This window comes from Colias eurytheme, chromosome 1 (assembly GCF_061535395.1).
Source record: "Colias eurytheme isolate Ceu_HAF_F1 chromosome 1, ilColEury1 Martin Lab GWU primary, whole genome shotgun sequence".
NCBI lineage: Eukaryota > Metazoa > Arthropoda > Insecta > Lepidoptera > Pieridae > Colias > Colias eurytheme.
The window spans coordinates 14,874,915-14,993,002 of NC_142980.1; the positions used below are offsets into that span (position 1 = coordinate 14,874,915).

The 118,088-nt window shown below is 33.0% G+C and overlaps 6 protein-coding genes across 6 annotated transcripts; 1 reads left to right on the forward strand and 5 right to left on the reverse strand.

The window, feature by feature from the left end:
- Positions 1-1,332: 1,332 nt before the first annotated feature.
- On the reverse strand, positions 1,333-20,337 carry trc (Serine/threonine-protein kinase tricornered). Its single transcript, XM_090105943.1, has 11 exons — positions 20,036-20,337; positions 17,690-17,770; positions 12,637-12,781; positions 8,884-9,031; positions 8,440-8,550; positions 7,285-7,526; positions 6,928-7,067; positions 6,395-6,578; positions 4,637-4,801; positions 4,000-4,163; positions 1,333-3,466 (listed from the first exon to the last, which is right to left on the reverse strand). Exons 3-11 carry the CDS (start codon positions 12,756-12,758, stop codon positions 3,351-3,353), a joined length of 1,392 nt encoding a protein of 463 aa, XP_089962069.1. The 5' UTR covers positions 12,759-12,781; positions 17,690-17,770; positions 20,036-20,337; the 3' UTR covers positions 1,333-3,350.
- Positions 20,338-21,549: 1,212 nt separating this feature from the next.
- LOC149911393 (uncharacterized) lies at positions 21,550-29,706 on the reverse strand. The gene is made up of 10 exons (XM_090120636.1): positions 29,662-29,706; positions 28,776-28,953; positions 28,317-28,549; positions 27,940-28,066; positions 27,058-27,247; positions 24,453-24,582; positions 24,147-24,228; positions 22,978-23,108; positions 22,026-22,113; positions 21,550-21,648 (listed from the first exon to the last, which is right to left on the reverse strand). The coding sequence occupies exons 1-10, from the start codon at positions 29,704-29,706 to the stop codon at positions 21,569-21,571; spliced, it is 1,284 nt and encodes a 427-aa protein (XP_089976762.1). The 3' UTR covers positions 21,550-21,568.
- Positions 29,707-33,120: 3,414 nt separating this feature from the next.
- On the reverse strand, positions 33,121-43,996 carry gb (solute carrier family 7 member genderblind). The gene is made up of 10 exons (XM_090105956.1): positions 43,461-43,996; positions 42,367-42,469; positions 41,597-41,712; positions 41,270-41,395; positions 40,347-40,446; positions 39,775-39,943; positions 39,188-39,388; positions 38,778-38,927; positions 36,509-36,680; positions 33,121-34,991 (listed from the first exon to the last, which is right to left on the reverse strand). Exons 1-10 carry the CDS (start codon positions 43,663-43,665, stop codon positions 34,930-34,932), a joined length of 1,404 nt encoding a protein of 467 aa, XP_089962082.1. The 5' UTR covers positions 43,666-43,996; the 3' UTR covers positions 33,121-34,929.
- A 478-nt stretch (positions 43,997-44,474) lies between these two features.
- On the reverse strand, positions 44,475-46,140 carry LOC149911395 (uncharacterized). Its single transcript, XM_090117074.1, has 6 exons — positions 46,066-46,140; positions 45,883-45,975; positions 45,703-45,790; positions 45,286-45,405; positions 44,702-44,953; positions 44,475-44,620 (listed from the first exon to the last, which is right to left on the reverse strand). Exons 1-6 carry the CDS (start codon positions 46,138-46,140, stop codon positions 44,475-44,477), a joined length of 774 nt encoding a protein of 257 aa, XP_089973200.1.
- Positions 46,141-49,489: 3,349 nt separating this feature from the next.
- LOC149911396 (E3 ubiquitin-protein ligase UHRF1-like) lies at positions 49,490-62,012 on the forward strand. Its single transcript, XM_090105967.1, has 16 exons — positions 49,490-49,736; positions 50,252-50,414; positions 50,552-50,882; positions 51,257-51,397; positions 51,682-51,884; positions 52,272-52,372; positions 53,202-53,406; positions 54,128-54,216; positions 54,446-54,530; positions 57,782-57,908; positions 58,313-58,462; positions 59,122-59,260; positions 59,920-60,091; positions 60,459-60,595; positions 60,828-60,926; positions 61,234-62,012. The coding sequence occupies exons 1-16, from the start codon at positions 49,587-49,589 to the stop codon at positions 61,381-61,383; spliced, it is 2,442 nt and encodes an 813-aa protein (XP_089962093.1). The 5' UTR covers positions 49,490-49,586; the 3' UTR covers positions 61,384-62,012.
- A 689-nt stretch (positions 62,013-62,701) lies between these two features.
- LOC149911397 (proton-coupled amino acid transporter-like protein acs) lies at positions 62,702-109,879 on the reverse strand. Its single transcript, XM_090105978.1, has 8 exons — positions 109,745-109,879; positions 72,488-72,567; positions 70,306-70,440; positions 68,395-68,667; positions 66,696-67,056; positions 66,408-66,589; positions 65,527-65,702; positions 62,702-65,077 (listed from the first exon to the last, which is right to left on the reverse strand). The coding sequence occupies exons 1-8, from the start codon at positions 109,808-109,810 to the stop codon at positions 64,752-64,754; spliced, it is 1,599 nt and encodes a 532-aa protein (XP_089962104.1). The 5' UTR covers positions 109,811-109,879; the 3' UTR covers positions 62,702-64,751.
- Positions 109,880-118,088: the final 8,209 nt, after the last annotated feature.

A 118,088-nucleotide genomic window follows, 5' to 3' on the forward strand; every position in this document is an offset into this window, starting at 1 on the left:
TGTTCATAAAATACTTTTGTAAGGTTAAGGCTAACGTGAAGTTTATCAAAATAGAAAGCCTCAGAATATTATTATTTTTGATTAATTATAACATTAATGTATTTTAGAACTAGCTCGGTGTTTGAAAGAGAGCTACCAGTAAAACATTTATTACAAATTATGTTAAACAAATATCTGACAATAATGCAAAGCGGTATACTTACAAGTAATTAAATAATTTAATTAAACTACAATAGATTAGTTCTCAACATATTGTATTAAAATAATACAACTAAAAAGATTTAATAATTTTACAACATAACCTAATGAACATTAGAAAAAAGCTACTCTACTAAAATTATTCTACGATAAACCTAAATGTGCAACACAGTGATGTTAGGTAAAGGATTAAAATCGGATAAAACGATATGAGAAAAATTGTGATACTCGTCAATATAAGAATATCCATTCACACCTTGAAAGTATATTTCTAAGACAAATGAGTCGAGGTAAAACTTAGTAATATATGTCGTTTCAACACCGTACGATACTGTCCTATAAGCTTGTTCGCTCTACTGTTATCATTACATTATTGCCTTAAACGGCAATCGACCTACTTGTAATCTTGCCCGCATAGGTTATGCATGTCAAGCAGCTTGATCGAAGTTCACAAGCCGAGTGGATCGTGTATCCACAACATTTTGTTTAGTGATGTATAAATTTCGCGTTGTTTGTACAAATCGAGTGCAGTGACTTAAAAATATAATAAACAGATAAACAAGCGAAAATAATTACATAATATATTACATACATACTACTTATATATTTCCGATAATTGTTTGCTTGTGAGATCTCATAGGAAACGTTATTGGGACCAAGGAATGCAGGAATCATACACAATGCACACGTATTTATATATTTTTCACATCGTGTACTAAATAATGCTAGTAATAACGCCCTCATCAGACTTTCTGTTCAAAAAATCTATTAAATTTTTCGAAATGTACCAGTTTTCTATGTTAATTTTGTACTAAAACTACCGGCAAGACGCACGACTCAATAATCATTTTTATAACTCGAGTGAGCAAAACCTAATAATTCATCATAAACATACCGTATTTATTTCCATACATAAAAATTATTTTCCCGCACAATAGCAATCAATTGCGAATTATGTACTTTATATTTTTTAATTGTGAAGGCCTGAATGCTAAAAAGTTTTATAATTCATTGAACGACGTAATACAAATATAAAATTTATTTTTATGTTTGAAGGCCAGCATTTTATTATTTTGGAGTTCATTTTATTTTAAAAAATACTGATATTTTGTTACATAATAATAAAAAAAAATATCTTTCTTTAGTTTTCGCTCTTATAGTTTATCATCTTTTATCAGAAATGTTCCTCCAGCCTCTCATCATAATACGATTAATATGTCAATCAATAATATATTAATTTTTAGAATAAAGCATTTAATAGTAACTAAATTTTTGGACGGAATGCTATTGCAATGAATTGAACTCTGAACATCGAATAGATATTTACATAAATATAAAAATATTCTAAGAAATATAATGTATAATATAGAATATAGTGACCGGAACATTTCTGACAAACGATTTTAAATTTATTTGAAAAGGAATTTACAAAATACTTTTGTGATATACGTCGTTATTTTTGGCATTTGTTCATTAAACTAGCATCAAGGCCCTTTAAATATTGTAACTAAAAAGGTAATTTCGAGAACATTGAAATTATTGACTTGTTATTAAACATTAGGCATAAATAATTGAACAGAACACGAAAATTTGGTATTGAATTCCATTTGGTCGTACAAAAAAAAATACATATTCGATCGCCAAATCGAAATATCAATAGAAGTGTTTTTTAGAGGGCACTTTGGCAAGATAATATTGGTCCATTCAATCAAATGCAGTGCCGTAAACTAAAGAGCAATGTGCCTTTAATAAAATCAAAAGAGCGAAAGATATGTGTTCCAACCTTAGCCGGTATAAATCATGAATTAAAAAGTACTATAGAATAATCGCCAAGGCTTGAAACCTTTTAAATTATATTTATAAATTGACATGTTTTGATTTTGCAAAACGATAGAGAAATATTGATCATTTGTGGTAATTTTTTAAGTACATGACGTCAGTTCGAATGTTTTGAATACACAACGACCCATGTAAATAGTTATGCTTGTCTCATTCGCACTACTGCGTAACAAATCGGTTTGTCTCTTTCGCTTCCGAAACAGCCGTATCATTCGCTGTATTGATTTTATCATAGATCAAAAAATAGAGTATTTTATTTTTAGATTTTTATATAAAACTGACTTCGATGATTATGCGAGTTTCTTTTAAATAATTAATGTGACAATCGTGAAAAAATAAATACCAAAAATAAAGTGAGATGAAATCATTAAAAATAATTAATATAGGTTTATTAAAGAATTTATCGGGACTTATTTGTGTTTTATTGAAGTTATATCGTAATAATAAACATTTTCTGGACATATCAAAATATAGGAAAACAAGAAGAATAGAACAAGAATATAACAAAAGATATCGAAGGCGTAATGAAATTGTGTAATGTGTGTAATGGCAATTTTGATTCCATAAAATACTAACAAAAATCGCCTGAATTTTTTACTTATCAAAAACATATACGCTTCGCAAATTCTATAATGTTTTTCAATAATGTATAATATATATTGTGATGTATCTGTGTAAGCATTTGTATGTATAAATGTATATAAATTGTTCGCATCAACACTGAAATCCTAGAAAGCTTTGCGTACCTATGTTAGAACCGACAACACGCTACGCAATACAATACTCGAGAAAACCGCACAAAACAAAAAAGAAAACAAAAAAACGCATGAGAATATTAAATAAATGTACTATTGAATTGTTCAAAACATCCAACAAAACCGAACATACAAAGACCAGACTGACCAGAAAAATAAAACTAGCAATCCCGAAGACGGTTCATAGAAATCCATACCTTACTTTTCTCAATACACAAACACGTTACTTATATGTAGGTTTACGTCTAGAAGTTTCCTAGTGAAATCGCTTAAGGAACAGCTATGAGTATGTAAGTTCGTGTGCACGTTAGTGGCGAAGTTTTGGGGACAAAGTCCAAGGGAATAGGTTCTGGGACATATTTTTTTAGGGTAGAAAAGTTTAGGGACATATTTATCTGGGAGGTCCAATGGATAGTTAAGGGAATATTTTTCTGGGAGGTCCAGGGAAAATTTTGGGACATGTTTCTGGGAGGTCCAAGAAGAGTTTGCGGACATTTTTTCTGAGGTGGAAAAGATTAGACATATATTTTTCTGGGAATAAGCTCAGTGTGTGTGTCATCACTTCTTTGTGGGCGTGCCTCGTTGTGTGAGTCCCTCGAAGCGCTTGAACGTGTAGTTGATGAACACCCAGTCCTTATACGCGACCTCCCCGTCTTGGGTGATCGGCGCTGATGCTGGAATTAAATGGTCGTTGTTGAATTTATCTTAATATATGTAAATCTCGTGTCACAATATTTGTCCTCAATGGACTCCTAAACCACTTAACCGATTATAATAAAATTCGCACACCATGTGCAGTTCGATCCAACTTGAGAGATAGGATAGTTTAAACATGTAGGTACTACGGGCGAAGCCGGGGCAGATCGCTAGTTGTACTATGGAATTGTGACTACAGATGTAGTTGAAATGGATCGATATAAATAAAACTATTTTTTATTAATTACATGTATAAACTGATTTTTCCATTTAGAAATTGCCGAAACCATATTTTAGATTAACTTGAATTTTATCCTACAATCTTAAGTATACATACATATAAAAATATTGGTGGGCTTTTATGTATTATAAATTGAGAAAACATAAAAGACTTTATAACGCGAGCAAATCTCTCCTTTCTTATAAACTTCTACAACCAAAACAAAGCACGCCGCTCTCGCTATCCCTGTCAAAATCAAACATGGCCAACAAAATAAAGCTCGCCACTCACGTATCTCAAGCTTGACATCGGGGAAGTCGTCAAAGTTGGACGTGTCGTCTATGGACCGGACGTCCACCGAGATGGCGGCTGGTCGTTCGCGCACGTGGTTCCAGTCTACACCCCGGAAGAAGGATACCGATTTGACGTCTTCTATACCGCGCTGGGATCCTAGCCTGGGGGTGAATGGTATTATTAAGTTTCATATACGTGGTAGACATTGGCAAAGCAATAGTTGATCAAATGTTGAGTATGTATTGCTAACCTTTGTTTAAATGTTGTCATCTTGCCAGCGAGATGTTGATAAAAAAATTTCAAATTTCAAATAATATGGGAGCATATCACGCTTCTGCACGATTAACTATTTCGGTTACATGAGCCAACCATTAACTTATGCCCTCTTTACAAAAAACAAAATGTAGATGCATTTATCGGGCCACGGCTTTATCGGGAAATAGCTTTGTATTGGTAAAATGATTTTTAAAATCTATACTGTAATATGAGCTATGAACAATTTTCTTCTGACTTTACGCGAGTTTAAAAGCTTATGAGCCGTATTTCCTTACCCCAATAAGTTATTCACAAACCTAACCAACTAATTTAACTTTTTAAACTCCCCACGATCTTCAAAGTACTCTATCTATCTCACCTCCGATCCGGTTCAGAACAGAAGCGCAGTATCGTCTCTCTAGCCTCTTCGCTGATCGGTATCTCCGGTGGGAACGTGAGCGATTCCCGCCATGACATAACCTTTCTGTACGTTTCTTGCGGTGATTCGGAACAAAATGGCGGATATCCGATCAACATTTCGTACCTGGAATGTAAAAATATATCATTTTTAATTGTATTTAAGTGAAGCAGTATTTGGGGTGATTATAATCGCTAAGATTGAAACAGTATTGATAAGGCGAAGAGTAGCACGCAGTAATTTGAGGTTATATTCGCTTATTGGTGTTTGACAAATGTATATGAGTCCATTTGCAATAGTGCAATATGAAGGTGAATATTCGCTTGCAAGATTAGTTCCAATCATGTGAATTCACAGTATACGCTGATCCCAAATTATATTTACTTTAGATGCAGGACCGAAGAAATACACACGTTTTACTACTATGAAGAAGGTCTAAATCTAACATTTGTTTTTATGTAATCCTTTTCAATCTCTGCCTTGCTTAAAATAATCTTGAAACTTCCTTAAATAAGAATGTTAACTTCCTTAAATGTAAGTTTAACGGTCAGCCTAAGTGCTATAATTGCTTATAAACTTTGTACCTTGTTGTAGAATTCTATGGCATTGAAGAATGACAAGTAGAGCCCTTATTATAGTCATTTATACATGTCATATGTAAATAGGTTACACGTCTGACCGTTGTACAGCCAATATCTACTCATTAGAACAGAAAAATCAATAATAGATCGCAAAATAAATAGGTGACATGAACAATAGCAATACATGCAGTTTTGCGGAATGAGTCATATTCATATAAAATAGAAACAAAATATATTTCCTCAATTCAATTTGCAAGTGAATCATAAGTATCTCGTATGCTTTGCAGTTCCACATCGGCACATAAGTTGAGATTTATTTAAATAATACGATAATACTTATAGTAATGTTTAGTTATTACTGCGGAAGACAGATTTCAATGAAACTTCGTATTATTGTCATTATGAGTCCATTTAAATAGTGTTTCTTCCATTAAAATAAAGACCATTCTAATGAATGTTAAACAGTTGTTGCTTTGTTTAATAGGGCTTCAATTATGTTGAATAGAGTAGGTTTAAATCCACTAGTTATCGTAGGGTTCCTTGAAATTTAAAGCTATGATAATTATAGCTTATAAATGAAGACAGCCATACTACTAGCTAACGGCCATGCTACTGATATAAAAATCAGTATATACAGAGTATTGAATATAGCAATGCAGGTTATGATATGAGAAATTCGCTGAGCATGAGAGGCAAAAGCTTTAAGTACACACGTAAACAAACACAAGCAAGAACCAATGCATAAAAATAATAGGAAATGTCGCAATATTAAAATATCATGAAAATGCACATAAAGGTATATAAAAGTAACATAGAATAAAACATGGTCAATACTGATTTACACGCAACCCCATTTTTACACGCAGAACATAACTAAACTTGCAAGTAACTCTCTGTGGTGTTACTTGCAAAAGTGTCCGGAAACTATCCGAAAATGACACAATTGCAAACATTTACACGCAATCCCAATAAAAAAATGTTGTGTGGTTTTATGAAACCACGGTAAAAGTGAAACTTAGGCACAAAATTATTGTATTTGTACGATAATTGTCGTACGGTTCGACCGTCACGCGACATGCGCTACACAGACCAAAAAGTTTGTTTGACGATGTAATAAAAGTTTCACTTTAAAACTTACATAATAACGCCCAAGCTCCACCAATCGGCCTGCGGTCCGTATCCCGTCTGCAGGAACACTTCAGGCGCTATATAATCCGGTGTGCCCACTGTAGAGTACGCTAGCGCACGTCTATTTCTCTTCCACGACTCTGCCCGCCGCTTGGAGTCCATCGCCGAGGAGGACGTCGATACTGGGAAATAGACTACTCGATATGTAGATAGACATCTTTGGTTTTTGTTTATAAGTATTTTGAAGGAAAATGGGAAAGAAAAATGTGAGTTCTGTTATATAATTGACTCTTTCAAAGTTAAACCCTATAACTCAAGAAGGACTGGACGGATTTCAATGATATTAGTTGTGTTAGATTCGTATTCTTATTTTCATCTCTTTTAAGTAATTACGATTTTGACAAACTTCATTGCTTCAAATACAATTTGATCAACGACTTTTCAGTGCCCAAGTGCCCAATCTTTAACTACCATAAAAGTAGAAATGATCTCAATTTCTTTAAAGATAAAATGAACAATTATTTTGGCTAGAAATGAACTCACTGAAATCCGAAGGTGTCGCTCTAGAAAGATCTCTATAGAAGTCGGTACGGTGACTCTTCTTGAGGCCCGTACAAAGGCCGAAATCACTCAACTTGATGTGCCCGCGCGCGTCTAGTAGGAGGTTGTCTGGTTTTATGTCCCTGAAAAAGTATGCTGTTTTCACACACTGTTTATAATCATCGTGTTGTATCGGAACAAGTACAAAGTGTGTTTGATAAAAATTTCCCTTGATCTATCATCTCTGAACCAATTTTCACCTAAATCTTTTCAATGATAAAATAATGAAAGGGAAACAAACAGGTACACTTTCTATTACTTTCACAACTTTAGTATATTATGTTTATTTGATTATCATACCTATGTATAAATCCAAGTTTATGTATACTATCGATCGCCAGCGCCGTTTCAGCGACATAGAACTGCGCGCATTCTTCGCTCAGGGTGTCTTTCTTCATGAGGAGCGTCATCATGTCACCCCCAGGGAGGAACTCCATGATGAGGTACAGGTTCATGGGGTCTTGGAAACTGTAGTACATCTTCACAACCCATTGGTGGTCCGCTTCTACTAGGATATCTCTTTCTGCTCGGACGTGGGCTACCTATGGATAATTCAAAATTTTAATTAGGGTCCTGTGTTTATACACCTTAGAGATATGTTACGTAATCCGTATCTGTTTTAAGGGTCGTGTCAACCTAATCTAGTAGAGTCCACATTTAAATATATGAAAAACTAGCGGTCTGCCCCGGCTTCGCCCGTGGTACATATTTACGTTTTCTCTACATAAAAACCATCCTCGTACATCAAGGAATATAATAAAAAAAGAATTATCGAAATCGGTTCAGTCGTTCTCGAGTTATGCGCTTACCAACACATTTTGCGATTCATTTTTATATATAAGAAGATTATAAGCATAACAATATCAAACTTAGAAATTTTAATAACTAGCCTAAATAAATAGCCCCGTTATTAAAACAACACACGATATTCCTCAATCAAAAATCAAATGATAATTAAAGTGAAAATATTTACCAGCAATTACCATAAATAAACAAATACCACAATCAATATGTCCCCAATACTAGACACACTCATAATATATTGAAGAACACAACCATTTGAGTCACACATTATTCATACATCAAATTTGGTCAATCTTGCAACACCCACTTACATCTATCTATATACGACGTTGCATTAGGTAATGTAATTCGAAACGAGATAAAGTTGACCATAAATTACTAATGATTTTTATTCATTTACCAAACAAGTTGCAGCCAGTGGATTCACTCGCGGGATACTGATTAAAAAACAACCTATGTGCTAATCCAGGCTAAAATCTATATCTGTACAAGATTTCACACATCTTTGATGAGCTACTTGGGGTAAAAGAGTAACAAATATTCCTCCAGACAAAACGGCATGTTTAGAATATTTCTAGGACTTTGTACCGCATATTTATGAAGCTAATAAGATATTTTTCAATCAATGGCAATCTATCACTATTTACTCACTTGTTCCTTTTCCAGCATATCCGCCTTCCTGAGTATTTTCATAGCGTACACGTGTCCCGTATCCTTCTTCTGCACTAGCCGCACTTCGCCGAACGCCCCTCTACCTATGACCTAGAAAGAGAATTACTTATTAGGATTTCAGGAGTTTATTTTCTCACTTGACCAAGAATCGGAAATGTTCTCTGACTGGAGTATTATTTCTCTCATCTTTCTATTTGATGATACGAACTACAAAACTTACTTAAAAAGAGGAAGTTTCTATTACAACATCAAAGGGATAACTCAAACTCCCAAAGGGATCGTGAGGAGCGTTACTTTTTTTTATACAAAATAGTGAATATTACATATTAAAATTCGCTATATGGGAGACATCTAGCTTTTTAACATACCCATACTCCATAGTTCAACAGCAACCTAATATTTCAGATTCTACGTATATCGTACCTTCAATGGCTCAAAGTCCTCAACCCCAAGTCTAGAACGCTTGAGCCTGAGGAACTCCGTCTCCTTTTGAGCGTGTTGCTGGCGCTTTTCCTGCTTCTGGCTCTCTGTGAGACTCTCATCCTTGAGAGACTCCTCCAGCTTCTCCAGTCTAGACAGAAATGCCAGTAGACATGTTAGAAGTCTTAGAGCGTATACGCACTATGCGGGTAGCCGCATTGCGGGTAGCCGTCCGGCTGACCGCAAGCACAATTATGTACGTAATATTCATTTCTATGCGCACTGCGATGCGGCTACCGCAGACCGCACAGTGCGCATAGAAATGAATATTACGAACATAATTGTGCTTGCGGTCAGCCGGACGGCTACCCGCAATGCGGCTACCCGCATAGTGCGTATACGCTCTTACTATATTATGGGTTTGTAATTCCTTGTTTATAGGAATTAGGAACCCTAGACTAGACTAGATTTACAATAGCCTTATAATGGGTAGTCAAATAATGTCCGAGTAGCGAATAAAATATTCATTGAAATTAACACCTTATTTGGTGGTGGTTATGTTCAAAGTCTATTGTAGTGCTCATTATAAAATACTGCCCAAAATATATTTTGAGCGTGATTGTAAGTTGTTTATTGTACGACAATTGTTTTAGAGTTAGATTTTAAGATTTGTAAATAAACGCACTCAGTTCACTTATTCTATTTACTTTATAATTTTTCGACTACATATATACTAAAACTACGACCGGTTGTGTAGCACCATCGCATATTTTGTTTTGAAACCTATGAGTCTAAAATGCAGTTCTATTAGGAAGTAACAATACAAAGCATAACTCATGTTATGGGTTTTGTTGACTGTGGCTATTGTGAGTATAAGAAGTATGACATAGATTTCAGTGAGCTTATAATAGTTTTGTTTAGAGAGACAATATTGAAAGCTCTTTTTATAATTCGGAAAAGTTGATTAGATAATAAGTTCCAAATAATGGCTCTCCTCTTGGGAAGGGATAGGGAAGTATTTATCTATTTATATTTTAAATTTAATCTAAAATCTATTCTTATAGAAGAATTCCAATTATCATTTAAAAAAATACGTTTGTTAAACACCTGGTACCTCTTAAAAAGATAATAATCAATTCCAAAAATTGTATTTGATGTTATCTTCCGACTGTTTGGCAGATACGCTACGCTATCTGATTAATTGGATAACATATAAAAGAACAAGCCATGAACACATTAAAAGAGTATAAACACTAAAACTATTAATTTGAATAAAAGTGGGTTAATTTTTTAAAACATTAATCAACAGAATTGTTCTGAACCCTCACTAGGTCACAATATTCCAGTAGCATATTTAATTTCAAATAATAGCCACTGACATCATTCCGTATCAAAGATTTCGAAGCTCTTTGTTATAACACAACAATACGTTATTCCGAGATTTTTATAGAGTATATTTTGCCTTTAAAACAAACAAAGAGTTTCGTACAAACTCGTGTATAATGGACAAAGAGGACAGCCGAGCGGAAAAATTACTCGATGGAAAGTAAAAAGGGTGTAAACTTATTATAACATCAAGGGCTTTGGCAACTCGCTCCAAAGTTTGTACTGAACGTTGCTGAATATTGAACACGTTTTGATCCACGTTTTTTCTATTTTGTTTTATGAAATATAACCATTGGTTGAATATCTACCCACCTACTTAATAAACAAATATTTTTCCTTACGGTCAATTTAGAGGTTTGAAAATACTGATTGCGCAAATATCTATCAGGTAGTTAGTAGTTACACATGCACAGCCTTGCATAGGTCTATCTTGCCCTACATCGACGAATTACTAGAAATCCCTATTAAAACTTCCTTTTACACCTACGTGCTATTCCACGTGGTAGAAGATACATTGATGTTAGTAGTTAGTTCCTCCATCCACTGGAATTAACAGGATCGGATTAAGCTCTGCATGTCTGTAGTGCTAGAAAGGGTCGATCTAATGCGGAAGTTATGATTGTGATCTGGTATAATTTAGGTATAAACAGCTTTTCTTTTGTTACCAAGCACTTCGGTTCCTTACTACTTTTAGTATATACGAAATATTGATGGTTATAGAATATAGATATTTACTGACTTACCACAAAAACCTTTAGACAGGGTTATATTTAAGCGCGGGTTCTCTTTAATATGGTTTTGTCGTATTTCACATAGACAACTATTAAAGTGACATATCCCTGGTTTAAAGTTAGACTGTGTTTAAATTGTTTTGTGGTAACATAGTCTAACTGGGTAAAACTTGAGTCCTGTCTCTCCCCAGGGACATTGGCGAAATCCCTACTTGGAAGGAGCCATTAATTAAGGAAGTAAAAGAATATATGTATATATAAACAAAAATAATCGTCCAGAAACTGGATCGATGAGTAAAAGTACTTAAACCGTTTGCGGATTAACGTTCTATAGTCAATACAATTATGTGATGCTAATCTGTTTTTGTTGTTCGTTATATCCATTTATGGACGAAAAAATACTCATCAATAACTATTATACTTTACGTCTTAATGCTGATGGCGTTATGCAGTAAAACGTAAGTGGGATACGGTTAATGGAGGTACAAAAGTGGTAACATAAATTCAGCTTGGATTTATTTATTTATTTTATTTATTTGGAGCTAACTAACTGAATAATATTAATATAGTTAAATACAGAACATCCTGATCTACAAAATGTTATCTACATATAATTAATAATACAAAATTAGGTGTTCATAACAAAAAGCATCCCGGATTTCAACGACGCTCAAACATGCTACACGTTCTACGACTACACTATACGAACATTTTACTAGCATGAAACGAACATGCTAACAAGAACAACATATTCATATTGTATCAGCTTATTGTTCTTTTATTCGTTTCCATACAACTCCGGAACACCACCGACTTATACCAGTAATGATTAAAACTAATACTATGGGAGTCAACTCAGAGTTATTAGCTGGACTCTATTGATCCACAGCAATATTAATTACGGCTGAATGACGTCATTCATAGGTTAATTGGCTAGCACATTTATTATATTTAGCACCGCTGTGAAACTCGGATGGTTCAGAGTAACAGATCGTTCCGCGTTCAACCTCTCCCCACCTCATTATATAAGCCGAATACTCGCAGTTTAAGTCTATGTCTTGAAAAAGCAGAAATTGGCATTTATCCAAACAGAGCGAGTGCCAAGATGATATTATGCGCCATGGCGAACATTACAAAAACGGTCTGTTATCGAGCAACCGAAGCAATGGAAATCCATTGAATATTACAAAACGACAATCACAACACCCGGTTATTACTTTGAGAAACGACAGTTGCGTATTGCGGTTTAATGTCATTATTTGCTTTGTTAACATTTTCTATCTACTGCTGTAGACATCAGCCTTCGGATATGTTATTATTGAATAATTTTCACATTGTGTTGACCAAGTGATTGTGGGAACAAATTGAATATAATACAGCAGGTACTATTTATTTATTTAACAATTTATGTGCAAGAAAACGAATAAATATGTACCTAAAAGTAACAATAAGACAAAGTATAAGCATAGAGGGCGGTCTTATCTATGTATGTTTCAAAAATAACTTTTCAACAAAACGCCTCTATTTACTTTCAATCTTTCGGGGGCAGATCATGAAAATACATATTACTAAATGAAACTAATCTAAATTACCCACAACCACAATACCATCGACATTACTAGTTTGTGCAACTACCCACCTTTGCTTTCTCTCATAGTGCTGTGAAATGAGATTCGTATAGAAGTTCTCTAGTGTGACTTTTGCCTTAGTGGCCTTGTCTAGAGTGTGACCGCTAAAGCGGATATTATCCGTGCCCGTCATCTCCAGCACCCCTGCAACAGCATCTATAATAAATAAAAACAATCATGTAACAACATGTTATAACCATTCACAGTAGCTTACCACTAGCGTTAAAAGAATGAGGGTAGTCTTGAAATTTCTAGCTTTTCTTCAACACGATTGCGATAGAAGTTGTTTACAAAATAGTAGCATACAATGAGCAGTACAACAAAGTACCACAGACGAATATAATATGTCGATTTCCACTTCTTCTAATGAGGATAGTCAAAACCACCACCCAAACAAACACCTACCTACCTTTTATATTTTTATATACCTACCTATACATTCAATATTCATTATCCTTACTTATCCCTATTTTCCTACTAATATGACGTCGTTACATTTAACGTAAAAGTGTCTTTGTCTGTCCGTCTGTCTGTATGTCTGTCAGATTGTCTGTTTGGACACGGGAATAATGCGGGTATTCTTTTGACTACGCGGGCGTACCCGGGAGCAAAAAGCTAGTAATTAATAAAATCTGGTTTAAAACATACGGTTATTAGTTACATAATGACCATTTCCATCGCGTATGTGCTTAAAAGCTTTTTGATTTAATTGTGTGGCGTGTGTTAATCAATACGAAATTTCATTTTGTGGGAAAAGTGGGATGTATAAAAAATAAATTACCACTCCCATACGAGTGTCGAGGGAAGCAGGTTGTACAACATCTATAGAAGGACATTGGGAGAGATCGGAAGGAGACGCGGGAACTTTTGTGCGGACGGTGTAAGACTGCATCAATCTTAACGATTTAATGACGTTATCATATTCTGACGTCACCGTACACATTCGCGTGGCAGTCTAATTCACAGCAATTAACATAATTATACTATCGACTGTGGAACATTTGGCGAAATTGCATACATTTTATCATGAAGGCTGGAGTAGTAGTGTTGTGTTCTATTGTCGATATACTATTATGGTGTTTTTAAGAAATGGTACGTGAATTAAAGACTTATTTGCATAAACGTTATACTAAACACTCATATACATAACTATTTTCAGACGTACATAGTACATACCTACGTTTACCACAGATTGAACTCTGCGAACGTCGGTTCCCCGTTAATTTCGGGAAATGTGATTACAACAATGTTTTAGTGAGTCACTAATCCCGAGAATGCACAAATAAACAATGAGCGATATAAAACAAACGACTTATTGTTTTAAGAAATTTAAAAATAAACACTTTGATGAGATGCACTAAAAAAATTATGTGTGTGTGCTTATGACCTTAACCTTGGTGATGCAATACTCCGTATATTTTTGTACGTTTCCGTATATTAGAAGCTTTTCCATAAGAAATAATACAAATACACTTTTGAACAGTTTATAACGCCGGAACACATACGAAGAATAAATAATACTATATTAATCATATTTAAAAAAACTGATATTTTAAAAGAAAATTTTGACAAAAAGTAACTTTTAAGAGACGCAAGCGACGACTTTAAAATGAAATGCACTCAGCATTCAATGTAAAAATCGAATTATGTGACTAAACCAAATATAGAATTTAAGTATACTATCCATCTGAATATTAATAAATTTAAATGCAAGAAAATTTACTATTGAAATAATTCAAGTAATCCTGTCGGTTATTTACAATTTACGTGGATTATTTATTAAATATATGTTTAGATAGGTGTAATTGTTATAAATAAATAAATAAACTGTAGGTACATATTGTCACCCAGTCTAGTAATGTAAAAACGATGATGATCACATTAACACATGGTAAATCTAGCATAACACCAGTGCAACGAAGATATACAATTTTCAAATATAATCTTTGCAACAATATATTTTTGATATTTCATTCCAACATTAATATGAAACATCTTCCAAAACAAACACACAATGCTAGCGGCCACTACACATACATTAGCGCGAAGAATAGTGTACATCCACCGACCGTAATTATACGGAACGAAGATAAACGTTGGAAACCCCTGAGACACCACTACTAGTTTTCAATCAATACTCTTACTTTAAAAATAATACATCAAGGCGGGTAAAACGTGTGAATTATTCAACCGAAACGGTACCTTGTGTCCGATTGTGACACGCGTGCTATATATTTGACTGACAAATTGGATAATACTGGAATCGAATACACGCTAACTGAATTCACTATACGATTTAGCCCTTAGAATTTAGATTGACCGAACGTGTCACGTCCTTCGCGCAACTTCTACACTTTTTTCCCCAACACAATTATCTGAAAACTAAAATCATAAAACATGTGAGTATATCAACGTCAATCTTTATTATTATTTATGTTTTAAAAACACACAATGCAACAGAATTATTGTAATTAAAAATAAAGAAAAATAATCATTTTATATGCATAAAAATATGTTAATATTTCAAACAAGTGAGTAAGCGTTAACCGAATACATAATACGGAAGTAAAAGATACAATGAAGTCAGACGTGAAATTTCACCTGACCTTAAATTCTTAAAATCACAATATGAAAATATTATTTGTATATTGGACACAGGAATTAGAAATCAGTTAAAATTAAGTGCTTTAATATTTTGATATCATCCAAGCTTTATATTAATATTTACACTGATAAATACCACGATAAGATATTTGGCAAGTATGTGCGAAAATTATGAAACGAGCGCGTGTCTTCATACGTGTTTATGAATAACTCTAATTAAACAAATTAGTAGTTCTATTATATCATATTTATAAAATTGATGGATTCCATTAGACAAGGTGATCATTTTTACTTTAAAAAGAAAATAAAGAATATTAGTCATTGATCCTTTCGCATAGGTAACCTTTTGTTTTTCGTTACATATAATAATAAAAAAATAATTGTAGAGATGTCTGAGAGTCAAATGTAAGGAGAAAAATATATTCGATATACCACTGATTACTACCAAAAACACCAAAAAGATACAATTTAACTTTGCGGAAATAATTCGCCGTCTTCCGCAATTCAGAAAAACCATTTTATAGTCCATTTTTTTGCTCTAACCTCCGTTGTTATGGTAGACTAGGTAAAGGACAATATAAGACGTAGTTTAAAGCTCGATAGAGTAATAGGAAGCCAATCTGGAATACAATTTCCATATATTGAACCTCTTAACATGCTCAATCCGGCGGAATTACGAGCGCAATCCAGTGCAGTCCCGTGCATTCGACGTAATTCAATTTTTCATCGATCGTACGTACGTGTGGCAAATGCGCGCTGGATATAAGATCCTGTTTCCCGTTAAAGCTTTGTAATTAAAGTATATTTTCATATACTTTTTGGAGATATTATAATGAATTTAATCCTACTAATTTTATATGTAAATCTCTCCGGAAAATAGTACCATCGAATGATATCACAAATTTTGTATTGGTAACCTATTTTAATTTTTTATGCAGTGTCCAAAATATATAGATTCTAGATATAAAAATTAATATAATAACCAGATTTGTAGTATAATTTTTTGAAAAGCATTTATACCAAATCTACGTTTTCCGGACAGCAAGACTACATCAAGCACTCATCCGATAACAATATTTTTATCTCAAGTTTGGAACGAGGCTATCGAAAAACAATGACATCACGGCCTTCGTTTTTAACGTACATACGTCTATTTGTTTATTGTTTAGCGAACACCATTAAACAAACATCTCGACATGCATATATCACGATATTACACGCCTTAACAATAACGAGGGGATTACAAAATCTAAGGGCCGGCGCAGATATGGCGGAGCGCAGCGCAGCGCATTTTTCCTTGTCAAACTATGTCGACGTTGTCGTTATTAAATAATATTCAAAATCAAATAACAACAAATTATTCCCGAGGAGCATCGAAGTGTCACATGCGAAAGGCAGTGTGCTGCGGTTTGGAATGTTATTTTATGAGGACAATGTCGATAATAGTTTGATAAGGAAAAATGCGCTGCGCTCCGCCATATCTGCGCCGGCCCTAAATGCTTGTACTGCGTTTCTCTGTTGTTCCTTTTTGCGATCTCATTGCTCAGGTTTTCGGAACGTTCGATACGTGTAATTAGGTCACGTTAAATGACTTATTGAGATTTTGATTATGCGTGATTATGTCATGGAAAAATAAATATAAATACAGTATTCCGCCTTTTCGTTTCCTATTGATTTCATTTTTTTTAACTAAATGGGCACATTTAGTGTTTCTATTCAAGTATGTCTTTCATTTAATTTAAAACTAAACTCACCAGTAATTTTATAAAAAAAAAGAAACAACATCTCTGAAGTATGATTATTTTTCAATACCATACAATAAAATAATAGTTTAAATTTCATTAACTCGCGTCAAATTCATATTCAATCTTAGGCTAAGGACTCACGAAGCGTTTTACACCCGCGCCCGCCGCGGTTGCGGGCCCGCAGCCTTTGTAGAATACAGATATTTATGTAAAAAATTAAAGCACATTTCACGACGCGTTTTACGCCCGCGGCGTGTGCGATTGTTTGCGGGTCCCGCTGCACCGGCGGTCATCTACTACCGGCGGGCGCGGTTCGCGGTCCCGCAGCCGCGGCGGGTCCATGGCGGTCTGGAGCTCAACTGATCGTTTAACCGCCCGTCTTGCGATAATCAAACGCCAAGTTTGCGAGCGATAATCGCAACCGCGACGGCTGCGTAACCGCAAAAAACTCCGGTCTCGTGAGTTTTGAAAATAAAACTCTATTCCGCAACCGCGGCGGGCGCGGGTGTAAAACGCTTCGTGAGTCCTTAGCCTTAAGGCAATCTTTATGACAGGTTCATCCAAAGTTATCAACCAGAATAATATCCATCTCACAGCTTTCTGAGTTTATCATAAACAGTTTAGTACTGTTCTCTGCTTCTTCTCCCATATCCTACAACTAAAATTGAACCTTATCCGATTGAGTTAAGTGTCATAAATGAAAATGCCACATTACCTGGTGGTTGGGGTGCTGGTGCGGGTGTTTCTGGGGCCACCGTAGTGCCCGGGTTTATTTTTCCCCAAGACACGGCTCAGTCTGATAACAAAATAAATAATATATGTATTAATAATCACTTTATCTTCTTCTTAAAAATGAATCGCAAAATGTGTTGGTAAGCGCATAACTCGAGAACGGCTGAACCGATTTCGATAATTCTTTTTTTATTATATTCCTTGAAGTACGAGGATGGTTTTTATATAGAGAAAACGTAAACATATACCACGGGCGAAGCCGGGGCGGACCGCTAGTAGTTATATAAATATTAATATGCTAGGTGCTTTCATTGTTTCTGTTAAGAACTTTTACAGAAAAATTACTGTAACTTTTCAATTTGTCCATAATTTTTAAAATCACATACAATATTATGTGTAGGCAATCCAAAAAGAAAATGTATACTCTTGCATCACACCATTTGTTAGTTATCTTCCTTTCACTAAATCTCTCAACTTAAATTTAATACCTGGTAACACCAATACTTCATAGACATAAAGAAACGGAAAACTCAATTATACAGATAACTATTTACAAATTTGAGATGATTATAATTTATAATAAAGAAACTGATCACTGATGGAGGTATGCAACGAATTGGATCAATATATTGGTCATAAAAATCAGATTCTTTTTTTGTAAATACCACCAAGTAGCTACAAATTTAGTTTTGTAAGTGATCATGCATTCTGTATGAATAAATTATTTTGACATGCTGTACATAAAATGCAATGATTTGGCAATTGAATGTTTGCAAGCCTACTTTCAGTAATTCGTCATGGTTATAACATACTATGAAATTTTAAGAGACTTGCCTATTCCTTAAAATGAGATTTTGTTGAGAGTAAAATTTCAAGATCGCGTCATGGCAAAACCATCACGTAATGGAGTAAGTCGACGATTTTGGTATTTTTTAATCTTGCCAAAGAAGTTTTGATTCTGACATGTGTTTCCCAGCACATACACTCTTTTTTTTATTTAGTATTGATCGAGGTTTATGAACCAGAAAACATGAATCTTGGTTTTTCTTTTAATTAATAAAACAGTGCATAAAGCGCTCACTACAGTACATATAGTTATAGTTATCAAATGCAATTTATTTATGGCAGATGTAACTTTGGCTATGTTCTGTTTAGCTTATCTGTATGTGAAAGCAACAGATAATGTATAGAAATTTAATTATATCTTGTTTATACATGACTATCTGATTATCCTGACTTCACTCAGGTTTGCCCCAGGACAAAAAATAAATAAATATGTTACTTTGTAAAGTTGAGTCTATTCAAAAATAAACAAGCCAGTTGAGTAATTTTTGAGTAAAATCATAACAAACATCTCTCTAATATAAGTAAATATTAGTTTAGATTATTCTAGAAAATCTTCAATATAATTGACCGTCTAGTAGTATTGGAAAATTTTATTTCTGCTCAATGTGCAATAGAGATTATAATTTAAGCTACAATGCACAAGTATTCATTTAAATACAGTCATTAGCGGATTATTATTATTAGCTAAATCTCATTAAACTAGTAACATTACAATAACAGTATGCTTAAGCCAGTTTGTATTATTTATTACTTCATTAGTAATTATGATAATTTATTTATAACCCAACATACAGAAGGTTTGTAAATACTAAGTATTTCATATGTTTGTTTAATGTCTAAAATTATTGATGTAAACAAAAATACATTTCTTATATTGCATGATTCTTATATTATTCAACCTTGCTCTTAAATACTGAAGTAAACACATTATCTTGGAGCAACAATATAAAACTATATTGTCTATGTTGTATAAATTCACACATATAAAGTCATTGGAGTCCAGGGTCACACAATTGGACCAATCAACCTGATCTGTACCTTGTCTCTCAATTGATAAATTGCACCAACTCATTACTGACAATATTCTTCCTTGTTATTGATTTTAAATCCATTTGTATACACTATCAAAACAATGTAACAGAGTTCCAGGAAGTACATGACGATTTTTATGTAAAATAATATAAACAGATAATGTTTAGCTTCAAGTTAGATACAATGGTTAGCGGACTAGATGCCGTGACGATGATAAAATACTATCGCCACTTTCATGCCTCGTGAAGCTCCATTTCGACTGCGATATGCTCAAGTGAATAACAGTGAATCGCAAAACTAAATGGTCATAAAATATTGCCAATAATCCGAGATGCAATCCTCCGATTCTTATATGGCTCACAAAATCTTTCGAGATATTTTTAGACTCAGTTCAATAGTTATCACTGAATTGAGTCACTGAGATTTATACTGAGCCTTTCAACGTACGTACCTTGAGTTGCACTTCCACACAAAAATTCTGCTGCTGGCTCCCGGGTCACCGAGCAGCACTAATAAATAAACAGCATAAAAACAATATGTTGAAGGTGAATCGATAAAATAGTATCACAATATTTTATTTTAACACGGTGTTACTGAACCACACGCAGTCGCCAGCGTCCCGTGTCGTGCTCAACACAAATCACTCCACCGTCGCAAATTGTTACAGCCTTTGTTAAACGAATTACGAAAGCGAAATAACGGGATTTTACACGAGCGACCCGAAGAAATTGCACAAAGAAAGATGTCAGGCAAAGTCACAGATTACAGATTATAGACATTTTTAAAATCAACGTGGCACAGATAACTTATATTCGCACTCTGAACACAGATAACATATTACCACAGTATTACCATCCTACAGTAGTGCGACGAATGTACTTGTGCAGAGAAACGGAGGGGAACTGGCGGGGGTCGGGCGACGCGGGCCGCGTAAAGCAATCACGCTGAGATTGCTTTACCTATCGCGAAAGGACGACGCAGTCGTATTTTTTGTGTAATAATTTTATTATACATAGGTACTTACATATTCTTATGGCGCGCACAAACTGTTCCGTTAATCGAAATCCCAGAAGGAAACAATATTTCAGAAAGATTGTATTAATTGTATCTGTTGAATTAAAATCAAAGCTATGTATATGTTGTCCTCATTATTTCCTAATCAGATTGTACATCCCAATGCGAATGCATTACTTAGTTAAATGTTATAATATACAATTAAGAACATCCAAAAATAAAGTGTCCACGTAAATAATATTTAGCAGTGCAATATCTGTAATTATATATTTATGAACAAATAATTACATCAGATTTAATAATCGCAATTATTTTGAATGTACATATGAAATATGAATAAATGATTTCATCATAATATTAATAATCACAATTGTTTTATTTCCCATTTGTTGCAACCCTAGCGTATTTTCGTGTGGCAGCGTAAGTACCTACGCTGGCGGCGGCATCGCGCGACATCAAAGGCGATTCCTTACTGTAGGAAATAATATTGTAATACTGTGATATTACAGTATAACAGTATTGCATTATCATACATTTTATCGCTTTTATAATCCTTCAAATCTTATATCACGATGATTTAATTAATCTTTCTTTTATTACCTTGCAAATATTTAAGATAAAATTGAATAATTGCATAAAAAAATATAATTTACAACATTTTTCTCCGACAAGCCTTAATTGAGCTTACTGTGGGACTAGGTCGATTTATTTATGTAATAAATAACATGTGGACTTGGTCATTTTGCTAAATTTCCACCTATTGCTGCATTCCTTCAAGAATTTTGAATTATATTACTATCTAATTTTGTTTATTTATTAAAAGAGACAGACAAGGACAGAAATAGGAACAAGGACTTATTAATAGACAGACAAGGACAGAAATAGGAACGATAATAAATAACTTAAAATAATGAAAAAAAATAAAACAAATTCTTAATTATTGTTTATTACAGCGAATGCATAGTCAATATCATTTTTTCAAATTTTTACCGTGTTCAAAATTACCCTGGATTTGGGAGTCATGAATGAATTTGTAACTGCCGTCTCCACCTGAAACGAATATTAGTCAATAAGACGAATATAATATAGTAGTCGATTGTAATTTTAACTATGTATTAAATGTTTCATTAAAAATCTACTAAATTGATATTGTTTAAATATAATTAATATACTCTACCTACTGAGCCGACGGTCCCGGGTTCGATCCCCGGTCAGGGCAAATATTTGTGTGATGAACTCAATTATTTGTTCTTGGGTCTGGGTGTTATCTATATATGTATGTATTAAATATTATATTTATCGTCGCCTAGTACCCACAACACAAGCCTTAATTGAGCTTACTGTGGGACTAGGTCGATTTGTGTAATAATGTCCTATAATATTTACTATTTATTTACTATTTTACTATTTACTCTTAAATTTCTTACTAGTTCCATCGACAGGTAAGTGGGAATTCATAATAATTTCCTCGGGAGCACCGTCTCGGGTTTCAGTTCTGAAATTTGCAGGTTGAACCTGGAAAGGGAAAGTTTGTTATTTTATTCTTCTGAATGCTACTTCTCAAGTTATCACCAATCTATATTGTTAACTTTTACAAAATTTATTTCAAACTAGCTTTCCGCCCGCAGCTTCGCCCGCGTTTTCAAAGAAAAACCCGTTCCCGTAGGATATCCGGGATAAAACCTATCCTATGTCCATTCTCGGGTATCAACTTATTTAACTTGCCAAGTTAGGTGTGAAAGGGACAAAAGAACAACCAGGCGTCATTCAAGGTCGTGCCTTCCCGTGACAAGCCAACGTTCATAGCGCAATCTCCAGTGTATTAGATATAAGCTTCTTGGCACCGACATTCAAAAGTCAAAACATTTATTTTAAAATTTGTCAACAAGTCTTTTCTTTTAACATCATTCCGAACACACTCCATGAGGAAGTGTTGGATATCGTCATATTTATGACAAAATTCGCAGTTGGGCGAGTCAGCTTTTTTCAAGAGATAAGCAAAACTTGGTTCAGTAGTTAAGGCGTGATTGAGTAACAGACAGACAGAGTTACTTTCGCATTTATAATATTAGTATGGATGTGTTTCAAATATTCTTACTTTCACTACATGAAAGAAAAGTGGTACCTTATCTACGTGGTAAATCCTCATTTTCACGATATTAAAACTTTTAACCAAAGTGGCCTACATTGCGTTTTGGCAAGCCAAATAGTAGCATGTATGATGTACTACAGAACAGTAGGTACCTACTGTTCATTGTTGTTTTAATGCAGGAACAATTCCAGTGTGGAAATATGACAGCGCTCAACTACCTATACAGCTCTATCTTTGTCCCACACTGGAATTACTTCTGCTTTAAGATGTCATTACTACAAGAATACCTGTCCTTCGTTCCTCATGATGTCAGGCATCACAACTCCTCCAGGATATCTGTTATATATTCCATTAAGATTGTAGTGTAAATTCATATCTGGACCGATATTGGCTTTGAGAAGCTGCTCCCAGATACCACCTAAAATAACAATTCAAATAGTTTTATTGCTATGAAAGCTTTGTTATGTACCTACGCTTTCACACAAAAACTTATGATGATTTTATTTCGTAGACAGTATTCTAGAATAGCTGGTATTCCTTAAAGGCTATATATAGGTAATGGTTCCGCAGCCTAGTTATCGATATTTAGCTCTTCCGAAATTGATCGTAGTCTTAAATTTATTACTTTGTATTGGAAATGTATGGATTCTTAAAAATTTTCCTTTTTAATACAAAAAAAAATTCAGTGCCTAATATAGGTCAACTTAACAATGCATTTGAGCCTAGTCCTTTACAGCCTCTAGTTTTAGTTGGATATCTACCTATTTAAATAAAAAAATTCCACCTCAAAATTGGCCGTCTAGTTGAAAGTCTAAGCTGGGGAGGTAATTAAATAGGTCGATATCCAAAAATAAAAGTCCTGTACTGCAACCCGTTTTGGATTTCCCTACTATCATTGAAATTCCGTTTATCGATTGACACGAAACAGTTTTGTTAGGGAAAAATCCACGTGTCAACGATTCCAATAATTGGGAAATCCCGAATGCGTAATGTTTATATGGCTGCCGTCCAATCATATTATTTTTATTGAGAAAACATAATAGATCTTATTTTTGTTTACTCTTTCTCTTAATGAGTCCAGGCTTCTGTTTTCGTTATTATTTATTCTAGGTACTTAGGAAAAGGTAAGTAGGTGCGAGATAGATATAATTAATAGTGACGGTAACTGTGCTTAGCCGATATGCGGCATTTAGATTATTTTATATTGAAAAATACATTTTAAATTTTTATTATAATGAATTAAAATGCGTTAGCCGTTATCTCTTCCCAAACGATTTTTTCTACAGAATTTTAACAAAATATTTTTAAGCGACTCAGTTAATGCAGGAAATCTAGAGATCTACTATTCTAAATTAATCTTGTATTACCTATTTGAACCACTACGAGTGAAAATAGACAGACAATGAACATTATACGGTCTACTAGTTTAATAGAGTACAAAACATTATAGTAGTACCTTTATCGATAGAAACAACAGGTCTATTAGATTGCCAAGGATATTCCCCATGCGCTTGAAAGTATATCGCGTAGGTTGAAAGCTTAAAACAAAAGGTTATTTAATAAGAGTAAAGAGATACAAATAAAGCAATAATTAAATATTTTGAGGTTAGTTAATTAACTTTTGAGTCACAAAATTAGGGCAATGCAACATGTGTGGCTTTAAATAAGACCTATTATATTTGTTGATTAAATAATGATTATTTCAAGTGGTCTTTATTTGATTATAATGCCCATGAATTACTTTTTAGTGGCTTTTTGTTACCTGTGTGTAATAAAGTGAGAGCCAGTATTTCCCGCCATGTCCAACAAAGGCAGTTTCATTTGCATCCAATAAACCAGTGGGTATCTCTTGGTGCAAAAACTCAGGGGATATACGCAGGTTGCAACCATACCTATATTATGCAAATAAAATAAAATAAAAATATGTAAGTATATTAATTTAACAACTATACCATAATGTTATAAGGTATTATTGTTACCGTCTCTTTCACACACAATGTGAATAACACATGTGCTTATAAACAATGCGTTAGAGTAGGTATTTTCAATCACATCGTAAAATTAAGTCTTTAAATCAAGTAAAGGTCATTAACACTACACAAATTTTGCTTACGGTAATAATTTTTGTACATTGTTCAAAGGTCAAAGGGTAATTTGTTTAATAACCACCGCTGAGTCACCAAAAATCAATGATGAGTTAAAGAAAGCAAATTACTAAGGTGACCCGGATTTTACCAAACAAAGGAATCTACTTTTTGGACTATCCAATTTTATGTTTTTCCTATTGTGTGTTAATTTATATTATTAAAATTAACATTAACATTAACATTTATAGCGTAAGAAAATAATTTCTATTGTATATGAACTATGAAAGCTAAATGTACGCGTTTCATTTTTACATTTGATGAATGCAGGTGGGTCATTTTCAAAATATTTGTACGTCACGAAATTGTCAGTAAACTGTTTCGTTAGGAAATGTCAGGAAGTTGTAAAAGTAAGGCTGTATTCAGAATAAGGTTATATAAAAATACATTAAAAAAGTAAGAAGTCACTAGTTAAAAAAATATATATTTTTAGTTACAAAATAATCAACAAACAATCAATTTTTATAATTCTCTGTTTGCTTTTCCTTTTCTTTTCTTCTATTATTAGCTTCTTTCCATTTTTGTCTTCGAGCTTCTTTTTCACTGCCATTAAGATCTGATATTTTTCTTTGTCTTTGTTTCACTTTCTCGAGGTGTTTTTTCCTTTTCTTTTCATATTTTTCAGGGTTTTGCTTTTTTAGTTTTTCAATGTATTTTTTTGCCGTTCGGCACCGGTTAGCGGCATTCTGAAACTAAAAAAAGCTGTTGGATATATGTATTTTGAATAAAAATAAAAACAAAAGTAAGCATCACTCGTGTGGGTGGAAAAGCGATCAACACTAAATGCAATAAGGCAAGCGTTATCCCATCAGAAACCACTTGTAAAATTGGAGGCCAAGACTCACTGATCCGCTTTCACTATAAAAAAGTTATCAGATCCCAGGAAAAGTCAAGTCCCTAAGCCTGACTTTACTAACCCTACATCATGGTTTAAAAAAGTATGGCCTGTAGTTACAAAAAAATAATCTTGAGAGATTTATTGTTTTTCTCCTTTATTTTTATTCGTTACATTAATTTAACACACATTTTAATATCTTATTTTCATACTTTACACATGAGACCACAGCTTTACCGTCTACAATTTACTGACGTCAGTAAATGTCAAGAAATTGTTCGTCAGTAACATGTAAAAAATAACCTAAGAAATACTTTTACACAAAACATAATCACATTTACCATTAGATTGAAAGTGTAATCTATTACTCTAGTCATAATTTAAGTATATTACAATTGCGGTAGGTGAATTCTTCAAAATGTACTTACTTTTGTTGAGAATACGTCGTTAGGAAATTGTAACTAAATTTTTTGCACAGCACACTACTGGACTTCTTCCATGTCTGAACGACGAACAAAATGGCGGCGCGTTAATGTGACCTTACTTTTCGTGACATGACCAGTGTTGCCAATGATTAGAGTTAGATTCCTCTTCTTTGTGATACAAGAAGTTGGTTAATTATGTCAATAAATCAGTGTCACGAAATTGTAACGATTGATAGGGACATTTTTATAATATGTAATTCTTCGTTTATTTAAGGTTATTTAAATAGTTTAATCTATCAGATATAACACTTCAAACATTGCTTTTTAATTATGATACAAAAAAATAGGAAGTTTCATACAAAAATTCTGATAAAAATATTGGTTTTCATTGTCGTCCACATAGGGGACAATAAAAAAATGTATGGAGCTTTTTTTGTTACTTTATTTTCACATTAAATTTATGTAAGAATTTGAATCGCAATTCATTGCTTTTTATCAGAAATGATATGCAGTATGCTTAAGTTTAGTCTGTAAAACGTTAACAATGATTTATTTCAGTCGTAACCATATTTTTTTCGAAGATTTTTTAGGGGGACAAACATTTTGTAGTAATGTACAATTATTTTGAAAACGACTCAGGTGCTCTTTCATTGATCCTTCGAACCGGATTTGCTTTTGTTTTAGACCTTAAATGATGCTATGGTTCATATTGGCAAATGAAGCATTTTTATAAAAAAACTAGCTTTCCGCCCGCGGCTTCGCCCGCGTTTTCAAAGAAAAACCCGTTCCCGTAGGATTTCCGGGATAAAACCTATCCTATGTCCTTTCTCGGGTATCAATATATCTCTATACCAAATTTCATGCAAATTGGTTCAGTAGTTAAGGCGTGATTGAGTAACAGACAGACAGACAGAGTTACTTTCGCATTTATAATATTAGTATGGACTAGTATGGATTACGTACCAATCTGGGCAAGCCTTTAATATATCATAGGGGGCTCTATAGTACTCAGCCCTGCGGACCACCGGGTTCCGTCTATTGAATCTCTCATTGGGGTCGGTCAAGTTCACGCGTTTTATCTTTATGTCCCTCCGCTCGCAAATATAGTCGTAGTGGAACTTTGGCACGGATTCACCGCGAGCGCAATATGTTGCTGGTTTGGAAAATTATATGAAGTAATAAAAAAGGTTTATAAGCCTTAAAGTTCTAAGAAAAATTTACAGACTGTGACAATAAAGTAAAATTTCTGATATCCCTTGATGTGCAGGTATCTGTTCTTAATGATTATAACTATGTAAATAATATGTCTTAGAAGCTTAAATAATGAATGATTTGAAGAAGACGTGATAAACGTTATTAAACTTCTATGCATCTGCTATAGCCTATAAGTGTACATTAGTAAAATTTCACTACTATTGTTTTAAATTAAACGTAATAAAGTTACTGGGACCTTAAACGTATACGATGTTTATAATCTTGACCAACTCATTATAATATTATGTTACTCCTAATTTCCGAGAAAATGTTAATCGACAAAAAAGGTCACGTGAAATGCACATCGTCTCAAAGAAATCAGCAACATTGACGAATAGTCAGATATTTAAATCCTATGTTTGTTTATATCTAAATGACACACCTGTTCCTTTGACCTTCTTTTAGAAACAAGTTTTAACAGTTATTAATTTTACTATAAAGAATTCCTAGTTCGTATACAAACAGCGCTTAATTTATAAATTATACTTATATTTCCTAGATACATTTTTGTTACTCAATTCTGCATACCAAATAAATGTGGAAAAGTTAATAACGGCATTAAAAATAGTGGTCAAAGTTTAACTAACTTACTCCTGTATGTGCCGTCGAGGGAACTGACAGCTGCATACTTGTCTATGCAGTATCTGTACCCCAAAACGGTTGGGTACCGTAAATAGGGTACTTTACATGAAAAGCGACCCTCTTGATACATTGAACCCTGAGAAGTTTTATAGAGTTTTTACCAATTAAAAATCATTGTGCCAACAGAGATGTATCTATATTATAGTACTTGTTTAATCAGATGGTTCCTGTACAAGTATGGCGACATATAAAGATCTATAGGTACATAGGCTTATTATTTATCAATGCGAGTAAAAAAAGTCTTGAGTAATGGAGTGTCCGTTCAGGAGCGATATCCTATAATATATGATTTAATAAATCAAAACAAGAAAAAACAGTCAGATTACCTTGCAAATAACACTTCGTCTGCCCGGTGGTCTGGAGACACCACCAAAGCAATATGTCCTGGTACCATTTATCATGATCTCAGTGGCTCCAATATGGGATATCAGTGTGATACCATTGATTCCAGCCAAAGCGAAGCGCTGGAGACCGGCTCTCTTCCGAACCTCGACGTTATTCTTCATACTCATAGTGTTCACTATCGCTTGCCAACCGTAAACAAATTCGTGCATAGGACCTGTTTAATTAAATTATTTACTAAAAATTTTCTTATAAAATTTCAGTAGATAATAATTTTTTGGCTTTTAATTCAGGTGGGAAAAAATAAAAATATTCGGCCCTGCAATATGGGAATCGAACTCATGTATCCAAAAATCATACATATTAGCAGAATTTTCAATGAGAAATATGTGAGAATGACAACCCAGGGCAATCGTTTAAAAGTCTATAATGTAAATACAAACCGATGCCAAAACTATCTCCATCCAAGAAGTTGAACATTTCTCCAAAGGAGTCCGGCATCAGGCCAGCAATGACTGTGGAGGCTTGGAAATTCTCATCAGGCAACTGTGGCCCTATCTCGTCTGCTGGCGTCGTGAAGGCATGGGATATATTGCTGTAGTGAGATCGGGATGCATCGCTCTAGAAGTATTTTAGGTATTCATGACGTATAACAGGCTATGCCTCGCAGTTCCACATACTTCATACACACCACATACCACATAGTCTATAGTCTTCCTAAATAAATACACTATTCCACACCAAAATAATTTTCAATTCGGCCTAGTAGTTCCTTATATTAACTTATCGGATTCATATTATTAGAATAGACTAATAAAGCCATTTTCTATATCTTGAATGATAGACGATGAGTGTGCGTTGACGAGTTTGTGGTGTTTTTATAATATTTTATGGCAGCAGGAAGTTAATATTGATTGAAGTTCAGAAGCTGTCGATAAAACTTGAAAGCCATTTATGATGCGTTAATGAAGAATCAATTAGCAGCATTATTATCTTTTATTTTTCTTAAAGTAAATATTTTTTTTTTATAAATAAATAAATAAATATTATAAGTAGGACATTATTACATAAATCGACCTAGTCCCACAGTAAGCTCAATTAAGGCTTGTGTTGTGGGTACTAGGCGACGATAAATATAATATTTAATAAATATATATAGATAATTTACCAATAATTATTATTTAATTCCTTTTATTAAGTATATTTAATGCCTTGAGTCAGAGGGATCATGTTTTTTATTAGGTTAGGTACCTACTTGAATATAAACGTGTATATTTTTACGTTTTCATAGCTTTTCGTTTTCGATTTCTGTCTCAAAAATATAATTACCTGCCATGTCCATATTAAACACAGCAAAATAACTTCTTGTTTCATAGTTTGCACCTGCACTTCTGATGCAAACCGATATCAAATAGCAATGGTTTATTAATGAATAACACTAATTGGATCGATAAAAATAATTGGTCGTCGTTAAATCCATTGTATTGTACTAGTTTATTTTTTTTTTTAATTAATTTACTCTAAAAAACAATTTTTTATAGAAACAATTCTTCAAGACAGTCCGTCTTGAAGAATTGGCGGTTCAGTTTTTACTTTCTATCAAATGTTTAGTAGGAATACCATTTATGTTAAATAGTTTCATATCTGTTTGTTTCAGATTGGTAAATTATATTGAAAATTTAACGAAGACCGGCTAAGAAATAATAAAACGAGATATAATTTAATATTTTATTAAAAAAAGCAACAGGTCAACATTATGACAAAACAAATAACATTTAAAATTCAACGGCAAAACTAAATGTATCGAAACAATACTGGCACAAAATTTAGTCTTACTACTACATATATTAAACGATATTATATACTATTCACCAAGTATTACCCCAGGAAAATAAATTTAAAACGCCATCTTACATGTGCGAGCGAGATAGATATCAATCGCTATTGTGCGAAAGAGATGGCGTGTTATTAAAAACAATATTTTATTTTTGTACGGTACTTTACGTCACATTTGTGCAAACTATATCAGTAATATTAGTGTAACTGGGTGAATAGGGAAAAGCAACAATCAACCTTAAAATTTACAGGTTAAGGTTCAAAATGCACAATACGTCTTAAGAGTACTCAGAGTAACTTCCGCGTATCAAAAATTAGGAGGACTCCTAATTCTTTAATAATATAATATCTAACTACAAAACTGTAACAGTAACAATTAATTTTTGTCACATATAACAGACTTCATTCGCAGTTCAACAAACACAGGTAAGTTAGAGTTACAGTAAAGGTGTATAAAAAATACTGTAAATTTTGTGCTAACGTTAAAAAACGTATATTTTTATATTTACCTTTAATTGTAAGTAGGTTTCCGTTTCGGTTGAGTAATAAGATTTTAGATTTGGATAGAAATCGAGTACATTTTTGGGTTCATGAACGAATCAATTTGGTTTATATGTTACATTTTAATGGATAAATATTAACAATAAAATATCGAACAATTATCCAAATACTGAAGTACATGTAAGTATTAAAACATAACAATACATTCGGCCGTGACTCACTTTAGGGGATTGACATATTTTCAGTCAGTGATACAGTAATACATTACAGCTAATACAAATATAATACAATATTATTTTCTTAATATATGTATCTAAATAGATATAAAGATCTATTAACACCATTATTTAACAATTAGAACACACATTTTATAGAAGCACGCAAGATATACTTTAAGCTGTTATGATATTAATTCTGACTTATTTTAAGTGTACAATACATACATTAAATAACTACATTTTTGAATGTCTTGATAGACATAGAAGACAGGAGATTCTATGCAGTTAGCTAGTATTTATAAAAAATATTAGAAATTATAAGATGTGTTCAAAATTCGACACTATCATCGAGTCAGAGAGGAAACAAAATATAAAGATGTAATGTATGTTTATTTCAAGACATATTGTCTCCAAAATACCTCCCGTTTAATTTAGAGATATAATCTGTAGTAATTCTAGCCTACTCAGACAGCTGGTTAATTCGCACCTTTATGACAGGTCCATAGGAACCTTAATAATTGCTCTTTAATTCGGTTAATGTTAACTGTACGTAGAGAGCTAATATAGAGATATAAATACACGAGATTCGGAAACTACATGACTATATTATATCGAGGAAATAAATATCCTATTACCTACCATTCATAATGCATATCACCTACACCTTTATTATTATACCGATAAAACAGTACATATAGCAAACACATACTAAATTAAGAGAAGACCTTGTTAAATAAATAAACAGTCGATAGAAAATCTAACCTTGAAGAAATATCCGTGTAGCAATTAAAACAAAAAAAGTGCGAGTGTGCCGAGCACTCGTGACAGAAGTGAAACTTCTTTGGTAAGATTCAAAGATCCCAAAATCGCCGCCTTACTTCATGATATGACGGTATTGCCACGACATGACCTTGAAATTTTACTCTCAACGCGACTAAAGAAGTTTGACTTCAATAAGTCTGACAGAATAAATCACATACAAATAATGAAGGATGCTTGCTTGGAATAAAAAAACCAAGCATCTTTTTCTACTCTTTCTATGCCTTTATGAAGGAAGTTTAGGAGGAGAGAATATCGAGGTAGGTACCCTATATTTCTTCCTGTAATAACTCAACTAGCTAAATATATTGCTTCTAAGTGGTAATCTATGCATGCGCAAGGACAAATTGAGTACTGCAATTTTCCATCTCTTTTTTGGGACAACTAAAACTTTGACAGCCCTACTATTTAGTTATAATGCCTCTAAGCATAGGTACATTATAAATAGACAAGCAACAATCCAAAAATGACAAAGATAATAATATATAAATACACAAATCTACACACTACGCTACGAATATAAACAAGCTACTATTTAAGGCACCAATGGGATAAAATGCGTCTTAAACATTAATAATAAATATATAAATTTGCACGATGCAGCGATTAAAAATAATCGAATATAATATTATATTCTTAGACTTAAAGATATAAGATACTATATTATATATAGGTATACTAGCAATACAGTAGCAATTTAATAATTTATTATAATAAACGAATGTATTCCACAAACTGACAGCGATGTTGGACAAAGAAAAAATTCTTATAAATAGCAATTGGTCCGAATAAAAATAACTTATGTAACAAACTTCTGATTTGCTGAAAAATACTATTTAGAAAAAAGTTAGTTTTGGCATTATTGGATAAAACATGCGAATAAATGTACGACAGAGAGGCAACAAATTTTTTTCTTTGAGATAAAGATGAGATTGTATAAGTGAGATTAATTGCTCGCTTAATTATAATAATAATTTTTAATAAGCTCTCTAAGCTTCGAATGAAATATACATTACTAACAATTATATTTATAATTCGAGTACTACACACATTAAATTCAACATCTTTTACTACCATAAGCAGTTAATGAATAAATTCTTGTTTTAAGTTTCTATCATTTTATTGAGAAGTTCCTCATGAAATCTATACAAATGCCAGTTCTTGCTATGAATTCTATATGATACATGAATCATGATGTATTTTGTTCTTGCAATATAACTTGCACATATGGATGTTTAAGATATATAATAACCAACTGTAGTAATAAATGATGCACTATATAATTATATATCCTAAACTAGCCCGCACCAGAGTGCACTAATTATGAAACAGTTATAAATACATATATATTATATTGATAATTGATAACCTCAGTTGTTTTAACTGTATAAGTTAATTTTTATGGCAGAAGTAGGGTAATCACAAAATACCTATCCTATATAATACATACATATTCTATATTCTTAACTATCTTTCCGCTTGTGGCTTCGCCCATCTAGTCTAAAACCTAATATGTTATATACTAAAACTTCCTCTTGAATCACTCTATCTATGAAAGAAAACTGCATCAAAATCCGTTGCGTAACTACTTACGCATAATTTTAAATATTTTTTTACGTTTTAAATATTTAAGCATACAACAAAGGGACAATAGGGACAGAGAAAGCGACTTTGTTTTATATACATATATGTAATGATATTAAACAAAAGCTTGCATGCCTTAGTCTACGAAGTACATAATAAAAAAGCGTTCTTCACCACTATATACGTGTACTAAAAATTATAAAAATATGTTTTAATTGTGATGAAAAGATGTTATCATAAACTTATATAAATATATACAAGTTTTGTGTGTTCTTCCGTGATGTATTGTCAAAATTTACAATAAACCTGAATATAAATAAATATTAATTTATTACTTAATACAAAAGTTAATTTAAGCCTCTTTTAAACAGTCGTGACAAAGTCAGTTGTGTATAGAACACAGAGATACATAATATTTATGATAAAATAAGTAAAATACGTACTATTCGAATAATCTTTAGATATTCCAAAATACATTATTTTTGTAATTATATACTTAAACACTCTGTATACACATTACTCTGTATATGCACACACTACAATTATTTTAGTTTATAATTAAGTATTAACATATACAATATTGTCCCATCAATGATAATAGAAAACTAATTGATTAGATTCATTAATAATAATTATTATTTGTACATACTTTAATAATCAACAAGTATCACATAAAGATACTACAATAATATAAAACTGCAAACAACATAAAATAAATGTTAAAAAATTACCAATTAATAGTACTATTACTATAACATATTACTATTAATACACATTTCCATTCAATAATTTAAGTAATTAATAATAACAATACAACAAACTAACAAACATATGAGTTTGAAATATCAAAGTAGATGAATATAAGCACTTATCCCACTATTGGCAATCGTCTAATTTTCTCAAAATAAGACTTATTCAGTACTAAAAAAATAAAACTGAAAAACGTTTCATCAATATAAAAAGAATTTCCTTTCTAAACACAAAATAAAATCTATGTGAGAACGCGTAGTTATCACCCGAAAATCATAAATTATGTTCAAATAAAAATATACAGATAAACTAATTACTAGAGCACTACACAAGCACCTATACATAAATACATGAACATGATTCATGAACATAATATTATGTATTTATACATAAGTGCCAATTTTATAAGCAGTCGACCAAAAAAATGCAGTCTTCTTACAATGTCATTACGTTGACAATTTCTTGGCAAGTACACATTCTGTGCTGGGATGGTTCCAAAAAGCTAAACAACTACAATGTAAAATTATTGATATGACAAGTGTGAAATTGGCATTAAGTACTATTTTTGCTTGTATGGTTATTCACATTATTTCACATTCGTTTCATTGATAGATTTCTCTATATTTTATTGTTGAGTAAACTGTTCGCTGAGTGCGCAATTTATTAAAATACCAATACTAATAATAAATCCTGTGTGCATTTTAATTGTGTGACTAATAAATAATTCTATCATTTTAAAATACGGAATACCTTAAGTAGAAACTATTAAGTATAACTTAAAAAATCAAGACTAGTTGACAGTGGGACAAGTGCCTTGTGATGTTTACAAAAATAATTAGTAATTGATAGATTCGTTGAAAAATATACCTAATTTGTACATACGTAAGATTCACTCCTCCTTGTCTTCAACCGCCGACAGGAATAACTTTTGACAGCCGTGTGTGAATTTAGCTGCGAACAGATTATAAATAAATTATGAATATTTTTTATAGTAATGTTAAAATGATTTTTTTTGTTTGTTTTGACAGGGCCTGGTGGCGTAGTCAGCGGGCAGCTCATTGGGCGCTGAATGGGCCAATGACAAGCCGCTACAAAGCAAAGACGTTACCTTGTAGACTCGAAACTCATGCCATAGTAAAAAGAGAGAGGTATGGACTATGGTAGCTTCGAACAAAGGTATATCGCGCTGTTTATATGCAGTTGGCCACGCCCCTTCATGTACGTTACGCACGCACACAACGCCGCTCGGTTTCCACTCTGGTACCAATCTCGTGAGGGCCGCGCTATCGCTGTGAGCGGTCGGTGATTGTTTATACAATTTTTAAGCTATTGCATAGCTTCTATCGCGGGCCTTGAGCGCGGGGGCCGAATCGAGAAATTCCGTAACGAAAAAACCTCACGCTCCCTATATCAATGCGTCCTCGTAGGGCGCAGGTTTGCCACTTGTCACATTGATATTTATCGAGTACGTGTGCTCCTAAACGCCGGGAGCTGGCCTACTTCTCTCTTTTTACTATGCTCATGCGGCTTCTGCAAGAATCGGGTGTGCGCCAGTGCGCGGGAGTGAGGGGGACGTCAAAGAGATAACAGTTTAAGTTAGTAATGAAATGTGGGCTTTATTTATTATTCTTTTTATTATATAGGTAGATTAGTTCATTTGCGTGAGGCTTGTTTTTGAAGTAAAACTTCTTTATCGGGGTTGGACAAAAATTTAGTGTAACATTTTTGCGTTACGCCGTACGCGTGACATTTTTGCGTTACGCCGTACGCGTGAAATTTTTGCGTTACGCCATACTCGTGACATTTTTAAGGTCATAAAGAAGTTTCACTTCTTACGTGTGTACTCTAGTACACGCATATATTTTTTTTGTGTTGTTTTTCTTTTTTTAATAATAGAACATGTTGTGTATTGTTGTGAATTTTAGTACTATTTATATAGCATGTAATAAGAACTGTTATGTTCTTATACAAATAAAATAAAAAAAGACGTGTGGCACTCGGGGACTGCCGCGGTAAAGCTATTGCATGCTATCCCTTCAAGCCACACCTCCGTGCCCGTCGGAGTGGGGAGCGTGAGGTTTTTTCGTTACGGAATTTCTGGATTCGGTCCCCGCGCTCAAGGCCCGCGATAGAAGCTATGCAATAGCTTGATAAAAATAAAAAAATATCTTAGTATCTGCTTTGTGGACGATAAAAACCCATGGAGGGTTGTCGCGTAAAAACCACAGGACAGTTCTTTGGCATATTACTATAATATATGATGTCACATATGTAATTTGTAAAATTGTAAAACTGACATGATTAAAAAGAGCAACTATGGAGTTTCTTGCCGATTCTTCTCCGTAGATACTGCTTTCCGAATCGGTGGAAATGTTAAAAATATGTACCTAATGACGTTTTAAAAGTGCTTCTAGAAGAAGTCTAATTGAATAAATAAATGTTTGAGTTTGTGGTACGAGCATACTCACTGGACAGCGCCGCGACTGCCGCTGGCTGCGCTCGCACAAGCAGCAAGTACACCGGAACTCCGGCGAGCGTGATCAACGCGCCCGCTATCACCGCCACCGGCTCGCTCACTATCGGCACTATCATCAGCACAAACAGCACCACCACGAACACTATCGGCATCCACAGGGACACCTGCAAGGAATTTATTTATTTATTTAAATTCTTTATTTAATCCCTCAGCCCCCGAAATCACAGACACAATAGAAAATCTATTGTGTCGTGGCCCGATCGGGCCGCTCGGTGGTCAAGGCTTTTTTAGGCCGCTTTTAACACACACAAAAAAGAATAAACACAAGAAAGAACAAAAACGAAAATCATAACAAGCAAGGAAGGACCAAGGACAACAAGCAAGGACCAAGAATGCCATACAGCGGGTTCAAAACGCGTGTGCTCGGTTCTGCTGGGACATACCGCCAAGAGAACATGTTACGCCATATCTAATCCAGGCAAAAACCCTCAATATGGAAAGACGCAGGCGCCTTCACTTTGCTGTGATGCTTTTTGAGGTGGTGACGTCACAGATACCAAAATACCTTTTTAATAAACTTAGGTGGGTAGGTGATGGCTCACACTTCACAAGAGCATCAACATACATGATGATTATGCCCAGATACCATACAACCGCCTTTAGAGGCAGCTTTGTATACAACGCAACTAAGAGTTGGAATAATCTACCGCCGCCGATACGTGAGTCAATATCTAAAAATTCTTTTAAGAATAAATATAAAAAACATTTGATTAACGAATTCGTCGGAAAACCTTAGTTGCGTTGTATATAACAGTTTATTATTATTATAATATATACGTATTATATAGTATGCAATATAGTTGTATTCTTTTAATTCCTTATATGTATTTATAAACTGTGGTTATTTATTATTATGTAAATATATATATATATATGTATATAAGTATATGTATTTCACAATATGGGTAAAATAACCGCAATATATTATATTCTATACATGCAAACGTATATAATTATTTTATTTCTTTATTAATTGTTTTATTATCTAACAGCAGAGAGAGACACTTTAGACTTAAGCATTTTGTTGTCTGGTGGGGCCCTGAAAACCAGCGCTATGCTGACCATATCGGCATAGCATAAGCTGAGCGGCCTTACCCTTTAGGTCGCCAGTCGCCACACAAATCATATTCTTAGTTTTAATTTTTATGTTAGATTATATTTAAGAGTGTATTTTTATATTGTTTCTTTTTTTTTTGTTTGTGTTGGTGGTGGTAATTTGGTGTGCCTAATAAAAATTATTTTATTCTTATTTATTCTTATTCTTATAACATGTTAAATAGGCAGGCATAAGAATTGTTTGTTAATACTTGGCATAGCTTAACATGGGTAAAATTAAAATCATAACATGTTAAATGGGTAGGCATAAGAATTGTTTGTTAATACTTGGCATAGCTTAACATGGGTAAAATTAAAATCATAACATGTTAAATGGGTAGGCATAAGAATTGTTTGTTAATACTTGGCATAGCTTAACATGGGTAAAATTAAAATCATAACATGTTAAATGGGTAGGCATAAGAATTGTTTGTTAATACTTGGCATAGCTTAACATGGGTAAAATTAAAATCATAACATGTTAAATGGGTAGGCATAAGAATTGTTTGTTAATACTTGGCATAGCTTAACATGGGTAAAATTAAAATCATAACATGTTAAATGGGTAGGCATAAGAATTGTTTGTTAATACTTGGCATAGCTTAACATGGGTAAAATTAAAATCATAACATGTTAAATGGGTAGGCATAAGAATTGTTTGTTAATACTTGGCATAGCTTAACATGGGTAAAATTAAAATCATAACATGTTAAATAGGCAAGCATAAGAATTGTTTGTTAATACTTGGCATAGCTTAACATGGGTAAAATTAAAATCATAACATGTTAAATAGGCAAGCATAAGAATTGTTTGTTAATACTTGGCATAGCTTAACATGGGTAAAATTAAAATTGATAAAATCTATTTTGAATAATGAACGGATAAAGAAAGTTCAGTTAAGTTTTAAAAATTAAACAGTTATCAAGTATTTATGACTTGGTACTCTATTTTAATCCATCAGGCCCCGGAATCACAGACACAATAGAAAATCTATTGTGTCGCGGTCGGATCTGGCCGTTCGGGGCTCAATAGGTTAAATAAATAATAAAACAAAAAATAATTCTTTAAAATTCAATAATAAAATGCTTTTGGCCATCCTAGTTTACCTTTATAGGTCTAGCTAGATGTGGTTTCTTATATCTGAGCCACAACACAGCGCTACAACTGAGAAGAGTGAAGAACGATTCCACTACAGTACAGTATGTTATCAGCGATGTAAGATTGCTGGGAATCAGCATTATAAGCGATATCAGCATCTGAAACAAATATAAAATATAGATACCCAAAAAAATTATTAAAGAAATTTACACTGATTGATAAATACCTAGATGGAGCACTACAAAATAAGTAAAAAAAAATAAGTAAATGTTACAAAATTATTTGCTTACAATTTGAAAATTAATTGCTTAAAAAATTGCAAAATTTGAAATTTAAAAGGAATGATTTTTTTTTCTTTTTTTTTTTCAAACTACTATACTGAAAAAGGTCTAAAAAACACTACATTACCAAAACTCACCAAGAACACAAGCGAGGGCATAGGCGACATGCACTTAACATTTATATGCGCCAATAATTCCGGCATATGCCCATTCCTCGCACCCGCGAAGCACATGCGCGATGACGTCATGATGTGCACAGAGAGACCGCCAAGTATCGCTATGGCTACTAGAGTGGGCATCGCCCATTTCAACCAGCCAAGGGCCGCTACTGCAAAGTCCTGGAAAAGGTATATTATTTAGCTAGGCAATATTTAATAGTTTATGGTTATTGTTATAGTTGATGTAAGAATTAGTAGAAGTGAAATGTAATCCATCAGGTATAAATGTTAATTCAACTGTTATAATATGAACAATGCCATAATTGAATAACAGGTGAAAATATGTATCCCATATAGATCAAAATGAAAATTGGTACAAAAAATAGCAATAGCTCAGAATAACAAATTGGCTCTTTATTACATAGCAATTAAAGCCTTGATTTGAAGTAAATAGATCATAAAATATATAAACATGCATTAAAATCATCAGAGTCAGTTTTTCCAAAACTACTCCTTGCAAATATGTTATATTAAACAAAAATATTCATAAATCAATAAATACTTACAACAGCAATAGCCTCAGTGGCCCTTACACCATTCGGACCCAACACTGCAAGATACGACACATTTGCCAAAAGGTATATCCCAGTAACTAGTGGCAGAGATATATAGATGGCTCTTGGGAGATTCACGAATGGCTCTCGCAATTCCTCTGTCATGAAGTTGAGGTAATTCCTGTTAAAGAAATATTTTTATTTCCCTTTTTTTAAGATTATTTGTGAGACTGTGAATTTTATGCAGTGTAGAATATTAATTAAGTCTTTGCGAAATAAATCAATTTTTCTTTCTGCGTTAATATTGTGTACAAAGTAACTAAGTAGAACATTGTTTCATTAATGTCTATTATTAAAAGATTATACCATGTGTATCCAAATATAAATATTGTGTATAATTAGTTAAATTATACCTATGTTATTTCCTGACCAGATTAATTTGGACCAAATTTAAACACATATGCTATTATATTATTCATATTAAACCTTAAAACATATCGCCAATTGAGAATTAAATAGTATTACTCCTAAATTCTTCAAATGTTTTCTCAATTTTTAGAAAGAGGTAGGTATACAAAACTCACCAGCCAGAATAAGAGAATATTCCAGAATAAAATGCAACAGACCAGTCACTGACAGAAGTCTTTGTGCCCGCCCAACCATCTTCAAAATGTTCCACACCACCTAAATCACACGAAAAATGTTATTAAAAATATATTAAAGTAATTTTACTATGTAAAACGCAAGCAATTAAATAAGTCGTTATTGAATTTTGCTACATAAAATTATTCATATTTAGGTATAACTTGCGTTAGACAACTACAACTATAAATTAACACTGAATATGCATTGTAATAATAATAAATCGCTTATGGGTAAAATAAGTCGCTTTGCTCAACTTTGTTCAAAATAAAGGTTTTTTTTTTAATTTTAGAAAAATTTTGAGGTAGTATAAAATATGACTTTTCACGCGGCTTCCTTTGTGCACCTATTGTGTTATTGCTATTATTTCAAACTAAAAATAAATTTTATTCGTGTTTAAGTTTTACGTTCGTAAATAACCCATATTCTAACCTCACTTCTACATTTTCGCAATGAAAAGGAGCCTATGCATGGTATTTTACATTTCCTAAAATTTTCTTAGGTTATTCGTAAAGGGTTTTTTTCAATCACACATGTGAAGTGCTTCTGACCTATGTTAAAATTTATCTAAATTTACACAATATTTCCAACACATACCAAGTGAACTTTCGCATTAATAAAAGTCGCATGGATTACAAAGCCACATAAAAAATTTGGTATTCATGAAATTAATGGAAAAATATTTTCAAGATACTCTACATACATAAACATCTGGGGATATGTTATATTTCACCAAATATCTAAAAAAAACTATTGTGGAACCATTGCAATGCTTTCTCAATGCATTTATCATCTCATCTAAAATATTATTTTTTGCATAAGAAATAAGGTATTTAAATTTCGATTTGAATAAAACAATTATTACCTTGAGCCATCCACACAATTCCTCCCAATATAATGATAACAAGAGCAGCAATTTTTGTAAACATGAACACATTCTGTATGCGAGTTGTGAATCTTACATCATATGCATTTATGAACGTCAGGAAACCTGAAAGAATGGATTTATTAGTTTAATTATTATTAGTCATCAGTTCAATTCAAACCAATATTTTAATTAGTTTTCCAAGCCATGTAAATACTAAACAATGAGTCCTAGATGATTTTTTTTTACTTTTGAAGTAATTTCACAAATATTTTTATAACAGTAATAGGAGTTTTAGACTCAATAATACAAAAAATTAATACTCACATATAGTGACAGCTGCTATTAGTTTCTGACAAAGAGGATCAATGGGACAGTTTGGAAATATTGGTTCCAGCAGATTGTTTGCAAAGGTTACTGACATAATTGCATTTGTGCTTGGTCTAAAAGAAAAGGTTAATGTAAATAATAATAATAACCTATATTATAATAATAATTAATCCTAAATTTGATACTGCAATAAGATGTAGACAATATCAAATATTTATGTAGAGATAAACTACGATAACATGGCGCGCCCCTCCAAAATTCAAAACGTTTGAAAGTATTTGTGAAAGTATTTACAATGCACCACCAAGATTCACAACGCATGTGTGCGTAATGAGACGGCCGTCAAACAAAAACAAATCCACGGATTTGTTGCTCGACTAGTCACGCTCTAATCGCTCATTATTATTAGTAATGGCGCTGCACTGACGTATTCTATGAAAACGACACGTGCGTTGTCTTGGGCGCTCGGCAACTTATGATTAGTTGACCAACAAATCTGGACGTAAAGTACTAAAGACGAATACGTACAACTACATACAAACTCCTTCGTAAAGATGTCACTACACACATTGAAACAGTAATTTGGAGGGGCGCGCCATGTTATCGTAGTTTATCTCTATCTATTTAAATAAATGATTGAAGCTCTAGTTGTTATGTTTTTTGATACTCTGCATTGAACATCTTTTATAGTACTAGGTAATGTTGTTTAAAAATGAATGCATCAAATTCTGCATATACAAATATTATTTGACAGGAAAATAACTTACACAAACACCAAATTAGCATCCCATAGATATAAAAAAGCGGGAAGGGGTCCAAAGGCTTCATTAATGTAGTGGTAGTCTCCCCCACTTTGAGCTAAAGCTGTGCCTGTGAATATTGTTTCATTTAATGTGTTTAATTGCTCATAGTTATATTGTGGACAGGGCAATACACCTGGGGTCTCCCGGGTCCCTCCCTGAAGCCTTCAGCAGCCCTCACAAGCTAATAAATTGAAAATTAGGATAGGCTTCATGGAGGAACTCGGGTGGTTTCAGTTTTAGCTGGTTTCCCTCTCACGCAAAATAGAGTTGTAGAGAAATGCTCGTATATTATTTTAAGTATATTGTGGAAAAAATACATATACCTACTTAGATTTATTAAATTGATTATGAATCAATAAGTGTGAACATCGATTATGAATAAAGCCAAAAGTTTTATTACAATCACTTCAATGCATATTACTGTCAAGTGTTTTTTCTGTACATTTTCCATTCTCTTATTACCCTAGGAGTTAACAAAATATGCCCAATGTCCAAGTTTGACTTAAACTATTTATGAAAAAAAGGTGGATGAGTTTAATAGTCAGAGACCTATTATCATTAAAAATACAATCAACTTTAGTATTGAGTAAATCTTCAATTTTATTGTCATTCATATATAAGGTTCAAACCTCTACAGTTTGGTGTACAAAACAACCTATTCAATTCAAATTATTGGTATACAAATTACATTATTATTCAAAAGAAGTCAATGTTGTATCCTTGACATTAATAAAATGTGAAAGTTTTATTTGAATTGCTTCTAAAAGTTACTTTTTAGATTTCATTAGTTACTTCTTTTCTTCTTTTTATCGGATCGTATTTTTTTCGTTTGAAACAATACATACATATTATATTGTGATTCTGTATTATAACCAAATAGCATACTAATGAGAGAAGATTTATGCTCTCATACAATTAAGATAGCTGTTTTTGATAAAATCATTGGAGATAAAAAACAAAAACAAAAACCAGTTGTTGTTTTAACTTTTAACGAACTATGCTTACAATCATAAGGCATGAAAATGTAATGTGCTGTGACATTTTGTAATAAAACTTACCCAATTCAGCATAAGAAAGAGCACCAAGAGTGGCAAGAACTCCACAGGCAGCCCATACAGACAAAGCACCCCAAACTGACCCCGTTTTCTCCAAAACTTCCTTCGGCGAAATAAAGATACCACTCCCGAATATTATCCCCAGTATTATTGCAACTCCTTCCAACAACCCCAGCTGCTTTCGCATTTTTACACGTTCTTCAGCCATCGTTATTTAACACTTTATCGACTGTATTACAAGAAATCTTTCTCTATTATAACAGGTCCGCACACCGCGGACTTTCTCTGGTTTTTAGTTCAACTATCTAACCTATACGTGAAGAAAATACGGCATTTTTATTCATTTGAATGAATATCTTACATGAAGGACGTAAAAGAATTCATTACAAGGATGATGCTTCAAAAAATAATAGTTTATAGTATAAATAGCGACAACTTAAAAAAATAAAAATTAATAACGCGACAGTAATTTAATCCCCATAATTTTCGCGCTACACAAATCGAATATGAATCGAATCACAAATCACAATCGAACACAGAGCAAGTAATATGACAATCGAATAATAAATTGAAAATTAGGATTTGAGCACACTGCTTCCACAGATTATACAAACTCCACAGCAATTACAGCGCTACTACTAAGTAATAATTAAAATTGAATAATAATAATTGACCTTTTATTAATTTAAAATACATATTAACCAGAAATATAGTAATGTACCTAACTTATAATAAATACTGTTTACTTTGGATGGCAACAGTGTACAGTGAATTATAATTTGTACATCTGGTTATATATGAATTAGAAGGAATTGTCTCGAGGAAGTTGATTGATTTTAATTAAAGTTCATAAACTCTACTTCAAAATGTTTTAATGTGTTTGCTAGATGTTAATTAAAACTAATAACGGTTTTGCCGTACATTACTTGATACTTCGAAAATATTATACATAAGTAGTATGGTAATCATAAAATGAAAATAAATCAACAATATCTAGTATTTCAATATTTTATTCAATTAATACAATTTAGGGCTTATTTCAGGATCAGGATCGGGGTAATACTGAAGTAAATCAGCAACTGGTGATTCTTGGTCTTCATAAAAATCACATGCCAATAAATATTCTCGTTTCGAATAATCGTCTCCCTTACAAAACATCTCACCTGAAAATTGTGTTAATTTTTATTTAATATTTTACATATATACTTAAAACTTTTCTATTTTTTTTTGAGAATATTAGGTACCTTCGATATCCATAATGTGTACTGGGCTTTTAGATTCCAAAGCACCAACGCAGTAATGTTCTTCGGTTAAGTCTGGATGCCAATACATTATAGCGTCTCTACATGATGTACCGGCAATGGGGAGTAAAATCCGATCCTTGCATATAATTTTATTGTTCACGATAGGTTCCTTCACTTCGCCAGTACAAAAGAATTTGCGTTTCTTTCGCATTATAACTGTACTTATTTCCAAAACCGTTTTGATGCTGTTACCTGTTAATATCAAGTATGAAGTAGCAATGGAGCAGCACCAAAAATTACACTATAAATCATTTCTAATAAATTACCCTAAGTAATATCTACCCTATAATAGACTGCTTTGATTTTAAAGGATCAGTATTCAAATAAAACTAGCGACTCGCCCGGATTTGCACATGTGCAATTTTGCATATTGCTAAACATTTAAACCTACTACTTGTATCAATCTATCTCTTTAAAAAAACCGGATCATGGATTAAATTCGTTGCATAGTTAAGATCTGAGTATACTTAGAAAGCGAGAAATAACACTCTTTTAAACACGTCTTTGTAGTATCAAATAATTACCTTTTTCTCCATTGATAGCCTCTAATTCCCGCATACCTCTCACTTGCGTTTCTCTACTATTTTGTTGTTTCATATAGGAAGCTAGTCTATTCATGGCATCAACGAATTCGTCAATAGGCCCTAGAGTAGTAAAAAAGACAATAAGAAGTTAAAACAGTAGGTACCTAAATATGAAGAATCAAGAGAAAAGATAGGGCACCAACAATATATTTCAAATTTTCAAGCGGCAACGGCCGCGTTCATTGTTCTCTTTCACTCTCATGTCTACAATCGATTACATCTCGCTCACTCACCTATATCGAGTCCGGCAATTACCAGACTTTCGTTTTGTAATGGAATGTGTCCAACATATCTATAACGTCGAAAACGTCTTAGATTTCTCATCTTAATGTTAGATTATCATAGATAATATTTTACCTGTTCCAAAACTACCGCCATCTAAATAATTGAGAAACTGGTAAAATCGGAGAGCTTCGTCGGATTCAATTTCATCCATTACGGGTCGCTGTAAATTGATATAGTGAATATGATATTATATAAAAGATAACTCTTGAAGTAAGTATATATATTATGTCCTATAATACTAAAGATACGAACAAACTTTCCACTCCAAGCTCCAACATCTGAGTACAAGGAATTAACTCGACTTGGCATCCAATCTAAAGAAGAACGTGCGACCAATACTGGATGCTGAGGAAATACAATAATATTATATTTTGATTTAGTTTGCGTTTATATTGATTTCCAATAAATCTTTAGAGACAATAATTAAAATATTACTAGTGAAGCTTGTCGAGTTAAGACATTTTGTACAAGATATGAAAAACAATAAAATTGTAATAAAAAGTATAACATGTTTGAACACCGTTCGAACATGTAATAAATTGTATTTCTTAATCTTTATAACGCGTACGGTCAACTAATTGTTAGTTAATTAATGGGTCATTATTTTTATCGCTCTAACGATATTGTTGTAACGAACCATCGTCTGGAATGCTGCAAAACTGCTGCGAAATATTAATTAATTATGACTGTAAAATTATTTGGCCTGGGTTTTTTAACGTTTTCGTTAAGGCAGGAATGTTCTTACGGAGAACCAAAATGAAAAAGAACAGTGGGGCAAAACAACGTCTGATAGTGCTATATTATATGAATAAAACCTTTAGGACAAAAAAAAATGTAAAAATAACAATAAATCTCTGTGTTGCTAAGCGTAAAACTCAAGAATGGCTCGACCCATTTTGGCTAATTTTTATTACGTTTTTGTGCTTTGCAAGGATGGTTCTTACGGAGAAAATATAAGAATAAGGGGCAACAGGGCAGAAAAAAGTCTGACGGGGCAGCTAGTCAATAGTAAAAATATCTTCATGAAGAAATCTTTATTAAGGACTGTGATTGACTTAGAGTATAGATATATAGGTAAACCAGAATCTGATGGCAATTAGGGAAATCAAAATTTAGAGTGTGCAACCCTAGGGAAAATGGACTGAACGATCTTGATACTGCATATATTTTTCAGTTTGTTCTCAATATCATTAGTCACATTACATAAGTGGACAATACTGTACTTAATAATGAGATATCCACTTAATATTATGTGGGTACATACTTACATGTATAATATACATATTACTTTTATACAGGTAATACATATTATTATTTACACATACCTATATTTGTATGTTCATTATCATTATTCCATGTTAAAATATCGATGTTATATCGATAGAAAACTAGACTGCTTATAATTTTTTATAAAATAAAATAAAAATAAAATAAAACTATGTTTATTTTCGTAAGTATAAACAGAGACACACACTATAAAATTGACTTGGACAGCTTGGACTTGACGAATAGCCGTATTGGAAACTCCTGTAATAAGTTTTCATAAAATTATATTCCAATCAACAAACAATATTATAGTTACCTACATATAATATTATTTAATTGAAAGTATCAAAGCGGGTAAGTCCAATTTACCAATAAAATCTTCTAAATTGAAAATTGTGATGTGTTTGACCCTTCTTCATCAAATATTTTTCTATACACATTATAAACAACACCTCTTGCTTGTGATCACAGCGGCTTTTTCGACATTTTCGAAGATTTTTTTAGACAAAATCCTAAAATTTATTTATCAACTGCAAAAAAGACAAATAATTTGACAACCAATTTGATAGTTGTCAAATAAGTTGCCACATGAAAATCTTTTATTTCTTAAATATAAATATGCCATCAGATTCTGGTAGACCTATAGTATAGTATAGAGCGCGTGTATTGCACAAATTGCTTTGTGCACATCGTAGGAAGATGAGCTATAGATATAGTGCCACAAACTTATCTGACCCGGTGACAGTGTCACTGATGTCGCTTTCTTTTTATTAAAACATTCCGTATGAAAAGTCTGTGAAAATGTGACATTTCAAAATGGCGGCACGTAGTTCCAGTTTTTGTCACCGGGTCAGATAAGTTTGTGGCACTATACTACAATCCGTAGTATATTATTATTAGTCTGTGCTACAATATAGATGTGTGTGTGACAAATAGGGATGGATAGATATCAATTGCGTGATGAGCTATCGATAAGTTATGTAAATAAATATGTATCATATGTAAATTTTATGTTCAATATGTTATTAAAGAAGAAATGTATGAATAAAGTATAAATATGTAATTTTAAATTTGTTTACCAAGTGAATAAAGTGTGTTTATTCCATTTGAATATTTTTTTGTATTAATAATTATAAGTAGGTAGTTACATTAAAAAAATACGTTTAATTGGAATATCAGAAAAACGTATGCACTTCTTAAATATTAAAATTAATAAAATAAAAGATCGGGTTTAGTGCTATTTTTTCAATAATAAATAGAACAATAATAATAATGTTTTAAAATGAGAAATAATTAATAATTTAAAATGAAATAACTAATAAATAATATTAATAATTTTTTATTTAATTTTATCCATTCTATACCTACCAAAATCTTCAAAATCAATTTAGCGGTCCATATATTATCGTAACATTACATACTTTTCATTTATTTATTTATTTATTTATTTATCATTTATTCAGGAAATTATTAATTCTTAAGACTAAACAATTTAAAAATACTTACTTACTTAAAAACTAAAATTACATTGACATAATATAAAAAAATAAAAAGCAATATTCCCTGAAAAGGTCTTGGCTCAGCACAATGCCATAGTTCTTTGAACCATGACGCTGGTATTCTGCCAAGACCCGTTCGAGGAAGTTCAGCGTACCAAACATAAATTAATATAATATGTAGATAGTATGAAATAATAATATTTGTGTATATAATAGAAATAAAATATAGAAAATATGATTAAAGAAAAAACAAATACATAAAAGTGATATGAATAAAATAAAAATATAAATCAGATAATACATAAAATAACGATAGTGTGTAGAAATAAAACGTGAGAATATCATAGTAATAAAAAGAAAAGATTTCTCGTGGCAGCCCTAAGTCTGTGCGGTGTGGAGCGAAATACTTAAATATAAATCTATTTTTTACTTTGATGCTAGATTTACACTATAATACATTCGCATTCATAGTATTAGAAATTGTATCATACCAAACACACCACAAAATTATTTAAATAATACATTTCTAGAAGAGTTTTAATTTTAAAGTAAAATAAATAATAAGTTAAAATATAGTTCTTCTAGTAAACTATCGAGAACAGCGTTGGTCAAGTCACATCACTACGATCACGTGAGTTGCGCGAGAGAGCCTGTGCTGAGGCCTGTGCGGGTCCCCTCCCACTTTCCCTTCACCCCCGCGATGCTAGATTTATTTTCATATAAATAATTATAACAATCGACTTATCGATGAAATGTGATACTGGATTTCAATTTTGTGATTTTTCTAGTATCGTTTTTGCAAGATAGCACTGCACATTTCAGCATGTATATTCGTAAATATGAATAAAATTCCAGAGCAACGCACTTCGTCAGCACTCAACCACGACTACGAGCGCTCGCGGCGGGAACGTCGTGTTGTTCCCACCTGTGCCTACTGTTCCCACTTGGTTGTTCGCACTCTATAGATAGTATATATACTAATTTTTATTATTCTATCAAGTGAATACCTAACCTGTGGTTAATGTTCTTTTTGTCTATGGCCTTCTTTTCATGATGATGGACCATTTTGACATTAGGGAAATTCGCGCCATTTTATTTGTCAGCTGAATGCTTGAACTGAACACATAATATTAACAAAAGTTTATTGTATTCTTCTAAATTTATTAGGTACATATTGTTTAAGTTTTTAAAATGCACGTAAGGGTTCGATTTTTTGGGAAACCTGATACCATTGTAGTGGTCGATTCGAAGTTGACAAAAATAGAGAAATTTCGCAGTATTATAAAGGATAAGTTTAATGTAGAACCAAAGTTACAACGCTTGTTTTATGGAGGAAAGCTGGTAAGAAGCATTCTGTATTTATTTAAATTTTAAGCTCGAAATATGCCTTTTATTTGTGAACTAACCGATGCGACTGTTTACATATATTTATGGTAAAAAATCTGTAAAAGTATAAAACTTATATGAATTTAAATGCGAATGCACTTAGATATTATGCAAAGCAATCTATTATATATATCTATTAAATATGTTATACTCAACAAACTATAAATGATACATGAATTAACTAAAATCATGCATGCATTTAAAGGGCAGCCATTTCGGTGGGTATGTCCATGTGCATATTTAACAAAACCCACATATTATTCATATTTCTGCACTGCTACACATCTTTACTATACTAGATAACTTAAATAAATTATGTTTCAATTAAGTTTGCTGCAAAATGGAGCCAAGCGAGAGATTTTCTAGGAATTATTGATATAATGGTATCTTATCTATTCTGTATATATTGTAATTGCTATCTTTACGTTCAATCATTGTTTGTATGGACTAACTCTTAAATGATATTGCAGTTAGAAAATGGCTACACTTTTCATGACTACAATATTAAGCTCAACGATGTGGTGCAACTTATGGTCACACAAACTGTTGATAAGTCGGAAAAGAAAATAGAAACAGAGGAAAAACGTGATAATGAAAGTAAAAAGTCTGAGGACCAGGGGATTGTCTATAAAGGTAAATTATTTTTAAGATTTATAATATAATATAAATAAATTGCACATAAGCTGTATGACTGCCGCACAATATTCCTTGACTTGTAAAAAATGGCAGGTTTATCATTACATATTTACGATTCACGACATTAATTTCAGATGCCAAAAGCTCCTTATATGCAGTTGGTGACTTAATAGACATGAGAGATAGAGAAGAAGGTGCATGGTTTGAGGGTAAAATCGTCAGAATTGTGTATGAACCAAACACCCCGGATAGTGTTATAAATGCTGACAGTTTATCTGACGATTCAATAAAGGACGACAAGAGTGATTTAGAGAACCAACCACCAGACGGTGAAAAAAGTAGTCCCAAAGCTAAGGGAATAGAAAAGTACTTTGTTAAACATGCAAAGGCAAAGAAAGTCAATAAAGAGAAAGATTTGAAAAGTAGGGAAGAATATCTATTGTATAAGGTGCAATTGGAGGATGAGTAAGTATTACTTTAGTTGTATTCTTCTTTAATCAGAGCTAGTGTATTTTTTTAAGCTGGTTACAATTTATTGTATTTGTTATTAAAACTAAACTTCATATTGATTTTTTGTTAATTGATATAATGAGAAACTTGAAGAGTCTTCGGTTGAAGAGTAAATTAAAATGTTTATAATAATGAACCAATGAGTAAAAATATAATCTATTCATATACCGAATAAAATAGTAGAAAAGAAGTATTTATTATTATTACAAGAAAATTTGCATTTTTCACTTGATGTAGAATATGTTTAATATCAAGTATCTTACTATATGTATAATGTATATCACACATATTTTAAGGAAATCAATTAATTAAGAATATTATTTTTACAGTGAGGAGGATTCAGATTTATATTGTAAGCTTAAAGAAATAAGACCAAGGGCTAGGACAGTAATTGACATAAAGGATTTGAAACCTGGACGAAAAGTGATGATCAATCACAATACAAATAAACCTTTAGAAAAAGGAGATTGGTAAGTTTCTGTATATGTTTAAATAGCCGTGCCCCGCGGTTCTACCTGCATTGCTCCGCTTCTGTTGCTCTTAGCGTGATGATGTAGCCTATAGCCTTTCTCGATAAACGGGCTATCTAACACCGAAGAATAAATAAAGAATTTTTCAAATCGGATAAACATAACCATGTTATGGTTGATTGGTAGTAAATTCCTATATTCAATGTTTATGCTTTATAACCTAATCTTACTATGATGTAATTAACCTAATTTTTTTTTGTCATAAAACTTGAAATTAATTATAGGTTTGATTTCAAAGTGGACGAAGTAAAGAAACTACGGAAGAACTATGAGCTCATTGGCACACTGTACTTAGGTCAAGAGGCTATACCACAAAATGATACCAAAGCATATGTTCATGATAAAATATTTGCTATCGAGGAAGTTGTGCCACTCGCAGATAGAACTGAAGATTATAAGAAAATGATAGCGGAACCACCGGAAAAGAGTAAGATTTAGTTTTCTTAAACCTTAAAAGATTATATTGTTATGATAGTTCATTGTTTTAAAGATTTTTCTACTACTATTCAAGTGCCGTCCAGAGCAGTTTTCTTTTGATTGCACGATGATTTTTTTTTTATTTGCTCTTTAGCAATATTTTAGAAAAAGTATAACACTTATTACTTGATTAACAAAAATTATAAAGGCTGAACAAAACCAGCACAATGTGTAATTATTTTAAATCAAATATATATAGAGAGCATAATTGTGATATCAAAAGTCTTGTTAATGTGTAAGGGATTTGGAAACTAACAAAAACACTTTTTGGTCTTTACATTTAATTATAATAGAATAATGTAACATAATATTATATAAAATTTAATAAAACTCGTAGGATCGAAACCACTCAACTGCTTGGTGTGTCGAGATGACGAAGATGCGACCTGCAAAGAATGTGGTTGCTATACATGTGCTGGGAAAGAATCGCCTGAAGAGGTAATTATTGTTTTATTGAAGTGAAACTTCTTTATCGGGGTTGGAAAAAATTTAGTGTAAAAATTTTCCGTTACGCGCCATCTTGTTTTTATCCCTACCACGCGTGATTGACGTATTTCTGTAAAGTTGCATATAGTAAATTATTTTTTGAAAAATAAGGTCATAAAGAAGTTTCACTTCTTACGTGTGTACACGCACACATTTTTATTAAGAAGGTTTTTTTCAATCTGACCAGATTTAAATAAATACAGCAAATTTTTGGCATAATTCATAAAATACTTTGTGTAACAGGCACATTATTATCACATTAATTTTCATAGTTGAATTGGCCGAGGATAACTTGCCTTAACAAGTTTGAAAATTATTTATGCTTGAATTGTACACTTTTTGTGATTCATTATTATTACATACTAGCTGTGCCCCGCGGTTTTACTCGCATTGCTTCGTTCCAATTGGTCTTAGCGTGATGATATATAGCCTATAGCCTTCCTCGATAAATGGATTATCTAACAGTGAAACCATTTTTCAAATCGGACCCGTGGTTCCTGAGATAAGCGCGTTCAAACAAACCAACTCTTCAGCTTTATAGTATTAGTATAGATAATGTAGAATAGCTTGTAAGCAGCCTATTTCTTATTCAGACTAAAATCTACCTCTAATATCTATCCAAATTTCATAAAAATGTAGCATAAAAATGAATACAATGTCGATTATAGTTTGACTGAAAAAGGCGCTGCGCAGCGCTCCGCCATATCTGCCCCGACTCTTAGAGTAATTCTATTAGTAGTAATTTCCAAATTAATGTTAACAATAATACAATGTCAAACAGATAATCCTCTGTGACGAGTGTAACTACGGTTTCCACATGAAATGTCTCGACCCTCCTCTCACCAAACTTCCCGAGGAGGACTGGTACTGTCCCTCCTGTAAACGGGACACTAATGAAGTGATAGCCCCCGGTGCGGGGAAACAGACCAAGAAAACTAATAGCTCGAAGACTAATAGGGATTGGGGGAGGGGGATGGCTTGTGTTGGTATGTAAAATTTTGGTTATATATGTTTTACTAGCTGCTCCGCGCGGTTTCACCCCCGTGGCTCCACCCCTATTGGTCGTAGCGTGATGATATATAGCCTATAACCTTCCTCGATAAATGGGCTATCTAACACCGAAAGAATTTTTCAAATAGGACCAGTAGTTCCCGAGATTAGCGCGTTCAAACAAACAAACAAACAAACAAACTCTTCAGCTTTATAATATTAGTATAGATTCTCTACTAGCTTTCCGCACGCGGCTTCGCCCGCTTTGTCTAAAACCTTATAAAATATATAGTTAAACCTTCCTCTTGAATCGCTTTATCTATTAAAAAAAACGCATCAAATTCCGTTTCGTAGTTTTTAAGATTTAAGCATACATAGAGACATAGGGACAGAAAAAGCGACTTTGTTTGATACAATCTAGTGATATTAAACAACTTTTTAAGATTTCTTTAATCAGGGTTTTATGAATTATGATTGCCTTTTTAGTTTAGATTTTTAATTCCAAATTAAACTTGTACATAATTATGTTTAAGGTATTATCTTTCATTTTTCAAACTATGCCTATGATTAATTAAATTAACATTTTCTACTTTTGTTGAAACATTTAAAACATTTTAAAGTCTCAGTTTAAGATCAATCTAAATAATTAGTAACAACCCTTTCACTAATTTATTTAATTATGTTTGCATTATGGAGGAATTTCTTTTAAAATCACAGGTAAAACAAAAACATGTGCCATGCCACCAAATCATTTTGGACCCATTCCTGGTATTGAAGTTGGGATGTGTTGGAGATTTAGGATTCAAGTAAGTTATATACTACATACCATGACGTAATACTATAGGAATATGTCTTTATAAAGTTTTGTTTATCAATTTTAATTAAAATTAAACACATTTTGTAATACAAATATTATTTAAACTATAGTTATAGATCATTTATAGTGAACAGAGTTCATGAAAGTTAATTCTATAGTATAATATTTATTATGATCTAGAGCATCATTTATTTATTTATTTTTGTTATGAACTTTAGCTCTCAGAATCGGGGGTACATCGGCCTCCCGTATCAGGAATCCATGGACGCGACGTGGAGGGTGCTTACAGTATAGTATTATCAGGTAATGATTTTCGGGGTATGTTTGTGTGTATTTAAACAAGAAATCTAATAGAAATGCTTAACCAAATTCTTTTGTAATGTCATTGGTATAGTGTTAAACAAGTGTTAAATTACAGAAGTTGTTGTATCTGTACTTACATGGTATTGGTGTTTAAATCGAGATTTCGTTGTTTCTTTACTAACCACTTCTATATTTTACAAGTTTCAGTCGCATAGAACACAAAATATTGCTAATTAGATCAATGATTTTATTATTAAACCACAGTACCTAACCATACCAAAACTATTGAAATATTATTTGTTTCGTTACCGTGTAATTGATCGTGGTGTCTATTATCGATGTTCGGCATAGAGTATGCAAACAAAGGTTGTCAAATTATTTTGCAACTGTCATGCACCACCGACCGGCGACCACGACACTTTTACTTCCGCCTCCGATCGAGCCGCTCATCTGCTGTGCGCACGCGGCGGCCATTGAAACACGTGTATCGCGAATCGGATAATTGGCGTAAATTCATCGAGTGCTGCAGCATCTCAAAGGTACGTGGTGCATTGTTTTTGCTGCTCACTATTTCTGAACATCGATTTTGTGTTAACGTAATTTTCCCTAATGTAGTAGAAGCCACCCGCTATTTCGGCTTGGTGCGATTCTACATTATTTCTGGTGCCGAAACCCGGGAATTTGCGTATCAATTATCATATTCAAGAGCTTATGGTATTACTGGTCACACGTAATTCATAATCTAAATATAAAATCAATTTCAATTTCGTTCGTATTAGGTTCTTTGTTTAACAAAGTAGGAAGTTGTTATAAGATCTATTTAAGCAAACACTTATTTTATCGGTGCTTAAATTCAATCGACTTAAAACAATTTCATATTCTAAAACTTAATACATATTCAGAAGTACAAGTCAAAAGTGTTAATTATTGTAGGAACTAATTAAGCAATCACATATTTCATCGGTGCTTAATTTTACATCGGCCTATAGTAATTTCACATTCTAAAACATAATTCATTCACGTTACAGTTTATCCTAACTACATAACTAATATTAAAACGTAATATTAGGTTAAATACGTAATATAAAATAATTCCATTTTATATTAATACTCGGGGGTAAATTGACAATCGAACGTCGAACATTCTAGCGGCTCGCGCAGCGCATCATCATTGTAACTTGTTATTGTAAGATTTTCATCCTTAACTTCATACACGTAAAGGTGAAATAATAATTTCATTGTTTCATTTTATTTCATTAATTGAAAATTACATAGAAGGTTAACTTTGTTTTTCAATTGTTTGTTTTTAAACGTTTTTACATTTTGTTTATTCGATATTTAAATTTAACAAGATGTCTTTATTAACTATACATACAACTCGGAAGTTAGGTTCTTTGAAAAAATTAAAATCTAAATCGGTGGATGAATATTATACGACTAAGGACTTATCGACATTGCGTAGAAAACGTACCTACTACAACGCTTAAAAGATTATCGAAGGCGTTAGAAATAGGTAATGCAGCTTTGAGTGATCGTTCACAATACGACCGATTTTTATCGTATCATCAGGAAATTAAACAAATCGTTTCAAATTTCGAAAATGCTCATTTTAATATACTCGATCTTGACGGACGACGCGGATAATGAAACTAAAATTGAGGAACAATTCGATGAATTATATTTTCAGATTCAGTCTATTTACATAAGTTTAACTAAACATGAATCATGATACAAATAATTCAAGTAACTCGAACATCAATAATTCATCGAATATCCGTTTAAGTACCTAAAATTACATTGCCACATTTTTCGGGCAATATCAAGCAGTGGCCTGTGTTTTATGATACGTTTAATTCTTTAATTTATAACTCAACGTCAGTTTCGGACACGGAAAGGTTTCATTATTTAATTTCTTCTCTTAGCGGGGAGGCGTTATCGGTGGTTAAGGCGTTCCCTATGACTCATGAATATTATCGCGACGCGTATGAAGCTCTTATTAATCGCTATAAATGTAAACGAACATTAGCATTTACTTGTTGGCAAGATATTTTAAACACTAACTTCATGCATAACTGATAACAACGCAACTGAGTTTCAAAAGTCACTCGACTTATTCGATGAAAATTTAAATATTTTAAAATCTATTGAGTTACCGATAGATCAGTGAGATTTCGTCCTGGTTTACCATATTTTATCAAAATTAGACAGGAATTTACGACGCGATTTTGAGGAAAAACATTCTAACATCGTAACATGGAGTTGCCGTCCATGCCGTATGATCAATTAAGGGGATTTTTGCGTTCTAAATGCGAAGCCTTATTACGAGATACACATTTTTCTGGTGTGAATAAATCTTTAAAGTTTAAAGCATTCGACTACTCAAAATCAATCAACGAAACGTTTCAATTCAAATGCACTTGTTGCTATGAACAATAGAGGTAATTCGAACGATAAGTCTAAAGTTTATTCAAGTAGCTGCGCGTATTGCCTTAAGTCGCATTCTATTTTTTCTTGTCAAGATTTTATTAGTAAATCGATTGACGATCGTATGGCTATTGCCACTCAAAACAATTGGTGCTTTAATTGCCTGAAGCCATCACATCAATTAAAAAATTGCAAATCTATTTTTTCGTGTCGTATGTGTAAGCGTAAACATCACACCTTACTCCATCGCGATCATAACACTAAGATCGAATCAAATCAAATCGGGTCGTCGCTGGTGTCAAGGTCACATACGAATCATACAGTGCTGTTAGCCACAGCTATCGTTCAGGTTAAGGATGTTTCAGGTAATATGCAATCGTTTCGTGCCCTGTTTGATACGGGCAGTCAGAGCAATTTCATAACGGAATCAGCAGTAAAACTTTTAAACTTAACGCCGGCTTCAACAACCGCGGCAATTAGTGGCATAGGAGAAGCGGATGCACCTATTATTGGTGACGTCACTTGTTCTATCGGCACTACGGTCGAATTCTATTTAACTTGGATATGCACGTCATATCTAAAATATGTGGCGATCAACCTATCGCTCAACTTAATTCATCAAGTTGGTCCCATATTAAAATTTAAATCGTTGCCGTTAGCGGACCCTGGTTTTGATATACCTGGTCCCATTGATATTTTGCTTGCTGCTGATGTATTCGCTATAATCGCATATTATGTTTACTTTATTTTAGCCTGCAATTTCCATTTTTGGCTATTTTTATTTACCCACCCCGATTGTCTAACTATATTATAAATCTATTCAACAGGTGGTTATGAAGATGATTATGACAACGGCTACGAGTTCACATACACGGGCAGTGGTGGGAGAGATTTATCCGGGAATAAACGGACGGCTGAACAGTCTTGTGATCAGACGCTCACTAGAGAGAATAAGTTAGTATATTTAACAATATGATATTTAGCTATTTATAAAGTTTTTTTATGATTTGTCCTAGCGATATCAACAACTTTTTAACAAGCGTAAGATCAGGCATAGTTAATAACGATATACATTTTATATGCATCATTGTATATTCGACAGTATTCTTTCGGTAAGTATCATCGCGATTTAGAGGAAAGCTTACGCATATTATTTTAAATGTATAATGTTGTCAAACTTATTTCATTTTAAAAAGCAAACACACAGTTCCTTACTAGCTTCTCACTGTCGATACTTCTTTTAGACCGGCAGCTATTAATTTATTTCTGTACTTATGTTTAGAGTTTCAAAAACACTTCTAAACGAAATCTACTTTAATAAATGATATTTTAAGTATGAGGTGTAATCTATTTTCCAGAGCGCTAGCGCGTAATTGCTTCGTAAAAGAGATAAGCGAAAAAGGCGGAGACGCGGGCGAAGCGTGGCGGCAAGGCAAGCCGGTGCGAGTCGTTCGATCGTACAAGATGATCAAGCATTTCCCTAAATATGCACCCAAGGAGGGAATACGGTAGGTTTATTATCTGTTTATTAATATTTTTCCAAGGCATTAGCATGCAACTGTTTCATTAGAGATAACCGAGAATTGGCGAAGCGTGGCGGCAAGGCAAGATGTTGCGAGTCGTGCGATCGTAAAAGATGTTCAAAAACTTCCCTAAATATGCACCCAAGGAGGGGAGACGGTGGGTATTTAAACCATAGAATAATATTCAAGGAAGTTATCCAACAGCTGATGACATTTATCCAGTATTCTGTCTCTTTCCCGCAACACTGGTAACCACAATTGCGGTAGTCTATGGACGGTGCACTTAGCTTACCGCCAGGAAAGTCGTCGCTTGTTCACCTTATATCATAAAAAATGATTTAATTTTCTTCACATTTCGAACAGATTTCACTCATTTATTTTCTTATACATGGTGTAATCTTTAAGTGTGCACAGGCGATTATTCCGTAACTATTGCAGGTATCAAAAAACTTTTAACCGATATCGAACGATCGTACTTTATCTAATGAGTAAAATGACAATAATAACTTTTTAAAAATATAACGAGAAATATAAAAAAAAATAACTTTAAACCCTCCCATCCCAGAACGATTACACCTGGTATATAAAACTTTCATACAATTAAACACTAGAAGTCAAGAAAGTATAAAGTTTATTGTTTCCAGGTACGACGGTATATACAAAGTGGTGAAATACTACCCCGAGAAGGGTTTATCCGGTTACCGAGTGTGGAAGTATCTGTTACGAAGGGATGACCCCAACCCAGCACCCTGGGAGGCTGATGCTAAACAGTATCCTATTGTCGTGAGTATTTTTCATTTATCTATATTAACATATAATAAAATCGTAGGAAAGTTAAAACTGTTCATTGAATAATTTTTTAAAAGAATACTTGGGGTGTTCTCTACAAAGCCAAAAAATTCGAACTCAAAATTTTTTAGCATTATAGATGAGACCAGGCGAGCGTGCAGGAAATCAATTGATTTTAAATTTATATATTACTAGCTGCTCCGCGCGGTTTCACCCCCGTGGCTCCACCCCTATTGGTCGTAGCGTGATGAAATATAGCCTATAACCTTCCTCGATAAATGGGCTATCTAACACCGAAAGAATTTTTCAAATCGGACCAGTAGTTCCCGAGATTAGCGCGTTCAAACAAACAAACAAACGAACAAACTCTTCAGCTTTATAATATTAGTATAGATGTGAATAACATCACCACTGCTAAACGGTGAACGAAAACATCGTGAAGCAACCGACAAGTCGAAGAATCAAAAAGTTCTGCGACATGAGATATCCGCCAACCCGCCCTTGGCCAGCGTGCTGGATAAGACCTGTACCCTCATAGGAGGTCCGTGACCAGCAGTGGGGACATAATATATGGGCTGATGATGATAATATTGTAATGTTTGTTTGTTTGTCTTTCACGTCACAACTAATAAATATTATTTTCTATACAATAGTATCCAGATGGGTATCTCGAAGCGGAGGCAGAGAAGAAAGCCCGAAAAGAGACGGCAAGCAAAGGCAAGAATAAAAATAAAAAGAGAGCCCTCAAGGAAAATAATGAATCGTCCACAGATTCTGAACGATCGCCGCCTGTGAAGAAACGCAAGACCAAAGGAGCTAATGAACGTAAGTTTTTTTTATATTTGATGTATGTATTTAGTAAAAGTCGAAATAGTTTATTTAAGTATAAATAAAGAGCGTGTGTGCTGAGCACACGTGTTAGAAGTGAAACTTCTTTCGTAAGATTCAAAGATACCAAAATCGTCGCCTTACTCCATGACGTGATGGTGTTGCCATGACGCGGGCTTGAAATTTTACTCTCAACGCGCCGAAAGAAGTTCCACTACAAAATAATTGGCAATTTTTCATTAATAACTATTAAACGACGCTAAATGACGTAACCATTTCAATACAAATAGATATGACGAAATTAATATTGTGTATTAAATATGTTTTTTATTTTTATTTAAATATTTTAATTCAATGTTTCTAGTATCCAAAACTGGAAGTCCTGTAGTGCCTAAGCTGGGATCACTGAGCAGTGAACAGAAGAAAGCCATAAACTCCGATACATTAAACGCTAAACTGTGGGCCGAGTGTATTGATGTCTGCGAGAAACAGGGCAAAAAGGTATATTATATATTTATTATGATTACGTATAAACATCGATAAGTAATATTCAAAAATAGTTCTTAAGTATGCACTTGTATTATCTGGATGAACAATTTAGTCATGGCGTTAAAGATAAATCAAGAATAACTAAAACTAAATTAATAATTATGTCCGAAAGATTTAGAATGTTGTTTGTGGGTAATAAAGTACGTATTAAATAAATTAAAAATTAATAATATTTTTTTTTCAGGAATTCATAGAGCATGTAACTCAAGTATTCTTATGTATCATTTGTCAAGAGGTAGCCGTAACTCCAGTGACTACGCCTTGCTTGCATAACTTTTGTACGGTAAGTGTTCAAAAATATGTTGGCTATTTAACTGCTTTTCAACCGACTTCAAGAAAAAAAGATGGTTCTCAAATCGACCGTTTTGAGATTGTTACTAAATTACGCCTGGGAAACCGGTATTGTTGATTCTTTTTTTATTAACCTTATAATATGTTAATCTGATGTATCACCTATATGTGTAAAATTTAATCCAAATCCGTCCAGGAGTTTTGTGAAAAACTTACAAACAACCATCCTCACAAACTTTCGTGTCTATCGAATCTATAACATTAATATGACTAAAATACTAATTTTAATTATATTTCAGGGTTGTTTAAAACTAGCGTTCAAATCAACGGAGTCCCAAGTGTGTCCGTGCTGCAGACATAACTTGTCTAAAATGGAAATAACTCCGAACGAGAATCTCCAAACTGCACTCAGGACTATTTTAACAGGTTACGATGTTGGGAAGAAATAAACTAATCATGGAATAATTGGAAACAAACTTTTTGGATATATCTGTTAAAATACGTCTGGAAGGATTTTGTGTTGTGTATTTTACAAGAAATTTCATATAGTGATTTTTTTTTTCAGTTTTGATAGTTTATTAGATCATGAGTGTTATTAAGATTGAGACTTCAGTATGTATTGATTCATTTAGCCTTTAAAACTATTGAATTGATTGATTTGGTCCGCCTAAAGCAAAGTAAGAACTTAGAAAATTTTTGATCCAAAGTGAAATTTTTTTTTGCGCGTCCACGGACTATTTCTGTGAAGTTTTTTTTTAAGAAACCTAACCCCTAAAATTGAATTGAAATTCAAAATGGAACTGGTTTCTTGTTTCTATTATTATTTTGCCACATTTGTATTACTTTATTACTCTTATTATGTTACCTTTGTTATGATGTATAATTGTTATGAATTAAGTTTTTTTTCTGGCAATGAAAATACTTGTTAAAAAGATGGAAATCTCAAATTTCCTCTTTGATATTATGTACCGATAGCATTTAATAATTATGTAAGAAAACACCTCTTAGTTGATACGTTGTAGTACAAATTACGATAATTTTAGATATAGGATTAAGAAAATAAAATGCAGTAAAAATATTTGGTTTTTTCTTTATTTTAAAACCCCAATACAAAAAACAATGGCCTTTTATGTGTATGCTTGTAGCTTGTATGTAAGTGTGTCTGTGGCTGTTATGCCATGTTATACTAACAAACGAATAAACTTAGTTTACTTTGAAAGAGTAATAAGTGTTCTTCTACGTTTGATCAAATTCGGTCCATGATTACCACAGACTTGCCGATTAGATATTCTTTACAACTCCCCCAAATCAAATAATTTCAATATGACCATATATAGAAAAATAGTACCTATTAAACACTAGATAACAAATTTCAAATTCAAGATGGCCGCCATTTGTATGACTGGAGTTTTTTTATTTTTTTATTAAACTATGTTATTCATTATCTGGTAAAATGGACTTTGAACAAAATACATATTATGCTTGTAAACTAATATGGTATACACAATTTTACTGTTAAGTTACCTGTGGTTAAGTTATTAATTGGAAAACAGTACACTTAATTATATGATTTTTTTACTGTAATAGGTATAATAGATAGAGCTATTCAAGAAAAAGGTTTAAGTATATTATTATTTGTTATGGTTTTACACCATGCGTTGGTATAGCATTTTAATTTCGAAGCCAGGGCCGATAAAATATATCTTAATTTTCGTAGTTTTATCGGGAGCCCTAATGTAGGTTTGTATAAAAATAAAAGATAGAAAGTATTAATTAATTCAACTTTATTCGGGATTAGACCCCATTACATAGATATGAGCACATTATCACCGACGTGTGGAACACATCACACAAAATAACGTAAAACTTATTCAAATATATTAACTATCAACATCACAGATTATATATGACCGGATATGGAAATACATATTGGTAAAGCCGAACTGGTATTCCGTTAGAGCTATTTCATTAAAATTATCTAAATCTAAATTGCGGATTAAAACTGAAATAAATAACAAAAGTCATTTATATTTACCGTAAAGAACCAAAGAAAAAAATAAAAGAATAATGGTAATGCAGTCAGTAGCATTGAATAATCATACATATAAATTAAAAAGTCAATTCAAATAAAAAAGTGCAACTACTATCTAGCCGCATTACCATTTTCTTCTGCGATTATAGATGACAGAATGCATTATATTATATTAACGGTATGTTGTAAATAAAATACAAAATGAATATATACATATTTTCACTTATTTCTATGTAATGTTATCTATTGTAAGCCCGTCTCAACATTCACATAAAATTAACAAAGATTTGATTAATATATAAGATGTACGAAATGAGAAAATACATAAAATATAATCATTTAAATAAAATAAAATCATAAACTATATTTGAAACTTAACATAACGTGCATTATCCGGTCATAGCGACTGACGGTAACAATTTTGGCGAGGTCAAATAAAATGTTAAAACCGAACGTGTAAATAATAAAAAGACATTGAATTTTTTAGTAGCACGCATAATTGTACTGAACTTACTATAACTTACTCTAAATAAAATGCCATGCTTCACTTGACATTATTATATTGAATCTCACTGATATAGGATCTCGATAAAATACATCACTTAAGACTAAATTAAACAACCATAGTTCATCTAAAAATACTTATCCTTTGTTATAATTAGGTTGCTAGGTAAAGCACTATAAGTTACATTGTATAATTTTTAAAGATAATACTGTTATAAAAAAACAAATTATAATTTGGTGAACAAATTTAGCTAGTAACTTACATACATTTACCTTACAACTGTGCGTTTAGCGACTTGTCGTCGAATATAGCTGTCCTAGTCGTGTAAAGTCGACGATTCATTTATATAAATAATTATTTTTAATACATTGATATATAAATACGCTTTCAACAAAGGAGCACCAGGCCACATTTTGCTGTTATATAATAGACAAGGATACACTTAAATAGCCCTCTATGTTCCACCATGATATTTTAGTACTATTTTTGTTAGTCCCTGATTACCTAGACACTAATCCTACGTTGCTAAATCGACGCGACAACACGGAACTGCTATACAGATATTCAACATTTCACGAAGAAGCCGATTATCAGTCATAATTAATGTAAATTAAAAGCTTATAAAATCAAATCAAAAAATAAAAATATATTGCCAGGGTAGCTTCATAAACGTATTACTAAAACGTTTCTATAAACGCGAATTTTTCAATATTTCTAGAAAATCAGCTTATTCGCGTTTGATGAATATATGTAAGTAGGAAATAGCCTTATATTATATTTAAATATACATATCATATAACTATAAAGTAGGTACGGAACGTCGTAGCATACATAATATAACAATTCCTTTCTCGCCTGCTGTTTGTATCACTAGGTTTGGTAAAGTGTTAAACAATTTTGTACTCAATAACCGAAGTTTTCTTGCATGTATTTTGCTATAGGACAGTTGGTTCAATACTGAAACTGCTAATTGTTAAAAGTAAGTACGAACGAATAAATATACAAATAAACGTCGACAATATTGTCTTGTTCATCCAACTAGATTTAATGGTCGTGTTTTATTAACTAGACTTACTTTTCCAGGGCACGCTCGCTTTATGGTCCATACCAAAGTTTAAACCATTCTTGAATTAAATTTTCATGCAGTAAACTTGTTCTGTCACATGATTTTATCTAATCACTATGTAATTATAATTATTATTTAATTTACTGTATTGTACTGATATTATATGCCACGGACGGTTCATTTAATGGCACAAATTCGTTACAAACACTATTTATCAAGGCGTGATTAACGTGTCATTTAGAAGCGACAGCGTGGCTTCCGTGGCGAAACTTTCTGTGGCATTCAGTACGTGGTGCGCTGAGAATTTCCTGATAATGCCATCGAGGGACGTCCAAGTGCCCACGACGAGTCCTAAAGCACCGAACAGTACGACGATGACGTTCTTGATGATCATGCGCATTCTCTCGGAGTCCGACACGTAGTACCAGTATGTGCAGCTTTGGATGAAGGCGGGAAAGGCCAGGCCGAGCGCGGAGAGACACAGCGCGCCGAAGAGCGAGATGAAGAGGTCTAGTTCAGGCACTGCAGCGGCGATACCGACTGGAATGGAAAATCGCTTGTATAAAGGCACGTAACAAAATTAGAGCTCTAATTTGATTCATTTATGTAATTCAGAAACGATTCTAAACGTCCTTTGTTGTTTACCGGAGGCTTTTCATTTTTACTATTGTATTTATTTTTATATTTTTAATATCGAAAGGTACAACCATTAAATGACACCCGTTATAACTATATTACTGGTATTCGTAAACAATAAATAACATTACATCATGCAGAAATACACAAAAACTGATCGGCATTAGGGTCACGTTTATATGAATCAGAAGGAAATATATCTATCCAAATGCAGAATTTTGAGATCATTACGTCTCTGCAAATGTACTGGCTTTCACATAAGAGAAAAAGGAAGGTATCGACGAGGTGACAAAAGAAAAGAACTGCTTAGAGTATGGAGAAGGAAAGCAACCGAAAAGGTATTAGATACTTACAAGTGACAAGAACAATGCAGGTCCTCAGTAAGTACTCCCACATGACTCTGTGCGAGCTGTTGAGAAGACGCACGCCGATGTACTCGTTCCACAAGATATCGATGGCGACGTAGCAGGCGAGCCCGTGCGTGATGAATATAGCGAACGCGAGGAGACATTGCACTACACTTGCCAATCTGCAAGAGGAAATATTGGCAAATAAAAACATTCTTCGTTGCTTCTGATACTTTTTAATTAGAAATGAGAGAAAAATTTAAGTTCGTCCACGTAAGGTTTCAAGTTTAGTGCTGGACTATGGCACTATTAATTTTAAATGAAACGTGTTACCTGATCAATAAATTGAATTGAATATTTGGATAGGTATCGCAACTTGAAGTGATTCAGTCATTACATATTAAAGGTGTTACAAGAAGAAAATAAGTGATAAATATTAAATACTAGCTTTCCGTCTGCGGCTTCGCCCGCGTTTTCAAAGAAAAACCCGCATAGTTCCCGTTCCCGTGGGATTTCCTGGATAAAACCCAGCCTATGTTACTCGTGGATAATGTAGCTTTCGAATGGTGAAAGAATTTTTAAAATCGGTCCAGTAGTTTATGAGCCTATTCATTACAATCAAACAAACAAACAAACAAAGTTTTCCTCTTTATAATATTAGTGTAGATAAATAGCAATAAATCGTGATCTAACATTTATTCATACTGTGTGAATTAGATTTATCATGAAGATAGAAATAACGTGTGAACTACACAACTCTGTTTACACATACCTTATAGGTCTGGCCAAAAATACCTCAAGGTTAGTACTACAAAATCACTTTTCCTTTAGTAGCCTAAATCTTATCATGATGTCCTTATATCTACGATGATCTTATGTGTACTTACATCTCCGTTTTAGACGGTAAGTTGAGGGTAATGCTGCCAGCAGACTCATTCCCATACTGCAAGTAGCCGAACAGGCCCATACCGACGTATAAAATGATGATGCTGATCATCGCCCGGTTTAGCACGCCGAACTTGCCCACGAAGTCCTTTGGAGTTTTCATTTCATTCTCAAGCGGCAGAATCTGAGGAACATGGTAATGTTTTAGAAAAATATTGATATATATCTTATCGAAACTATTATGGACGTTCTGTATCTGTTGAAATAATCCTGGTTTTAAGTGTACTCACCACGCCAATAGCTTCCAAAGCGAAGAGTACAGTTCCGAAGAATAGCGGGAAATTCGCAATCTTTCCAGCTGGCACTTTTCCCTCCAACGTAGGCGCGTCTCTGAAGATATAGTAGCAGATAATCCCGAAGCTAACAATGGTCACTGCGTTGGCCACTGCGGAGAACGGCGCCAGGTACTTGAGGTCCCGCACCCAGTTTATCAGAACCAGTGGCAAGAGGATCCACAGCATTACTTCTGAGACCGTGACTTTGAGCTCGAAGTGCTTCGTCAGCACGAACTGTATGTTCTCCGACACGAATACCACGTACACACAGCAGGTTCCGATCTGGTAGATGAGCAGGAACACGTTGACCACATGGCTGTAATAGAAATTATCTATTACTTGGACTGCCCTACTAATTGTGATACAAATATATTAGGATGGTCCTAAACGTCCTTGAATAAATTCTATAACCTTACTACCTCCCGGTATCGTACAGGATTTAAACAAATACATCTAATTAGATTAAAATTAAAGATATATCAATGGAATCATCAACTGAGCCTATACTTTTTTATCATCCAAGGATAACAAATAAGTACTGGTTTTTGATTCGCCTTCGTATTATGATATTCAGACTGACATGTCACAAGGAGTGTTACATAATATAGAATCTTATAGAAGGAATGCTAGCCGAGTATCCGTGTGTGTCTGGATTGCCGAGTGCAAATAGTGCTTATAGATTCAGTGCCTGAACCGGTTAGGTTAGGCAGGCAGTAGGCTGAGCGTGAGCCCTGTGACCTAGAGAGCGCCGCGAGAAGTTGAATACCCTCGTTATTTATTCAACAATTTCACTTTGCTGATTTTTCTAATGCCTACAGCTATGCAATTGAGTTCAACAACGCTTTCCAAAATTAGGATTTAGCCAGCTTTTAGCAAGCCATTGCTTTTTTTTACTTTTATGAGGTAACTACTAAAAAATATATACTCTTGATACTTGATAGCACTGGATTGGAAGGAAAAATATATCACAACAAAATAAACAAGATCATTGAAATGATTTTATTGCGTCGTCATTTTGTAATTAAATATAAGTTTGTACAAGTAGATATTTATTTTATGACATAATACGGACTACCTAATGTTTTATTAATGATTTAATTAATTAACTGAATAACTTAAAAACAACAACAACGGTAAGCTACGGCAGGCTGTTAATAATAAAGATATTGTTTTCTAATTTTATTGCGTTCCGCATAAACATAACATTAAAAGACGTACAAATACGTATATATAGGTATGTCATAATGAGAAAATTATAATTAATTTATTGGTAGAATCCAAAACAAAACAAGATTAATCACTTGCATTATTAATATTGTCCAGGAAGTTTCCATGTTTATTCTGTTTAAAGGATATAGGAAATAATAATCTTCAAAATATTTTGTTTGTACATACCTAAGTATTACGCAGTGATGGCATAATGTAATGCACCACCCAGTAGGTAGGTACATTAAAATACAAAATATATTTATTTACTATCCTTGTAATGTAATCATTTCAACAAAATCACGAATGTACTAAGTTGTTGATGTCGTTTCAACAGTGAAGTGTATTGCAGTTTTTATCAATTAGTGAGGGTAAAGCTAAAAACGCTTCGACCACACACTATCGAATTCTATTATTAAAACTTTAATGGACAATAAACACTACTTACGCAGCGTACGGCGCGCATGCTTTGCACCAATCCGGGCCCTCGGACAGCGCGGCTTCAGCCGCACCGGTGTACGTCATGGATGGCACTTTCCGCCGCTTGCACAGCACGTAGCACGAATCGATCAGCACGTGGATGCAGTACGTGCACAGGACCCCGATGATGATGGTGCCTATAGTCCCGACCACGTAACCTGAGTTGGCGAAAGCATGCGGCATAGCCAGGATTCCCGTACCCAGACTCCCTTTTAACAAATGTAGGAGCGTTTCTGTGTTCCTGTAACATTTTGATGTAGTTAGGACTTATTGTATTGTTTAAAAATTATTAGCATTAGTGTTAAAATATGTAAGTGTGTCGTGTACGGTGTATAAAATGTGAAAATTTAGAGGTTGCAGTAGTGATAGATTGAAATACAACGTCTATAAAATCTGACTAGACCATAACTTAGAAAGAAGACCAATAAATCTTTATAAAATATGTTCGGGTGCAATTTATTTGATTTTAATTGACAGATTGATCTTATAATCAACATTTCGTAAGTCGACTGCTACTTCACCGCTTCTACATTCTGTACCTAGGCTACCTACCTCATTTAAGTTACATAATTGACGTTATTTCCTTCGGTAATAAAATTTATGTATACTCTCTGATGCAAGGATACTTTAGAAAAGTAGTTGAAATATTTTATTTGAGCTTTTCTTACTGGTATGTATTTGGTTCTTTCCTTTAACATTTTGGTTCATTTTTATTCATTCTACCAAACCACCGACAGGCATTCATTTTCATTCACTATTTGATCTCCTTCAACTTTAGTTTCCGTCATAAAAAAGCTTTTATTGTAAATTGAGGCAATAAACATAACCAAGAACATAACAAATGGACACGTGATTTTTTTAACCACAGAATTAAAACGTGACCATTCTAAACAAAACATAAATATGTCAATTATAAATTAATATAGAAATACCCGTACAATACAGGTTAGTCCCCCTATCGGCTACCTAATCGTTTCATTTCACACGAGATCTAAAACTAACCATGTTGTTTTGAAGCGAAGCGTAAAATATTTAATACTATAAGTATATATTATAATATATTATAGCCTTGTCGCTGACGATTGAGGAAAATCCGCGCCGGACGGGATCTCTGATCTGAATTATAATTATTTTATTCTCATTTTTGGGATGCTAGTTTACGTAAATGGTCATAAGATTTATTACTTAAAAGGACGTCAACTATTGTTGTTCAAAACATGTTGATTACTTTTTTGATTGATTTCAACCACTATGATAATCACAAAGATAATAAGATCTGCTTGAAAAATATATATAACAAGCATTTTGTCTCTTATACTATCGGAAGAAAGCAAAATAGAAATAAGTTTTTAAAACTATATTTTTTAAGACATGATCTCATTCAGAATAATTTAATTTAATTATTCTCCTCCACACCTATCTTGAATAGCGATTACACTTATTTTGATGGATTAGTTTTTCATTCTGCTTATCTAAATGCCATCTTTATTATGATTAGGTACTATAAGTCATTGTTCTGATGGTGCTACAGACCGAAACTGACCTAAGTATATGAGCAATGTGTAAATACCCTATAAACAATAAAATTACGCATAGGCCTGATGTAGGAAGATCCTTGTGTCTTGTCGTAGGTATAGGATAGGAAATGATGGTCTTCAAGGGTGAATGCATATCTGGTATCAAGGAAAATTGGAGAAGGTAGGAAGCATTTGTTAGTACTTTGGGGTCGGTCTAGTCTTTTTAACAGGATATATTTATTATTCTAGGTAAGTTGTTTGAATCACTTACTCGCCTTGTTCAATTTTAATAAGTTAGTGTTACCAGGAACATTGATACTAATTAGCCAGCTGTATAGTATTGAGTATCTAAAGCTACTTACGTTGTGGGGTGTTCAACTACTCTGTTGTCATAAGGTTCATATTCCTCTACTTCCTGTAAGTTCTTTTCATTCATGTTCACCAGATAGATGCCCTTGTCTCCTGGCTTCTTCTTCTCATCTTTGACGGGTGAAAGACTGGAAAATGGAGTATTTATTTAGTGTTGTATTAGTTAACATATTATAAAAGTCTGTTACAATGAACTTGTCATAAATGGATCCGTCTAGTGTGAAGTCGTTTTTATATAATCATGGTAATAGTAAATAAAAATAAAATAAAAACTGTATGATTATATCGATCAAAATATAGCATGTAACAGTCCAATAATTTATCATTTTATGTGTAGGTACCTACTTCGCTAATCGCTTTTGAACGTACCTATATACCTACCTAGTAAACGATGAATATTAATTTATAATCTATATTCGCCTGTTTATAAATGTGGGTAAAGTTTAACATTATAATATTATGACAACATGCTAAATACAACTATGTATTACTTTATAGACCCAGTGCAGGATATCAACCTACTTTAAACATGAAAAATAAAAATTAAAAAGCATAAATTATATTTAATTTCAAAATTATTAACAATATTTCTCACAGTGTGAAGTCGATAACATTTATTTACCTATACAATTGTGCGATTATAAACACTTCACGGAATAAACATTGTTTAGCTACGGACGTTTTAGGTAAAGGTGTGATATTTAATAAAACTTTGCCTTGCAAATTGCGCATAACACAAAGTAAAAAAAACAACAAAGTAATTATTGTAATGGTAAAGTTATTTTCACTTACGAAGCCATGCTGGTGTATGCTTGGACACGAGTTTATCGATTTATCAACCGAACTTGCAGCAGTGCCTTGAAATTTGCATTTGATAGTACCACGATTTAACCTTCCGTGGCCTACCCCATTGTAACACTAACGCAACAAGGGTTGCGGATTTGAATTCTCGGTCGCGCGGCTGATTTTTACGAAGATACTGATTTTGTGTTATGTAAGCGCGCGTACTATTATGGCTCCTGAACATCCTACCTGTTTTTTCATAGAATCGATTCAAATTTATGAGAAGAATATAAGTTAATAAAATTCACATGAGTTACAATCGCTTCTACCATAGACTGACATTGAAAACGTGTATGTAAGTAAGTAAAGAAAAATTCAATAAAATACATTTACAAAGTTTTTGTGTAATTGCATTTCTTTATTGAATTTTTTATCAACTAATTACTAAACGTTTCTTTCTTTCGCGTATTGATCGTGGTGTTTGTTTTGTTTCAAGTTTATTTCTCGTCATTTTTAACGTATTTGACTTCAGTTAAGTAGCAATTTGCGATTCTTAAAGGGTAACGGCAATAAACACGCACAATGTGTAATTATCTATTGACGTCACTAGGAGACCATACTGTGACTCCGAGAATTATATAAAGGGGAAGTTTTGAGTGTTTATAAAAACTATATTGATTTCGTTATATAAAATATGTCTGTATAATTTTCTGATTTACTGGTTAACTGCGCAATATTGGGCTATAACTTTTGTAATTAATTCTTTCAACGAAATAGAATATTTGGCTTACATGTGGCATTGAAATTAAATATTCTTAAATGTCCTGAAATACTCTTTAATGACCCGGTATTTATTCTTTCCTTAACAAGTTTATTGTACTAAATAAATGACTTCAATCAAGATTATCAAAAAGGCCAATTTGAGGACATATTTTGCAAGTACTTGTTTTGGATCTTCATAGCTTGATTGCCTTCCCAGACATATAAAACTGCCACTTGGATGTCGTCAAACCTCCTATTCTAGGTCACTTCGGTTTCATCATGACGTTTTCCTTCACCGTTAAAATAATGGCCAAATAAGGTAGAGAATATAATCATGGTTCGGGAGATTAATAGAAGTTGTTGTACCTTTTAAGGGTTATATAATTAAGAGAGGAGGGCTAATTAAATAGTACTTGAACAGTTTTAGACAAGTGTGATTTTATCAACTGTTTTTGTTTTATGTTTTTCTTTCAGTTGCCTACTTTCCTATTTTTTAGTGTCTTTTTTTGCGTTAGGGCGGTGTATTGTGTCATGCTCTAGAAATATTAAGTATTCTCTTTTAATCTATAAAATATTGTGCGGTTCAGTAGTTTCAAAAGTTTCGAATAATAATCATAACATCATATTTACCTTTGTGGTAGGAAGTCATCTGGTTCGAAGGAGGGGTTGATATTTGCTATGTTGTGCCTCTTCGCCTGCTTTTCGGCTTCCTGTAACAAACATAACAAGGTCTTAATAAAATCATCAAGATTTCTATATCGTAAAGCAGGATATGCATGACACAAGATCTTGAAAACTGTGAAATAATTGAACGATTATCACGGTAGCAGTAACCGTTATTATTATACCGACAGTATTTTTAGACAAAGTATCATCATTTGAGTGCTATTCCTGTCACATTGAGCTGTAACTCATATAGCTGAGACGCCAGCCGCCTACACGAAAAGGCAACGACATCGGCATAAACAATTATGTTTACATCCAGCTTTATTCCGAATACTAGAAATATTTGGCTTCGACTGCAACGTGAAATATTTCTGCGCTAGCTCACTTTATTTACAATTGAAGTTGAAACTTCATGGACAATGTAGTATTGTTTAAGTGGAATCATTTTCTTTATAACGCAAGTAATTTGTTAAGGAAGTAAGAAATGTTTAATTAAAATAACAGTTCTAATCATTGTTTAAATACCTAATCGTCAAAACAAGTCCGAAGATTAAGACATGATACAATTAATCTCTTATTGAAAATCCTATTCTAAAACCGGGTATCCACTTAGGTTCGCCGTGGTGTGCGAACGCGCCCGCTCCCCAAACCAAACATAATGGATACGTCGTGATCGTGGAGCGCTCCGGAAGCGGTTTTTTGCGCGATCTCAAAGGGGAGCGCAGTTTGTTCGTGGACGCGAGCGTGTGTTTGTTAAGTAAGTTAAGTTACATGGAGTGGTCCGATGAAATGATGAATATATGCATTATTTCATTATTTCTTCTTCCCTTATTCATATTAGCTTGCCAAAATCGAGGAGGTTGTTTGTATTCCATCACAATATAATGTATCAAAATATAAGCTGCACTTCCTACTAATTTGGAGGCGGCATGTTTGCACCGACCGTCTATCGTGTGTCTACTGGAGACCGGAGTGCGGAATTTAGCCCTCCGACAGGAGCACTGATGTTGCAGCCACTCCTAAGTGTGTACACTGTACACGTTCACGTTCGCGGAGCCCACAGTGTTCGCAATCCACGGCGAACCTAAGTGGATACCCGGCTTAAGAGAGTACCTAAAGTCGTCGGCCTCCAATAATAATTAACAATCATATTCAGGTGGCTTTATGTTGTGTTATGCAAATATTTTATAATATATTAAATCGCTTACAAATTTAATGCAGTTTACACGTACCTAGTTGACACCAAACTGGATGAATCACCTTATGCGAAACCTATTCTGTACTAAGTGTAGCTAAGTCCTAAGTCCTAACGATTAAAAATTATAATTCATCTAAATATTTAATTATGTTTTTTTAAGAGCCATTAGATTTTGAAACTGTTACTTCATACAGAAATGCCTGAGGAGGTGACATTCATTTAACATAGGTACCTACTACAAACATCACGATTATTTCATTCCGAAGCTTCTATAATGCAAAAGTGAAGCACTTTAAACAAGTGTGTACGTCATACGGGTAGAAAATCTATATTTTTAATCGTTTAACCATTGCTTGTAAAGCTTGTAATCATAAGTTCAGCCAGCCAGTACTATAATAAAAATGTACGATTAGGACAAAAACTGTTCCGTTACTTTTCAAACATAACTTTACAATCTGTGTTTCTGACTATACAAACAAATGATATTCACCTTTTCAAGACGTTCGGTATTTTTTTATGGGCACGTGTTTCACGTTTACCAAAAGCTAACACAAGTAAATACATTCGCATATTGACATTTTGTTTAGATACAATGTTTTTATTTTGAATGAATAACGATTTTCTCAGAAGTTTATTTTCGCGGCGTGAAGTAGTAATTTGCATCAAGAAGATTTTAGAATATTTATATTAGCGTTACTTAAAAGTGTTAATAGAATATGTTTATATTTAAATTCCGTTTTGAAGATTTAGTTATACCTACCTACATGTGTAAGGTAAGATGGTTACTAAGATTTGTTGTAGAATTATCTTTTTAATTTTGTGAGCAGTGGTTCTCAAAATAAGTAATGTTTAAATTGTATGTTTTTAAATAAGTAAACCTAATCTTTTCACACTAGTCCGCTTAGCTCATGTTTCTGCTTTCTAATAATCATTTACTCACATTTACCTATATTACGGATTACAATCTAAAAAGGACGACATGGATAAGCGTTATTGTTACTCTTAGTTCTAGAAGTCAGGACAATTTAGAATATGTTCTGTAGGTAGCAAATGATCGGGAAACGTCCATTAGGTGTCCTCTTAATGGTTATGTACTATGTATGTATTCTGCTTAAAGATTTAAATTAGAATAAGAATAGTTTATAGAAAATAAACATTTGCTATTAGTTCTTTGTCTAAGATTTGTTAATAATCACTAATATTTATCACAATTGCTTCAGCCGTTTTAGAGTAACAAAAATACAAATATGTGTAAAAACATTTTCATTCATAATAGCAAAGTGGATATTCGACGGATCCTATCATATAAGTAATTATATTGCACGCCTCATAAGCGAAGCGTTGAGGTGGGTACTACTGTCACTTCGCGCAAAACATCTGATTTTTCAAACTTAAAATGTCTTTATGTATCATACATTGCACTTGTAAGATAATACATACACACACATATTAAGAAAAAACACTATTTTTAACGTTCATGATATTTTTGATGTCATTTTTAGGGTTCCGTAGCCAAAATGGCAAAAACGGAACCCTTATAGTTTCGTCATGTCCGTCTGTCCGTCTGTCCGTCTGTCCGTCTGTCACAGCCGATTTACTCGGAAACTATAAGTACTACAGTGATGAAATTTGATGGGAATATGTGTTGTATGAACCGCTACAAAAATATGACACTAAATAGTAAAAAAAAGAATTGGGGGTGGGGCCCCCCATACATGTAACTGAGGGATGAAATTTTTTTTTTCGATGTACATACCCGTGTGGGGTATCAATGGAAAGGTCTTTTAAAGTGATATAAAGTTTTCTAAAAAACATTTTTCTTAAAGTGAACGGTTTTTGAGATATCAGCTCTCAAAGTCGTAAAAAGTATGTCCCCCCCCCTCTATTTTTATAACTACGGGGTATAAAATTCTAAAAAAAATAGAGGTGATGCATGCTAATTAACTCTTTCAACGATTTTTGGTTTGATCAAAGTATCTCTTATAGTTTTTGAGATAGGTTGATTTAACTGTAATTTATTATATTTGCTGCTACGGAACCCTTTGTGCGCGAGCCCGACTCGCACTTGGCCGGTTTTTGTTATTTAAACTAGTTAAAAAACAGTTTAAAAAAGTTCTGTCTTGGACGTCCGTGTGTCTGTATGTGCGGATCCTTTTTCTTGTTAACACGATAGCGACCGAAATACTTTACTAATCGAGTCTTTTTTTTTCTCTTACGCTTGAGTATGCTCAGGAATAGAACCCTTTCATTTTTCAGGGTCTGATTCGATGTGGTTTAATTGTTATTAAATAAACAAAAATAATAATTAATAAATATTTATTAAAAAAAAATTATGAGGCGTGCACTTTTGGATTTTCCAAATTATTTACAATTTTTCTAAACAGATTCAAAACTTTACGGCCCAATGGCTACGAAACAGAATCGACCATATTTTAATATATTCAATAATAAATCACAGAATCCTGCATTGGCAATCCGCTTTGCGGCAAAAAGATAATGATCGTGTCTCTAGAAGCTTCGATTGCATGATTTAAGTATTCCACGTTTATTATAATGCATAATGTATTAATGGTGATTTTATCTTGCTGTCGTACCTGCTAATTCGCATATGAGACAGTAATTATACGCTTAGATAATTGCTTATTGCACTTGATGTGTGTACCTACGAAGGAATATTATCTATTGGTACGGGAGCCAGGAACAGATTTTATGACCAAGTTCCTCTCAAGCGGTAATTAGTAAAATGCATCAAAGTATAGTATTATGAAGCCTCGTGAACGTCAGCTGGAGCTCGGTTAGGGGGAAGAGCGGTTGTAGCCTCCCGTATCAGCTGACGGTTTTTCCACCAAGATACAGCCAGCTGACCTATATATTTATCCACAGTTACATATAAGCTATCATCAGGTAAATTTTTGTTTGAGAGGAAATCACGGAAAATAATTTTTTTTCTTTCATGTTCGAGACACCAGCTGACGTACCTATAATACACCATGTTGTAACCAGCTGATTATTTTTTTTCGTTGAGATATTGGGTTAGCTACAATTTGACAAATTTTTAGCTGAGAGGAAATGAATGAATTAATTTATTTTTTTCCTACGTGCGTGGGAGGCTACAACCGCTCACCCCCCCCAACCGAGCGCCAGCTGACGTTCACGAGGCTTTATAATATGTACTATATACTTTGAGGCGTCTGACGAATTATGTCTTGAGAGGAAATAATTAACCAAATTTGCACCTGGCTCCCGTACCATATGTGGTGCATGGTAATTTTCAATGTAAGTATTTAAATAATTGCTAGATAATAAGTGTGTTTTGAAAGTAATAGGTATATTATGTTTAAACTATTTCGTATTTTTTCAGGATTTTGTAACATTAGCAAACTCCATAACCTTTTGAGATAATTTTTTATATTATGGTTGGATTCATAGTAAATGTTTTCTTTCTTAAAGATTGTTGTCTAAGTATGTACCTAACTTAGTGGTTAACAAAATGTTAAACACATAAAAATGCTTACACTTGACGTTTACGATCATATGTCAAAAGATTATTATCAATAAATAAAGTGTTATACAGTAAATTGAATTAAGCCCCTCGGCCTCAATTTCGCCGCACTCCAGTAACGAAGGACATCCTGCGCTTGCGCATGCAAATCTCTCAATTATGTACGAATAACCGCATGATTAATCATTTTAATACCTAAGATTGAGATATATTGTAGTGCTTTTATAATTACATTATGTATTTATTATGGTGATATCATTTAAAACAACGTAGATGTAACTTAAGTAAGTTGTTGCGAAGCATTATATTTTTGTTTCGGAGGTTCATCATCGCTTTTAGACAGGCTTTATATCAGCTGATATTTGTAAAGTACAGTTATAAGTAATTAATCATTTTAATATTAAGTATATTATACGATCATTCTTGTATAATTTTACTGAACACTTGTCGAGGCTATAACAAAAATCTTATATGGTGATTTTGTGTAGGTATACATACGTGTATACTTAGTCATCACTCATCACGCAAAATCTACTGCGCGAATTTGAATTCGATTACTCCAAACTATAACCTGTTTTGTAATTATAATTTTTTGTTTTTATAAAGTATATGAATAAATTTTTTGCTTTCTTGTCAGTCTATTCCATGTAATTAATGGATACAATCCAACAAGAAATGTAAGCATACATTAGAATGTTTCGTCCTTGCAGACAAGATTGTTCATTATTTTTGTACGTTATTAACAATTAAACCTTTGTAAAATTATAATGGTTTCTTTTTGTACAAAAAATTCGACGAATTTTCATGCAAAAAGTATCTACCTATTTATACTGAGATGATTTTAAATAAATTAGAAGCATGGTATAGATTTCCACACATTCTTGAATCCTCAATAGAAACTAGAAATATTATGTAAGTAACTATGTAGACTACCTACTCACGAATTGACGATAATGATTTATGTTAGAAGGCTAATTATCTATTTTCATTGTTATATTTCTATAGTTCTTCTCTTCTTAGTTTTCACGTCTTTTTAGAATATTTTAGAGCTACCTACTTCCAATATTTGGAGAATTGATGGTAAAAGTTAAGGTCAGAGATTCGATAATTCGATTACCTACATCTAAAAATTTCGTTTTTCATTTATTTAATGCCTTTGATCATGATTTAAATGAATATGACAAAAAATCTATGAATATTGTACACAAAGCCAACATTATAGGCAAGTTATAGTCAATTATCGGTTTTTTATTTCTCCTGAACAGTTGTGTTTTTGCAGTTATCATTTTATTCTCCGGGGACGGCGATATTGTGTCTACGACAGCATGAAGACCGTCAGCGCCAGTGTCGTATAATTATTAACAATTAAAATACTATTCAGTTTTACGTTTACGTTTATTGCCATTTCTTTGAATGAATGACCGATCAAGGAAAAACAAACAATGCATTTGAACCGCCTTAATATAAATTACAAACCGCTAAGAGAACATTGGTATTAGCCATGCCGTCCTTGCATTCACTTTCTAGACTGAATGGGGAAATACATCAAAATATACGCAGTTAATCACGAAGCGGAAACGTTTTCTTATTTATTTTATTTAGTATTAACTAATTTATTTAAAAAATCGAGGTTACAAAAGATTCAAGTCTTAGTTTCATAACAAAATGCTTGTTATACCTATTGTGTTTTGTTTGAACAGTGCACAACTGAGTCTAAGATTCTTTTATTAATCTACCTACAAATTTAGATGAACCCTTGAAGTCATTCTAGTTTCACCTCAGTCCTCAAAGCTATGCATGCTCTGAATGCTACCGATCCTATAACTAGCCTAGCTGGTATGTTAGTTAGTTTAATTATCAACTATATTGCGACATCACGCTAAGACGAATCATTGGAAAAATATTTTTGCCGCCAAGCGTGATCGTATTTATCTAAAGATAACATTAACTGCAAACATGTCGCGGGCGGCTGGAGTGAGCGCAAACACTCGAAAGAATGAAGTTTGATTACATTGACCATTATGTTACTATGACCTTACTTGGTGGAAAATTTACAGTAATATCAAAAAGGATCTTTTTTTGTTTTCTATTTTAGCTACGACACGATTTTATTTACCTACTCTCAACGTTCGAGAAATCTCGTTGTCATGTTTTATTTCTTTTGCGTCTTGTCGGTGGCCCCTTGGTAAAACGTCAACATTTACCGATGTTGATATTGAATTTTTGCTAATAATACTTCGACTGTGCTTCGACAGTCGACTTCATCCATTCCATTCCTTATCAACCCTTAAGTAAGACAAAAGGTTTGCCTATAGCCTATAGCTACAATACTTTTCAAAGAATAAACAACATTCTGGATTCCGACCTGATGCGTATTTCAAACAAATATATTTGTCTGAGTTCTCGTACCATTAGTATACTTTTCCTTTATTCCTGTTTGTAATAGAAAAGTGATTTTCGATATACTTACCTTTATGGGCCAACGTAGAAAATACCCTCATTGCTCTGTAAAACTATTTTGAGTTTTACAGGAAACCCACTGCAGCATAAGCAAATGTCCCTGATTATTGCGTCAGATGTTGAAGAATCTCTACTACTACAATAATTATATACCTATTTTGCGACGGCCTCGTTTTCTTGTGGGAAGTATTTATTCCCAATAAATGTCTAAACATAGATAGGCAGTAGATGGCGCTGTGCGAATATATTTAAATATTCATCTATTTATTTAATTAGCGGAACAAATGCCAAGTTAAAAATGGCTATAATTAAAAATGTATTATTCAACAAGTATGCCGAATAGCAACATAATCTCATGAATGACATTGCTCGTCTTTAGTACCTACGTTTGTGTTGGATTGGCGCCAAATTGTATAGAAATACATATATTACTTCGCGTGAGATGTCGGCGCTAGCGGATGACGTCTAAAATTCAGTATCAAAATTTAAAGAGATTTTAAAGGGCATTTTTTTAAGTAGTGAAATTAGCGCACGTGAAAGCTTTTAGGACGGTGCATACTAATTATGACTAGGCTGATCAATCTATACTAATATTATATTATAAAGCTGTTTGTTTCTTTGAACGCGCTAATCTCGGGATCTACTGGTCCGATTTGAAAAATTCTTTCGGTGTTAGATAGCCCATTTATCTAGGAAGGCTATATGCTATATATATCATCACACTAAGACCAACAGGAGCGGCGCCACGCGGGTGTACCCGCGGCACGCAGCTAGTGTTAATATGAATGCAAAACTATCGATTCAATTGCAGTTCTAATGCAGTTCCATCAAGAGGTAAAAATACAAAGTATAAAATTATAAAGCATATTCTTTCGGAAAATTCGAATGTAGATCACTATACCTATTGTCATAAAAAGCATTACTTAAACGTGCCTTAAATAATATTAGAAATCGAAGCTGGTAACTTTTCTATCTATCTACTAGATCAAGGATATAACTGACGTAATATGACAAATGGCGGTTTCTGTTTGTTTGTTGTACCTACAATTCGGAATGTTTACGTTTAACCAAATTGCTACGATAAATATACAGTAGCAACTGCGCATTGTAATAATTATTATGGTTAGAACTTAGAATATACCTATCCTTACTTGTACCTGTGACCTGAATATACCTATCCTTTTTCTTGGGGCGAGTAAAATCGATTATATTTGAAAAAAATTTAACATCTTTTGTATACAATATAATCTAATAATTACTACTTATATCTCAATAGTATTCCCATTATAAAATCATTTTTAATTACTTACTCTTGCTTTCTTTTCATTTTCCCGATTAGTTATTATAAAACTAACATTTCAAATCTTTTCCACATCACGGAACTTCGATATCTTCGTAAATACCTAATTACCATAAACATACAAACAAAAGATTATATAATAATGGTAGCTAAAACGTTATTAGAATAATTTATGAGATACGTAAAAGACTATAAATAATTATAATGCATGCCGCTTTTTATCATTGTTGTCCACCACTTGTAAAGCTAGATTATAATATAACTTATAGCTGATTCTATGTGCAAAATATAATATGGGCAATGACTCATTACATATTTAAAAATCGAAGCACTTTTTTCTAAGCGTAGGTAATATTTGAAATTAAAAAAAAAACAAATATCAGTAAGATATTTTTCCATTATGTGAATGAATTACTCCCATGAGATCAGTGTAAAATACATGAATGAATGCAATTTTAATTTAAAATGACGTATCGACATATCATAAATATTTATCGCTTCACAGTTTGTGCGAACCTCGTGTTACAAGAAAACCTAGGAAAATTCCTAAGACATAAGATACAGTAACATTAAAAATGTGAAAGTATATCTATTCGTAGGTATGCTACGTCAACGCAGAACTTGTTTGTGTGAAATTTGGCAAAAACATAGTTAAAAGTGTCGTGCCAAAAAGTATAGACTATTTTTTTCAAAAATCTTTTATCGCAGAAGTGTCAAAGAGGAAAATTTAATAAAAAAAAATTGAATTAGGAACGACCACGACAACATTGGCGCCACATTCGAAAAAAAATGTGTTTTTTAATTTAAACGATAAATTTATAGTATGACGTATCTATGCAGTAATATGACGTCATACAGCATTCATTAAGTTACTTTCCCAATAACAATCGTATAGTATTTTATCCTCATATTGTATTATTCCGCCTGTCATTATTGTTAAAACATATATTAATTATTTCTTAACTGTCATTGTCATCAAACGTTAAACTAGCAAGGATATTTGTTTACTACAATAAGAAAACAAGTCAATTAATCACAAAATAATTAAGGCGTGATTGTTTTGCATTAATAATTCTATGAACGAATTATGAGAGTATTTATCATTCGTATTCCAACATTACTAAACTCCAACGGGAAGCGCTTCACAAAGTTTCTAAAAAATAGTACATAATTTTTCAAAACTAACCTTTCATCACGTCACTTGCTATTCAAACAATCTCACACACACAGATATCATTCATTAACTTACACAGTGCGTGTGTGTGCACATTTGAACCGGTTCGAACCGGAGCACACTAATGCTCAGGTCATTCCGCAACACGCATTTGCCTGCATTTGCATAATTCCGCAAATTGCACATAATCACTTTCGATGAATGAACACTGGTTTATATACAAATTACACCCGCTATCAGTGTGCGTAAATAAATAATCTAATTTATTTCTTATAAATACTTAAAAGCGTGGAACACAAACGGACGATTGTATCTAAAAAGAAATCGCTGAGGTGTCACATGTTGGAAACCCGATTGGAACGAAGTTCATTTCGTTTTTAAATAAGTTTTTAGTTGGTTTAATCAAATAAATAATACCTATATAATAGTACTACGGTTAAATGATAAATGAAATAAGTGAAGGAATTCTCGCCTAGCGTACCGCACGATAAGGAACTTTGTACCAAAAATTTCGAGTAACAAAAAACAAGAACTTAATTAAATTTAATTGAATGCTTAGAATACTAAGCCATGTACAAATAGAGCAAAAAAGAGCACCTAAACCAGAAAATGATTGATGAACGTGCATTTAATTTGAACATACTCAAATTCCAACTGAAATATAAATATTCATTAATTCATCTAGGCTTCTTCCAGAAATTAAAATTGTCAACTCTAAAAAAATATTATTTCCGGAATTACTATCCGGTTCTACGGAGCAAAACTTGCAAGAAGTCAACAACAAAGAAGAAGAAACGACAAAAACAAAGCCAAAAGTGGCCAAAAAGCCTAAACTACCCTTATCTGTCTAATGCCCATTGGGCAGATACATTTTCACATGTATATATACAGCCTGCAACTAAGCGATTGTCTCCTTAAATCATTTCCTAATGAGACTCCTAAAGATATCTTTCACCAGAATCACATGGTATTTAAATCTTTTTATAGTGCAATATTCATTTGTAACATACAACAACAGATGTTCCACATGGCGCTTCAGGAAAACCGGCCAAACTTCTACAATTACACTACGGAATTCGTCTAAACATTGGCACTGAAATTGGCGAGACATCGTGTGCTGTTTATTTTGTTATTAATTTAAAATACTCATTTCTCATATTCTTTTTTCTTAATTACATCAAGGTGACGTTGGGCGTTGTTTATATTTGTGAAATGCGAAGTTGGTAAATTAACGTGTGACAATCTCAATTACAATTATAATTATGTTGAAGTTTGTCCTACTGCTTCTTTATTTTGGTTCCTTGTGGTATCCTACTATGGACATCTTTATAACACACTTTTTTTAGCATAACACAAAAATATTTCTATGAATTTATACCATCTCCTACCTCACTAGTCACTACGTTCTTAATCTTTTGTATTAAAATCATCTCGACATGAATACTTCTAATACATTACGAAAATTGTCTTATAAAAATTCTCTTTAAATATAATTTAAGCTAAGTTCTTGTCAATAGTTTGTGAGCCGTTACCAGCAAGCGAATAAGACGTCAGCAGCGTCAGGCTGAAGGGGATCGTCTGCCAAAAATGCCGCCCGCGAATTATTTCACAGTTATTTTCGGAATATTATTGATGTTTCGGTAATTTATTCGTGCAATTACGCGAAAAAATGTCTTAGAATCCTATTAGTTAGAGCCATTTTCATGAACGTCACAGTGTTAACAAATTGGAGTTTGGATTGTATTGGTTACTGACCCTATAGCTTTTACTATAATATTCTTCAACACTATTTTTTTAGTTTTCGTCAGGACTGTGTTGTTATTGAGTCTCATAGAAAGTTATTTTGTAATAAAATTTAATTTACAGGAATAAAATATATATAAAGGCAACAATAATTATCTACGACACTCACAACGAAGGACGTTACAAATTGCGACCATTAGCAGACTAACCTAGCAATTATATTCATATGAACTAAACAGTAAACTAGATTTTAATGGACAAGTAGGAAAATTATAGGAAATGTGGTCATAGCACTGATTAACAGTAATGTTATGGTGTTTATTAGGTATTAATTTGATAACAAAGTAATAAATGTGAAAAAAATGCGACTTAGATTGCCTCAGATATTTGCTGGTAAGCAATAACAATATAAACGATACGTCATTGTTAACGGTTATTTGACTTTGTTTTGCGTGCAAATCTAATCTAAGTTGAATTTCTTCCCAAGAATGTTTCGTTTCAGTAAATTTAATAAAATCAACACTTTAACAGATTTAAATACATTCATAAACAATTCTAAAAGAGAAAATGTATAAAATTGTTCAAACATTTATCAAAGACACTTGACTATCGTCATCGCTATCCATATAAATGTGGTATAAGTTCGTTGCAGCCGTTGATCAGCCTTTCAGAAACCGATTGTAAATGAGCCTGGCCGTACACTAAAAAGACAAACAATTGCGCAATACTTTGATGTGACGTTTGTAAAACAATTTCAAATGAAATATGAAATATCTGCACTTGGCGTCTTGCCTGCATGATACATCTACTGATCCCATGCATATGCGCTGACATGCGACCAGCTTCTAAGTTGTCGGCTCTTTCTGCCAAGAGTTTCACATGTTACTAGGACGTTTGACTAATTATCTATTTCATGATATTGATGGCTATTTTCAGAGATAGCTTTCTCAGTATCTGTTCAATGAATCATAATAACGTGCAACGAATATTGGCGGAAATCTCACTGTACTAATTGATGATTATTCTTCCTTTTGCGCATGCAAAACATAATTATTATTGGTGGTTGCGAATGAATATGGTAAGTAATATATCTATACTCCACTAATTTTTTAAAACTTCAACATCGACGCATTACATGTTATAGGAAAATGTACATAGGTACTTACTCCGTACTCGTTTAATGTAAAATTATCATAAATAAATAAAATAAATATTTCAGGACTATTTTTCACACACGGCACGATCAAACTCAAACTCAAACATTTATTTATTCAATTAGACTTCTTATAGAAGCACTTTTGAAACGTCGATTCGGAAAGCAGTAGAGAACGGAGAAGAACCGGCAAGAAACTCCATAGTTGCTCTTTTAAATCATGTCAGTTTTACACTTTACAAAATACACATGTTACATCATATATTATAATAACATGCCAAAGAACTGTTCTGTGGTTTTACGCGACAACTCTCCATGGGTTTTTATCGTCCATATATTCCTGAATATGTAGTACGCTCTCTGACATTTTTTATACATATAAGTTTTAAATTTAGAACTACTAAACTCTGATCCCATACTAAGCTTAATTCGCTTGTGTTATGGAACTATATCATATTAACTTTAAATCTATAATATAAAAATGAATCCCAAAATGTGTTGGTAAGCGCATGACTTGAGAGCGGCTGAACCGATTTCGTTAATTCTTTTTTCATTATATTCCTTGAAGTACGAGGATGGTTCTTACGTAGAGAAAACGTAAATATGTACCACGGGCGAAGCCGGGGCGGACTGCTAGTACTTAATATAAAAGGCAATAAACTGACATAAAAGCTATTTATACATCGAGAGGCATCAGGTCCTGAACAAACATATCGCATCGTAAATCAAAATTAAAAGCGTAGCAAATGTTGTTTACTCAATTGATAATATATGGAATGTATTTGTATTAATTGTTCACTTATTAGTCACTGTGTGTGTAATGTGTATGTTTGTATATTATTTTCACACCTACAAAGTCTACATGTTGAACAAAAATTTCAATCTAATTCAGGCAAGATCTGCCTGTCTAAAGATTTCACGTTATTATAGTTGGATGGCCTGAAGACTTATCATTTTTGCAGTTGTTAATATATTTTACACATAAATAATGTGATTGTTCAGTCCGGAGACCGCTTATTATCTAGTATATCCAGAATAGAAGGAAATCTGTTATCATTTCGTGCTATAGTCTAATCTAAGATCCTAACAATAAAAACAACATAAATCTTAATCAAACTTCAACCAAATTAACTCAATCTATAGCTGCGAAAATTAGCAAGCACCACACCATTACAATATTTCCACAAACAGTTACCTAAACAGTTGCGCAAACATCAATGTTATTTGAACGATATTCACGTCCACAAGAACAGTGGATTAGAGGTACATTAAAATCTTGTATCGGGAGCTTTTTATGCGGACCCTTCCCAAAGTCACCTCTCGGTCATCGGCCGCTGCAGTGTTTATCTTGATCTTGCCATTCAGAATACGCCGATATCACCCAGAATACATATGAGCTTTCTTTTATATGTTTTCAATATTAAATTGCCCATTAATAGATTTCTAAATTGTTTCTGTTTACCAGATGCGAACATCATGGTTTTGAAAGTTATCAATTATTATTTTCTTACTCTGTTTAGGCATAGGTCATATTATTTGGTCAGGTTTTGCTTGTATAGGTCAGTAACAGGATTAATAATTATACCGACCGCCCTGAAGGTACCGTCGCCGTCCATATTTACATATTTACTACTTTTTTCATCAATTTAAACATTTTAATGTCTCGCTCTAATCTTTAAAAGTAAGTTTATATATTTTTTATGGATTATTATTGATTAAGTTATTATAAATTATTCATTTATTAACACAAAAACCTAGTTGCTGAAGGTGAACCTGTGATCTTAGTTCTAACGTTTGAATGTAATAAAAATATTATAATTACATAGTTTTACTACTTGCCCTCGATACAAGCTCATAATATTTATTCTGGACATGTTATATATAGTTATGCCTTAGATTATAAATTGAAATTAGGTATAATGTGGGAGTTAAGCAATAACTGTAATAGCTATTAAAAACATTTTCGGCATTGCAAATCACATGCGGTTTAAAAAAGGACATAGCGCGCTAATTCACGGGTAAACATGTTATTTAGCAAGGGTTACGTGAGCACATTGACATTTCAACTTTCATATTGCAGCTTAACAAAGAGACTTGTTGTATCAAATCTTTATAGTATAAGAAGTTTAGCTCAGCTATAATATCAATTAGTAGTAGGTAGGTCACTGCTTAATCCATTTTACTGCATTTAAAACTTATATATTATGCTCGTTTTACTTGTTTATTGAACGAAGGGAATCTCGTCTCTTATTTCACACTTAATTCTACGTCAGAGCAAAGCGAAGCGAAGACGAATTTATAGTCAATAATATAGAGTTATTCAAAAGCTGTCTATGTACTAGGGCGATACTAAGTTTATTAACAAACGGTCAACGAACGAGACACGGATATACCGACTGACATTTATCACAGCTTCAACCCTTGGCGCTGCCTTGGAGTAAACTGGATATCTTATCTTATTGAACAGCATCAGTGTAAGAAAAAGGAGTAAATCGTGAAAAAATCAATGTGATCTATCATCTATGGTAGAATGCTATATAAAAATTATACCTAATATACAATATTATATTTATTAATACTAGATACTTTATATTTTATTCAACAATTCAAAAAATCACATTTTTCCTGATAAAAATGTTCTTCTACGTAATAACGTTACACTAGAAAAATATGTTGTATTTACATCATGTAAATAATTATTTACTAATTCATACCATCGTTAAATTTTGTTTAATACCAAGTGTAGCTATATTTTAAATACGTTGAGGTCAAACATAAAGTTACAAAACAAATGTTAAGTCAATTAAATTATTTATTTTATACACGTTTTATTATTTTATAAATTTAAAGGATTAATGCAAGGTCCAAAAAATAATTTAGAAACATATATTATTTATTACAAAATAAAATCTATCACTATAGAATAATCCTTTCTATATTATACTGCTAAATGGTTCACTTGTCTTTGCGTAATTTGAGAAATATCTACAAACATACACTATCATTTAGTGTTCTAGTCTTCTGAGGATAGTTGTTACTTGTTAGCTTGTAAGGGGAAAATCAGTAATGATAACTTAAACATTGCTCATGCCTCATAATAACAGTCTCTGCACGAGGCCACTCAATATTTGTATGTATGTAAATAATACATATAGAATTATGGCCCTATAAATAGTAAATAACTATTCCTCACAATGGTTATAATATGTCTTTATTCGGCAGTTAATTCTAAAAATACTATATTATTTTTAAGCATGATTTACACTTTATATTATCTAAGTCTACGTTTCGAAAACATTTTAGAATCAAGAATATATTTAAATTAATTATAATTTATAAATAGATATTATAGTTTCGAATTTCGATTGTGGAAAAGATAGAAGTTAAGCTTTTAACAGAAAAAAATAACGCAAGCGAAGCAACGGTCAAACAGCTAGTCTTCGTATTATACATAATACGAACTTAGTTTATATTATTATGTCTATTGTCTATCTTTCAGCTAATGTATTTATAATTAATTCGTTTCATACAACATGATACCAACCAGCATATTTAATTAAAACATTAAAACATCTGAATAATAATTACTTAGTGCTTTGAAATTAACACACCTGCGTAAAAACCTTCAAGGCCTTCGGTATATTGTTGTATTGTCTATAATCAGTGTTCAGAATAGTTTTTATGTATAACAGTAATTTACGAGCTATTATTTAAAAAATGGCGGAACTTGGCTAGTTGTCAGCTGTGATGTATGAGTTGTAAGTGATAGGAAATTAACTATTTCTCTTGATGCACAAGGCGCCATCATTGAATTAATGACCTTGTTTACCTTAACGCTTATAAGGAAAAAATTGACTAGCAATCTTGGAATTTATCTTAAAACATACTCTGTTCCCACTTGTAATAAATCTTATTTTTTACGGTTCCGTACACAAATGGTAAAACGACACAATTACTACCGTGATAAAATGGTGAACTGGTTTCAAACATAACTTGATAAACAGACAAAATATTTAAAAACCTTTTCATTTAATTTAGTTCAATATTTCTTTAACCTATATCTCCTATCAAGTATCAATGCACTGGTGAAAATATCGGATCGACTTCGCTATCTCCGAGTCGCAGGTCCCCGAGGAAAGCAAAATTTTCCACGAGCCAACCGGTCCTGCGCGCCGACCGGTCTGATCGCGTTTTTCTTTAGGGTTGCCACCTTATCCAACTCGTACACAAAGAAATTAAAGACTAAGCTCAACTCAAACATTTATTTATTTAATAAGACTTCGTCTAGAAGCACAAACTATGTTATGACTATTCAAAAAATTGTCATAACATAGTTTTTCGATTTATCACTGGTTCGGAAAACAGTTTATATACAGAGAAGAGCCGACAAGAAACTCCGTAGTTCTTATTTTAAGATCTCATTCTAATCTACGCTCTTAGTGTTCGAAACATCGGGATAAATAACACAATGAATAAATAAGTTTAAAATCCGTTAAAATGTTTTTAATTTCTTAATTATTGTCATCAAAATGCAATTACGAATAATTATAAAACAATCAACCGTAGCAGCTACTCATGTCGTCCATCTCCTCTATTTAAACGTTTAACTGTTGTTTAATACTACAAAGATTACAATAGTACTGTATATCAGTATGTATGTTGGAATAATTGTTGGAATTTCATTTAATCATGTAAATATATGCCTCTGCAGTCGTTAGGGTTCGTTTTGCACAGGCCCATATGAAAAGGCCGAGTGCAACTGAATTGCAAAACTGGTTTAATATAGAAGAAATTAATTGCTGATACCGTGGGTGCTAAATAGTGCGCAGCCGTCACAATATCCATACTTATATTATGTACATAACTATATTATGTGTATTGTATATTTTCAATTAAATATACAATACACATTTTTAACAACCCTATTTCCTACCACGTGGGGACCGGTATAATATGTAAACATTAAACAGGTCGCTATACTCTACTCACGTTTTTAGTATTAAATACATTATTATAATTTAATTTATCCTTTTTCCTCGAAACTATTGACAATGCATAAATCTTTGCAAAAAGGTATTTTATTTTAAATTAAACAATTAACAAGTAAGTTATTATAGCCTAACTTTGTTAGCAATTTACAATATTACGTTCATTTAATTCTCTGTTTGTATTTTCGCAAAAAGTAGACGTTTCTTAAAATGCCGCTTTTTGTAAAGAACTCCGTATACTGCATTCAATAATTAGGCGCTGGACAAAACCAGATGAAACCAGTTCGTATCGCAGATTGATAATAAAATGCAGTGATTGTATCGGATGAAAGCACAGATAATAAACACGGCAGTATTGCAGTAACTTAAGTATTGCAATTTTTATGCACTTATCGATCTCAATAATATTGTAAATGTTTTTATTTGAGAATGTTAAGTGCTTTTTCGCAAAAAAAATACGTTACGCATTTGGCTCAAATTTGATATGCAAATGCCAAATAAATAAGACATAAACTCGTATTTATTTGGATACTAAGCGTGTATAATAATATTAAAACTATGCAGACATTAACATGATTTAAAATTTTGTTTGTTTTTATGACCTTCTTTTCGAAATACTGTTACATATTTATTAACAACTTTTACAAATTCATGCCATGTGGATATATAGGAAACAAACTAACATCTAGATTTATGAGATAATTAAATAAGGTTTTATGCCGTTTATTTTGCAACAAAAGCGGCAAATAAGCCAGTTACATTGCCGGACTTGCTAGGAACAATTCTGTATGGAAGTCAAGTACGAGTCATCAATCTCAAAAGTTAAAACTACAATTATGACGACAGGTATTTTTTAAAAAGAAAATTGGCAACAAGCATCCGTGACACCGTTAAGTAATATCGCACACAACTTTGGGTCTTAATAGAAGCTCCCATTATATAATATAGTGCGATAATCGCTTGTACTCTTACAAACGTGGGTTTCGTAAAACGGTTATTCCTGTCCACATATCAGATGACCGGTACTGTTGCGAGCACAATTTGTTTACAATTTTAACAATTATTATTATCGATTTGAATTACTATGAACGAGAGCAAAGAACTCTATAGAAAATATTTGCGTGTACGGTATTCTCGGTAGAAATTAAGCAATAGAAATACTACATTTTTATAAATATACGTTACAAAAATGGTCTTTAATTCGTAACTATATTATGATTTAAAAATATATTTATCCAACATTATCAACAATGGAATTGTTTCTATTTGTCCTTGTTAAAGTATCACCTATAAAACAAACCTACAAATTCACATGTATGTTGTCGAAGAAAATTTTGGTAAAATTATGAACCAGTTATACAAGACCTTCATTAAACATGTTCTATATCGGGTAAACCTTGATGTATTCGAATATGTTAAAAGAATTAAAACGGATACAATACATTTTAGACCTTGCTTGCTCTCAATAAAGTGTTGGGAAGTTGACAGAAAGACATATCTTTGACCATTTACGATGTAACCTTTTCTCCGAAGGTTCATATCCGCAGATTTCAGAATAGTTGTAGGTATGTTCCAATTTTTTCAATAATAAAATGATGTTTTTTTAGTAACTGAGATATCGACGTATAATTCCTATGTTAAGATTCCTAAGAAACTAAGTTAATTAAATAATAATAATTCTTTTATTTGTTTGATTTATTTAAAATGTATAGCACGGAACGCGTTAAAAAACAGTAGGTAAACTACAAAAGCCTTAATGAATGTCTAACATGAAATGTCATTGTGGTTTAATCGTTTCCAATTATTTGTTACTTAAGAAGGAAGTTAAACATAAAAAAACAATGATCTATATATCAATCTGTTTTCTTTGTACAGAGTTTTAGTAACTAATCTTTTTTGTTGATTTTTCAATGGAAATACTTTAAAAACAAGTACTGTTTACGTGTAATTGCAACTATATAAGTATTATGTTTTTGTTATATTACATTTGCAGCATAAGCCCAAATAACAGCATAATAATCATTTTCAGATCCAACGAAAAGAGAATCCGACATAACATACATTTGAAACCCTGCCCTGCAAGGGAACATCATATAAAGAAATACCTTACTAAAAATATGCATAAATAAACAATGAACATCCTTCTTTGAAATCAAATAAAATATTAATTTATTTAACTAAGTAAACTTTCGCGCGCGACAGTACTCGTGGAAATTGAATTTAACCTTCAGACGTCGCGGCGGGAGCGAGGAAGCCGTCTGGGAGCACGCTATTAACTCGGCCACATTGGGCCACACTGGGCCAGCTCCTGAACTAGAACTTCGGGATATATTTTTATTGTGTGGCCCAATTACATTACGGAGCCGTATGATGGGAATTGAAATCTTGTATTAGTGCTGTTACATTGATTCAATATTAATGGCATGTCAAATTAGATAAAAGTAGGTAAACGGTTTCACCATTTCAATACAAAGGTCATTGAAAGAAATATCTATAAACATCAACATGAAGACAATGTGATTCATGAAAATATATCAAAATCAAAGATCTCAAGCGTTTATTTCCATATCCTTGACCGGTTAAGTTGACAAAGGTGTGGTAAATACATAATTAGGATTGCAATCGTCAAAGGAACGTTAATCTTCAGTTACTACACTGCACGACCTTAGATCTCATCTCAGGTTTGATTAAATTTCCGCGATGCAATTTTGATACAGTTCGCACGGAATGCTCGCATTCTTATATTAGCTACAAGCCGCTTGCACTGACGTACAAAGTGTAGTATGTAGGTATTGTGTTACATAATATATACACACCGGCACAATTAGCGGAACAGAAAAAAAAGTGAGACTATGAGATAATAACGCATATATTTGACGAAAATGTAATTAGATACAAAATAACAAGTTGATTAACATCTTTTAACAACGACTTTGAAAAGTCTTCGTTATTTTTTATTGAAAAATAAAGAAATTTGAAATAAGTGAAATTTTTAGATGATTATGAACCATCACAAAAAAATAAAAAAAGTAAGCATTAAATGATTTGGCAATAAAATTAAAGCAAAATTAATAACGAGTGTTTCCCCCTCTTGCTCTGATTACGGTTTCGATTCGCCTGGGCTTGCTACAGATTATGTTATCGATGATTTCTTGAGGCAACCGCTCCCACTTCTCAAGTAATGCGTTTCCAAGTTCATTCAGATTGTTGGGGGGTGGCATTCTGGATTTAACCCTTCTTTTTAGCAAGTCCCAGACATGCTTTATCGGATTCATATCGGGGGAATTTGCTGGCCACTGCATCACCGGTATACCTACGTGGCTCAGATATGCCTGTAACGATTGTGCACTATGAGCACGAGCATTATCTTCCATTAGAATAAAGTCGTCACCAATAAATGGGGCAAATGGTACAAAATGTTCTTCTTAAATGTCTCTGATGTATCTATCTGCTGTCATGGTCCCTCCTGTGACTATCGCTAACTCCGTGCGAGCTCTCAAACATATCCCTCCCCAAACCATAATCGAGCCGCCACCATAAGCCACTGTGTGTTCAAAATTAGACTATATTTGGCGTTCTCCTCTGTGTCTCCATATTCGCTGTCTCCCATTGATCTGTTTTAAAAGAACTCTGCACTCATCAGTAAAGAGAACCTGCTGCCATTCGTTCAAATCCCAGACGATGTTCTCGCGTATCGGTTTCTGTTCCGCTAATTGTGCCGGTGTGTGTATGATGCCAGGTTATCCCTGTATCAAAATCATCTCTGTATAAACTACTAACTTTCCGCCCCCTTCTTTGACAGCGTGGAAATTCCTATGACAGTGAGATGTTCTGCGCGAGAGACAAACAAACAAACACAATTTCGCATTTACAATATTAATTAGGACATCAGCTGTTAAATTAAATTTTGAAAAATATTTTACATACAAACGTATAAACATATTTTCACACGTTTTCTTTTGATATATACTGATTAGTGATTTGTAATCTCCAAGGCCTCTTAAAGTATTTAAAGAGATTTCGAATCGGTAACAAATTAATAACGTGATTCATGTATACAAGTGTTTGGGAGGTGTGATGTTTAATCAACATGTTTCAAATATTTTTATTTTTTTACAAATTTTCAACGCTAATGCATTAGTTACATAATATTGGGCGTAAAAAGAGAGGATATTATAAGTTTGACGATTAAGTCTGTCTGATTTGGCTCGCAAAGTTTTTTCGTGTAACTGTTTGAATATCCTGTTGACAGTCATTTTTCCATTAATTTAAAATTTTTGTCTAAGTTTTGGGGTTGTCACGCCAACTTGTAACTCCAGCAATATTAATTAATGACGTATATTCATAGAGTACCCACGACACGTAAATAGGAATCTGGAATTATTTGTGGTCGTACGTCATTAATAATGACTATTTATTTAATTGTTACACGCGACCGCATGCTACATTACGTAATGTTTTATAAATTCTGCTGTAAGTAAATTTAAAATATTATGTATAAGGAAAATTCCGAATAAGAGGGAAATAACCACAAAGCAGGTCACAAGGTAAGTCGCGGAAGAATTCCAACAAATACCCGCGGCCCCATCATTAAAGCGGCTCGACGGAACACAGTGGGGTTTTAGTCGGTAAGAATCCGACATAACCCACGGCTCCTTCCCCGGGGGCCGTGGGTATCTTTGGAAGATTTCCCCACTATTTTTTTTTTTTTTTTTTTTTGATATAACTGCGACCAGGCAATCTGTTTGGTAACAATTGGCCTTTATATTGTTTGGAACTCCGTCCGGGAACATGATATTGTTTCAAGGGGCTCGTCCAACGACTCCACCCTTGTAGTCTAGTGTTATATTTGTTTTAGATTAGAATCTTTTAGCAAGGTTTGTAATGTCCTGTCTTTTTAGCCTGATGTATTGTTGGCCTCCCTCTCCACTTAACGCTTGAGCAAGGTCGTTGGTGTGTACTGTTAGCCTTCCCTGATATTTCTGGCTGCTTTCGACAATTTGTTTTCGAACTGTGGCTATACCGAGATCAAGGTACATGTATTTATTTGCAATACATTGTTCTGAGAGCCTTAGTCTGGAATCTCTCTAGGATTTCAATGTTGCTATTACTGGCAGAGCCCCAAAGCTGTATGCCATACGTCCAGATTGGCTTTAAGATTGTCTTGTAAATTAGAATTTTACTATTGTCTTTCAATTTTGAGTGGTGACCTATCAGCCAATTTAGGCTACGCAGTTTTCCATCAAGTTGTTTTCTCTTTGTCCATATATGTTTTTGCCATGTCAGTCTTCTGTCTAAGTGCATACCCAAATATCTAACACTATCTTCTTGGGGTATTTCTTTGTTGTTTAAGGTTACCGGCGGGCACGTTTCCTTTCTGAGCGTAAATGTCACATGCGTGGACTTACTCTCATTTGCTTTTATCCTCCATAGTTTTAGCCATGTCTCAATTTCAGTGAGGTGCTCTTGTATCATGAGAGATGCAGTTCCTGGATCCTTATGGATGGATATCACTGCGGTGTCATCGGCATAAGTCGCAATCATTGTTTTGCTGTTCGCGGGGATGTCAGCTGTATAAATAAGGTACAGTATCGGTCCTAGGATGCTGCCCTGTGGGACACCAGATTTTATCTCGTAGAGTTCGGAGAGATCTTCGTTGCATTTCACCTGGTAGCTTCTTTTGGTGAGGTAAGATTTGAGAGTTAAATAAAAGCAGTGAGGGAGCTTCTCTTTCAATTTATATAGAAGACCTTCATGCCACACCTTGTCAAATGCTTGACTTATATCCAAAAAGACAGCAGAGCAATACAATTTGTTTTCAAGACATTTACTTATTATGTCTACGATTCGGTGGACTTGCTCTATTGTTCCGTGGTTTTCACGAAATCCAAACTGATGGTCGGGCAGTACAGTGAGTAGGTGTTCCTTAATTCTGCTGAGTAGTATTCTCTCGAACAGTTTTCCAATAATTGGCAGCAAGCTAATGGGTCTATATGAGGTCGTCTGATGCGGCGGTTTGCCTGGTTTAAGCACCATCACCACTTGTGCTATCTTCCATTGCCCTGGGAAATGTTCGAGTCTTAGAAGAGCATTGAAGATGTTGACAATTTTCAATTTTCAATTTTCTTTCCCCACTATAAAAAAAAAGGTCACAAGTTAAAGTGGACAATTTATAAGTGCTAAAATAATTGAAATAACTTTTATGCGAGTTGAGTTTACTACTTATCTATTTATTTACATGTTTATTTATAAAAAACTTCTGTAATCTGTCTCATGTCTCAGATGATGTCTTCGCTTAGCTTTTTCATGGACAAAATTAAAAACGTTCACATATCTGTAAGCCACGTAGAAATATTACTTTCAATGCTATATTCATTAAATAATAATATATTTTTTGAAGAAATAAAGGTCACGCTAAAAGTAAGGTATATCAGTTATCACCGATTTTTTAAGAAGATATTTTAATTGACAAATTATCGCACAAATAATTATGCTCGCCACTCAACTACTTATGTATTAATTATTATACCAAATATAGTGATGGACCAGTCACATAACAGTTATTTATCAATAAATTCAACATTGTGAAGATTATTATGTGAAATATAAGTAAAACTCTGACCTGTATATAATACCAAATAAAACTGATTAAAAACAGTAAATAAAAACTAACAAAGCTTTGGCATCAAACAAATAATTTGTTACATGCCAATAAATTTAAAAAATTATTATGTTTGAATTGACCTGTATTGTCCTAATAACTATAATTTTTTAAAGAATGGTTAATCGATTTATTCGGAAGGCGTTCCCATCAAGAGTTTAACGGACCCATAAAAATCCGACCACCTGGCAACTTTAATAGAGTTAAGAATTCATACGCTAGCACAAAAGTAAAAAAAGAGACACAAAAGAGGTAACAAATAAAAAAAAATATAAAAAGGCTTGAATAGCTAATGTAGTATTTTCAATGGACATTTTTTGTAGGCATTATGCATTGGAAAAACCAAAACCCATCGTTTATATAAAATTTTCATTTTTCAAATGTATGTTCATTGAATGAAAAAAAAGCAGAATATTTTTTACATTAGGAACTAAACAGACGACATCCGTAGCAATTTGCTATTGAATTGTGTTTAAACGCATTAAAACTAAACACGTGTGACAATCGATTAAAACATCATTAGCGAAGCAATGAGGATCTAGCTCGGATCTAGGCATTTGTGGGAAAACCGGATTCTCACCCTTTCCGCTTGCCGTCCGCAAGGTTCCGTTTATGTCCGTATGAGCCCAGTTCAAGGCTTTCACAACACCTAGTTTGTTTTACAAAAAAGTGTTTGTCTTGGTATGAATATGTAAAAAAAATGTAGGAATTTTTTGTTTCACTAAGTAGGTACTTATTTCAAAATGTGACACGTTTTTTTAATTTCAAGGTGAATAGGACATAATTTGTATATGTAGGTACTTTTAGTTTTGTGGATTTTTGTTGCGTGTTAGCTTTCAATGACTCCTTTTAATTAGTATGACATATTCAAATAAAAATAAACTAATTAAGCAAACATTTTAAAATATGTTATCAAAAATTATAAGGTAAAAGTAATTATAGGTGGAGTACTCGTTATCTATTCAAATTTCCTTAGTGAAAACGTAGTTGACATATCTTCTAAGAGATAAAGAATTATATAGTGTTACTGAGCATAAACATATAGTGTATCATTATGAAAATATTTACATCGTGGACTTGTGTACTAAATACACCAGTAATTGTGCAATGGACGCGGAACAAGAGTGGGTGTCCTTCATTAAACCTCGGCACTGATCGGCTTTGTTTTGATCGACTACCTACACCGCAATTATTGTTATAATTGGGATTCAATAATTTTGTGCTTAAATGCACATATTCAGTAGATCCCGAAAAACGCATTTCCGCGCTTGCCTTTTGATGAATTTTCCATGACAATTCTAATTTATTGAACTCCAGAACTATTTTTCGAGGGCTGTTCCCAATATTTACTATGTACTCATATTTTCTGTATTTTAAAATATTTTTATTTTTGCATTTTTTGCTTTTATTGCTATAACAATCTTGTATCATGTGTTTATTTCGTACTAGAGGTCCGCCCCGGCTTCGCCCGTGGTACATATTTCGCAATAAAAGGTCCTATAAAAGGGCCTATGTTCTTTCTCGGGTATCAAAATATCTCCATACCAAATTTCATGCAAATTGGTTCAGCAGTTTAGGCGTGATTGAGTAACAGACAGACAGACAGACTTACTTTCGCATTTATAATATTAAAGTATGGATTAAAATACCTCCGGGGTCCGAGCCTTACTTCGTGTTCAAGATCACTTTATGTTAAGTCTTATTTCTTCCTCAATAATAAATCATGTTTCCGAGGATTTTTTGCCTTTTCTTCATAAAACGACGTTGATAAACAGTAGCAGATTAAACTATTTGAAGATTTACCACAAGGATAAACCTTGTAAATAACTTTACTAACTTTTCAATAGCTGTTTTTAGATCTCGGAAATTAAAAACCTCCGAATACAGATCAAAATTACAAAAAACCCAGCCGCTCAGAAATATATTCTCATATGTCCGTGTCGGACGCAATTAAATTCATAATAAATACCAATTGAATAAAATATAAAGAAACAGCGGCGCAAACATTACCTACTTCGCGTGCTAATCACTGAAGGTCACTGTTGAATGAACCACATTGTTTTAACCTATATTTCCATATAAATCAAACTCAATCAATGCATTGCATTAAAACGCTTGTAATTGTGGCTGACAACTTGCAACGACTGCATTTTTGCGATGACGCGTTGGGGAATTCATTTATATTATAAAAATCATATTGCTGCAGAAAACAGAGGAAACATTTATTCTCAATGATTGTCTTAACGATAATAATTACAAATTTTTGAAAGAATAATTCAAAACTGTAAACCTACCTAAAATACTTAGTACGTAGTTATTCCAAAACTTATTCACTAATTTCATAGTTATTAATGCTCATCGAGATATAAAAATCGAGATTTCAAACAAAACTTGTCTGAAATACTCCTTTCCAATACCTACATAAAACGTAATTCTTTCAAGAAAACAATTCAAGCAGCTCGTTAATTAAATATAAACGAGGATTTTGTACGCGCATCCTAATTAATGTTACCTCGATACACGTGACTTGTGAAATTTTTAAGTGTGGTAACTACTCACTACGTTTCAGTTCAAAAATATCGTTTATGTACTTAGCGAGCTATGTATCCTTAGATAATATAACTATAATTTATTATATAGGTAATAAGTATTTAATTATGAGTATTTGCGATAAATATTTTATTAAATATGTTATTGTTAAGTTAATAGTTGTTTTTCAACTTCAGTCCATGTCTTTATTCGTGTAATGCCAGGAGAAAAATGGTGACCATGAGACACCAGAATATCCCAAATATATCACACATCATTTTCATATCATTTTCACCCGTTTTGTGATGTTTTGCGAAGCTTTTTACTATGAAAAATTTCTTACACACACAATTGTTTATATACGTTGTACCCATCTCTGGGACTTTATATTAAATGGAATAGAGCTCCCATCTGCGTCAAACTGTCATCAATGTATGACGATCTAATCAAGCAGGAATGAGCTTCAGCGCCGTTGCATTAGGGGACGCCAATTAAACCCCGGCAAGGTCAAGATCAGAACATATTGTTAATGGAACTGTTATTGATCTTCGAACATTGCGTAACGATTATAAATAATTATTTATTTCCCACAGGAATTTAAGTGTAATTGGTGTGGATTTTGTTTAAAAGGCTGGTACGCAATAGCGTGTTTGACGCCTATGTATTCTGAGTTCGAATCCTGGTGAAGGCAAATTAAGTTTTCCTTCGAAGATGTTTCATAGCAGTCAGCCGATACTTAGTGATAGTCATCCGAAACAAACACGTTAAATGGTGTATAAAATTTCCATGTAGTATAGGTATCCAAAACAAAAGTAAAAAAAATAAATATTAATTATAATATGTAATTTGTATTTTCTTCATGGTTGGTATCTAAAAGAAAAAAAAATGTTATCGCAATGCATAATTCGCTTCGCAAATATGTAATTCGCCATGCACATTCATTGAAAATATAACTTTTTTGTACATATTTGTCCAATGTGAATTTCAAGACACCAATACTTCACAAAAAAAAGAAAGAAAATCAATCACCTATGGGAAAAACCATATCATCATTAGGAAATAGTTAGGTATTGTATTATTATTATTTTTTTTTATTTTAAAGAAAGATTTAAATCTAAAACATTCAAAGATAATCTGATTTTCAGCCGAGATTTTTAAAGTATTAATTCTGTAAAAATGGCAATATATATACATATGTACGGGACTACATGTATGATGGGACTACGTCGCGGTCGGGGTCGTGATTTGCTGTGCAGCAAGGCGTAAGAACTAAGAACTGTGTCTGGCCGCAACGCCCCCTTGCGGTGCGCTCGGTAAAATTGGTAAACGACTTGCTCGCTCTGTTACCCGAGACAGATTTATTTAATACATCCTTAAATACGTATAAATCGAATGTTTTTAAATTCTTAAGTCGATAATTAATGAAAATTATATTCTATTTTTAATATTTTATTTTAAACTAAACATGTAATACCTGTTAATTTACTTAATTTATGGCCGATTTTTCAATGCTTGGATAAAACTTATATGTCCAATAAAGTATTACACGATAATATTAAAATGTCACGTAAACTGTCAAATACGGGCAATTAGAATACGTTTTTAAAATGGTAGTTTTATACATTATTCGACGAATAAGTTTTATCCAAGCATTGAAAAATCGGCCCTTACTTGTTAATTGTTATAATGAAATAAATAAATATATCAAATGTTAAAGTTACTTTTGAATTTTAATTAATAGTATGAACGGAAAATAAAAATAATGAACGTAAATCCATTAATGAAAACAATTTCCTCGAAGAGCAATTAACAATTGACTCGCTTTTTATTAATCACTTGACAATAAAAAGCATGTGTGATATACGCAATATCTTTAATTCCGCCGTACATTCTCAAATAAAAATTTTTTTTTTTTTTAAATCAACAAATTATTTATAAATTACAGAAACACTTAAACCAGTTACATAAACAATAATTTCAGATAAATAAATATATACAGTAAGGACCTAGTGATCTTTCAGTACGAAATTAAATATATTTTCCAATTAAGTTACTCGACATTAACATTTTAATTAAAAGGTAATTTTTTTCTGTCCTGACAGAGAAAAATTACCCACCCAAGAATAAACAATTAAGAATAACATTCTAATACTAAAATACGTAACACGACGTGTCTCTCTTGCATAATACACGTTGCTCTATAGTTTATTGAATAATTTAGAGAACCCTGACATCGTTCACAGGACATCTAACTTGTCTAGACGACTCCTGGCTATTTGGTGGCCGGTCTGTCTGCCGTGAGCTTGTGTGACCTACTTATGTGGCTAATGGTTATATTTTTGCTTTTAATCTATATAATATTATATTCCACGCGGTTTCACTCATGCACAAAAGCTTTCATCTAATCATTTTCTAATATTGCAACCCCTTTGTTTAGCTATGGTCATTCCAAATTTTACTTATATCGGTGCAGTGCTTTAGCCAGGAAGTTTAGGCAAGCCTAAAAGCCTTGGTCTCTGACATGGAGGTTTATTTGCCTAAAAACCGAATAAATACATGTGAAATTCATTTGATTCTCATTTAACATAATATTATACCTGTTATGAAAAAGTAATGCTTTCAAGCATAACGATGTCATATTATAACGTATTACTTATAATGAGCACTTAAAAACCCACAAAGTATAAAGAAGAATAAATTGGCACGTATATTTTTATTTTTTGCCATAATCTCAGGTGAACCAGTCTATTTTTAACAGACTTCCGTGCTCACTTCACAATTTCTAAATGCGAATATTATAAAAGTAAAATATAAAGATTCGTCTTACAAAATATAGAACAAGGTAATCTTTGAATCTACGATACGTCCTTCATAATCGTTTTGTTAAAGTTTAATCTAGATTTAAGATTGTAGACTCTAGAAGTTTAGTTCTATATTTCATAAGTAACAAGTCACCCTAGTTAGTTCAAGTCAAAATTTATTAGACTATAGAGATCTTATGATATTATTTTTGACATTTCGACAAGACTAGAGGAAAATATTGATTAATGAATAGAAAGGAATGTTATCAACATCCTCGTGGGGGCCGTTACCCTTGGCTTTATCTCGACAACTTGTAGACCTACTTTTAATTTTGCTAAATATCTCAAGTGTTTATTCTATGGATATCTATGCATCATCACGTACTTCGAAATTCTCGATACATCCTTCTAAAACCACCCTGTTATTTATCGGAACCTGCTGAATACGGACACAATATTCTTAGGAAAATAAGAGAATTATTTATTAAAAGCGAAAAGCTAAGGAACCTTTTCTCTTTGTCGTAATATAAAACAATTCTACATTTAACATTATTCAAGACTTTGCGTTGATTTGGTAAAAATTAAACCATAAATGTTTTACGGTACCATTTCGCAGATACTAAAAAACATTAAATTCAGAATCGAATACACGTCCTCAGTCTCAATAGCCAGGGTCAGTAACCACTGCGCTAACCGGGCCGATCATTCAAAAACCTGCCTTATAATATGTCGTCTACCATCTAACATATTTTAAAAACGCGTCATTTTCGTGTACTTACATTCTCGTTTGTCAAATGAATAACCTCACAACAATACTGGGAAGCTGTTTGTCATTAAAATCATCGACCGTTTATCTCGAGCAAACAATTTTGAACATTTTACAGTATATTATAATCCATTGTGTTTGCAGATTAAAAGGCAATTGGATTCGTATCAAAATAAGTTATTTACAACAATTTTCACGATTAAGCGATTTGTAGTGGTTATTATTTTTTTAACGTCGTAAATATAACAATTGCGTTTATGTAATATTATTCGTGCGAGCAGGTACATTTATGACACAGGATCATGATGCCTACCAAGGCATTGGCATGTCTGAAAGCGTTTGATAACATGTGTGATGTGATATATCCCATACCAAGCTTGAATTTAATATTTTGGTTTTATGGCATTCAAATGCTTTATAAATATACATTTTTAAAGAATAGAAAAAAGGAGACAGAGACGCAGGAGACGAACCCACATCTTTCCGCCAATCCAGGGCGACGCCTGAACAATCGAATTTATTCTGGAAGGTTCATTCTTCATAAATGAAGGTGAAAATTGAAATAATTACAGTCAAGAAAAGTCAACTTGACTTTTGAAATAAACCATTTCGATTCTTCTGGTTGTACATACCATTACAAATTATAATATTACACAACTATGTTAACAACTCTTAGAGCCAAAGGATTCCATAGATAAAATAAATCGTTAAAAATGTTAATGACTAGCATTTAATCATTTGTAATTTATACACTACGCGTCACGAAATCTCGTCGGCCATGACACGCCGTGATTGAGTGCATCTATCAAGTAATTATGTCACTCTAAACCTAAGGATTCGAATGTTAATTAAGGTCGTTTATTGGTTCTACTTTATTTGAAATAAAATTAAACAAAAAAAAATAATTAAAATTAAGTCAGGTAAAATTAAGTCTGAGTGAAATATCAAATTATTTACGTTTACGATGTTTGAATCGACCTGAAAATTGAACCCCGGGTAAATTATACTACATGCCTGTGATCGCCAGACCGACAAAAATTCATGCACAGATATATTTTTATAAAAACTACTATTAAGTTATATAAACAATCACCTAAGTATTTAATAGTTCGTAATCTAGCGTATTAAACTATTAAGAAATAATAAATAAATAAATATTTCAGGACAATTTTCACACACGGCACGATCTGATCCCATACTAAGCTTTCGCTTGTGTTATGGAAACCAGATGGCTGATAAACATACATATATATCATTTTAAATAAATACTTATATAGATAATTAACACCCAGACACAGAGCAAACCTTTAATATTCATCACACAAATATTGGGAATAGAACCCACGACCTCTGACTTGGAAGGCAGGGGCACTGCTAACCAAGCCAACCGGTCAGTTAAGGTGCTTTAAGGCTAGAAACCAAGCTCTGAAGGAAGGAGTCAGGGCGGGCGACTCAGTAGGAGTTATGTCATATAAAAATATAAGAAAGCATAAAAATACTTTTCTCGTTAATTCCATAAATACACATTACTAAAATTAGTAAGTATAATAATGATTTGTTGACGGAAAAATTGAATTGAATTTTTACAGTGCACAGGGCGGCGCTAAATAATTGCAATGATCAGCTGTTATTCGATAAACTATCAACTAACTTTATCAGATTTCACTGCGTTATGTTTTTGTTACAATTGTTTTCATATTGCGATGTCCAAATGAAGCAGTCCGACCTCATTTATATGAAAGTGAGTGGAAAAATGATCTCTTGCTTTCTCATTACAATATGCAAGCAATACAAGTTCTATTGTAATGAATACATTCCTAACATATCCTATATAACTACGTATATGTACAAAAATATTTTACCTACTTAAAATATTGATATAAGTAGATATCGTTTGCGATATATTGAAAGAACCGATCGACGGCAAGTGCCGCTTATGTGCCTGCAAAGATGAAACTGCACAGCATATCATATCAGGGTGTGAAAAGTTTCCAGGAACCTATTATGTGAAGCGACATAATAATCTCGTTCTATACGTCTATTGGTGCTTAACTAAAAAACACAAACTGGCAGATTCAAACCTCTGGTGGAAAGAAACACTTGTACAACCACAAGTAAAAGAAAATGATACCGGTAAAATTCTTTGGGAAATGCCTGTTCAAAAAATATATTTGATAGATATAACAGTACCTATAGACTACAACATAGGACCGAAAGAGATAGAAAAGTTAAGTAAATATCAACTACTCAAGACTGAAGTTAGCCGTTTGTGGAAAACTCAAACAACGATCATTCCGATTGTCATAGGAGCCACAGGGGTAGTAGCTAAAAACATTAAAAAATATATGGATAAATTAGATACGTTTATTGACATCAGCATTCTTCAAAAACAAGCAGCATTCATCAGTCATATTAAGTAAAGTACTTGGCGATAACGTCTTTATAAACACAGCAGTAAATCATAACACACAAAGTATAGGACTATCAACACATACATCTCAACTAATGAACATCACAAACAGACGAACCAGACAATCGATTAGAGCCACATCAAATAACTACAGACGAACAAACAATAAATATAGCACCAGATCCAATTTCGACAGTTCATGCACCAAGCAATCAAGAACAGAACAAAAGGCGAAGAAGAAGGTTGAACGAATAGTACTATTTTCCTTACATTTTATGACACAACTACCTTTACAATATATGATAATAACGATTTTATTAAATACTTTTACTCTCGTGGGATACGAGACGGAGTATTTAAAAGGTCACATTTCAAAAGGAACAACATGTCGTGAAAGTGGGCATCCACAAAGAAAATGATATCGTTTGAAGTAAGATTCTCTTTACATAAAATAAACATAACGCACTTATTAATAATATCATGTTAGTACCTACTACCTACGTACAATTAAATTTAATTCTTCCTTATTTTGTTTTTATTTATATAATTGTAGATGCAAAGGAATGAAATTTGAAATACCTTTCCATTTTAACACGTCGTTATAATATTTAGTATAATTTTTGAAATGTTTATTTGAATCCGATTTTATTCAAATTATGAACAATGGAAACTCGATAATATTTGTAGTGCTTTCTATGTGATAAGTATGTCTTCTTTCTGGTGTAGGTACATTAAGTTATCTTAAAGAAGCATTGTTTGAGTGATTGATTGTTTTTTGTCCTTAAAGTTGCTGATCGTAGCCTGGGAAATATTATACGTTAAAGAACTATTACAGAGTGAGGCAAATACAAGAATATCAAGGAAATTTTTAATTACTATTAGCAACAATCGTATTTATCCAACTCACTTAATTATTTCAACTTCCCGCGTGGGTTTTTTACGAGATCGCTTTGACATTTGCACTGTGAGGAATTTCTATTAGGTTACTAAACTACTGTAAAATTAAACGGTTTAAATGTGGTATTAATAACTAGCTAACTCTCTTTCTTATCAGGAGCTTAAAATTATATTCTCAGACTTATAAAATATACCTACTTTATTGGAGATATTTTATTATAAACACTGTGCCAGGAGCACTTTATATGTAAGTACTTCTACTAATTACTAAATATAAAAAATTTACATGCAGTAACGTTAAAATCTAAAAATAAAACAAAGTAACTTCATATACATGTAGCATATAAAACCAAAACAAATTGTAAAATTGACCAGAAGCAATTTACTGTATGTTTACTGTACTGTACCATGTTTGTACGGAAAAAGACAAGGAAAAGGATATTTCAGTATTCGTACATATTGTTTCTATTTAAATAAAGATTGATGTTGGCAAATATGAAAGACTTTCGAATATCTCCCATATTTGTTTCGTATCAAATCAAATCAAATCAAATGTTTATTTGCCTGTTCATACAGACACAGAATAATAACTAGGTAATTAGTGGTAGTAGTAAGTAGTAATTAGTGGTACAGATTGAATTCGCACGGAAAAACTACAAAGTAGTTGCACCTCTACTATACAATAAAATTAATAAGGAAACTAAAATTAAAAAATTGAATAATCATAAAATAAAAAAAAGTATACTTACGTGGCTAGAGAAGTTTGACTACGACGAAATTGAAACCTTGCTAGGATCTATAATTTAAGCGTGCTTAAAGAAAGGAAATAAAAATTATATTATTAAATAATTTGGAAAATCCAAAAGTGCACGCCTCATAATTTTTTTTTAATAATTATTTATTAATTATTATTTTTGTTTATTTAATAACAATTAAACCACATCGAATCAGACCCTGAAAAATGAAAGGGTTCTATTCCTGAGCATACTCAAGCGTAAGAGAAAAAAAAGACTCGATTAGTAAAGTATTTCGGTCGCTATCGTGTTAACAAGAAAAAGGATCCGCACATACAGACACACGGACGTCCAAGACAGAACTTTTTTAAACTGTTTTTTAACTAGTTTAAATAACAAAAATGACATCAAAAATATCATGAATGTTAAAAATAGTGTTTTTTCTTAATATGTGTGTGTATGTATTATCTTACAAGTGCAATGTATGATACATAAAGACATTTTAAGTTTGAAAAATCAGATGTTTTGCGCGAAGTGACAGTAGTACCCACCTCAACGCTTCGCTTATGAGGCGTGCAATAAATGTTATATAATATATTGATATACTTCACACATAAAAGCACATCTTTCACGCAAACACACACACACACACATATACTCACACTCACACTAACACACACTCACACTCACTAACACAGTGAGCGCACACAGTGAGCGCTTTCCACCTTTACTTGTAATTTTTAAAATTTTCTTTTGTATAACGTAGGTATACTGATAAGAATTTAATGGGAGAAGCCACTGGCTCCTGAGACACAGTATTTAACTAATTCAGGAGCCTATGGATTCATATATAAGCTGTACCTATTTCTTTATGTCAATAAAGCTTTTATTATTTTTATTATAAATTCGTGTAAAATCTACAGTATGTTACTGCACATACGATCGAGTTATAGGTAATAAGAGGTCATGGTACTCGTAATTTTCATCGCATACCTATTGAGGCTAAGCCTCCGCTAGACTACTAACAAAATCTTATTATCGCCAGGGATCATAAAATTACCTATAGATTATTTTATAGATCTACAGATATCTCTTGCTATCGTATGAAAATATAAATAGTTTAGCGGAGGTATAATATAAATATTTATTTCAGTTACTCACCGGATATTTAGACTTTAGAGAATATCGTGGTCATACTGTAAAGGATAAAAATTTACTACACTGTAAGGAAAATAGCAGTTTTCTACTTTTAATGAAAACCTTTGTTTATTTCAATTTAGATTTAAAATAATGTCATTATTTATAGTGCAACATCGACTTAACAAATATACCATTTATTTTTCTTAATTTATACATTTCAGCCGAAGATTGTGTTTAAATTGTATAATTAAAATTGAAATTCAAAGAAGACTGTAATGAATTAACTATGAGGATGTTTGTAAAGTATAAAAATAAAATAAAAAAGATAACACTGTATACATGATTCAAATCCATTCAGTACCTAGCATTTGCATGAAATAGCACCTTATTTAGTTATCTATACTTGGATTTGTAGGATATTATGGTTGTAGCCATAGAAATATTAATAACATGTCTTGTTATTTAGATTTCTATGGTTGTAGCATAATATCCTACTAATTCTATAAAGTAATAGGTATATCGTAACTCGTAAGATGTTTGACTGACACCTGAAAGTAAAAAAAGACTATTGATACCGTTAACTTCTGAAATAGTCTTTCTATTAAGAAGTATGTAATTTAAATTTACTTTTTTTGAAATTAAGTAGTTATATCATACTTTGTAACAGTTGATCCGGTTAAGGTGTAAAGAGGTTTCTTTGGAAACTATTCCAATGGAAGATTAGTCACACAATAATTATTGTGATCGAGTGCCGCGGAATGTCACATTATAGCGGCTTCTAGAAATTATTTATCCAACATTATGTATGTTATTACTATGTTATATCTGTTTCCTTGACAAAACAAAACCTAGGGGAGTAGGTAGATATATTATTTACATTTATAAATCTTTGGCTTTTACGTGGTTTTACAGCGTTAAATTCTTCTTAATTCTTCTGCTTAATTTTGACATCGACGTACAAATAATTATCAAAATGTTTACGATAATTATTCATGTTTTCTTTTATAACTTACTTTTATAGAATCATGTTAACTTTTATAGAAGTAGGTTAATTATTTCGTTCGTCATCCATTTTATAGATATCTACGTTTCAATTTACCCCCGGCTCATTATAACAATTTAATAAATTCTAAATGCACTTGATATTTGCACTTTCCCAAGCCAATAATCAATTATATTAACCGTTCAAATGTTACATTGAGAATAATTTCGTTCGTTAACTGTTTAGAGCGTCCTTGATATTACTAAATTAGGAACGCAAAGAAAATTGTGAGCAATATCACAAAAGTAACATTTATTGATCATATTATTAATAACTACCTACGTATTTTGTAAAATCATACAATATATAGAGCAAATAAAAATTCAGATCTTAAAAGAGATAAGAGAATCACGTTAAACTTAATTACAAACCTACCCGCATGCAACTTATTAACTTTTATTTAAATTTTAACGGATCATTAAAAAGATCGTGAGAGCAACGTCTGTTTTGTATTTCAGTAATTATTTGCAAACGGAATGTAATCACGAGATATTGACATTGTATTTGGATGTATGGTTTATTTATGGCTGACCATGAGACCGTCCGCTCACCGATCGCTGCCGGATTTTCGGCTCGAAATACCATCGCTAACACTATTCAAGAGACATTTTACTGTACGGATTTCGCAAAATCAAAAAATACGGAGAGTTCGTTAAAAGTGCCGCAGCGAGGTGCGGTAAGAATTTCGCATGTAAAAAATTAAAGGGGAATAATTTGGCTTACCTTTTTGTTTTGTCGGGCGGGCGTTAACCCCACTTGGGAGCCCATCTCTCCTAAGACGTTCGACATGTTGACGCACAAAACACACGCAATGCAAAAATTCGCGAGTACGAGATAACGCGGCGCGCACGTCGCGCGTTCGGGGACGAATGGCGAGGCGCGAGAGCTTGCGCAGTATTAATGGACCAGCGCGTGACGTCACTGCGCTTGCACCCCTAAACCTTCGCCGGCCCTCGCAATCCTTCATCCTTATCAATTTTCTTCTTGAGTGTGTACAGATACTTTTATAATGCACATATTTAAATGATAAACACTTGTACCTTTTATAATATGTGAAGATTAATCTAATGTATCTAATAACAGTAGCAAAGTGGAATTCGATTAATTTATATAAAAAGTGTGTCGAGGAAACAAGAAATTTGCTTAGTACCTAGGTACCTACTTCACGAAACCGACCGTACCTACTTCTTCTTCTTATTGGTAACTTCCTAAAATATAGCAGGCTGCTTGGTCTCATATGTTTCCTTATCACGTAATGCATTTGATTTTGGTGCGTAAAGTGAAAAAATATATATGCTTAAACTGGAAAATAAGTATATTCCTAACTTATAAGAAAAAAGATATCGATACTAAGTAGTACTAAGTACCTACTTACCTAATTAATTTTGATTTTTTTTCTAAAAACTAGATACAGATATTATAGTACAAGATCCCACTTCTCGATTCTGTAGTTATTGTTATTATTTAATAGGCATTTGTTTACTTTCTGTTTTTTTAATTTTCTTAATTCTAATCATATTAACATAATGTCTATCATTAGATTTAAAATTATTTATTTATTTATTTATACTCTTTATTGTGCTGCCAAAATACATAAAATACAAACAAATTACGTAAAATTCCTTAAAAAACATGCCTGCATAACTGAAATTTATGTTATAAAGTAGTACCATAAAAGTACTTAATTTTACAAAAATAATAATTATCTATCTACATTTGCCGCCAATTTATTACAGGCAACTTTTCGCTAATCTATTACCTACTGCCTCAATATTCATTTTCAATTAATTTCAACATTACAGATTACTACTGAATTTAGCAGTGGGATCTTAGACTATGATAAGATGAATTTGGTTGTAATATACTATCGAATAGAGATACAATTTCAGGTGCATCGTACAGTGATCTGAAAAATATTACACGTGTAAGTGTCGCATTGCATATTTTATGATTGACCGCCTTAATTTCGTTCTCTTATTGATTAATAAGCAAATTACAAATCTTTTTAGGATTCCGTATCCAACGGGTACAAACCGAAAACCGAGCCGTCCGTCTGACTGCCATTGGCTTGTATCACATGAATCATCATAGACAGTTGAAATTTTCACAGATGATGTATGTCTGTATCCGTTAAAAAAAGAAATGCTAAACACAAAAAAAGAACACACAGGAATCTCCCATACAATCAACGCGATTGTTTTCCGTTTCTTTATAGATCGGAACCCTAATTGCGCGAAACGAACGACACTTACACAGAGCAAGTTGGGCACTTATGCCATTTCATTTATAGTAGTCCTAGGGGCTAGGATTTCAGTGAATTTCAGGGAAAAGGTACTTTTGCGATAGTGCGGGGTCCTAGAGTGTCTTAGGTCTAAGATAATATGTATAAACATAATTTAGTCCGAGAGCTAACAAATAAAAAAGATAACAACGTTTACTAATTTCAGCAGCCATAATACATAATTATTTTAGTACCTAGGTAACCTATATTTTTTTCAAATTAAACCTGTACTTTTAAGTAATATTGAGGTTGTTTGCGATATTATTTATAGAACTTAAAATAAAAACAACCTTATATACTTAAAAAAAATTGACGTAGGTATGTAATTCTTTTCACGCATGCATCGCGTGCCCTGTTTTTTTCCACATTCAAATTACAGTAAGATGATACACTGAAAACTTTTGATGAGTAAGAAGTGCTTTACGAAGAACCAATTACATATTGGAATTACAATAATTTAAATTTTGTTGTTTAAGTTTTTTTTACGTGATCAGTGTATGCAAAACTACAAGTCCCTTCGCGCTTAGTATACTAATAGTGGCCGACAGCCTGTATAAACCGCCGTAAACAGACGACTAGTATACAATTTTCTCAATCATTACGAAAAAAAGAAAAACTTACAGACGTTATTCTCGTACCAATTATGTTTTTTTAAGTCGGTTTAGGATTGGAGGAAAAACTCAGGGAATACGAGAAATTGATTTTGCCTATTTTATCTAGTTGTCAGTAGGTGCATTTAGTTTTCGGGGTGCTCGGGGAGGAGGGAGGGAGCAATAGATCTTTCAAATACCTATTTATGAAAAGTAGCACCGGTATCATTTTCTCTTAAGCCCAAACTCTTTTATACTCTTATCCCTATATTCCCGTAGAGTGTAGACATAGACATAACAAAACAACATTGCACAGGCTTCTCTATGACGAAATCCAATTTATTTCACACATATAGCCTTAATTAAAACATTACGTGCTCGTCATGTTGGTTACAAAGTAAATAAGACAAATTGCGGTTTAGTAAACTATTTATTCTGCGCTTTAAGCTTTGCATTTGATGTAATGTTATTTCATTCTGCGGATCAATGGTCTTCAACTTTGTGGTTAATTTAAAATATATTTAGTTAACAAACTAACTAACTGACTCAATAATAATGTTTTCTTTTTTTTATAATATTAGTAGTTTTTCTTTTAGAAGCCACAGTAAGAGTGAAAGTTTCAGTATCTTCAAGCGTAGAGTGAACATGCAGGTACCTTCTAGCCTCTAGGGAAGCGCGTTCCACCTTAGACCACATCTCCGCTTAACATCAGGCCATATTGTGGTCGTGCTTCCATATTCTTAATAAAAAAAGTGCCAGGTAATTTCAGGTGAACGTAATACACAATGAAAAATATACACGGTAATAATATCTAAAAATCTTTAATGAAAAGGATTTTTAATCAAATAAATGGTAATATTTTCTAAGATGGGTCATGGCCCTCATGGGAGATAAACCATCTACCAGAATTAAGTAGGTCATAATTAACTCTACACCTTTGTTGACATATTACATTTAAATCTAAATAAGTTCTATACTTCAAAATCTTTGCATATTGCCATGAGACCTGTTAGTTCCTATACAAGGATAATCATCAAATAATCATACATGTTCTGCTAAGATTGTTTACATATACATAATATTATATGCTATTTCAAACCAACACTGATTTTTCCACTATAAATCATGCTACGTATATTTAAAACGACTTTTAAATTCACATTCTCAGGTCGTGGCTCGTCGCCGTTTGGAATTACAAGTGACCAATTAAATGTGTAATTAGAGAATTGGAGAAACGTAATTACAAAGTGTAGTCTTTGCCCCGATTTGTTTGATACGTTTGATGGTTGCTAGTTTTGGTAAAAAAAATCGTTGTTTTAATAGTAAGTAAATTAATTAGTGATGCAACGAATACGAATACGAATTAGAGGTCCGCGCCGCAATCCAAAAGCCCAGCGGCGGCGCGCCGGGTGCGGCACCCGGCGCGGCGCGGCGTCGCCGGCGTGGGCTAGTTATTTTTAAAGTTATTAGGGGGTGGACGGGCAGTAGAAAAATCTCTCTTTAAGTTTAAAAAAAAAAAAAAAATCAAGTAGTTGTGGGCCACCTGAGGTTAAGTGGTCACCACCGCCCATAAACACTTGTAACACTAGAAGTGTTACAGGTGCTTTGCCGGCCTTTTATGGATAAATAAGCTCTTTTCTTGAAGGCCGCAATGTCGTTATTGTTCGGGAACACCGCAGGTGGCAAATCGTTCCATAGTTTCACCGTACGCGGAAGGAAGTTGCGGGTGAAGCGGACAGTGGTGGAGCGCCAACCATCCAGATGGTGCGGATGGAACTGGTTTTTACGGCGTGTGGTCCGGTGGTGGAACTGTGCGGCTGGTAAAAGGTGGAATAATTCCTCAGAGCACTCCCCATAGTAGATTTTGTACAGTATACAGAGAGACGCAACGTCTCTTCGCACTGACAGAGGATCGAGCCTATCGGAAAGCCTACGGTCATCGACAATTCGAGCTGCTCGACGTTGGATGCGGTCAAGAGGAAGGAGTTGATACTGTGGGGCTCCGGCCCAGAGATGAGAACAGTACTCCATATGCGGTCGCACCTGAGCCTTGTACAGCTGAAGTCGGTGGGCCGGCTTGAAGTACTGTCTCGATCTACTGAGCACACCAAGTTTTTTCGAGGCTAATTTAGCCTTCGCTTCCAAATGACTACGGAATTGAACGTCACTTGAGATTTCAACTCCGAGGATTCCGATTTTCAGCGATATACTAAGGGGAGTACCTACTCTTAAACCGATGTTCTACGATAAATGGGGTCTTTTTAGCCGTGTTGTAGACAACAACGCGTGCGTGACACATGGTTCGCGCGCAAAATTTGAACTCGGCGCCAATTTTTCTGTGACCCGGCGGCGGCGGCGGCGCGCCGGGGTCTCTCGGCGGCGGCACGCCGGCGTGGCGCGGACCTCTAATACGAATGTTCGTATTCGCCGAATAGTAGACATTTACCGAATATTCGTATTCGGCGAATATACGAATTTTTAAAAACGAATATTTATGTACGCAACTCTATTTACTACAGATTTAAAAATCGCGCGTAAAAATATGACGTGTGCAGAGACTGCTGATCCACTGGCCTTTTGACGAGAAGATGTCCATTTTCCAAGTCAGAAAAAACTCGCCCAAAAAAATTTTTCACTAAAGCCCATGTACAGTCGCTTCGGAAAGACTTTTTTCAACGGCTGGAAACATCCAGACTGAAAAAAAAAATCGTCTAAAACCAGAAAATCTACGAATTTTATGTTTTTTAAATAAAAAATTGCCTATTTTAAATTTTAATTATTAGAAGAGTAAGCATTCATTAAATAAATAAGTCTTTTATTACCAAGGCGAGATATTCGTATTCGTATTCGTATTCGCCGAATAGTAGGTTTGATATTCGTATTCGTATTCGTATTCGTAAAAGTAGTATTCGTTGCATCACTAAAATTAATTAATTATTGTTATTTAATTCTTTCTTAAGTATAATGGCACTTAAAAACAATCGTTCATCATTAATTAATAACGCCACCTCGTCTGGCTCTCAAGCCATTCTATAAAAAGTTTATCTAATACTTAGAATCTAATACAAATAATTTAATCGATCCAGAAGTTCCTGAGATTAGCCAGTACATACAAACAATCAAACCCACTCTTCACATGTATTAGGAACTAGCTGCGCTCCGCGGTTTCACCCGCCGCTCCGCTCCTGTTATTCTTAGCGTGATGATATAATATAGCACTATATAGCCTTCCTCGATGAATGGGCTATCTAACACCGAAAGATTTTTTCAAATCGGACCAGTAGGTCCTGAGATTAGCGCGTTTAAACAAACAAACAAACTCTTCAGCTTTATAATATTAGTATAGATTAGTGTTTGGTATAGAGAAAAAATTAAAATGTGCAATTATTCGTGCTTAGACGATATCAGTTATTATTATAATAATTTAGGAAATCGCGCTCATTCTCATGGTTGAGTAATTTTTGTGTTTAGGAGATGTTTGGTCATTGCAATTTGTCTGACTGATTAAATATAACATTGTAATAGTTGTCTTTATAACGTATCAAAAAATCAGACATTTAAAAATAAATTAAGTTCATTTATTAGAGCTTTTTTTTAGTTTTGGCTCAGGTGGCGCAGGTGTCACCGGTAGAGCTCCACCAACATTCAGATATTAAAAAGTACACTAGCGACTACTGTGAACCGAAACTTATATGCTTTAGAAAATAAGTTGTGTCTTACGGCTCTGGGATCTTGGACTATATTATAACTAGCGACCCGCCCCGGCTTCGCACCGGTTCAATGCCGGCCGGCCGGTACCGCCGCAAACGCTACGTCCCGCAATTTTTAAATCTGTAATATCTTCGAAAATATTCACTTAAATCATACGGTGTAAAGGGCCATATAGATCTATATTAAATGAACAATGTATTCAAGGTATTTAATTGGTTAAGGATTAATGCTGTATTGGTTAAAATCGCTTCGAAAATTAGCCATTATTTGTCGTTAAAAGTAAATGATAAAAAAAAGTTATTGTGGGTTATCCATAAGAGATAGACATATACCATCACGAACTTTTCTGTAGACCTTTTCAATGTGTACAATACTTAGTACATTATTTTAATAAAACTCGTAGGGTTCAGCCTGCGTTTGCAATGTAAGCGGAAAAAAATGTAATTATTTACGACATCACATTGGAAACCTCAAAAATAACAGTACTTCTCCACTATTTAATGGATGTTATTATACATATAAACCTTCCTCTTGAATCACTCTATCTATTTAAAAAAACCGCATCAAAATCCGTTGCGTAGTTTCAAAGATTTAAGCGTACAAAGGGACATAGGGACATAGCGACAGAGAAAGCGACTTTGTTTTATACTATGTAGTGATAGTGATGATGAAGCTGAAGAGTTTGTTTGTTTGAGTGAACGCGCTAATCTCAGTAACCACGCGTCCGATTTGAAGAATCATTTCACTGTTACATAGTCCATTTATCGAGGAAGGCTATAAGCTATAATGTATCACGCCATAATAGTAGATATGCACAATCATTAGGGGGCACACCTAGTTACTAATAAGAATAGTGTCATCTTTTATGAGATATTCAATCCTTGACAGAGCATTCCCTACTTTGATCTATGATCCTTAGTTGTGCGTACTGTGACGCTGTTTGCTGACGATGTGCATTATTGTCCAATGTATAAACAGACACAAATAACGCGCACAATAAACATTATTGAGTCGATCAGATGCATATAAATTAGTGGCAATAGTATCCACATGACGATGTTTTATAATATTGTCATTTGATGCTTGTAAAGATTTGTTAAACTGCTGGTGTATTTTTACTTCAATTTGATATTAAAATATATTAATAAAACTAAGATAGGCAAAGTGGTGTTTATCGAGTAGGTACAAAAATAAAATCCTTCTCAATCAGTATTTTCAGCTTAGGAAAATTGTATGTATTAAATTTGAAATTGAAGCTTAGATACAACTGAGCTTTAAATGCCCGACGTAAAGTAGCTTATACATATTATATCACAACGTAGATACAATTATCCTTGTGAAGCTAGCTTGTATAGTTTTTATTGAATGAAGCCACTCATAAAAATCTTATCCAAATCTTTCAGTTCCTAAAAGAACTAAAACGATTGGATACATACGTACAGAACATTCATACAAATACGACATAATATGTTCTGTTCACAAGGAAAAATCTCCATTGGATACAGTCGGGAACGATAGGTATAAATTGAAAAAATATAGTTACCAGAGTTAGGGAAAGTTAAGGTATTTTATATCTCTGTATTTTATATCAGGAATTATACTAACAAATTAAGAAATACTTACCCAAAAATCCTCTATCAGCCGAATATATTCGATCACAGGCTTTTTTTTTAAATCCATATTTGGCACAACCATTTTTTTTTTGTGACAGCGACAGCGACTTCACAAAATAAACTGCATTCACGTCATAATATTATCAAGCAGTAACATTTTATTGGATTATCATACAAAATAGTCACTGATATATTATAATTATTTACGACCAAGATAAAAAAGAGTATGGTGAGTCTTTTTTGGTAACATGCAAAAGTTTTTAATACCTACCTACCAATATCTTAATACTAGATTTGCAACAAATATCGGTTGTCTATTTAGATAATAATTGTTGTTTATGTCTCATAATATTATCTACTTGATTATTTTCATATTTTATTGTATTACCGTATAAAAATTATTCTAATCCATCACGTAAGCCAATTTTGGATAATTTCTGAACAACTCTGAATAAATCCAGGAAACTTACCTATAATATTTTAAACACACTACTAAGTACACTAAGCCGAGGAGATTGTTTTGTTTGATTAGTAAGATTTGCCAATCTCAGGAACTACTGGTTCAAAAATCATAATAGTGTTCGGTACTCCATTTATCATTATAGCCTTATAAATCACGATACTATGAATACAAGGAGAGCAACAATGAAAATGTTGCAAAAATGCTTTTCAGAGCAGAAGAAGTTGCTAGGGTCAGCTAGTTTTAATATAATTATAATTTAAAGAAACTGTATGTCAAAGTATTTCTATGACACAAAAAAATATTGTGCTATAAAATAAGTAGTTACCTAAAAGTAGGTCATATTTTTGGCGCATAAATTTTTATTACCCAAAATATCCAAAGAAGAAAGTTACGGATTTCTAAAAGAAAC

Bases quoted from the DNA above. Each gene is read 5' to 3' on its own strand.
- trc (XM_090105943.1), bottom strand. From the start codon at position 12,758: ATGACGGGCACGGATAATATCCGCTTTAGCGGTCACACTCTAGACAAG. The intron at 8,551-8,883 runs GTACGATATACG...TTCTCTTTCTAG, and splicing joins AGGACTTTGAGCCATTGAAG to GTCATAGGTAGAGGGGCGTT. The intron at 6,579-6,927 runs GTGAGTTCATTT...CATATCGAGTAG, and splicing joins AGCGACACCTTCGGATTTCA to TCTATTTCCCAGTATCGACG.
- LOC149911393 (XM_090120636.1), bottom strand. From the start codon at position 29,706: ATGAAACAAGAAGTTATTTTGCTGTGTTTAATATGGACATGGCAG. The intron at 24,583-27,057 runs GTACGTAATCCA...TGCATAATATAG, and splicing joins TTAAAGGCTTGCCCAGATTG to GTATGGTTGCAACCTGCGTA. The intron at 22,114-22,977 runs GTATTCTTGTAG...TTCCCTTTCCAG, and splicing joins TCATGAGGAACGAAGGACAG to GTTCAACCTGCAAATTTCAG.
- gb (XM_090105956.1), bottom strand. From the start codon at position 43,665: ATGGCTGAAGAACGTGTAAAAATGCGAAAGCAGCTGGGGTTGTTGGAA. The intron at 42,470-43,460 runs GTAAGTTTTATT...CAATATTCACAG, and splicing joins TCTTTCTTATGCTGAATTGG to GCACAGCTTTAGCTCAAAGT. The intron at 34,992-36,508 runs GTGAGTATGCTC...ATCTGTTCGCAG, and splicing joins GGCAGTCGCGGCGCTGTCCA to CTAAATTCACACACGGCTGT.
- LOC149911395 (XM_090117074.1), bottom strand. From the start codon at position 46,140: ATGTTATACTTTTTATTACAATTTTATTGTTTTTCATATCTTGTACAA. The intron at 45,976-46,065 runs GTAATATTTTAA...GTATTTCCTCAG, and splicing joins TAACTCGACAAGCTTCACTA to CATCCAGTATTGGTCGCACG. The intron at 44,621-44,701 runs GTACCTAATATT...CACAATTTTCAG, and splicing joins ACACATTATGGATATCGAAG to GTGAGATGTTTTGTAAGGGA.
- LOC149911396 (XM_090105967.1), top strand. From the start codon at position 49,587: ATGCACGTAAGGGTTCGATTTTTTGGGAAACCTGATACCATTGTAGTG. The intron at 49,737-50,251 runs GTAAGAAGCATT...ATGATATTGCAG, and splicing joins TGTTTTATGGAGGAAAGCTG to TTAGAAAATGGCTACACTTT. The intron at 53,407-54,127 runs GTATGTAAAATT...TTAAAATCACAG, and splicing joins GAGGGGGATGGCTTGTGTTG to GTAAAACAAAAACATGTGCC.
- LOC149911397 (XM_090105978.1), bottom strand. From the start codon at position 109,810: ATGTCGAACGTCTTAGGAGAGATGGGCTCCCAAGTGGGGTTAACGCCC. The intron at 67,057-68,394 runs GTAAGTAGTGTT...TTTCTATTACAG, and splicing joins GCATGCGCGCCGTACGCTGC to CCATGTGGTCAACGTGTTCC. The intron at 66,590-66,695 runs GTGAGTACACTT...CATGTTCCTCAG, and splicing joins CTTTGGAAGCTATTGGCGTG to ATTCTGCCGCTTGAGAATGA.